The sequence below is a fragment of the Tinamus guttatus genome, unplaced genomic scaffold (assembly GCF_059628265.1).
Source record: "Tinamus guttatus ecotype Peru unplaced genomic scaffold, ASM5962826v1 Tinamus_guttatus_pri_ptg000033l, whole genome shotgun sequence".
NCBI classification, from domain to species: domain Eukaryota; kingdom Metazoa; phylum Chordata; class Aves; order Tinamiformes; family Tinamidae; genus Tinamus; species Tinamus guttatus.
Genome location: NW_028288567.1, coordinates 6,332,591 through 6,469,972, shown reverse-complemented (window position 1 = coordinate 6,469,972; position 137,382 = coordinate 6,332,591). Strand labels below are relative to the sequence as shown.

General features: G+C 40.3%; 2 protein-coding genes across 8 annotated transcripts; one reads left to right on the top strand and one right to left on the bottom strand.

Moving 5' to 3' along the window:
- Positions 1-17,337: 17,337 nt before the first annotated feature.
- On the bottom strand, positions 17,338-23,774 carry SRP9 (signal recognition particle 9). The gene is made up of 3 exons (XM_088532550.1): positions 23,687-23,774; positions 20,266-20,334; positions 17,338-18,479 (listed from the first exon to the last, which is right to left on the bottom strand). The coding sequence occupies exons 1-3, from the start codon at positions 23,756-23,758 to the stop codon at positions 18,360-18,362; spliced, it is 261 nt and encodes an 86-aa protein (XP_088388676.1). The 5' UTR covers positions 23,759-23,774; the 3' UTR covers positions 17,338-18,359.
- A 32,495-nt stretch (positions 23,775-56,269) lies between these two features.
- Positions 56,270-135,758, top strand: ENAH (ENAH actin regulator). 7 transcript variants are annotated; one of them, XM_088532594.1, is made up of 16 exons: positions 56,270-56,405; positions 98,932-99,097; positions 99,613-99,790; positions 110,095-110,106; positions 110,500-110,584; positions 119,117-119,421; positions 120,615-121,154; positions 121,305-121,415; positions 123,160-123,464; positions 123,723-123,856; positions 124,211-124,265; positions 124,386-124,434; positions 126,208-126,274; positions 132,174-132,252; positions 133,532-133,589; positions 134,843-135,758. In XM_088532594.1, exons 1-16 carry the CDS (start codon positions 56,401-56,403, stop codon positions 134,878-134,880), a joined length of 2,187 nt encoding a protein of 728 aa, XP_088388720.1. In that variant the 5' UTR covers positions 56,270-56,400; the 3' UTR covers positions 134,881-135,758. The 7 variants fall into 7 exon arrangements, with proteins under 7 accessions (XP_088388720.1, XP_088388725.1, XP_088388704.1 ...); XM_088532599.1 differs by lacking the exon at positions 120,615-121,154; XM_088532578.1 differs by having other exon boundaries at positions 120,615-121,415.
- Positions 135,759-137,382: the final 1,624 nt, after the last annotated feature.

Here is a 137,382-nt window from a genome sequence, read left to right as displayed (position 1 = left end):
AGGTATCATACTGCTCCGGCATTTGGTCAGTATTAAATTTTTGGGGAAAAACTCCACCTCCACAGAATTAGTTCAGCTTCCCCATTTCCCCATGGCGTGAACAGCAGGCATAGCCAAGGCTCTAGGTCTCGAAGGCCCCTGGTTCCTTCTGCTGCACTACCTCGGAGCAGGGTGTGAGGGCAGACACGTCCAGCCTCCGCATGAGCTTGGGTAAACGGGAGCAGGAAGGGAATATTTGCACAACAGTCAACAACAGTGCAAAGGGTAAAAACAACTTCTCTTTCTTTGGCCCTCTGAACCCTTTAAAAAGAAAACTCCTGCTTCCAAAACACCCTTGAAGCGACAAAAATCTGTCTGAAATCAATTTTGAATATGTTTGAGCTGCTTCACACTGTAAGTAGAACAAAAATCAGATTCTCTTTAATAATTAGTGTTTTCAAGATTCCCTTTAAATATGAGAAATGTTTGGAATGTGGTTTGTGGAAAAGGGTTGTCATAATTTTAATACATTATTTTAAAGAATGCCATATTTCCCACACCCATATGCTAGGGGAATTGCTAAAACACTAGATATTGCTACCCGCTTTTGTAGTGCAAGCAGCGCTTAGGACATAGAACTGTCTTCATTTTCTCCAGAGCTGGAAGATTTTGTTGTTTTGTCTTTTTCTCCTGCTGCAGAGTAATCTGATGCTCTGAAATCGCTGAAAGGACTAAATAAAATATTCAGTGAAGAGAATGGACCAAATTCGTCCCTGGATCAAAGCAAGAATTCTGACACAGCTTACTGGTAGTTTACGTAGTTATAACAGGAGTAGAGCCAACTCGTATCTTGTACGATCTAGGCGACAGGACATATTGTAGTTCATCTCTTTCGCTAATTTTCAGAATTCCAGTGCTAAATGAACACGACCAAAATATCTGTAGAGGAGCTGGACACTATTAAGATACGACTCCAAGCTACACAAATAGACTGCTGACACAGACAAGTGCCACAGTCTTGTGAAGTGACTTGAGATTCCTTAACCCTCACAGACTGGAGAATGGGAATAAGAGACCCTGGAAGAAGGGTATCTGCTTATTAGTTTAACTGGTCTTTCAGAATTATCACTGTCACTGGAGAAAGTGCTATTTTTTCCCTGAACTCTCTCTGGAGCACAAAATAGGCAACTCTTTTCAGCCCCACCATACTCAAGCCCTGATTTACCCTGAAATTTTGTCCATTTGGAGCCTTAAAACATAACCCAATGCAGTCTAGAAGCATCCATTTCATTGCGAAGCAGAACAGGAAGGGGTTTTAGGAACCTCAAAGTACTTTACATAATAACTAATACCTACCATGGTATTTGATAGATAGTGTTTCTATTCCTGAGTCACAGAGAAGCAGCAGAAACTTCTCTTGAACTCCCAGCCCAACTCAAGACACATGCAGGCTACAAAGACTGGCCAGCATAGTTCTCTTAACACTTAGCCTAGGAAAATTCAAATCCTTGGATAACTTTAGCACATTACCAAAAGCCCTGTACAAAGAGCTGTGCCAAGATCCCCATTTCAGTCCAGCTAAGCTCAGTTGTCCAAAGTCACAGGAGCACCCAGAGTTATGGAAGGATTTCCCCCAGCTGGGCTCGGTGAGACCGAGAAATTAGAAGTTTGGGAGCAGAACACGAGGGCAGCGTGTGCAAACAGGCACATTTTGCATTTGCCCACAAGTGTGCATGCAAAGAACTCATTACATGAAAACAGGCAAAGTTGCACATTTTTGCAGTTTATACCAAATGCACTGTAGGATGAGTTCATTTACAGACCAGCGGTAAGTGCCAAAATTAATTTCAGGCCTCGGCAAAGTCCCATCTCCTACTGCAGAGGACTGAGAGTGGTGACAAATCACTTCGCCCAAAAGGTCATTTTTGTTTGGAAGGAATCCGCCTCGGGTATTCTTTGCATTATGTCTTTCTAAAGGAAATCCCAAGCTGATCTCTACAGCCACCGTGTCTCAGTTCCCTCGTAAGGGCCACACAGCCCCTAGTCACTTCAGTAGGGAAGAACACAGAGATCTTGTCTTCTGTGACAGGAAAGTCATTAGCCACATTAGTCCCCTGTTCCCACTTCTCCTGCTGCAGCAATACAGCAGCACAACTCTGGAAGAAGGAATAGATGAAACAAAATTTTTCTGTGCATGCAGTTTACAGAGATAAAAAGAATAAAGTGGTGTTATTTTTCTCTAAGGTGTCTTGATGCAACAATGCAGGCATGTTGTCTCTAACAGTCACAACTTCAAAGGGAGCTTTGTTTTGTTTAAGTGGTCAAAGGCGAGACCTTAGAAAGAAATTTTCCATTTATCTCATGGTCAAGTAATTAAAGCCCCAGGACTTTGCTGTTCCCTAGGGTGGATATTGTTTCTAGATAAGCATTAAATACCATGCATGATATTTCTCTCATAAATAGTCTGAGGAAGAATGTTTTCATTTTGTTCCTTTAAAAGCATGTTTTAAAAGAAAAATGTTAGAAAGTGACAGACCCAGTAAAGCACCCCAAAATTAGCTCCTCTTGAAGGAGGCAAAGTGCTTTTCAAGAAACCGTCATCATTTTGAAGCCCCCAAACCCAAGAAACTCAAAACTCTCCTACAGCATCCTTGCTCCTTGTGAAAAGTGGTCTTATGCTTCAGCATTTTTTTGCACTTCGATTTGCACTTCTCTCTGTCTGTGCATTAATAACAGACTGAACAGCTCCATAGGAACACTGCAACTGTTATTAACATCAAAGCTCTGTCCTGCCTCAGGCCACGTCTCCATCAGCATCCCGAGAACAGTGCTACATATTTTTAAGAGCAGTTACCTATAAAATAACCTAAGGACAGAATTGAATTCCTACCTCATTCTGATAGCAGTTGCCCACCTGTGCCCTGCAACATGAGGATCCTTTTCAAATATGTTACTGGAGAAATAAACAACTGGAAAGATTCTGAACCTAACATTTAGGAATCTCTTTTTTTATGTCTCAAAGCATAGGCAACACCTGGGTTGTACAGCCTCAATAACGCCCAGCACCCACAAGTCCAAGTGGACTTGGCTATTAAACCACAGCAGTCCAAAACAGCTAGTGCATGGGTGAAACAGAAGCTCTGAGGGACCATGCTGCTTTCGGACACATGCCAGAGATTATCTTTAGAGTTAATAACATTTGCTCTCTAAGGCTGTTTTACTAGCAGATCACAAGGGAGCTCAGAGCACTTAGAGCACTCTGACACTGTCAGATAAGAGCTTTATTGATTAATAATTACCCCGCGAGAGAAATAATGGCTCAATTTAGGAATGATGTTTCAGTTTATTTTTGTCCTGTTACATAAACTTCCCGACTAGATTTTACTGGAAACGCACCCTTCTGCTGCAGTGTCTTTTGTTTCCAGATCCAGTTCGTCTGGAGAGCAGCAACTGCAGGGGAGAGTACCCCAGCAGGTCTGAAAGGAAAAGCAACCCCCTGAAGGTCTTCAGAACTGCCTGGCACCTGTAACAGCGTCCCTCAGCACAGAGGGTCTTAAGGGCACTAAGCCATGGCACAGTCCCTAAAGCTGTCCCGCGTGCTATGTCCTACCATCTCTGGGCATCATGTTTTGTCTTTGCGTAACACGGAAATGCATGAAAAAAACAAGAGGTCAGGATACTTGTGTATGAAAAGCTTCCTAATGACCTTGTTCATGGAACACTATGACAAGCTTCGGAATGGCACAGCAATGCAAAACTTGCTCTGTACACAACAAATAACATCTGCCAGGTGAGCACAAAAGGATCCATAGGATCATTTTGTAGGAAAGAGAGTTGAGTACCAGATAAAATAAAGCTTCCTCCGCCAGGAAGTAAACCAAAGTGTTGCAGTTCAAATGGCTGCAGCGACCTGGTTCAGGGACGGCACGGCGACCACCCCCAAGCCACTCGGGCTATCAGCTAGTTGACAGCAATGTGGTGGACGGCAAATGGCGTTTATTGATGGGAAACAAGGTGTTATATATCTAGGTTTACAACGTCACATCCGTCTGCTTACACCATAGACTAAACACTATTGGCTACTAGGGGCCCTATCTTTCCGTACAGCACGATATCTTCCGGCCGCCGTTCCCTAACTATCTGCAACAACTTCCCCCCTCCCTATGCATAACAAAACTAGCTAAAATACAACTATCTTATTCTTATTACTATCTTATTCTATTCTTATAGTTATACCAATCTTAAAATTACATATCATAAACTTGACATAAAACATAAGGCACAAAGAAGAAGGCGCGTAGAAGGTAGGGGATGACAGGTAATACCAGGGTGTAGGAATAGGGTGTACCTTGGGATAACTTGGGGGTAATACTGAGTGGATATATTCTTAAAGCAGTTGTTGGTGTTCTACTAACATGATGTTAACCTTCTCTAGCTGATTCTTGACAAACGGCATGAGCTTATTCAATATACAGGGTCCAAAGATTAGCGTCATCATGATCATTGTGATCAGCCCTGTAGTTATTTTTGTACTAATTGCTTGAGATTGTTCGATCTGTTCAAGTACCCCATTTAAAGGGCTGGTGTGACTCTACCTGTCCTATAGTGACAAGCTGCAAAATTAAGATAACGCAAAGGCATCGCGTCCCCCTCTTGCGGAGGCTGTTTTGTTGTTTTCTGGATTCGGTCAGCGTGGAACTCGCAGGCTCGGGCGGGATGCTTGTCACCGGGGTGTACGGGTTACGGGGGTGTCCGATGATCCGGTCCTGTGAACAGAAACTCACAATTTTCATTAGTTTTATTTTAAAGGTAACAGCCACCTGAATTGGGGTCAGATGCTCTTCCTTTGCAACATGCTTAATCATGAACGCTCCCGCCGGTTTTTCTTTAATTCGGATGTTTACCTTCTTTTTCTCCTTCCTTAAGTTTGAATCGGTTGTGAGCCACTCGTCCTGACTAGTGGCTGATCCGGAGTCGGAACTCGACTGACTGGTCACTTCCGGGCTCCGGTACTTTTTCGTTGGGCTTCGGTGTTTTTTGAAATGTCCGCTCTCATCGGTTCTCCGCCCCTCCCTCGGGCTCGCTCCAGGTCCCTCACTCGGACTTGCTCTCGACCCCTGACTCGGGTCTTCTCTTTGCCCCTCACTCGGACTTGCTCTCGACCCCTGACTCGGGTCTTCTCTTTGTCCCTCACTCGGACTTGCTCTCGACCCCTCACTCGGGTCTTCTCTTTGCCCCTCACTCGGACTTGCTCTCGACCCCTCACTCGGGTCTTCTCTTTGTCCCTCACTCGGACTTGCTCTCGACCCCTCACTCGGGTCTTCTCTTTGCCCCTCACTCGGACTTGCTCTCGACCCCTGACTCGGGTCTTCTCTTTGTCCCTCACTCGGACTTGCTCTCGACCCCTGACTCGGGTCTTCTCTTTGCCCCTCACTCGGACTTGCTCTCGACCCCTGACTCGGGTCTTCTCTTTGCCCCTCACTCGGACTTGCTCTCGACCCCTCACTCGGGTCTTCTCTTTGCCCCTCACTCGGACTTGCTCTCGACCCCTGACTCGGGTCTTCTCTTTGTCCCTCACTCGGACTTGCTCTCGACCCCTCACTCGGGTCTTCTCTTTGCCCCTCACTCGGACTTGCTCTCGACCCCTCACTCGGGTCTTCTCTTTGTCCCTCACTCGGACTTGCTCTCGACCCCTGACTCGGGTCTTCTCTTTGCCCCTCACTCGGACTTGCTCTCGACCCCTGACTCGGGTCTTCTCTTTGTCCCTCACTCGGACTTGCTCTCGACCCCTGACTCGGGTCTTCTCTTTGTCCCTCACTCGGACTTGCTCTCGACCCCTGACTCGGGTCTTCTCTTTGTCCCTCACTCGGACTTGCTCTCGACCCCTCACTCGGGTCTTCTCTTTGCCCCTCACTCGGACTTGCTCTCGACCCCTGACTCGGGTCTTCTCTTTGTCCCTCACTCGGACTTGCTCTCGACCCCTCACTCGGATCTTCTCTTTGTCCCTCACTCGGACTTGCTCTCGACCCCTCACTCGGGTCTTCTCTCCGTCCCTCACTCGGACTTGCTCTCGACCCCTCACTCGGGTCTTCTCTCCGCCTCTCCCTCGGACTTCCTCTCGGCCCCTCCCTCGGGCCGCCCTCAGGTGTCCGGTCACTCCCATTGGTTTCCGGTTCCGGTTCCGGCGCCTCACTTGCGCCGGGGGCACCCTCGCCCCGCCCTTCCCCTTGTGGCTCGGCGCCATCTTGAGGGGCATAGGGTGGTGGCCTGGCCCAGACGTCATTATGCTCTGACTTCTTTTCAATGTTCCTGGCTTCCTCGGCTAGCTCGCTCCAAACAGATTTCGGCTGTTTCTGCTCCTCTGTAAGCGGGGCGGGGCTCGGGGATGGAGGGGATGTTTCACCCTCTTGCTGACCTTTAGGCTCAGCAGAATTGCCATCATCTGGGGGGTCCAAAGTCTGCGCAGTTGTCCCGATTCCCACTTTGTACGTGGCCAATAAACAGTCTTTTACTGCTACCCAAGTCTCCTGCTCTTTCATAGCTTTCTGTAAGGCTTGTACAACTTTTCCCCAGGCCTTAAGGTTTTTCCCACAACCTGAGAACATTGTCTCCTCAGCTAATGCCATAGTACATTTGTCCCACAGTTCGGGGTGGAGAATATCCACCGGCTGGTCTATAGCCTTAATTTTCAAAAGCCTTGTAACTGCAAGAGTAAAATCTTTTGGCTTACAATCAATCCCCCAGTACTTATGTAATTGCGATACGACCTTTATGAGGGCTTCCATCCTCCTTGTTGATTCGGTAGTGTCCCCTTCGCCGGGGTGGTCCACTTGCTCTGGCTGCTGCTCACGCTGCTCGCTCATCCAGGCGATGACGTTCCCGGGTTTCGGCACCACTTGTTGCAGTTCAAATGGCTGCAGCGACCTGGTTCAGGGACGGCACGGCGACCACCCCCAAGCCACTCGGGCTATCAGCTAGTTGACAGCAATGTGGTGGACGGCAAATGGCGTTTATTGATGGGAAACAAGGTGTTATATATCTAGGTTTACAACGTCACATCCGTCTGCTTACACCATAGACTAAACACTATTGGCTACTAGGGGCCCTATCTTTCCGTACAGCACGATATCTTCCGGCCGCCGTTCCCTAACTATCTGCAACACCAAAGGCAGGAAATACAAACCCGAGAGCTTCTGGCTGTCCCGATAAGAAATGCACTATTTACGCTAGTGCTGCCGCAGAGAGGTGCTGCACAATGGCAGCTCCAAAGTTGGAGGAAGAGATTGTATTGCTCTGCCCCACAATCTGATCCGAGATTGCTCCCTATCCGGAGGCAGCGAGCACAGCAAGAACCCAACAGGAGCAGCCAACAGAGAGCTCTGGGAGCACCCACGAGTTTTGCTTTGGGCAACTAATCCCTGATGCAGTTTATCCAAAGGCAATAAAGTACCTTGCACCATATACGCTCACCTAAATTTCTGTATCAGTCAAGTGCAGTGAATATTTCAACCAGACTGAAATCTCACAGGCAATTAGACCCAAACCTAGCTAAGCATAAATGCAAAGTATCGTGGGCCCAAGGTCACTCCTACCCATTCTGCCTCCCTCAGAGCGCGTATTTAAGCTTTGGCCTCCAGCAGCTGCACATCTCCCAGTCCCATGAAAATGCTGCATGCCACACTTGTAAAGAGGAAGTTACTCAAGTTAAAAGAATGTAAACTTAGGCGACATTACTTGTCCTTTCAAATCCATGCCCCACACATTCTTATGTGCCGCTTAAAAATGCATCTCATTTTTCTCCATTTTCCTTATTTTGCCTCTGCTTGCTTCTCCTACCCCAAAGCTAAGAGAGAAAAAGGTAATATGCCAGTACAAAGTTTAACAAATGCTACATATCCACTGTCCAGCCAGCTAAGCGATACAACAGAAGAAGTAAAATGGGCTCCAAAAATATCTAGGGATTTACTTCAACATTTAATTTCTAATGTCTGAAAGGAAATTATGAATAGCACATTGTTCTGTTTTGCCTTCCCAAGTTTCTAGCAATCATGAGTTAAATCCCCTTATCCTATGCCAATATCTGCATGTTATGTTGGGGGATGAAAATGTGCAGATGAACCAAGAGTTCAATATTCCAAAGAAGGAGATGACATTGGGTTAATTGTTCCACAGACCGTAAGGGAAATGGAGGCCCTATTTTCAACGTCACCAGGTTGCTCTCAGGTTGCCTTCCTCCCATCTGATATTATTATTGCCAACATCTTGCCCAGTCTGATCTCTAGGTAAGACTCAGATTTATGTCATACTCGATGGTGGTACATGGAAGAGCACAGATACTTCTGTTTACAGTGTGTTTTTCCTTTCATCTAATCCTTTAAGTGTCTTTCACCAAATCAGAGAGGGAAGGATCTTCTTTAACCAGCAGCTTTATAGGCTTTTTGTATTATCAGTGTGAGAAAACTGTGTCATTATAGCATTTAATTATTAACGTATACAGAATCGGTAGTGACACAGTACTTTGCACAGCAGCAACAAAAAAGTGCAAACACGATTTGAAAACGTGCACTTCAAAGTACTAAGAACAAAGTACACGACAATCTTTCAGTTAAAGGAAGATGTGCAGGTGAAAATGATGAACATAAAGATTGCTGGAAGAAATTTCTGGCAGCTTGCAGTGCAGCAGCGAGATGATGTGCACACTGTAAATATAAATTAAGATCATGATTCCCGCAGTTAGGATAGCATGAACAAAAATCACATTTATCTGAGATTAAAAATAAGAAAATAAATAATTGTGAGCATGCGAATGAAACAGAAACTGTTACCTTCCTAAGAAGACTTCATTCTCAACAAGAAAAGGAACTTTAGATGATGAAAGAGGAGAGGAACAGATGGTAGTCATCATTTTCTGTCAAATACTGCAACACCAAAAGGATGTGCCAGAGTAAACATGTAACAAGCACAATTCTTCTCTCTTACAATTTCATCTCTCTCTTAATAACAACTAAATACTTAAGTTCCATTTGGATTTTAAAAAACCTAGAAGTGCGCTACCGTTATCCACCACTTTAGAGCAATTAACACTCAAGGTGCAGCAGGCAAGAGAACTATGTTCTTCAACAGAGCTTTGTTTTGATATTGATTCATAATATGTGGCCATTTAAACTGAAAGATTCACCTTCTATCAGCCTGCAAAGCATAACCAGGGTGCAGATGTGATGGACAGCCAGGATATAAAGAATAAACTAATAGTGAGATAGTTACGTGTCTTTGTTGCAAAGCTCAAAAGAATTTTAAAATACCTGCTGCTAGGTGCAGGAAATATGGGAAGAATTGCTTGAGTTAGAGGAAATTAAAAAAATAAGATTTTGCTAAGCCTACGCTTGTCTTGGGTTGCTTGCTGGGTTAAAACTAATCTTCTCTATTAGAGATGCTTCAAAACAGGAATGCTGGAGGTTAGCTAGGTTTTCTGAGGAGAAACGCAGAATGCAGCTCCTGTTATAAACCCCAGCAGCACAAACACGGTCCCCCCGTCAATGAACATGGTCTCAGGTCATCTCCTCATCCCAACAAACACCAGACAGCATCAGAGCAGCCAGCAAAGCCTGGCTGGAGTGAAGCCCACAAAAACATTCCCAGCGGTGCCAATCAGAGTGCCCTCCGTAACTGCACAGTGTGCTTGAGCACAGATACACTGATAAGGCTGCATAAAAGAATAAATACATAAAAAAACAACTAGAGTAAAAACTATTCACATCTTACTGTGAGCTAGCTGCCCTGCCACGTCTAGCATGGCCAAGACATTAAAGCCAGCACTATTTTAAAAAGTAGATACCCAATTATACATACAAGGATGCTTTTAATTAAAGATAATGCATTCAGAGGAAGAACCCGGAATCTTTTTCAGTAGTATTATTCAAAAGGGGAAAACTATTCTCAGCATTAATTATAAGCAGATCCTTTGGTCTCTTTGAAGAGGAAAAAAAAGATGCTCTATTTTCCAAGTGGCATCTCTTTAGAGACTCACACAGTAACTAGAGCTCTATTTGCCACATCTGGACCCTGCGCATTTAGAAAAGGCTGCCCTCATTCAGCACTTCAATGCTGCAGGGCCAAAACACCCTTGTAGGCTCAATATCCCGTGCTCCCTCCCCACAGAAGTTAAGGCTTTACCTCCTCATGTCTGACCATAGAATGTGAATACTCCAACAATAATACGAGGAAAATGTATGGAAATATGTAAGATAATCGATTCCTGTTGCTTACAGCCGGAAGCTATCCTTCACCTACCACCTCCTTTTCCTGCTTTGCTACTTCGCCTACAAATTACTTGACAAACAATTACTGAGAAACAAGATCTTCTGGGAGTACTACCATTTGGGAATTTCTACCCCAAACCTTTTTATTTACCTGTTGTAGCTAATTAGAACAAATTGGCTATGTATATGTTACTGAGAGGTCTGAACTTGTTGCTCAGTGCTTACCAAAACACTTCAGTGCTGTGTCTATAAAATACTAGAGTCATCTGAAAGCTCTGCTGCAATAGTCACCAGATATACAAGCAGACTGAAAAGATACTACCTTGCAGAATGACTACCTACAAGAAATGTGACAGATCACAGAGAAAATAAAAAGCCTTAAAAAACTTATTAACTCAAATTTATTTGGGGCACTTCTTATAGACAAATTGCTTACAAAATTCTGTCCTACCAGCTATGTTCTGATAATCCTGCATGATTTACTTCAGCTTCATGGTAGCCTCTCTTAATGCAAATGCTTTAAGGCAAATGCATACATGCAGGTTTCTGTATATGAATTCAGACTGGAAAAATGTAGATTCAAGGGTCATGAGTCTGCCATTGCACCAGGCTCTTCCCCACCTAGAGTCCTGCTCTGACAAGTATCTAACCCTCGTCCATCCTTGGACAACTTCAGTCGCTGCAGATTGATTTTCAAAGCCGCGTAATTGCTTTTGGTGCCCATCTTCATTGATTTGCAGTAGGCATTTGCAATTTGTACACTTGAGTCTCAGTTTTAGCTTACTTCAGATAGGGGCAGTATGCATTTCAGAGGGAAAGCATGGCATCTCCAAAGAAAACTGACAATCAAAATGTTAATGCCGCATTTGTGCCACAAAAATAAAATTTGGATCGTAGCTTCTAAGACCAATCTTATCTCACAGGTTGAACTACAGTGACTAGATAGGTTTTCTTATTTTAGATAAAGCCACTCTATGGAAATAAGGGAGGAAAGTAGAGCCTGTTTCAATTGAACTAGAAAACTAGCCAACGCAGTTGAATGGGGTGTGTTTTAATTGCAAGGCAACAGCAACACAGTCAAAACTCAGATCAGATTCTGACAAACTGAGCCAAATTTAAGGATCAAACGTGTCACTTCTCTGACTCTGTGCAGATTGCTCAGTTATGCGATGAAATGCAGTCGGGAAATGTAAAAAGGGCTGCTTCCCTCACCCCTAAAACGCTCATTCAGCTCAGAGCACTGCATATACCCATCCATTCAGTGTGCGGGTCTGGAAAACAACCCCTGCGACAAAAACAAACAAGCAAATAAACAAAAAAAAAGTCGAATTTCAAATCCTCTTTGGAGGTAAGTCAGAAGGGCGGTGGGGAAGAGAGGAAAAAAAAGCAAAGCAGTCACATACCTTGCAATGATTGAGGCCATTTATTCTGACTGAACTTAGGCCCCCGGCCAGATTCCCATGAGTTGCCAATAAAAGGGTTATTTGAAGCCCTCATACCAGCAGCAAGGAGGGCTCGCGAGTCATGGCCCCCTCACGAAAGCCCAGCAAAACAAGCAAACAAACAAACAACAAACAAACAAAAACAGGGGAAAACGGACACTGCCCCTTTGCCGAGCGGCCCGCACCTGCTTCACCCGCTCCCCTTCCGTGCCGCGGTGCAGGCGGCTCCTGCCCCTCTCGGCCGCGACGCTGCTTAACGGGCGGCTCCGGGCGGCCGCACTCGCCTCGCTCCGGCTCCGCGCTGGAGAGACACCAGCACGAGCTCGGGTAACGGCCACCGCGTAACGGCCGCGCGAGGTAACGGCTGCCCCGGGCCGAGCCCCTTCCCGCTTCACCTGCTCCCCGCGGCGCCGCCCCGGGCTAAGCTCTCCCGCGCGGCGCTCTAGTTCCGCCCGCGGCACCGCGCGCCGGGCAGCGGCGCCAGCTTGGCCGCCCGCCCCGCGCGAGGAGGAGGGAACGGCCCCGGAGGCGCCCGAGCGCGGGGACCCGGGAGCAGCTGAGGTCTGGCTACAGTATAAGGAGCCACTACGAATTATTGCAGAGAATTGCCCGCGTTCATCGCTGCGGGCGAAGCGCTGCACCGAGGCGGTCATGAGCCCAGCACAGCCGTGCGGGCTGTGAGGCAGTTGCACTGCAGGGCAGGACAATACGGCACGTCCCTCCATGGACGCTTAGATCCAAGAACAAGATCCACTGTCGAAATCAGGGAGCACAAGAGAGCAGAGGTGATGCCCCTGGGTAAAGGGATCCCCTCTCCCCCAGCCAGAGCCATGAGGGTCAGCTACAAAGACAGAATAGGACAACCAGATCTTTAAAAAGACCTAAGGAGAAAGAATAAATTCAAAATAAGCAAAAAGAAGAGTGAGAAAAGAAGTAAGGTTAGTACAGGAGGAAAGAGAATGAGGAAAGAAAACACTCTCCTTTGGTCTTGGAAACAACATAGTCCTTTCTCACCATCAGTAAATGTGTATCCGGTGGGTGGTTAAGTGTTAAGATAACTGTCTGGATGTACTCTAGAGGCACCTTAAGAACATATTGCTTTGGAGCGTTAAAACAGTTTCTTGCAGCCATGTATGCCTTTCAACATACTCATCCCTTCTTTCCCCTTGCCCATCATCAATGTTTTAAGAACATTAAACTATATCACAGTTTTATAAGTCCATGCTGTAATCTTCACTTTACATCCATATGTTCAGTTCTGGTTACTCCCTTTGAAAGCCTGCTAGAGTGTTTTAGGCATTTAGGGAGAAACCATCTACAATCTTTTGCTCTGCAGAAAGAAAAAAGAACAAATCAGATGTGGCCACTTTAGAGTAAATGCTGCATGTCACGTACAATGCAGTCAAGGCCCCGAGGTGCAATGGACAGGGTGGAGAGGACAGGATGCTACGCGACTGACATAGCCTTATTTCTTTGGTCTCTACCTCATCCATAAGTTAGTACTGCAATAGCAGTTTTCATGCAAAAAAAAAAAAAAAAAATCCTATCAAGCACCTCACTGAAAAGGTCACCCTCCAAATTGAGGAGGCATCTTCTATGTCAGTTTAAAGCAGAAGAGTGACGCCCACTGTGCCAAAGCAGCAGCATTAGCCACCCTCCTGGCTGCTGCTCCCCCAGGGAGAGCGAGCCTTTGGGAGGTCTCTTCTTTAAGCCACCTGCCCAACTTGCCAGCGTGGATTTCAGTGCCCTGCGGCAGGACTTTCATCTTTCAGCCACATAATGATGGGAGAACTCTTTATCCATGGTTATGCTTGCGCACATCAGCAACTGTGGTAAAATGCACGTTTTTGCTAGCCAGCTGAACAGCAAGTTCTCATTTGCTCAGTACTGGCTAATAAAAGCTATTCAGGAGGTTTCGACAAAACTTACCCCCCTCCGAGGAATCAGACCGTGAGCTCTCATTGCACACGTGTGCCTGGACCTGGGGAGATGGTGCTTTCAGCACAGGCATCGCTCTGCAGGAGGGTCCTTTGGTGAACAAACACTACTTTCAGAGGACAGAACAAAAAAATGGACCCAACATGCAAACACAAATTCAAACAAAATAATGAAAAACCACCCACCCCCAGATCCCACAGTATGATTGATGGTCTATATCGTGGCAAAATGAAAAGGAATCAGCACAAAAAAGGCAACAGAGGAATACGAGCATAACATCTAAATTTGCGAGAAAGAAAAAACAAAATATCCTCAAAGTTGATCTTGACATAAATAGAAAATGTTATTTCAGAAATAGCAATGTTACAGGTTTGAAAGGAACACTTCAGTCATAGTTTTATAACACCAAGATTTCCAGCTCCTAGGAGCTGTTTTCATGGCAGCTACGAAGGAGTTGAGCAAACTGGTTTGTGCTAGAAGATGGCACATTTTTAAGAAAGAAATCTCTGAGATGGTACTAGTGGCTTAAGATGCTTTGTGGATGACTGAAAGTAACTGAGTTCCCCTGCAAGAACAGACACCTGCAGCTAACTCTGTCCCAGCAAAATGGAAACAGCCGGTAGCTGCACTAGAAACTAGGGATCGTTTGCTCAGCAGGGCCTGTATTGGCCTGCAATGACTAACTCCACGCTCCCACGGCAGCCACGTTTGTGTTGGCTGTGTTCCCCCACACATTAGATTTACACCTTCTAAAACACGATGCCATCATTCTCCTCGGCAGAACAACAGCTGCAGGTACCAACAAGCCCACATTTGCCTCCAGAGCAATTCCTCAAAGGACCTTCAGGAAAGACCTTCTGGCATAAAAGCAGAGGTTTCTCTGGAAGTTGGTAGGCTTACTGAAAAAATAGCAAGAGATGAAAGGCGTATTTTTACAATGTCTGCAGCAACAGAGACAATTCAGCTCTTACTCAGGTTTAAATACTACTTCTTGAACATTCAAGACCCTTTCAAGAGATAAAAATAGCTACAAATAAACAAGCTGGGTTAATCCAAGCTGTGCAGCACACTCCTTCAAAGAGGCACTGTTTTTAAAAACAGACACCCTCATATCTTGAAAGACAAATCGCTCTGAGTTTAAGCAAAACTTGTAACTGTCATTTTTACAGGCTACTTTCTTAAAAGAAGGTTAACAGACACCATTCTTTGGGCACCTGCAGAGTACGACTCCTTCTTGTGTTTGGCCAAGACAGCTTTGCTTCAGCCAACTGGGTTTAAAATTATCTCAGCCCAGAGCATCATACAAAAGGGTAATATTGAATGGTGTCAGCTAAGCACTCGCACCCTGAAGTCACACACTAACACCAACAGACTCTTGAAGGAGATTGGCTTGTTCAGAAGCTGGTCTCCGTATGAGAAACAGGCAAGTAATTAAAAATCAAATGTCACCTGCTTTCAATACATTTTCTCATCTGTAGACCTCAAACTTTATTTAAAAGGTGGTTATGGTATCATTCCTGTGCTGTAAGTTTATCTGCTCCTAAAGCAGTAGCTGGATGGAGTGAAAGCAGCACAAGTGCACTGAGGACAGCAGCGTGCTCCAGCCTTAAACCGAATGAAGCGAGAGGTTTTGCTCTGCCTACAGCAAGGGCACTAGCACTTTCTGCACAACTTAAAGGTTTAACATCAACTTAGGGCAGTAAGTGCTTACATGCTATTCACTGTGCCTGGAAGAAACCAGGGTTCCTTCACCTTTTTTACAGCAAAACATTGAATATGTGCATATTGCACTGCAGTATGTATTGTACTGCTTAAGGCTCTCCTGAAAACCAGAACAGGGCTATGGAATCAACTACACATACATGAGTGTAGGTTTAGAATTCTGAAAACAAAAGCACAGTTTCACAGAAGAAATCAGACACCATCTGCTGAAGAGCTGTGCACAAAGGAATAAGTGGAATCAAAATGCTCAGAAATCCAGGAAGCGAGAACAGCAGGAGTGGGAAGAATTAATTCTAGAGATAAACTAATCCACATCCTTCCTGCAGTGACAAGACTTGCCTTCTTTGTTAAACTAACCCCACAGAACTAATTATTTCAGATGTTAATTAACCTGTAGCAACAAAGTAAGTGATAGCAAGGGAAAATACGTATTTTATCTTGTTCCTATTTCTCCTGCAAAGACAGTTACCTGTCTATAGGCCCCACAAGTTGCCTATGTACTCCTGAGGTGCCCATTTGCAGCCTCTAACTGCCCCAGATTGCTCTGAGATTCAGTGGTCAGGGGCAGGTACCCGCTGCAGGCAGACACCCCTTTGGCAGGGGCAGCGGCCAGTTAACCCAGTTTTCCTTCGTGTACTCACGGAAAGCTTCAGGTAGCTGGCAGGACAAAGGAGCAAATCATTGCCTAGCAGTTTGTTAGGAAACAAGGACCAGCAGAGGCATATACTAGAAAAAGCAGAGCCTTAAATTTATAGCAGTTAAGTTTTTTTTTTTTTCTGCTCCCATTCTCCCCTCTCCACCCCCCTGCCCTTATGTATCAAAGGGGCTGAAGACTCCACAACAGAGTCAAGGAACTTCTGTCTTCTGGTTTACAAGAACTCAAAGCTTTTAAGTTATCAATATTATCAATATTCTTGTACCTTACACCTGCACAGTATCACCCTCATTCTTCTGGAAGCATGGGGAGGTCATACTTCCCAGAAACTAGCATTAATATTTCCTAACAGTTTTACAGGAATAGTTTCTGAAGTAGAAAACTAGAAAGCCACCTCCTTGGCAAGCCACCCTTGCCCTGACAGCTATTGCTCTAAAACAGCTTGTGTACCTAGCTCAGGTCTTTTGGCTCCTTGGTGCACCAGGCCCAGTTCTCGCTCTATTTTCATTCTTCCCTGCATGACCAGTTACATCTTTCTGTGCCTTTATGCCTGCTAACCCAACAGATTAAATCTCTATGTATTAGCACAGGTTGTGCAACCCACGTATGATTTCTGTGTAAAAATCATTTGCTGTAGAATAATGCTTTAGATAAGAGTTGTTTAAATAGTTAACATGGTACATTACAAATATTAACACAGCATTTCAAAGCATCAAAGGCATCTGCATCATGGTATCTTAATAAAGATTAACTATGAACAAAATTTAACATTCTTGGTGGATTTCAGTTATTCGTATTAAAAAAAACATCAGTAGAAGGAGGTGTCCATCACTCACTCTTGCGGACTACAAACCAAGTAACTAGTGACAACGTAGCACTGGAGTATTTTCCAACAACAAGCAACATTATATGTTCACCTGAAAGGGCAACTTAAGGCAATGTTCAAGTCCAGACTTTGTTTCTAGTCCTTGGCAAATGTGGGAATTCCACTGCTTCCGAGTAGACCAATTACTTTTGCATAAGTGAGAGCAAGTGGCTATTTAAGTAGATTGTTCTGTTATATTTAAATGCCAGTACAGACAAGTTTTCATATAGCTCTCCCTTCATTTTCATGGTTTGGTTTAAGTCAAGATACTACTCCAGAAAAAGGTTTCTTATACCAACAGCATGCTTGCACATAAAACCCGTCTGTTTTTTAGGTTTGCAAGATCTAGTCAAAGCAAGTATCAATTTCTGTACTGGCTTTTCAAGCAAAAAGCTTTTGCAGAAGACAATTAAAGCTGCTGTCACCCCACCAGAGATAATGACAAGAAACAAAAACTAAGCCACATGAGCATAAGTCTATTTTCGACAGTGGTATTTAAGTATTTATTAAGCTGGTTTTCATTCATTCATTTAGCTGGCTGTCATCCAGCTGTCACACAATATTTAAAAACACAGTCAGCAAGCTACAGACATGGAGAGTCTGGATAGCATTTGGTTGTCTTTTTCCATTAACATAATAGGTGACAGCTTCTAGAATTTGCCTTGCTGATATACTTCAGCTCTGCCTGAGGCTAGGGTGGAAAAGGTCCCTACTGCTCATATAAAATAGTTCACTACTAGAAAAAAGCCACTCATAATTAAAAAAAAAAAAAAAAAAAAAAAAAAAAAACTTCATTAAGCAGAAAAGACAGCTTCCCATAGGATATCTAGCACTACTCGAGTAAGGCTTTACTTACTGTTTCAGGTACAGAACTTTAATTATTTGGCCAATATAAAGTTCTACAGACTGCATCATGATCATGTTGCACAGCTTATGATCAAGACCAATATTAAAAGCTAAAATCTCGTTAGTGACAGTACTAATATATATTGGCAATTTTAACATTTTAGTCCAGAAAACATCTGCTGTTCTAAAACCCACTGACATATATCATTTCTGTATATCATTTAACAGATCCAGTCATCATGCTACAGTATTAGTCAGGTTAACAGACCTTCTCACTGTGAGAACACACCAGCATAAGATATGAACACAATGTAATCTATATGAAACCGTATCATAACTTTAAGAAATATGCTTGCTACCTATCAATTAAAGAATAAAGCACTGTAGACTAGGAAAGATTTACATGTCTTCTTAGCATATTTAATGTGTAAGAATAGTTTCTCGTTCAATTTCCAAAAATAAATATAAGCTTTCAATTGAAAGCACTTATTTTCCTAGTTTTCAAAAGTGGAGTCTGGGGGAAAAAAGCTTCGGGCTTTTCATCAGTCCACTTGGGTATGTAAAAGCATGTCTTGAACCAGTATTTGCTCAAATCCAAGTGATATTTTCTTCCAGTGAAATATGACCGGAGCACTCATTTTATTTTCAGCAATTCAGTCTGTTTCCATGGCAGCACTGCGGGATTCCTTAGCCACCATGAGTCGCATTAGCTGACTGTGGAATTTCTCGATCTTCTTTACATCTTGAGCCTGGTCTGTTCTATACAGCAAACACTGTAAGAGAAAGTTACTAAATATTAGATTGCACTTGAACTATTCTTATGTTGTTTATAGTTACAACAAATTAGTATTTGGCACCAAAAAACAAGTCCTCATACTTCCATCTGTAGTGTGCTGTTATCATGAGGCCAATACAATTCTATACTCAATGTTGTAACTATTGCCCAAACAATGTTTTGGGTTTTTGCTTGTTTGTGTTTAAACTGATGTAGATCTGCATTAACCTTTATGTTTCTCTCAAATATCTTGCCTTCCATTTTGGAAGCAGTGAAGCATGTGTACTAATACTGATGACAAAATACATTTAGTGTTTTCCACTGAAGCAAATTTCCCTCTCCTAAGCAAAGTCAACTTCCAAAACAATCTTTAACACAGAAGATGACACGTGATTAAGATTAAAAGGGATTTCTCCACACGACAAGCCAATAAATGCAAAGGATGTATACAGTGTCCAGGTTGTTTCAACAATGAACAAAACCAGAACACTCCATTCTCCAATGCTGTTAACAGCTAAATTCCAGGTTGAATTCAGAGGCAATAAGCAGAATAGTTCAGTTTTTCCCTTCAGCTCTATTAGTTCTACAGAATTAGTTGTAAGGAAACCCTTTTCTCCTCTCCATCCTCCCATTTTTTCCTTATAAATCTGTGTAAAAAGTGGAAGTAAAGAAGGCATGCAACTGAAAAGTCTAAGTTCATGAATCCATCTCACTCAACCTTCCCTTTGCCTCTTCCTATTATCAGTGCTCACATTTGGCCTCTCACCCCCTCTAAGGCCTATTATCTTGTGAGGAAATACCATTACTGGAGTTTTGCATGTCTCCCCATGTATTTGGGATATAAGTGCCAGACTACTTTTCTAGAAAAGAAGTTTAATTTTCCAATTTGTGAAGATTAGAGTAGCATAGACTGCTGCTGCTTATTCTGGACTGTGGAAAATTACCAGCAATCACTAAAAGCAGCTGCTCCACCTCCTTGTACAGTTACTCTAACACTGTAAAACTCCACTTCGGGTGCATACCCCACAAGTTTTAATGAATGTGTAACTGACACTAAAATCCTTATGAGCTCTCTGAAATGCAACTGTGCGTTGCAATTGAGTTGCAACACACTGATATCACTGATTATGAGCCATACTGCCTCACAACCACAAGCAAAGAGCTTAAGCTATGTCAGAAAGTCATCACTACTTTGAACAAATGCAAGAGGACCACACTCATGCAAGCCTCAATATCACTACAGGAGTTTTTACCAGCACAGTTCTGCACAGACTGCACAGTTCAATTAAATCATTAGGAAGGGTATTGCAGGAATAGAGAAAAATGTTGCATTATGCTACAGGATTTGCTGGAATCGCTATATTAAAATCCTTTTTAACTACACACAGTCTTCCCTCCCCACCTACTCAGCAGAGTATTCCTTGCTGTGTAGTTACTAAGCATGGAACCTTGCAAATTTACTCCTAGCCTTTTTTAATATTTCCCTTCATCTCCCCAAATAGCAGTAAAATCATGGTTATCAACAACAGTTCATTTGCTCTGTAATAACTCTGTTGAGACTTAAAACCATTAAAAAAGCAAAAACGTTTCTTGGACAATTAAGAGTTGAACAGTAGGTCAACATCAGGCACAGACATAACAAGTAAGGAAGGCTGAGCACAGTAAGTTTTCTAAAAACTGTCAGGCACTCTCCAGACGACAGATGAGATCTTGCAAGGTGACTGACAGCAAAATGCAAGTCCTTAAAAGGTACACAGAACACTGAGAACATGTTCCTTACTTACAGCTACATCATCTGTTACTTTGATGCAGAGGTTCCCATCACAGTGGCGATACTTGAGAACAACCCGCACCTGGAAAAAAAACAAACATTAAGATTGAATATCTATAGCTAGCAATTCTCAAAATCTGAAGGAAGACTTTCTAAATTCAGAATGTCTTTTATTAGAATTATGCCCTGCTTCACTGTTGATATCATTTCCTTGATCAAAAGGAAGATGCATTCATCATCCTTTCACTTTACTCATGCGTGATATAAAAAGACAGAGAATTGTCTAAAATGAAAAAAAAAAATCAGTATCAGTAATTCCAACCAACAGCAAGTGGATCAAAGGTTTTTTTCCCCCCCCCGCCCCCCACATAGCTCAGACTTTTCTTAGCTGAGGCAAAGACTGTAAGGCAGCAGACATATTTAAAAGTGCTAAGTAGCAAACATTTGAAGAGAAATCTAAACATCCTGTTCAATATTCAGAGTTAACCATATGCTCTTCTTATGCCAGATGCTAGCTGAAGTATTTCAGACAGACTAAATTCTCTATCCAGGTACTGAACAGTGAATCAAGGATGAGCTAGTCTTTGCAGACTCTGAGGCTCAAGGGTTTGACGACCAAGACTCATGAGATAGATCGATCAGAAACTAACAACCATCATGCCTTGGCCTGTTCACAGACATCAGTGAGGAACTGGCCAAATTCTGAATCAGAAGCCCAAAGATTTTCTCTAATGTGGGTAATAAACAACTCATCATTAAGTTAAATTGAGATTTATCCAAGTGAACTGCAAGTCCAGACTCAAGAGCACTGAAAGGCAAGAAGGCATGGTCAAGCCTTTAAACACAACAGCAAAAAACTCATTTAAAATATTTAATTGTCCTTAGCACAGCTCTTTGAAGCATATGGTACCTGAAACTACAGAGCCTGAGGAAAGTTTTCCTGGTTATGTAAGGAAGACAGTTAAGACCAGGTCAGGAATCACTACTAGGGGCATTTACTAGCAAAAAACAATTCACGATCTCTGTGGCAGTTCTCAGCAGTGCTGCCCTTACAGACAGGATGGTTTGGAAACTGAAACATTGCATTTCCCGGTCTAACATTAAAAGAGTATCACAGTGACACTGATAAGATTGACATGGTAAACTCAAAACCACTATAGCACAGCCGTTACCAAATGAAAAGTTGCAGGAACCTAGATGACAGGCAAGACAAGCTACAAGGGTCATGTCAATGTAGAGCACTCTACCTGTCCCACCATGTTACACACATCAGAAAAACTAAGTGGAAACCCATGTCTACACACAAGAAACATTTGAAAACCTGGTACGATATGGAGACATGGAAGACGACAACCAAGTGGGGTAAGCTCAACAAATTGATGTTTCTTTTCTTCCACAGGCACCCAAATTATTAGGTAAAAATGTCAAATTTCCAGTCACTGCAGTTAATTCCTGCAAAGGATTTAATGGCTATGCTAAAGCAGACAGATTTGAATGGTTCCTCTGATGTATCTGCAAGTAGAAAAGGAAGATACAAAACCTTCATAGTAAATAAAAACAAGACTGAAGAAAGTTATTTCAAATTAAGTTGCTTTCAAGGCTCACTAAGCCTACACTGAAGTATAGAAGCAAGCACTCAGCTGCTTTCAAAAACAGCTGCTACTGAGGACACTTGCTGTGAGATTCAACCTACCTGCAGTCCTTCCAGACTCAAATCACTAAAGTTCTCAAGAAGACCACCATAAAAAGCAAACAGACTCCAAGGCAACGGACTGATCACGAAATGCATGTTACTGAATGTGGAACCATGCTCGGAGCTCTTCTATCAACTGCTTCTAGTCTCAACTAGGACATCTAGAAACAAAGCAGTATCTGCTTTTGAGAACACTGAAACAAGACAGGCCACATTAAGAAACTGCCTTCCTCCCTGACTACAACACCCATGGAACACTATGTTATTGTTCTCTCAGCTAAGCAGGCCCTCATTTCACAAGACTCAAACCAGAAAGTGCTTCTTGGGAGAGACAGTTATCACAGCTTAGCCTTTCCACCCCCAGAAAGATGCAGGCCCGTCAGCCATGACTTGCTCTTCCTTCAGTGCCTTCACATGCACTCTCACCTGCACAAGCTTCCCAGGCTACTCTCTCACAAGAGAAAAGAAAGATGTGACTGGCTCTGGGGCCTACATCAACTCTTACACATACACACAAAGTGTATTGACATGGAGAGAGAAAAGAACTCCCTTTTTGAGGTCCACTAAGAAAAGCAACAGGAAAAGAAACCTCCACCTGCAGTGACATCCCTCCTTCTCAGGCTCTTTCGCTTTAATTGGACTATGCAGTGCACAAGAAGAAAAACAGAATAATCTATGATCAGTAAATAAGTCCACATTTTAAAAAAATCATTTATACTCATCAAATGGAGATGTTAAATACCCTTTTGGAAGTCTGAGGACCCTTTTTGCCAAGGCTTTTGTTCTTTAAAACTCAAGTTCCCAGGCACACTGATCAATTCTGCATCAGTTTTGAACTGCTTTTTGGCTACAGCATTTGTAACGCTGATGCTGAATGTCCAAGCTGCTTTAACTCCCTGCATGAGTTTTACATTACCAGAGAGCCTTAGTCACATATTCTTTAAGTGTTAATTTTGATTTTTTTTTAGAAAAAAGAAATATCTTCCAGTTTGCACTAATACAGTGCTGTTGACTGCATAGTAAGCACTAACATATGTTTCATTTTAATCTTTAGAAATACAAATTCAAAAGAGGTCTCATACTTCTGCAAAGCAACAAAATAAACCAATCCTCAACATATTCTTCACTCAGATAAAATCTTTTAGTCACGATTCCCAATACATCAGCAGGCTGCAAACAGACAAGTGCACAGCTTATCTGAAATTAGTTTCCGAGGGTTCATACAGGCCGCTGGTAGCACCACGTGAAGCATGGTCTCCTAAAAAAACACTGTCAGTCACACCGAATGGCAATTTTGCTCTGTTTCCTCAAAAAGGAAGGAAAAGTGTTACACCCGCAAGTGCCATGAGGTTTTCTGGAGTGTTCCCCCAATTTCTTGCAGATCCTCACTTCTTTTTCTCCTTAAAGCCCATTAGGCTAAAGCTCAAAGAGAGTCTCTTCGAGGCACCTCCCGTGAGCACAGAGAGCCTCCACCGAGCAGCAACCTCATTCTCCAGCAGGCAGCCACCGCCGAGTAGCCATTTTAACGCAGCGCCAAGGGCCACAGCCCGGAGAGAACACAACCTTCCCTTCCCCAGGCCCCTAAGGCCTCCCTCCCTCCGAACGGCGAGACCAGAGCCGCTACGGTCATTACCCCGCGCGTCACTCGGAGACGCGGCACCGCGCAACGGGCCTGGGCGGCGAGGGGGGAGTAGGCCCGAATCCCGCCCCGCCGCCGGCCCCGCCGCTGCCCCGACCCCACCTTCATGGGGTCGGCGAGGTAGAGCTTCTCGGCGGCGCGCGTGAACTCTTCCCATGTCTGGTAGTGCGGCATAGCGGCCTCGCCGCCCCGGCACAACCCCGCGCTGCGCCCGCCGCCACCGGCAAGATGGCGCCCAGCGCAGCCGCCGCGTCACGCTGAACGCGTGTCTCCCATTGGCCGCCGGTGATGGGCCGTCCAATCGCAGAGCGCGTGACTCGGGGGAGGGGGCGCAGCCAGGAGGCGCGCGCGCGCATGCGCCGCCGGGGGCGCCGTTGAGGTAGCGGCGCCGCCCGGCGCGGCGGGCCTGGGCTGGATCTCTGGAAAGGCAGTTTTAGGAGATGATAAGTCGCCTTTATTTATATTTATATTTATATTTATATTTATATTTATATTTATATTTATATTTATATTTATATTTATATTTATATTTATATTTATATTTATATTTATATTTATTATTTTTTGAAGGGCTCATACTCAGCACCTTCACTAAAGGTGTCACAGGTATTGATGGAGCTTAATGCAGCAGTTAGGCCAAGCAGAGACCCGAACCTGCAGGGATTCCTGCTTTTTTCCTGCCATGTTCCTACATTTTGAGGTTTTTGTAACTGCAGACTAGTAGGAACTGCTTTTAGTAGCTTTTTTTTTTTTTTTTCCCCAGTTACGGAAGCAATGTAAGCACCTTAAAAGGTGTGAGGTGTGCAAATCTTGTAGTATGCTTAGCGTTGCCTGTATTTCACAGAACCATTGCTCACCAAATTTGGATCGAGCTTTCCAGTGCCAAGTAGGGCAGGGATTTTTCAGGTTTGGACTTTCCAGTCAAAAGCACCTTAGGGTTCATTTTCAGAGAACTCTCCTGAGAACTCAGATGCTCAGGATCCTTGATGTGTTGTTTGGGACAAGAGCTGGCTTAAGAGTGAGTCTATGACCAGTCATTAGCCCTGTAGTTCACAACCTCGGCAGTAAAGCTAGTGTAACAAGCAAGGTTAAAAAATGAGCACATTTTTGGTGTTTCTTTAGCCTGCATGATTTCTGTGATTAATAAACTGATTTGTTTTAAAAGCAGCACTGTTTTTAGTAGTGCATTTTTTTTTGTAAACAAAGAGCAGTTCATTTATCCAGTTAATTGTGGGGCCTTACGTACACTGTTTTGCTGACACAGCAGTTGGAAAAGTACCCTTTTGGGGGGCAAGACAGGATATGTGAATTCTACTGTTTTTCCTGGCTGGCCACCAAGATGGGAGGAAAGGGGAGATATATGTGAACGCATACTGGCAGCTTCTGCTGAAAACCAGGCAGTAAAAGAGAGGCTATTTCTGAACCCCAGTGAATGTCAGATACCTACAGTGAATGTGATACTTTGCTGTACTGTCCTCATCTTGCTGGGAGAACAGAACATTTTCTTGACAAGTAAACTTAGAACTAAGTATGAAAAACAAGACCATTGCAGTTATTCATCTGTAAGTCATATTTTGTGTGTGTCCAAAACTGTATTTTTCAAGTAAGTTCCAGTGAATCCAGTAGTAGGAGGAAACTCTCAATGGGGTTTTTGTTTAGTGAAATAAAATGAACAGTTGTTTATCACTGTGTGGAGTGTTTTGGTATTCAGCCAATAATAATTTAGTACTTAGTAAGAATTCTGCTAAAACATATATATTTGTCTTGCTTTTCTTGATTTCCTGCTTTCTTCCATGCAAGAAATTGTTCCAGAGGTCTAATGGTTCTTTTATCACTAGTGTGTGAAATTTGGAATGCTGTAGAGCCTCATTTATCCTTTCTCTCCTTGCTGTATTCCCTTATTCCCTTGACCACCTTAGATAATGCTTTTTTTTTTTTTTTTCCCCAGCTTGGATTTAGAGCTATCAAAAGCTATGAAGCAATAATATAAGTACTTGTGTGATGAAGAAGTTTTTTCATGCGTTTTTTCCTCAGGCCTTTCCCCCTCACCTAACCTGTATGTGCATGATTAATGATCTTTCTTTGATCAAGCTTCTACATGCATTGCCACTGCAAGTTCTGCTCTGCATAGTTGTGTTCAGGCATCTGGATCCCACATGGTAATTTCTTTTATTTTTTGTGTAGTGTTTTCCTTTGTATAAATGACAAACTGAAAGAAAACAGCAGAAAAAGACCTTGCATTATGTCTTAAAATATCGTCCACTGACGCCTTGAGTTCCTGCAACTCCTACAACGTTCGTGGAAGTTGCGTCTGCTCAGTATTACTCAGGAGTATCAACTCAGTTTCCTGTTTTTTATTCAGTATAGTGCAAGTGCCTTATTCCTGTGTGCAAATGTACTTTTCTTTCACGGATAAGGAATCCAGATAAGAGTATTAATTTCATTAAAATAGTTATCCATCACCGTGACACATTGCTGCTGGGTAAAGCAGGCTGGTCTTTCCAGCTAAAAGTAGCTTTGTGTACAACAGTGTGCATTATCATGCTAAATTATGGATGCGATGAGAGATAATTGGGCAAACTCTGATCTCACATTGCTGCAAATCCAGAATCATTCCATTTATTTGGGAGGATTTTGTTGTTGTTGTTGTTATTTATTTATAACAGTTTAATTAAGAGCAGAACTTTGTGCTGAGATGATAATCCTGTTCTTGGACCAGGAGCAGCATAAAGTCAGTGCAGTTATACAGGTCTAATAGGGAGCTAATGAAAGGTTAGTTTCAAGGCAGTTGTTATTGCCAGAAATGCTTAATGCTTAAAGAAGGAGATATAGTTACTTATTTCAAAATAGCTTCAACCCAGCCCTCAGTGAAATTAAGGGGAAAGCATGGTCATGGTGATTATGCATTCCATTCCTGTGCGTGCATGGTCTAAAACAGCGTGGGATTTGTGCTGATGCAAACTTTAATTACATGGGGTTATTTTTTGGAAACAGTATTTATGTGCACAAGGATGCGGACAGATTTTGAGTACAAAAAGCTAAAATGGCTTTGACATTTCACTAGGGTCTGGATCGAAGTACCTCTGAGGACTGAGCCTGCAGTCAGAAGCATTTTGTGCTCCTGGATGGGTTATAACATGCCAAACAGCCACGGGTTTTTCACTCTATAGCTCCTGAAGAAGTACAAAACATACTGTTCTTTTCTAAGGGCTTTATATTTTAAACACCTTGGCTAATGGTTTATCCAGGCTGAATCATATATAATTGATTACATCAATATTGATTTTCCTTTTTTTTTTTTTTTTTTTCTGCGCATGAGGGTCTAATCATCTTATTAAGTGATTCAGACTCGTAGTGTCCTAACACAGTAATTAAGTGTCAGTATAACTGAACTAAAGCTGCTAAAATGCAGTTCATGGAAGGTAAGGCTGCATATGGACAGCAAGACTCCGGGGTCCTGTCCAGTTCACGAGCCCAGGGACCTGTCCCAGTGAGGTGACAACCTCCTGTACAGACAAGACCTGGGTGTGAGATTCTCCCCTGCTTCCTTTTCCCCAAGGCTCTTGTTCCTGTGAAGGAAACACATGCCAGACAGCTCCATGCCAGGAGCCTTGGGCATAATGTGATGCACATTTGCCCTGCATTTCAGACAAAAACTCTCTGACTTTCCCAAAGCAGTTTTGTTTCCTGGTGTGCTATAACCATTAAAAACAGCCATCATTTAATATGGGGTAATCTAATCTCACTCTGTTTTGAAGAGTTTACATATGTACGTGGGAATAGCCATTGCACTAGCAACCCAGCTATGGCTACATGTGGCCATATTGCTACTGTGGCCTTGATAGTAATGGCCCTTTCATTTCTGGGTGCTGTTCTGACAATGTTCTTATTAAGCTGTTTGTTTTTCGTAGCTAGGAAGATACAGCCTATCCTGTTAAGTGGTCAGTTTACTCCCTTCAGCATAATCATGTGTTCAAATTAATGTGCTGTCATGCAAGAGACGTATGTTAGAGAGCAGACTCTATTGTCACAACATTGGCTGTCAAGATTTGAAAATGAAATAGCAGTCCTCAAGGTGGCCTTTGGGGAAAAGAATAGCACATCTGGTAGCAAGCTCACAGATCAGCATTTGCAGCGTTTCTGAAGCAGACAGATACTGTCAGCATCAACTACTCACAGATTTTGTATCAGCATTACGTGAAATTTCTGAGCATGTTAAAGATGAGTTAGAGCATCAGCTGGCACAAACTGGAGATACATTCATATCCTTCATTATTTTTTAAATAGAAAACCTTTTTATCTGATAAGCATGACTTAAGGCTGGTTTACCCGTGATGCTCATTTTGCTGTGGCTGACATAGTTAAAGGGTACAAAAAACCATAATGGGCAAGTTATACTGGAAGTGATATTGATGCCTGTCAAAGTCCTCCAGACCACAGTAACTTCATCGGTTGTTAGGTACTTTTAGCTAAATTCCCTCCTAAGTCATTCAGGGCCTAGGCACAGAGGTTCGACTGGCTTGCCCATCAGCAGGAACTGTTCACACTTCAGAGGAAATTCTGGTTGTGAGGTGAAGCATCCTAGTTCAGACCTCTTTCTTCAGGGCTTTTCTCCTATTGCACATGCGAGACATCCTCTTCCACACATGGCTGTTGTGGTGGAGGTGCTGCAGACCCCAGCTCCACAGCTCTGCTGACCAGATGCAAGTTGCTCCCCTCGCAGTTCAGCACATGCGAAGGAAGACCTGAACATTTCCTAGTCTGCTGCAACACGAAAAGTTTGCCATGCAAGCGAGTGAATCCCACTGGCTTCTTGCTGAAGAGCAAAGCTCATTGTCACGCTTCCCATTCCCCCACTTCTGCTGCGAGAGCAGTAACATGCAGAAGTGGGGGAAGCACTGAATTCCTCTGCTGTTTCTAAAGCAAATGCATGCCCATCCCTAGGAGTGTGTGGCCTCACTCAAGTGTCAGTAAAAGAGGCTGTCAGCTCCTGCCCCTTGTTGTTGCCCTCTTGTGATCTGTTTGCAGAGGTGCTTGTGCAAGTGTCCTGTAACCCACTTCAAATGAACCAGGTTAGAAAAGGCTCCTGCGTAATAATTCTGGCTGGGGTTGACCAAAGTAGGGTAGGGGGTGCCCACACGAGCTGCTCTGCAGGCAGATCTGCACAGGTGGCAATTTCCACCAGAGGAAGCAGGACAGGCTGAGCGGGAGGAACGGATCTGAATCAGCACCTTCCTCCCTCGCCCGGCTGCGTGCAGAGGCGGACGCCAGCCCGCACCGGCCGGCCTGGCCGCTCAGCCGGCTGGGAGCGCTCCCAAGGCCACAGGGATGCGGCTCTCCCACCACGCACTTCTATCAGCAGAAGCGCTTGGTGGAGACCAGCTGTTATCTGAGAGCACAGGAGCCATTGCAGGCTCCTCCTGCTCTTCTGTGGGACAGCTAGCTCTTGAGCAAGGATGGTGCAGGAAGAGTTCAAATTTATGCCTGAAAGGTAAGTATTAAAGTGGATTCTCAGCACTTGCACACTACTTCCAATTCCTGAAGCGGCGGCGCGCACACACATTGTTCCTCTGATGTCTACAGTACGGCAGCTTCCTGGAAAACGTGTGTCTTGCAGAGCTGCTAGAGCTATGAGGCTTGCAGGCCCACCCGGAGCATGCCTGGAGGCTGGGATCGGGTTTGGGAAGTCCTTCCTTCTGCTTCCTTCCTTCATTGCCCTAGCAGTTCTTGTCACTGAGGTTGCAAGTGTCCACCTGGCCCTTGGTTGCCCTTTAACTTCAAATCTGAAAGGCTGGCAGCTTTTCATAAAACTTGGACTATGTTAAAAACATGAGAGGATCAAATGTAGGTGGTGTGTGGGCAGCGAGGATGTCTGCATATATCACCTGCCAAGTCGGTGACTTTGTAGTGCAAGGATCACTACTAACAAGATTGGAAATGTGTCCTAATAATCACATCTTGGCTGGGGTGTTTCCCTCTGTGCAGCTTTTACTGAACCCTTTCCGTCATTATGAAGAGGGAATAAATCAAAGGTTCAAGCAACCATGCTACTCCACAAATAAATGACGCTTCTCTCATTCCTCTCATATAAGGGGGATTTTCAGGACTTGCTCCAGCACCAGCAATGCCTGCAGGGCGTGCAAATGTATGAGGAGACACCTACTGCTCTGTGCTCTCTGAGGCATGGAGAGGGACCAGGGGCCTTCAGGACATTCACAGCCTGATGCTGACACTCCTCCCTTGCCTCCCCTCCTCCTGCCCACTTCTGGATGGGAGCAGTGGGAATGAGGAAGGGTGCCCCCGTGTTTTCTGAGGAATCCCGATTTCTAAGGACACAGCCAAACTCTACCCTCCTTGTGCTGCACAAAGAGAGGAGGCAGGGCAGTGCACCTCATCATACATATTTAAAATCTCATATTTCTCTTATGGTTGTTCTCACTTTTAAAACAGCTAGAGTAAATCTAGGTGCCCTAGAGCTAGCTTTCCCTTTGCATAGTTTACTCTTGTTGATTTAAAAACAAGAATTATGAGGAAGATTTCCCAGCATACGATTTGCTATGCAAAATGCACACACAGCCCCTTTGAACTAATTCCCAGCAGAAGTGCAAAGGATTTTGAAGCTTGCGTATCCTAGCAGGCTGCTGTTTTCTGCGGATGGAAATCTGTATCATGTGTGCTTCTCTAGAGATTGCTCCCAGCCAGCTAGGACTGTACTATCCTTCTTCAACCCCTGCTGAGACATATAATCGGCTTATGTGAGGGGATCCTTCTGGACGAGGCAAGTTAATTAGCTTTGCTTGGGAATGCCTGCCACTGAAACAACTAGTAATTTTTTTATTATTACTATTTTTTGAGGGAAGGGAAACTCTCTTTAGAGTTAAAAGCATGAAAACATGCTAATTTGTGTGAGCCTTGATGTTTATTTCTCTTCTGTGGGGCATCACTGTTCTCCATAAGTCGAGCAAATTTTCCAGGAGCTCCACTTTAATTTCTGGAGTTGTAGCCTGAATCCTAACCCGTGTGCAAATCAGGTGCTGCTAATTCAGAGCAAGAACGTCTTATCCTGTCTGTCTCTCACCTCATTAGCTTCAGAGTAGCCGAGAATTCACTGTCACTGATATTTTTTTTAAGTAATGAAACCATGATCTAATCCAGGACCAGAGCATAAACAAGTGGTTAGCTGTAGAGACATGTAAGGTAACTAACACCATTAACATAAAACATGGCCACTTACAGGGTAAGCGAAGGCTTTTCCCGTTGACAGAGCAACGTCCCTACTCCTTCGTAGCAATGCTAACATCATCAGTGAGCTCTTCGCCTTAGCAGCAGGATGAATTCAGTACCCCATAAATCTAATTAGGTATTCTCTTCATTCCTTGGAGAAGTATCATGAGGGTTAATTATTTCTCTGCTCTGACTCAGATGGTGATTTTGTGCCAGAGGATTCTGGCAGTGAGGATAATCCTAGTGATACCCTCCGCAAGGAAGCCGTTGTTCGCGATGCCGATGAGGAAGCGCTGGAGGAAGCTGACCTAAAGCCTGATGCAGAAGTCGGGAGACTTGACCTAAAGCAGACAAAGGAAAGGGGTTGGAAACCGTATTGTCTGCTGATCTGGCCTTCCCGATAGATGTCTCAAAAAACAACTGCTTGCCTTCCTCCTCTCCACAGCGCACACTGCAGGCTGCCTCTGCTGGGGCTGAGCTGTGCGAGAGGGAGGGAGGAGATGGGCTCAGAAGTGCGAGTGCCCAGCGTCGCTCCCTGGGGAGGACGTGCAGCAAAGAGCAGCTTTCAAACACAGAGCGTCTCGCCACAGCTGGGCTGCCAGAGAGGGGCTGAGGCCCCATCCTGCCCAGGCTCCAGCAAGGGCATCGCTCCAGAGCCAGCCGGCACTGCAAATTGTAAATACATTCAGCACGGTACTCTATTTATGACCAGTGATCTGGAGTTAGACACTGCACGAATAAAACATTTTCAATATACCCTGTCCCTATCAGTATTTTACAAACTTGTGGTGAAAGACCAGTGTAAATGTGCTACGAGGGACAGAGGGACTCCCTTTATGATCTCTACAAGCACATAGAGGCAAGCACAATTTAGCCCTTAAAGTGTTTCCCTAGTCCCAAAGAGATTATTTTCCTCTCCCATTCTCATGTGGTCTCCAAGGCCCAGTTTAGATGCATATAATGACATAGGATAGATAACTGCTTTCCGTACACGGCGCTGGTGGTTCATCAGGAAGTGTTCCTTGCTTTAAGGCAGCACTGATGGGGATTCCGTTCTGTGCTCCAGAGGGAAGCACACAGGATTATCTTGGATCGCATCCTTCTTTGGCTAGTCAAATGGTGAAAACAGATATCTGAGTTGTTTCAGCCCATGACCTTCCCCTGGTATTCCTGATCTCAGCTTTTCCATTGCCCCTAGTTTAGATGCAGGATTCTCCAGTTCCCCCGACAACCTACATTCTCTCCTGAGCTTTTTCCTAGCATCTTGGGCCCTTGGGAGATGACAGCCCCCGCTTGGTTTCTCTGTGGCTGTATAGCCAACCACTGCAGTAATTCATTGCCTTCATTTGGGTGCCCCCTCCACTGAACAGGCCTAAAGGTCCTCATCGCCTTCTGCAATGGTCCTTGACACTGTCCAACCTGCACAACATTACACTGAACTCTCATTCCTCCTGGATGCATCCAGAAGCAGGACAACAGTCCCTAATGCTCTCTGTCACCATGGCCCTTTATAGCAAACAGCAGTTTGCACATTTATCATTCAACCCTCAATCTGCTTCACTACTTCTGGCATCTTATTGTTGCTCTCTTGTTCCCAACCATGCTACAACCTTCTCCTTGCTCAGCAGCAGCTCAGGAAAGCCTGGGAGCTTTTCGCTCAAAACTTTTAAGATTCTCCCTCGTGCTGTCTAGCAGTGACTGACATTATTTACTCCTTTTTTTTTAATGTTTCTTGGCATAATGTAGTTTTCCTTGGAATATTTCTAGTTGCTTCTGTGAGGCCAATTCTGGCACCTTATGGTATTGTGAGGCTTTCTGTGGCCGCTCTGGCATGGTGAGGCCTCCTACTTTTCTGAATCACTGTGAGACGTTGACATATATATCTTGTTCAACTTCCCTGACATCCTGCAGCACTACACAGCCCATTCCTACATCCTCAGCCTTTGCCTACAGCCTTTCATGGTTCTCTGATGTTCCCTGGCTGTTATCTGGCTCTCTTTGATCTTTCCTCATTGAATCACAGCAGTCTCTTAATATACCTCACTATATCCTCTTGGATCTTCACAGGCACCTCTTGCTCACTAGTGGCTATTTTCACATTTTTGTAAGTTTGACTCAAAACATCTTCACTCATCTGCAAATGATAACAATCATGCAGCCAAAAAGGACCTCGCTGAAAAGTGCAAGGTCAAGCACTTTGTTTCTTGGCTATTTTTTTAAGTACAATACATGGTTGCCTTAAATAATTTTGAGAATTGGAGGTTGTTAACAGCCTTCACAAAAATGCATGTGAGTAGTTCAAGTCTCTTTTACTAAGTGACCAATTTGAGGTAGGATTATGTCATGATGATTTCATCCAGCCTGTAAAGATCCATCTAACCCTAATACTGGCAGTGCTGTTGAAAATGTCATCCATATAGCAGTGCCTTTACCATTAATAACATATGCTTTTAATAAGGTGGAACTCATTGCTCAATGCAAATTAACATAGTAATATGGGTAAGACACTTGAAATATTTGGGTGATGTGCACTGTAGAAGTTTAGACTATTACTATCTTCATACAGTACATCTTTAGACATAGTAATTAATAAGAAAAACCTGAGCTGTCTATGATAAAGCAATTTTTACCTCCTAGCTGGCATCACAACCTGTTTGAAATTCAGAGTTTTCAAACAGAAAAAAAATACGAATTCTGAAGTTTATGAAGCTTGATTCAAATGTAGTATCACCCCGCGAAATAAAACAAGTTACATTTCTTATTAGCTGTTCATTTAGTGGCACCATCATCATCATTGACAAACTCATCTGAGGTGGTACAGTGTAGACTACATGCATCTGCTGTACGTGGATATTATTGCAGAGCTGCTATGCTTTGACTCTCTCCTTGTGTCTTCTTACAAATTCACATAATCTCTTTCCATTCTCATTGCCATTTTCATTATATACCGAGTGCTATATCTGAATTTAGGCGCTATGTCTATTTAAAATTATGTTCTTGTGATGCATGCATGCATCTGTTTGAATGGTGTGATCATCTTGTCAACATTACTTTTCTGGAATTCACAATGCTTTGATTCAGTAAGAAACCTAGAATAAGATTAGTCCTATAGTTTGTTTTGGGCACACAAGCACACTGCCCCCGCCCCGACTTCTGCTTATAATTACTACAAAAAGTTCTCCTGACATAAAACATCCAGCCTTTCAGCAGTGCACAACTGATGTGGTAGTCCCTAGTCACCCGGGCTGTTGTTATACCTCACATGAGAAGCCACACTTAACAGTGTAAGGCACACATGCTTATGTGCTTACTTTATTTCTGCTACTGCTCAAGGTCCAGAGCAGTCAACAACACTTTAAAATCAGATTTATTACTGCTTACGTACCACCGAGCTGCAGGGGAGGCAGGGTAAGAATGTCCTTGAGTAGAAGGGGTATATTTATTTTTGTCCAAAAGCCCCGTTTAGCAGAAGGGAAAGGAGGTAAACCTGGAGCCAGCTATTTTTGCACTGGCCAAGTCCTGTCATCAAAACAGCCCAGGGGCTGTGCTAACGTCACCCTCCAGTAGAGAAAGATTTGCTAAGCTTAGATCCAAGTGCGGCCATGGCTTAACTGGGTATACATTTGAATTCTTTTTTTTCTCCACTAAAGCTGAGCTGGACCTGGTAGCTTTTAAAATCTGGAAAAGTTGCGAGGAAGGGAAAAATCACAGATACTGAATACAGTCTATATTTCTCTTGCATCAGGTAGATGTTTGTGTTTTGTTTTTCCCTAGTAGGAATTCCCCCAGCGCAAAGGATTCCCTGTGGGTGCCGAGCAGGGATCCAGCTTCTTTCCAGGAGTGGACCGTTGTTCCAGCGTGGAGGCTGGAGAATAACCATGGAGTGATTTAGGTTGAAGGGACTTCTCCTCGGCCTGGGGAGCAGCAGTTCAAGTTCCCCAAGTGAGGGAGTGAGAATAGATGATAGTTTGCTCGCTGGAAGTGTGAATATCCATTTCTGCGCCTTGGAAGAGCTGCACTGCAGTGAGCAGTTCAATGCTCCTCAATTTGTGTAAGTGCTTTCAGCCAGTTCCCGTGCCCACGTCCTGGAGGAAATGAGCAGCAGCTAGCAGGGAGATTAATTAGTGCGCTCTGTTTTGATTTTACACTTTTTTTCCCTTTCTTTCTAATTTATAGTCCATACTTCTCAATTAAGAGAAAGTAATTTCTCTCTTAAATGTTTCTGACTTGTGATTCTGTCTGGACCTCAGTCAGTAGAGAGGATGCCCTAAGTCTCATTTGCTGCAGCGCTGGAGCAGCAGCAGAACCAGAGCGTTGCTGCTTAGCAAGCAGGCCCAACCGTGGCTGTTGCTCTGCGCTGTGCCTCGTGGCATCACGTCTCAGCAGCGCTCACACAGCCCATTTCATCCTCGGCCTCTGTATTGATGTTGTCGCCAGGTAGTGACAAGTCTATTTTTGTGAGCGTCTTGTGACAACCACCTCAAGCGATACAAGCCACGGAACAGCTATTGGTTATATAACCAATCTAGGCTGGATTCAGAATAGTAACTTAGGACAAGTCTTCACATTCAAATGGCAATAGCAGCTTAATGTGGACCACATTTTTTGTCCAGCAGCTTCTACTTTAAAATAGTGTTCAAATGAAAAAAGGACAGGGCCCTCCTATGAGCGCTCTCAGTCCCCTTTCACAGAGTGTTGGTTCACTCGTGGTACACTGCTCTCTGAGATGTACATCCCAGAGCTACTCAGCATCCACACTGTGAAGCGGCCTGGAGAAGGAAGTGAAGAAAACTTCTGCAAATGCAGCTAGAGCAGAGATGCAGAGAGACCTGGATATAGTTACCTGGGCTGAAATTCAGACAGGGGAGGGTTGAGCTAAGGAGCAGTGAAGTCTCGGCTCTGCACAAGGGATCAAGCAAATTGAAAAGAAACTACAACAACAGAAGTGGGATTTCAGCATCTGGGAAGACATTTGCGGGAGTGAGTGAATACAAACTCTGGCCCGTAAGGACTACGATATGAAAAAAATAGCATGCAATACTAAGAAGAGGGCAATATAGTGGTGATATACCCGGCCCTGTCTTTGCAGTCAGTCAGTGCTACTTGATAAAGCTCTGAAGTATCTTGTGCCTGATCTAAGGGAACTCTTAGTTCCTTTAGCTTTAGCTCGTAGTTCTTTAAGCATGCAACCCAAGCCAAACTACATGAACAAGGATGAAAATGAGACAAGTTATCTTTGATATGTTCCTAATTAATAAGAACTGAGTCAGACCTGATAAATAAGGCAAATCTTTAATGTAACCCCAGGTTAATTAACCCCCATGAAAGGAAAGTTTGTAGAGGAAGAAGGGCTGCTCCCCAAGTAACAAGACCTGGTTTCAGCCCGGAAGGACTCTACCTTTAGTCCCAAATTCCTTTAAGAGTAGTTATTCTAGCTCTTGGCCATAGTTTTTTGCCAGCTCAGGTATCAAAACAAGCATTTCATTTTTCCTTCACTCCTACTCATTTATAAAGTCTTCACAGCACTAGAAGCAAACTGATACACCCAAGCAGAAGGATGATGATGGTCTGCTATCTAGGATCTCTCATTTTAAGGTCCTGCTCTGTTTTTCTTAGTGTTTGTGCAGGAGCTAAAAGCATAGCCATGCAGCTGCAGTTGGTCAGACAGTGCACAAGCTCTTCAGGGGCTTCTCAGTTTTCCTCATTCAGACACACCGAATAGCTTATAGGGTTTGTCAAAGAGTAGGAAGCCTTTCTTTCAGAAAGGAATCTGAGTGAAAAAGCAGAGAGCTGGGGGGTGAGAGCAGGGAAGGTGGTCCAGAGGACAGCGTTAAAAGGAAAAAAAGAGCAGAGGCTGGGTGAAGGAGGGACATGGGGAAATGCAAGTAGGGTAGTGTAAGGGCTTTGAAACTGCATTTTTCTCACTGGCAGATTTTCTTCTTCCTTTCTCTTAGCTTTCTTTTTTTTTTTTTTTTTTTTTTTCTCATTCATTTTCCCCTCATTTGTCTTATGCCAAGATGCTTATTTGTCTTCCTTGGCTTATTTGTAGTGTATCTGGATTTAAGCATCCTGGTAAATCAGTTCATATGAAGACTGTGATCTACAAATGAATGTTGGGATGGATTTTGAGCTAATTTAAACTGATGTACACCCAATGAAGTAAAGTTTAGACCTGTAAAATCCCCCTGCTTGAGCAAGTGCATAAAAAATGAACCTTTTATTCCTCTCAGATGTCTCAGCTGAAGCATTTGTCCCTGGCTCCTGACGCTGCTGCTTTGCTAGAGGTTATCGCTACTGAGCAACATTGCCAGAAAATACATCATACCTCAGTTTCTTCATGAAAAGCCTGGTTGGCTACTTAAATTTCCCTCAGTTTGATTTTAAATTGGATTTTCGCTCCATGGAGGTGGGAGCAGAGGTTCCCTCCCATGCGCCCTGCTCTGGGGGGAAAGCCTCGGCTGGAAGGACAGGAGCTGAGGGTGGCAACTGCTGGTGCTGCCACAGCAGTGCTCGTCTGCCAGTGCGAGGGTCCCTCAGCTCACTGGAGTATGACAAGTGCACGGCAACAGTCTATTAGGTGAGAAAGAGCTAAATAAACAGAAATGTATACAGAGAAATAAAGGAACGGCTAAATGCTTTACAGTCTGAACAAGAATTCAGGAGGTGAGTAAAATAATTTCTTGGAGAGCTACAATTTAGCATCTTCCTTTTCTAACAGATATTTTTCTCTCAGTTTAGACTGTTTTTGCAAATAGAGAAAGAAGGAAAAAATAGATGAGTTCAGGAACTAGCAATAGGAAATGGAGACTTTTGCCCCTTGTGTCACTAGTTGCAGTGCTGTCTGGATTGGTTTTGACTGTGAGCTGTTACCATCTGCTGCAGTTTAGTATCTTCTGTGAAATGCCTTCCTGGAGTCAGACCAGATCCCAGTGACAGTTAGTGCTGTTTTGCCATTAGTAAGAACAGAAGAGATGAGGCTGGACACCCAGTGGTAGCAGCCTCTTTTAAAATGGCAACAAATAAATCAGGTGGGACAAATAACAGGGATAAAAAGGAAAGGGCGTGTGCTTTTAGTGTCAAACATTTGAGGTCTGAATGCCACCTACGTGGTGCTTAGGCCTCTTATTGATCTCTGAGGATATGACAATTTTCTGTGGAATAATATTGCAAGAACACTGGGACCTCACCTGAATCTACCAGCTAAAAAACACTCATTGACTTTAAACATTTTAGAGTTCAAAGATATGGGTAGGACAGCCCTAACTAACTAATGTTAGTTCTTAAACCTTAGTCCCACTGGAGGCCCAGTCCTTAGGCATTTAATTTCTTGATTTGCTAGTCACCTTAAGCTTGACTACAAGCAGAATACATTTGTCCAGTAAATTTTGCACAATTGCTCTGGGAACTGCTGAGCTCCTGGCTTTTTGGTGTGCTGCTGAAAATAAAATTACATAGGTTTAGCAACATAGCTATAATTAGGGCCAATGGAAAACTGTGGGTAGGATAATATTGCGGAGTCTGCAGTTTTCATCATCTTGCTCTATACTATGCCAGAACCCAGTAGTTTTATTGCTCTGCAGTGTATTAACACTGTCAGTGAAACATCCCTGTTCCTGAGGGGAATCTGTGCCAAGTCTCCAGCAGCCCTCACATGGGACCAACCGTGCCCCTCCTGAGGTCCACGGAAAAACTTCTGCCAACTGCAGCAGCAGGCAGGGAAAATGGGCATGGATAGGGAAGAAAGGAGAGTAGAGCTGTCAAGGAAAGGAGGGAGGAGATCGTATTTCAATCTCATTGCTCCAGTCATCACTGGAACCCATACTGGTATTACCAGGAGGTTTGTTTTTAGGTTAAAATGATGTCGTAACTACAGTTAGAATACCTATTTTCATGTTCTCAATTGCACAGAAAAATCCTCTCTCCTCTAGGCTATTGCTGCTTCTGTCTCTGGATCCTCACGTTGCTCCTCTCCCTCCTTAGATTTTCTTTTGCTCATCCATCGTCCTCCCTGCCGGCCGTTCTCTCAGACGTTTCTTGATCTCAACTCCTGAGGGGCTTCATTCTCTCCCTTTGCTTCATTCCCACCTCCAAGTAATCATCTGGGAATGAGCTAATTGCTGACGGTGATGTACCATTTTTGGCCCTTGCAGGCAGGAGAATACATCTCTCAAGATCAGACTTTCAGGTTGTTGGCAAACTCAGGCAAATGACATAAGACTGATACTATAGTTGGAAAGTTGCCTGGAATTAGTTTTTAGCAAAAAAAAATAAAAAAAGCAAGTTTTAGCTCTTGTGGTTATAGAGGTGGTCTGAATATGTAATATTAGTTCAAATAATTACAGAGATAATGCAAAATCCAGGCTCATTCTTCATTTCTTGTGACAGAAGGAGGAAATAAAAACAAAGAAGAAAAGAGTGAAGTGTGGTAAAATAAAGCACAGAAGAAGTGTGGTAAAATAAAGCACAGAAATGGAGGAGATAAAGAGGAAAACAGGGATAGGGAAGGGGAAAAAATATAAAATGCTCTCAATTTTATTGAAAACATAGGAAGCAAAAAAAAAAAAAAAGATGAAATAAAAGTCTAATGTGTGAAGGGAAAAAAAAAAGGAAGAGAAAAAACACCAGAGAGACAAGCTGGGCACTGCTCAAATTCCATTTAATTTTTTTTTCTGTGAAAAGTTCTAGCTATTGAATTAGAGTCCAGATTCTTTAGATGACAAAACTGTGAAAGAAGAGACCAGGTCTTATCATAGAATCATAGAATCACAGAATGCTTAAGGTTGGAAAGGACCTCTAGAGGTCATCTAGTCCAACACCCCTGCATACGCAGGGACACCTAAAGCACGTGGCACAGGACTGCATCCAAGCGGGTTTTGAAGATCTCCAGAGAAGGAGACTCCACAACCTCTCTGGGCAACCTGTTCCAGGGCTCTCTCACCCTCACTGTTAAGAAATTTTTCCTTAAGTTCCTGTGGAACTTTTGGTGTTTCGGTTTCTGGCTGTTTCCTCTAGTTCTGTCGGTGGCCACCACTGAAAAGAGACCAGCACCATCCTCCTCCCTTGAGCTACTTGTAGACACTGATTAGATCCCCTCTCAGCCTTCTCTTCTCCAGGCTGAACAGGCCCAGCTCCCTCAGCCTCTCCTCATAGGGCAGATGTTCCAGGCCCCTGATCATCCTTGTGCCCTGCGCTGGACTGTCTCCAGCAGCTCCACGTCCCTCTTGTACTGTGGAGCCCAGAACTGGACACAATACTCCAGATGTGGCCTCACCAGGGCTGAGCAGAGGGGCAGGATCACCTCCCTCGACCTGCTGGAGACGCTCTTCTTAATGCACCCCAGGATCCCATTGGCCTTCTTGGCCACGAGGGCACACTGCTGCCTCATGGTCAACTTGTCGTCCACCATGACACCCAGGTCCCTCTCTGCAGAGCTGCTCTCCAGGAGGTCAGTCCCCAGCCTGTACTGGTGTCTGGGGTTATTCCTCCCTAGGTGCAGAACCTTGCACTTGGCCTTGTTGAATTTCAGGAGGTTTTTCAGCACCCAGTTGTCCAGTCTGTCCAGGTCCCTCTGGATGGCAGCACAGCCCTCTGGGGTTTCAGCTACTCCTCCCAGTTTCATATCATCAGCAAACTTGCTGAGGGAGCACTCCATGCCTTCCTCCAGGTCACTGATGAATAAATTGAACAGGGCTGGACTGAGGACTGACCCCTGGGGGACCCCGCTAGCTACAGGCCTCCAACTAGACTCCGCACCGCTGATCACCACCCTCTGAGCTCTGCCATCCAGCCAATTCCTAATCCACCTCAGTGTCCACTCATCTATCCCATACTTTTGGAGCTTGTCCAGGAGGAAGTTGTGAGGGACAGTTTCAAAAGCCTTGGTGAAGTCGAGATAGACAAGATCCACCACTCTCCCCTCATCTATTCAGCCGGTCATTCCTTCATAGAAGGCTATCAGGTTAGTCAAGCAAGATTTCCCCTTCGTGAATCCATGCTGACTACTCTTGAGCACCTTCTTGTCCTCCATGTGCCTGGAGACAATGGCCAGTATGAGCCATTCCATCACGTTTCCGGGGACGGAGGTGAGGCTCACTGGCCTGTAGTTGCCTGGGTCCTCCTTCTTGCCGTTTTTGAAGACTGACGTGACATTGGCCTTCTTCCAGTCTTCCGGCACCTCCCCCGTTCTCCAGGATCTTTCAAAGATGATGCAGAGCGGCTTAGCTATGACATCTGCCAGCTCACGCAGCACTCTGGGGTGCATCCCATCAAGGCCCATGGATTTGTGGGTATCGAGTTTCCTTAGGTGCTCTCTGACCCAATCTTCCTCTACCCAGGGCAAGTCTTCCTCTCTCCAGGCTTCTTCTCTTGTCCCTAGGGCCTGGGACTCTAAAGGGCTGCCCTTGGTAAACACCGAAGCAAAGAAGGCATTCAGCAACTCTGCTTTTTCTGTGTTTTTCGTAAGCAGGGTACGCACCCCGTTCACCAGTGGACCCACGTTTTCCCTGATCTTCCTTTTGCTGTTAATATATTTGAAGAAGTTTTTCTTGTTTTTTTTTAACATCCCTTGCCAGATTGCGTTCCGAACGTGCTTTATCTTTCCTTGTCACATCTCTGCATTCCCTGGCTACGTTCCTGTATTTCTCCCAGGGGGCCTGTCCTTTTTTCCACATTCTGTATACCACCTTCTTCTGCTTGAGCATTGCCACAATCTCCTTGCTCATCCACGCAGGTCTCCTGCCCCCTCTGCTTGACTTCTTACACAGGGATGCACTGTTGCTGGGCGTGGAGGAAGTGCTGCTTGAAAACTAACCAGCTCTCTTGGGCCCCCCTGCCTTCTAGAGCTCTAGCCCATGGGATTCTTCCGAGGAGGTCCCTGAAAAGGCTAAAGTTGGCCCTCCTCAAGTCCATCGTTGCAAGGCTACTTACAGCCCTGCCTCCTCCTCGTTGGATCCTGAACTCCACCAACTCATGGTCACCGCAGCCAAGGCTACCCCCCACCTTCACATCTCCTACAAGTCCCTCTCTGTTAGCATTTGTTGTGTTGCTTACACAACACCCACCATCTTAGGGTGCAAAAAAGTTGAAGTAATTCCCATGGACCACATCACTTGGAGGAACTTTAGCGTGAGGTGACAGAATTAAAGGCTAATAAGGCAAGAAAAATGTATTAGCAGTGAGGGTGATGGAGCACGGGAACCAGCTGCCCACAGAGGCTGTGGAGTCTTCACCTCTGGAGATCTCCAAGGCCTGCTTGAATGCAGCCCTGTGCCACGTGCTCTGGGTGACCCTGCATGTGCAGGGGGTTGGACTAGATGATCCCTTCCAACCTTAAGCATTCTATGATTATATGAAGTGGTCAAAAAAGATGAGCAAAGATTGCAAAGTTAACATTATTTCTTGTATTTCCTATTTTCTCTACTTCCTTAATACCAGTGTTCCTGATCCATACTTACTTCAGAGTAAGAATTGTGTTAGAAGTTCTTTTAAAAGGATGTGAGCAGTTTAAAGGCAACAACATATTCTTCTATTTTTAATTAATATGGCCAGAATTTTCCAAAAACATTCAGGTGAGATACCCAGAAAAAGCAATTTCAGCTGTCAGTTAATAATGGCAATATTGGAAGTAGCTGAAAACAAAGACTTGAATGGAAGGCACTGAAAACCTTCTTATATTCATTATCCATAATATCATAAAGTACTCTGGATTTCCTTGTGACAGATACTGCCCAGACACATATGCTTCTTTCCCAGGGATCCCAGTCTAAGACTCCGCATAGTGTTGTATCCGTTACGCCAACACTTAATTCATGCTTAACACGGAACCCAACTACTCAAAGATGCTTCTGATTGCAGGATCACTGCTTAGAAAATGAAGCTCTGTGACATTTTTTTGCACATAAAATGCGTACGTTTATAAAACAGAGGAGCTGTTTTCCAGGCATGAAGGGGAAATGTTTGTAACTGGAATCATATGTCACTCGCCTCCCCTTCTCTTTCTTCCCAAACTTAGTCAAGAGCAATAAAGCCAGTCATGGAACACAATGTGACATCCCCTAAGAATGCACAGTTCTCTTTTTATGTGTATGTATATATAGGAAGCTCTGTGCGGGCATCTAAAGAATTAATGGTTATGAAATACTGCGCAAAAGCAATGTATCAAAGGTAAATGACACATAGCAAAGGAATCTCCCTTCACATCACAGAGCTCATGAATCCATTCTGGTCTGTGATGACGACACCACTACATTTTTTCCATGTTTATCCAAAGTAGCTTAGTAAGCATATCATGCATTCCTGTCCCTAAGTCTGTGTACGAAAATATAGAATATGACCCTACACAACGTCCTTACTGCTTGTGCGCTTGTAAGAAAGGGCAACTGCCTGGTGTCACTGCTGCTGTAAAGCATTAGTCTCAATTAAAGTAAGCCAATTATTATTTGTAATGAGAAGTGATAGGAGTATCTCCAGTTCTTTTACACTATACAAGTGTTGTTTCGGTGCAGTTATAGCTATGTAACTTTGTTATAGAAGAAGAGGAGTTGTGCAAACCCTGGGCGCTAATGAGACTTGTCAACAAGACACCTCTATTATTTCCAATTTAGAAGCAATCCATCTATTTTTTCTGCTTGCTAAAAAGGGCAATGGCAGGGTTTTTCTGGCGACTGTGGAAAAAACTGTAATGCTAGAAGCAGGCTTCCTTCTATCCCATATGTCTTAAGTGTACAAAGCTTTTTTTAGAGAAAAGCTTTCTTTCAGGGCAAACTAGCTCTTACTAAAAATAATTCTTATGAGATCAGACAAAACAAGAGGAATGATGCCGGCAGATAATGGTGCCTTATTTACCAAAAAAAAAAAAAAAAAAAGGGCTAAATCAGCCTAATCCAGGCCTGTAATACAAGCAGAGCGCTGAAGGATCTTCCCTGTTCCCCAGTACCTTGCTTGGCAGGCCAAGGGCTATTTTGGCGGTTGTGATCTGCCAACACGAGAAAACCAAGGCAGACTGAGACAGGCCAGTCCGGACCCTTTCCTGGCCTGCCTTGGCCCGAGTCATGCCCTGTCTGGGGCCTGCGCAATCGCAAACCATCTCTCATTCAGCTGCTCATCTCTAGAGCCCTGGTGTGACCCACATCCCCAAAATATAGTGTGTTTCCCCAGGTTAGGACCTGCCCGGGTGTGCACCTGCTAAAGGGAACATTTATAAAATGCAGGTGAAAACGCACTGGAAATGAAGTGAGGAGTGACTATGTGCGCAGGGGTGATGGTCTCGCTGGTAGAAGATTGAGAACATTTGCAAGCAATACTTACATGGCTTTTTAATGTCCTCATGCCTTTGAATTCGCTGGTTCTGTGTCCCCATCCTGCAGATAAACATTGTCTTCTCTCCAACTTTTAGCATTCAGCAGTGCGCGATTCCCCCCACTTTCTGGCGCCGTGTGCTGTTTGCAATCTCTTCAGCTCGTTATTGAGGTAGACAGCAGGCCCCCGAGGCAGGGCTTTGCGTCATCTATTAAGCAAAATGCTCAGTAATTATTTATGATTTGTTTATGGGATAGGATTGCAGCATTTGTAGGTATTACTAAATAACAAATAGAGACTGGGACTGCTAAGCCGGCAGAAAGAGCCATTTTGTTAGGAAGACGGAGGGTCGTTCTGCGGATCGTGCGTGTGCTGTCAGATAGCTCCATCAGCAGACAAATTTACCCTACACGTATGTTCAGACCAAGTCAAAGCACACTGGCCACCTTCTGGCTGCTTAAATATTTCTTTTTGCAAAGCGTCATGAATTGTTTATCCATCCAGTTACTTGAACTGCATCGAACTGGCTTGTGTGCAATCTTGTTTTTGCATCTGGCGTTCCCTACTCTTACGCGTGAGACCGAAAGGGCTTAGAAGTCTGACCTGGGGCTTCCCCTCAGGCCCCAAATAATGTATACGCCTTATGAAAAATTCATTAACTTACCACATCAGAAAACTGACCCACCATCAGGCTAATTTTATTTTCCAGTAGACGAAGAATCCCAGGATCCAGTTATCCATTTATAATTCAGGACTGAGCTATGGAAACAAGAGCAGAAGACGTATCACTGTAAATCACGCTCACAGCCACCAAGTGCTGTCGTGCTGAGCAGCCATTTTAGGGCTTTGGTTGCTTTATGCCCTTTCCCCATGATAAAGCCTGTTCAATGAATCCACATGGGAATCGCTCATGCACTTGGTGTTTTGTACATGAAATTACAAGTACACAAGATTAATTTTGTAAAGTAAGTAAGTGGCCTGTTTTCTGTCAGAGCAACTAGTTTGGGTGTTGTGGTGGTGGTGTTGTTGTTTTGTTTTAGCTTTTTTTAGTATCTTGTCGTAATAAAATGTAAAACTGGGAAGGGAGGGAAAAGGAAGGAAGGAAGGAAGGAAGGAAGGAAGGAAGGAAGGAAGGAAGGAAGGAAGGAAGGAAGGAAGGAAGGAAGGAAGGAAGGAAGGAAGGAAGGAAGGAAGGAAGGAAGGAAGGAAGGAAGGAAGGAAGGAAGGAAGGAAGGAAGGAAGGAAGGAAGGAAGGAGGGAGGGAGGGAGGGAGGGAGGGAGGGAGGGAGGGAGGGAGGGAGGGAGGGAGGGAGGGAGGGAAGGGAGGGAGGGAGGATTTCAGTGGCAAATCCAGTTCCTGATGTATTTCATCCAGAAGGATCCGTGGTATGAATCCCCCTTCTCTGCTATCACAGAAGGCTGCTGCTGGTTCATCTCAGCTTGCAAGGTGAAGCCCTAACAGTGGATTACGCAGAGACAGTTAAAGCAGAGGCTCTACATAATGAACGTATATAATTCCAGCCCTCTTTTTTCCCCAGTGCTTTGTTGATTAAATTTCCAGTCTCCCTCTTCCTCAAATTTGCTTGTGGACAGATGTATTATTTTTGTCAGTGAGAAATAATCCAGATGTCAAATCCGCCCAAAGGTTGTGCATTCATTATTTCTCCTTAAGTCAATTAGAACTGTGCAGATGCCTCTCCTGTTTGATGATTTGCTTCCAGTGAAAGATTAGAGAATTAATTAAATACACAATCTAATTGAACCAAAATGGGAAGATTTTGTTTTTAGGAAACAACTTCCGAGTACAGATGTGTTTAAAGTTGTATATTTATATCTAAGAATAGAATTTACCATTTCAGTGCACTCTACCAACATTGGAATCTGATGTTTGTTTCAGATGGCCAGTCTGATTCGGTTTTAAAATTCAGACTGCTGTTTGAGAGTCCAAACACCCAGAGACCTGTATAGGGGGGAGATATGAGATTTTGATTTCAGTAAATTTTAGATTTATTTCTATTAATGAGATCAGTTGACTATTCCTGAGAGAGTTTTCATTCAGGCAGCCTCCTCAAATGAAAGGCTTATTCCCAGACATTTTCCATCGAATAACTGCTGCTGCTGCTGCTGGGAGGTAAAAGAAGACATGTACAATGCTGAGAGGAGCATATGGTAGTGTCATGGCAATGACAGGCATGAAACCAAAGAGTGCCAAGATCCATCCCAATCAAGTGTAACAGGCAGTGTAGAGGGAGAAGGCCAAGTAGAGCATTATCAAACCTATACCCTTCACCCTTAGGGTGAAGTCATGATAAGGTGAAATAAATGTATCTCTGTTAAGGTGAAGACTCAGAAATCTTGGCCTTGTGATGATTCTGCTGTAGGACCTGGATGATTCTGCTGTAGGACCTGGAAGACAGTGGTGCCTAGCGAAGGACTCCTTTCTGTCTTCTACAAATGACCAGTGCTCTTCAATTACTCTGTAGCTTCTGTTCCCTTCTAAAACTGCCTTATCCAATTTCCTAAGTATAATAATAGATTTAATATTGAGCATAGGGTTTGGTATGTTTCTTGTATGTAGTAACAGGAGAAGAGGTGATGAAGATGCTGCGTGGGTAGTGAAGTAATACAAACATCTTTGCATTGCCCTGTGGATGTTCTGCTTCCACATTCCCATCCTCCAAACGTACTGGCAAGAGTCTTTCCCCAACTGGTCCCCAGTTACCATTCCCACAGCTGCTGCAAGCTCAGAGTAGCTGCGTAGAGATCCTTCCACAAGTGAGGTCACATTCTCAGAGGAGTTTGTCCACAGAAACTGATAGGTAAAAACTAGGTTATGGGATACTTTTGAAGAAAACCTGTTTGTAAAGGATTCAGCTAACTTAATGCAGTAGCACACAGGCATGGTAAAATGCTTATGGCTACTTGGGACCCCTCACAGAAACTAGTGAAACCTGCAAAAGCTGCAAGTCAGAACACTGGAGGGAGAAATGGTTTTTAAGCTCAGCAATTTTGTGAATTGTGGCTCACTTCATGAAAACCTTAGAGGAGGCACAAAAAGCTTGGAGGCAGTCTCTTGTGTCCTTGCTGAATGTAATTAATTACTGCATTTCACACTACTTTTTCTGTGCAAAGGGATGTTAATTATAGCATAAAAAGCAGATGTAATTAATGTAAAAGAGATTCATCTAAATTAAAATGTAAACTGTTATGTTTGAAACCAAAAAAAAAAAAAAAGAAATGTGTTGCCGTAAGGTCAGAGCTTATGTGGGTCAGTTGCATCTGAGCTGGCGTGCTTTGAGGAGCTTGAAGAACCATTCCCAAATCTTCCTGAAAATACTGCAAATGAAGAGCTAGATGGAGGATGGTCACCTGGATGCCCAAAAGGAAGTGCTGTGTCAGAGACCCTCCTGCTGCCTCCACGAGCTCCATCTTCCCGAGGACACAGCGTGCTGCAGGTCCTGTCCAGGGATCCACGTGGAAGCGAAGAGCAGCACATCTCATCTCATTTAACATATGAGTGCCACCAGTAACTCTTGTTTACTAGGGTGAAATGTCACACTTTTCCTGGCAGGTCCCAGGCATGGGCTCCATACCATAATTTAGTCTCATTCTAGTTTCAAAGCATCGCTTCAAGCTTTGAGCAAATATGAATCATATATAAAATGTGCCTAGGATGCCTCAGGCCAGCACATCTTCTGTGCTTTAGCCAGACCTCCCCCTTCCCAAGCACAGCCCCCAGCAGCTCCCTGCTTGCTCTAGGGCACCACAAACAGTCAACCCTAATGGACCATTTCGACCAGGAATCACTGCCCTTGGGTGGGAGGGGAGCCACATTCCCCTGTACAGCCTCCTCCAAACATACTACCTATTACAGAGCACAGAGAAGCGCCTGAAGTAAATAATTTTTGCCATTTTTTTACCAACTAAACTTTTATCATGTCTCTCTTGAAACTTCTTTTGAGCTTCCGTGATGAAGCTACAAGATGAAAGAGTGATGTATAGCAAATTCATCAGGATAAATAGTGGGCCTTTATTTGATTTTAAAATATAAGTTAAAATAATAAAGGTAAAGCCCACATCCACACAATGCAGAATGACTTTGGCCTTATTATTTTCCTGGGATCCAACTTAGAATAATGCTCTATGAAGCAGTATTACATGGTATATCTTAAAAAAAATACAGGTATTTGCAGGTCCATTTGTAGATCATTTTTTTCTCCAGAAAAAAGTGATTAATTCCTACAATGTTTTAAAAAATATTCTTATCATGACAACTTCATCACCTTTTTGCTAAAGAAACAGTTCTTGTCCTGCTCTTTCTCTCAGTTCTTGCTTTGAAGGAGAACACAGGGATCCCCTTGCTGCCAGCTTCTACGAACCTGCAAATCTGGCCTCTCCTCTCACTCCGTTCTGCATCGTTTCACCCTATCAGTCACCTCTTGTGGGATGGGATGAGCTTCCCTTCTCTCTAGCACATTTTGTCTGTGCATGTTCTCTCTGTATCACATCACTTCGTATTACTCATAACTTTATGAATACACCATCCGTATCAGATGCTCATGATTACGGTTGCTACCAGTTCAGGGTGGCTCTAAACCACCAGCAGCTAAGAGATGGGAGGCTTTGCATTTCTTTAAAGATATGCCAGTAGCCAAGTTGTAAGGTTGTTTTAATAATAATAATTTCAAACATTACAAAGCTGGCCCTTCCCCTCCACCCCCTGGCGCAGTCACCACGGAATGAATGGTTCATTGTTGCAGGAGTCATTTCACTGCACAAGGCAACCTCTGTGCACAATTAGAGTGTGAGAAATGTTCAGCCAGTCATGAAAATTAAATAAAATGATTATCTGAGCATCCCTAAGGGCTTCGGTATAAAAAGTCTTCCTTCACGCAGTTGGGGCTACCTGTTTTCGCTACATAGCCATGGAGTTTTTTAGAGTGAGAACACCCCTAGTGGAAATATTCTAGGGAAATGTGATTGCTGTTGGCATGTTCCAAGCAGGGAGCAATGGGCTGTGCCCGGAATAACGAGGTGAATTATGTGTGCCAGGTCTTGGAGTTTACAGCCAAGCAGCAAAGTGCTAGTGGAACCTTTTGATGAACTATAGGAACATTCAGAAGTCCTGTTTCATGACTTTGCGTAGGGCATGTTCTAGGAAAGCTGAGGTCTGAAGAAGCACACAATAAAATTTACAGCTCTTTAGAGGATAAAACGCAGAGAGGGAGGAATTTATCTGAGCATAGGAGGCTGTAAGAGAAACAGGGAAAAATTTACAAGAACTTCCTGACAGTGAACTGCATTACAGGTAATATAAGGTTATTCCTAAAACAAAACACCAGAAAAAGTCTAGTGAGGAACGTTCCTTTATTGGTCACTTTCTACTTCTAACTTCTTTATTTTGACATGTTATGAGAGAAGGGCAATGCTTTCTTACTAGCCAATCAGCAAGCATGTGAAAAGGCCATTTTCCTTTGAAAACATTCCCATGAAAACCTTTCTTTTTCACATATAGGCTCTCCACCAGTACCCTCTGGTAAGAAGCATGCTCAGAAACCAGTCAGTTTATGGAACCATCTGAATTCCTGACTGAACCGTGTAGTCGGTGGCAAGCAATCAGCGTAAGTTGTTTAAGAGAAAAACACCCTGTGAAATAGGAAATTCTGCACCGGACAGTTCTGCTCGGACTGAGGCTGGAAGGAGACGGAGGCTGTTTATGTGACTGTATCGACGCAACACAGGACAGGAACTAACAGAGGAAGCAGGGAATAAATTCTCTCCAGAAAGGCGGGTCAGCTGCTAAGATACAGATCCGTAGTCTTGAAACTGTGACTTGGGACCAGCTGAAAGGAATTCATTTTCACAGAGTATAGCTGGGTTTTGAAGTCATTGCTGATTAGTTTTAGTAATAATAATGGCATCTGTTAGCATAATCTCTTAAGAGTTCATTTCTTCACATGTCTTTTTAAAGAAATATTAATTCATTAATATTCATTAAATATAATATAAAAAATAAATATAAATATAATTTCATTAAAAAATTTTTGTGATGCTCTCTCTAAAATACCAAAGAAGAATATTTTTGCAACTACTGCTTTGTGTATTTTGGGTCTCATGCATGATTTATCACTTACTAAATTTGAAATCTAAATTATGGAGTTGGCTATAGTTATTGCCAGAAAGCAAAATCTGCAGTGCAGGAAATGAGCAAAGAGGTTATCACCATCTTTCTAAGTTTCTACGTTATCGTCTCTTAAGTTTCTGCCTTTATGGGAACAATGTTTGTATTGTGAGCTACTTCCAACTTTGCAATCAACAGATGCAACCCCCAATAGAAAAAAGTGTTGTCATTCATCTATAATCGGGACCTTCTTTTTATTGCAAGTTATTCCAACTTTGCAGGCAGTGGAACCTAACCAACTATAGTAAAAGTGCTGTCATTCATCCGTAAGTGGGACAGTACTTTCATGGTAAGTTATCCCAACGTTGCAGTCAATGGAAACGAACCAGCTACAGTAAGTGTTGTCAGCCATCAAAAATAGAAGAGAGAAAAGAGAAAGATGGTGAAAAGACCAAACCCATTCCCAGTGGAGACAGAGGAGAATATTCCCAGGGCTCCATGACACACTTTGCTTTTTCTGACCATGAAGGATAAATTGCAAACAGCAAGGTAGCCTCAGATCAGGTGGTGAGACTTTGTACGACCTTCCAGCTGAAAAAAGCCTAAACTGTCTTCTTTGGCATCACCAGAACTGACAGAAAAGAAGGGATGTGTTGCAATAAGTTACAAACTGCCGGAGTGAAACCTCTGCTGATACGGGGCCAAGCGAGATGTGCAGGCGCGTGCAGAGCTCAGCGTGGTCTCAGAGAGCGCGTGTCACATCGCTAATACCAGTCCTGGAGCAAAGGATTCCAAAGCTAGCTTGGGTATTGGAGACAGCGGTGTAGACACACCCCGTAGAGCAAAAGCTCTTTTAGACAAGAAGCCTCTATTTTTTTTAAGCTCAAAGTGCACCGTAGGCACTTAACAACTATTAGTAATAGCTAAATAATAATGGATCAAATCCAATTAATAATGGACCAAATCCTTGGCTGTGATTGAGGATCTCGCAGCTCACATGCAGTTCTAAGAAAAAAAAAACATCTCAAAACAGCCCTATCAAATGCCAGCTCTGTGCCTGGACTTCCCTTCAGCATAAGATAAAGCAGCAGAGTACAATTTGTTCTAAGACATTAGCAGGGGAGAGCAAAGAACATAATGAATAAATTTTATTGGTAATGCAGAAAAAGAACGCAGACTGGTGGCAAAGACGACCATTAGGGGATAAGAGTATAAAATTAGATGGAAAGTAAGACTGGTGTTTCGCAGCAGTCCTAAATCAACATGCCGTCTCAGAAACCACAAAAGTCAGCAACTGAGTGGAGGTGAATGAAAGGCAAAGGTCAAAACAACAACCATAATTTATCTGACTGCCAGAAAAGCATTTTTACACTTAGTACACAATGAATTGATTTACATTTGATAGACAGTAGTTACACAAAAAAGAGACTTCAGCCCTCACAGAATAGCCTGCAGCAGAATACGAATTCCTTTCGTGATAATCCTAGGGGGAAAAAAACAATCCCTTTTTATTCAAAGATTTTTTACTTAAATATTTGAGTCTATTGGGAACAGACTGAAAGACACATACCGTACTCCACACTCACGTCTACGGAGCTTGGGGTTATGGTTTCCTATGCTCTTTGACTGTGTGAGGGGCACTGTTAGCAACCTGGGTGGAGAGACATTTACTGGAAGCTTCAGCTGTTGCTTTCGTTCCTTTTTGGAGAGGCTTGATGGAAGAGCTATAAATTGTTCACTTGTGTAGCAAGGGGCAGGGTACGCCATGAGAAGAAGGGGGTTCCCATTTGTGAGTCAAAGGACTGTGTTTGGTGGCAAAAGGAAACTTGCCTCCTTTTCTGGGGATGTTATTTTGTCTTTTTAAAACTAAACACAAATATCATTCCTTGAAGAAAAGACCATACCGAGTAGTCCTCTGTTCTTCTGCCGAGTCATTGCAATAATTATAAATGTTCCTTTTAGCACTCCTGAAGATTTTTACAGCTAGTAAACTGTCCGTCCCGAGGACGGATGAACAATTCTGCAGAGTTTCATAAATAAAGCTAAAGAGTTCATGGTTTGAAGCTTTTCTCTTAACAGTGCACTGTGCAACACTCCAGCAGTCGCCTGACTCATGGCAACCTGCAATTGGAAATGACTTGGGGGTGAAGGAAGGAAAGAAGAGGACAGGGAGAATATATAACATATACTGGCCAGTATATTTTAACTACCTATGTGAAAGTCTGAACCAAATCTTGTTCAACTAACTGTGACCTCATGGAATTGCTACAGATATCAGTTCTGTGTCTGGTCCAGATCAAAATACATATTTGTGAATTAGACTAACATAATCAGTGATTAAAACAATATATTAAATTAGTTAACTCACTTCTGTTTTCATAATCTTAGATGTTAATAGGAACACACTGACAGAGCTTTTTTTTTTTCAGTCTTCCATTTATTTTTGGAAAGCCCTTTGCTATCACCAGAAAGCAAGCATGAACTTTCTCTCTGAACCTGCTTTTTGTTGTAATTCTCTTACTTCCAATATATTTTACATTGTGTTTTCTTTCCTTGTTGCTACTCTATGAAAAAGAATCCAAACAAGTGAAAAGAAACCCTCTTTCTACATATGCAAAAAAACACCACCAACAACAAAAAAAACAGCACAAACGCCGGACACCTTAATTAAAAAAAAAAAAAAAACCTTCAAGAAAACAAAAACCACCAGAAAAAAACACTTCCCCGCACTCCAGAAGCCTCTGTGGCTGTCTCTCTTGCATTAAGCTATTTCTAGAGCTTTAAAGACAGAGAAGCGATCTTGCGTAACTGCTGGTGTCCTGGGACACGGATTAGAATAAGGCATGTGAAGATCTCAGCTCCTTTTCTGTCTTAAATGCAAACAGACTTCCCAAAACAACAAAGACTGCAAAATGGAAGAGTGTTTCAGAGGAAATGGGGAAACCTCACTGGGAGCAGATGGACTAGGCTGCCTTTTGAAGCATTTTGGATCTCCCTCCGTGTCTTCAGCACATTAGTCACGCATTCTCCTCCTGACCCTCCATGAAGGTTGATCCACGCTGATGATACGAGATGGACTCAGCTGGGTTTGCTCAGGGTAGGCTGCCAAGCCTCTTGCATCTGACTGATGCTAAACAGAAACACATTTTCTTCAGTTTTATGCCCGGGTGAACCATTTCTGTAGTGTTTAAAAAGTGTTCACTAGTGAGGAAGCAGGACATGAATACTGCTCTCAGACACCAACCACACGAGCTTTTAGCTGGCCCTGTATTGCTTACTGGGGGGACACCCTCACGCAGGAGAGCTTTTGGCCACCTTCTCTTTGTCATCGCAAGAAGGGGGAGAGGTGTGAGGTGACACAGGGGGCAGTGGATGCCACGAGGATCCCCTAAGAGCGACTCAGACACATCCAACGGCGGCTGCCTGAGAACACGCAGGCCAGTTACAGAGGAGTACAGATTACTCAATGCATAATTCAGCACCGTAAATGCCTACATGCCACAAACTCCCGCTGCCACTAGACTACTTTAATTTCTTGACAGTAAGAGCGCTAAATTGACCCGGGGGAAAAAAAAAGGGCGCTTAACTTTTATAATTGATTTCTGCCCTATATCATTTTGGCTCCTTGCCCTCTCCTGTAATGCTAATATGAGTTATTGCAGATTTAATAGTTTGTTACAGATTAATTCAATGGTATTTTTGGCTAAGCTAGTGTCCAGAATGACTTTGCACTTGGTGGCATCTGTGATGCCAGCATGCAAAATGATTCTCCTGGCATTTTTACAGATTCTCTCGTACCCCACAGTATGTCTTCAGAAATCAAGCTAGGACCATATCTGATTTGGCTAAGAATACCAAGTAATATAACACAAGTAGTGATAATCATTTTTTGCTGGAATAAAAGCTTCCAGCTATTATCATTCCCTCTCAGGCAGGCTTGTTGCCCAGGCACACTTTCAATGGTTTTCTTTTTTTTTTTTAATACACTCGTTAACAGTAAAACTTCTTTTAGGCTTGACTAATATGACTGAACAGTCATGTCAGAAGAGTCACATTAGCATCCTGGGCTTTGTCTAGTACAGAGTAACTGGGGTTGCAGATCCTTGTTCCTCTGACACTCCTGCCGAGGTATCTCTGAGAGCTACTCCACTTTGCTACATATCTTAACACTTATATTTGGCTGCCTTTAAAAATGTTTTTTAAGAGTTTTCTTTTCAAAGCTCTGTTTTGGAGGATATTCTGGCAATAGCAAGGTGCCATCATACCAAATATGTTACTCTTTAAGAACCCTTAGATCTCCAAGAATTTCACAGAAGTAATTAAGATAAATGTATTTATTAGATTCAGTTAGGTCTTCCATTTCAGATTGCATTTACGTTGTTGTCAAAGGTACCCACTTAATTGTTAGGAGTATGATGCTGCTTTTCTTCTGATTACTCATCTGCATTTTGTGATTCACCTCAACAGCAACATCTTCATTGACATCATCCCTATGCCAGTAAAAACATGTTAATTTTCTCACTAAATTGGTATTCATTGGCTTCTGGTTTACAGCCTATCCTCTTTTTTGAATTAGAAATTTTTAGCAACTGGCAATTTTTGACTGACTAGCTCTTCTCTCATTGGGTCACTGAAGCCGTTACTTGACAGCGGTTGACCCTGTCTCAGATACCCTGCTGATCCAAGAGGAGGTTATATGCAGTGTCGAATATATGACAGTCAGAGTAAGCAACTAAATTTGTGAAATCCAGATCAGAAAATTTTAAGTATATATATTTTTAAAGTCCTATTTCATTTTTACATCTAAATTCTAGAAACTTATAAAGGAGTTATACCTATATTTGTTTCTAAAATCCTATAATTTTTTAATATCCAAACCCTAGAAAACAATGGTAGTTTGGTAATTTATGAGGAAAGATGAAATCAAGAAATGCAAAACCTCTGTCAGTGAAGCCTGAAAGATGCTTGCTCATTGTTTCCACTAACTTGGGACCAAGGAGAAGGGGTACTTGGGAGTTGACAGAAATTAGCTGTGCACGTACTGGGTTAAAGTTCCGTATACCATGTACTTCAGCCATTGGGAGTATTAAAACTGAAGCATAAATCTGTATTTAGCATTGTCATGGGGTTAGCGAAAGATGTAATGTCAAAAGTGCATGACACTGAAATAACATTCTCAGATTCCTAAAAATCCATCTAGGCCCTGAGGTTCCAAGAGAACGGAAAGGCAACGGGGAGAGTTGCAGAACCAGCGAGCAGTTTACCTGTAGTGTCCACTTAGGGGGCTGCACAGATTAGTTACCTGCCCAGAAATGAGGAACCCCATTTCTACTGCTTTTCTCACATGCTGATTGCTTGCCAAGTACCAACACAGACTCAAAAGCAGGGAGGAAAGCAGGGAGTGGACACAATTTGGTGGCAGAAGTGCTCAAAGCTGGCGCTAGCCTGCCTGAACCTTGGCACATTGAATGCTGCTTTGTGGCTCCAGAGGCCGAGGGGATGTGGTGGCCGCCATCCCAATGTTGCCCCGGGGCTTGTCCTGGCCGGGCAGCCAGCACCCTGCCTCCATTTCCCGGAGCGATGCCCTCCGTGGGCACGTGCTATGGCCTCCCGCGCGCCGGGGGCCGGCCTGGGGCTTCTTGGGAGGGAAGGACCCAACGCCTCAGGCGTCAGCGGCAGCCGCGGTCCCGCCGCGTGCCGTAACGGCCCTAACGGCCGTTCCCGCCGCCGCCAACGACCGCCTCAAGCGCCACCCCCGCACGCGCGCCGCTCCGGGGGGTGACGCCGCGGGGGGCGGGGGGCGGTGGCGCGGGGGGCGTGGCCGCCGCGCTCGCTCCTCCCCCCGCGCGCGGCGCCCCCCGCCCCCCCCGCGCAGCCGGTGTCTCGAGCCGCCCTCGCGCTCCCGCCGCTCTTGCCCGTTCTCCTTCCCCCCCGCGCTGCCCGCGCGTTGGTTCGCTCCTCCCCCCCACCTCTGCCTTCCTCCACACGCCCCCCCCGCGCGCCGCGGTGGTCTGGCCCGGCCCGGCCCGGCCCGCGGCGCAGGGAGAGAGGGAGCGCGGAGACGGGCGGGGAGGTGCCGTGGTCTCGCCGTCCGTGACCCCCCCTCCCCTCCATCCCCTGCGAGGCGGAGAGCGGCGGAGCGAGCGGCAGCGGCTCCCCGAGCCCGGGCAGCACCATGAGGTGAGCGGCCGGCCCCGGGCAGCGTGGGGAGCGAGAGAGGGACGCCTGGGGTTTGAGGGGGGGCGGGGGGCAGCCGTTAACGTCTCCTCTCTCCGTTTCCCGTTTGTTAACGGCCGCCGGAGGGCGGGGGGAGTAGGGGCGCGCGGCGGGGCTGGGCTGAGGGGAGCCCCGCGGTGGGGGAGGGGCCCATTGTTAGCGGCGGGTGGGGGAGGGGCGGCCCGGCCCCCGCGGCGGCCAAGTTGATGGGAGGGGTCGGGGGGACGGACACGTCTTCGGGCTCCCAGTGTGTCTCCCCTGCCCCCCCTTCCCCCCGACAGGGCTGCCCCGGAGGCGCGCGGAGCGCCCGCCCCGCCGCCGTGCCCTGCCGTGCGGGGCTCCCTCCCTCCCTGCCTCTTTCTTCCTTTCTTTCTTTCTTCGTCTCCTTCCCCCTCTTGCCCCCTCAGCGGCGGGTGTTGCATTGCAGCAACAGCGGGGTTGGAAAAACCCGGCTCATCAACAGATAGAAGCTGAAGGGAAGAAATCCCCCTTCGGGCAGCCGTGCAAGGGCGGCCTTGGGGGGGTTCACATGTAAACACGGGGCTGCCTGGGGCCGCTCTCCCTCCCGGGCTCTACCCGCTTCTGGCGAGGGGCTCCGTGCGCGCTCATTCATTTGAAGACATTTCTCTCCCCGCCCCCCCCCCCCCGCAAATCTCTTCATTTTAGTGCCTATTTTGTCTCCCTAATCATCATCTTGGGTTGGTGCAAGACTTGGTGAGAAATATGTGTCTTGGATCCGCATTCAGGCTACCGTTTGGGGGCGGGGGGACGCGCTGCTCCGTGTAGGCCCTGGGCTTTCCTTAAACAATTGGGGAAAGTGAGTTACTGACCTTCCCCTCAGAGATATTGTCTGGCCTGTGCTCGAGCTGGATCGTCTTAAAGATTGATGATCAGAAGTTGTAAGGTCTTTTGGAGTGTAATGCAGCAAGATCTGCTTAATGAAAATCAACACAAGCCTTTGCCGCAAAAAAAGTGTCAAGCCATTAGAATTCTCTGTAAATTCAAATAAATATCTGATTATGTTTTTGTACTGTATTTTTAAGGCTTTGTGTGCATATGTGAGCCCTAAATGCAAGCACTGACTCTGCAGTGGGAAGTACGGGGAATTTCTCCCAGCTTTTCTATTAAAAATTTAGTCCCATCTTTCTCTCTGTTTTTTTTTTCCTTAGACTGTAAGTATTTATGTACTGCATTATTTTGAGCTTTGTTTTGTATTACTGTGACTTCAATTATTCATGTTGCTGTGTAGAAGCCAGATACAATGTGAGAGTAAAAAGTTGCAACTTAAAAAGCTTACATTTCATAGATTCTTTAAGCTGAGCTTTTATATTATTTTTGATAGACCCAATGAATGCTCTTAATCCAGCAAGAGGTGGTATAAATATTTTGAGAAACTCTTCTTGTATAAATTGTTCTTTCATACTAGTAAAAATGACTTTAATTTTATGAATGAGGCAGAGCTAGGTAAGTTATACCAGCAAAAGTGCCCTTTTGCTGATAAACATGTGCCAGAACTTCTGCCAGCTTCAGAGCGCAAATACTCCTCTTAAGTGGTGTAGCAGGGAAGTGTCTAGGTTGGACCTGCCCTTAGGTTGCCTATTTAGATCTTTGAATAGTTGACTTTAGACAATCGGTCTATATAGGCAAATGATCTCCTAACGTGCATGAAGTTTCTGCCCGCTTGTTCAGTCTGCCAGACTGTCCAGAGGGAACTGCAGTGTGGAGCAGAGGAATTGCTCTGAGTGGTCATTGGGAGATTCAAAGAAATCTGACTGGAAGCAATCTGCTCCCAAACCTTGCGAAAAAAAGCAGCAAATGGTACCAATTAAACTAAACAAGAAAATGATGTGGTTAAACAGTATTTTCTCTCTATATGGGTGCTATTAAATTGACTCAGTCTTGCTTAATTGGCCCAACTTTAGTGCAAGGGCAAGCTTGCTCTGAACGCGTTCCCTTTGGACTTGTTTAGACCAGGACCGACAGTGCATCTGAAACAACATGTTTGAACCAGTATCTTCACATTGTATTACGCCTGGGCAATGCCTCTTAATGGGTATTTACTGGAACAGGCAAGTCATGATGGTGGGGGAGGTGGATAGAATAAATGATTAGAAAAAATGGTGGATAGAGTAAATGACAAGTCAGTGTTTAACATGTAGCTTGTCTGTTTGCAAGTGGTGCTAAACGTGGTTCCTAGGTAAGTAAACAGTTGGTGCTCTGATGAATACAAGAAGGAATAATTATTGTAAGTCATTCTGAAATGAGCTCAAAAAAATAGACTTCTGTTTCTGTGATGTCCTTCCAAACACATATAGAATCATAGAATCATAGAATGCTTAGGGTTGGAAGGGACCTCTAGAGATCATCTAGTCCAACACCCCTGCATACGCAGGGACACCTAAAGCACGTGGCACAGGACTGCATCCAAGCGGGTTTTGAAGATCTCCAGAGAAGGAGACTCCACACCTCTCTGGGCAGCCTGTTCCAGGGCTCTGTCACCCTCACTGTTAAGAAATTTTTCCTTAAGTTCCTATGGAATTTTTGGTGTTTCAGTTTCCGGCCATTTCCTCTAGTCCTATCAGTGGCCACCACTGAAAAGAGACCATCCCCGTCCTCTGCACTCCCTCCCTTGAGGTACTTATAGACACTGATTAGATCCCCTCTCAGCCTTCTCTTCTCCAGGCTGAACAGGCCAGCTCCCTCAGCCTCTCCTCATAGGGCAGATGTTCCAGGCCCCTGATCATCCTTGTAGCCCTGTGCTGGACTCTCTCCAGCAGCTCCACATCCCTCTTGTACTGTGGAGCCCAGAGCTGGACACAATACTCCAGATGCGGCCTCACCATATGAATGTGCCAGAGGTTCCAAACCTGAAATAATGTTGATGACCTCTTGTTAAGATCTTGCCCCTTGTGTGGGCTGGCTAGCTGATCGCTTACCAGATAGCTAACTAGTTTTCCTTCTGTTGGATAAAACACAATACTATTGTAAAGAGTATCTAAATACTATTTTAAAAATAGTAACACAATGAACATCAGCCATACAAATGGACCATAACAATTAATTTTTGCAGTAATCTGTTTTGAATTTGAATGAAAATTATATGATATTTGGGTAGCCAGTATTGGAGATTGTAGGTTGCGTATATAAACTTTGAACCTGACATGTCCCAGTTTTAAAACTTAGCCCGTGTATGAAGTGGCTCCTTCCAGGAGACAAGATGAATAGGGCTTGTGTGTCCCTGTCCTCTCCCCCTTAGGTAAACAGGAGCACCTGTTGCTCTCACTGTATTGTGGTTAGCTGACTAAGTACTGGTCTTAATATAGATGCCTGAATGCACTTATCTCGTAAGAGGTATCCAGGATTTAGGTATATGAAGCAAGGCTTCCGTTTACTAGCCAACTGGATGTGGTGGAAAAGGTAGTTAAAATATAGATAATAGCACAATTTAGTGTCCTGGTTCTGGAAGAAGCGTATATTCCTTTGGTATTTATGTCAGAAGAACATGTGTAAGCAGAAGTGCCTTGAAGAATACGTTCAAATCTGTGTTACAGAAGCCGCTTGGCTCTGCTGCTAGTGTTGGGTTCTACAGCAATAGTTAATGAAATTCTGTTAGGATTTTTTTTTTCCTCTGGTATCTAGCTCTTGCCTATGTGAACTACAGTAAAAATGGACGAACTTTTCAAGATAAGTGATTTTTATTTGTTTTTAAATGAAACCGTACAACTTTCTCTTAGGATTTCTACATCCATTCCTTTGTGTGTGGAAAGAATTGTTTTTCATTAGTGTGCTAGTCAGAAACCAGGCTACTTATTCTGCCTTCTTTACCCTAGTTGCAAGAACTGGAGAAGGAACAGTATTTGTGAGACTTTTAAATTCTAATACTTCCAGAACCCAGTGTAATCATTCATGTTCATACTGGGTTACTATCACATATCATACGCATGGATGTTGATTCTATATTTAGACAGGGCAAGTGGTTAAATTATTGATTTTTTGATTTTTTTTTTCTTAAATCCTGCCACATCCTCATTTGTGCTTTCAAAATTTTGTGGTTTCTTAAAGCCACATTAAGAGTTCTGCTTTTTTACATTCAACAGCTTTTCTGTTCAATTATGTTGCTTTAGAACATAATTCATGTTATCATTTAATAGTTAATGATGTGTTTTGCTTGGGTTAGTCAGCCTTTGTTATATTTTAAATGCTGTACTAGAATATCTGGTGTCAAACTTACTGCTTTTTTGCTTAATACATTAGTGAAACCCCAAGGCAAAAATAACAATACTTTCATTACTGATACTTTCATTACATTTCATTATACTTTCATTAGCACTGGGAATTTTTGAAGGATTCCACATGTGTCCTTGGGTTCCTAGAAAAGGAGGTACGAAACCATTATGCTTCTAGTGACAGTAGTATCAGTCTACTTGTAATAATTGCAGTTATTTAAGGTAGAATATCAGAGTAGAAGCACCCATTCATTTCAACTGAGCTGTTGAGACCGTTACTACCTTTCAGTATGTGATATATCAGCATACAGGGTAGTACATTAGAATTTTGCTTTTGTTTTAGCTGTTAATACTTGTAGCGATAACATTTGAAGTAGAAAGCTTAATTTGGATAAAACCTTGACAAAATATTAGGAGTGCAAACAGGCGCTTAAATTAGACTCGGTACATACAACTGCAACCAATAAATTCCTAAGAATGCTCATATCTTGAGTGAAATTGGAGATGTAGACCTTTTTTTTTCAGGTGGGTACAAGAATTCAGGTTACTTTCCTTGTTCTTAAGTAACAGATGGACGGAGTCATTTGTCTGATAGAAGTGCAGACTTTATCTAGCTCTTAATTTGACAGTTGCAAGTAATTCTTGGACTGGTGGTTTCTACCCACCTGATCTGGATTCTGACAACTACTTTGCCCTCAATTTCTCTGGATAGAATTTAGTGAGTTAGTTTGATAGTAAAAGTATAAGGCTTTAAAAGATTGTGTGAATGGAGTGTTCATGAATCAGAATACAAATTGTTTAGAAAGAGCTATTTATGACCATCTTACCAATTCTGCTCTCAGTTTCTAAAAATTAGCAATGGTCTAGGATTATGTGTAACTCCAGAATACTTTCAGAGAGTCTATGCAAGTTTTTTTTTTTTTCTTGACTCTGATTCAGGATTTTGTGTTTATCGCGGGCTTTCAGAAAACAAGACCAAGTTACTTAGCTTCTGACTATTTCAGTGTGAAAGCCCTTTTTCTGCACTTCCATAAAAAGGAGAGGAATTCTTTCAGCACCTGTTTCAGTGGATGCCTTCCTAATATGCTTAGGCAAGGCATAAGTGAAATATCTCAGCTCTGCCTTAGGCTTACAATTTGAAACACTTTGTAATGAAGGCTCTGCTTGCTGCCCGGCCAGTGCATTTCATGCAGAACAGCTAGAGAAGTGAGTTATTGAACTGCTGGTGAGAGTTGTGTGCTTTCTTTACTAGAGAGCAAAATGCATTTTGCAAAAAGAGATACTAATTTCTTCTTAATTTAACTTTTCATCTAGAATTGCTCTTGACAGTTCATGCCTGCTTCCACTCTCAGCAGTGTAGAAATAAATGTGCAAGCTCTCTAAACATTGGACATGTTTAGATTTTGAGTGCTCTAGTGCTAAGGGAAAACAAACATATGCTTTTAGTAAATTGATTCAAAAGATTTAATTTCACAAGAGGCTAAAAGTAAGGGTAGCAGAGACAGAAGTGATACAAACCTAGCTGAACAACTTAAATATATTAAGAATTTTTTGATGACACTGATATCCCTTCCTCTCCTAACCCCCTTTCCTTTCTTTCCCTTTCCTTCCCCCATCATGCCAGTCCTTGTGCATTGGTAAAACTACCTCGTGTTCTTTGGCTGTTGGCATCTCTCTTAGGATTAATATGGGAGCAAAGCCACTTTTGTATCTGTCAGGACTGAAACCTGCCAGATGAAAAGCCAGCACTGTTTCCATTTGTTTTCAGAAATTTGAAAAATAACAAGGGGATATATAGAGAAATTTATTTTTGAATAATATACAGGATCTTTTTCCCCTTACAGAAATGGCTATAGCACCTTATTTTAACTTCTAGAATTTCTAACTTAAAAAAAAAAGCGTGACTTGAGTTTAGTGTTGCCCTGTTTTAAAATGCTCTTCATAAACAAACGGTTTTAGAGGAAATTGTTCAGTTTTCTTTTAAATATTCCTAATAAATGTATTAGCATAAGAATTTATAAGCCCCCCCCTTCTATCATTCATTACAAATCTTACTTCACTATGAACAGTTCTTAAAAAGAAAGTAGAAATTATATCAAAAAATAACCACAATGTTAAGTGTCTAATGTTCCTTATGTTACAGTTCTGTGGATGTTTATAGACAAGTTATGGACCTGATCCCTGTGAGAAAATATGAAGTTTTTCTGTCCCAGTTTTATTACCCAACTACTAGACAGCCCCATGGAGAAAATGAGACTGCTGAATGCTACATTAAGTGAATTGTGAAATGGCTTTGAGTTAGTCCTTCCATTTGAACTGCTACTACTAAGTATGTCTTGGGAATCAATGCACAAATGAATGCAAGAAGTTGATATAAGATTCTCTTATTCTTTCATGTATAATCTTTAGGTGGAATTCATTAAAAGAAAACATGATCAATATTCAGGCAAAAAAGAGTCTGTTGTCTCTATTTTCATATATTGAAAATTGGCCAGGCAAAAGTCCTTTATATAAGGAAAGGATAGTAAAAACTGTTCCAGTTTAGTCCAAGACAAGTCCAAACTAGCACATCCTCATCCTCTGGTTTGTGTGTGTGTGTGTGTATATATATATATATATATACACACACATACACACACATGTTTGTGTGTGTGTTTGTGTGGGATTTTTTGTTAGTTTTGTTTTTGTTTTTTTCTGTCAGTGCTGACAGCCAGTGAAGCATGGGGGAGAGAACTAAAAAGTGTTTGCACTCTAGAGGATGATACAGAAATGCTACTTTGCTGGCCTGTTGTGCTGCCAGAAATAACTCTATAAACTCCTAGCTTGCAACACATACAGAATTGTGTGTGAAACAAGATTTTGTTTCAAATTTTCTGCTGTTCTTTCCAAGTTTGAAGTTTCTCTTCATTTTGCTGAATTGGATTTTGTCTATACTTACTGCAGATTTCATTATGAAGATGAGATCTGATTGTTAGTTACATTTTGAGCATATCAGCCACCTAGTTTAAAAAAACAAACAAAAATAAACCTCTTAAATTTAGCATAATGTTGAAAGGAAAGTGGTCGTTGATACAGCTAAAGTCTTATTGCTGAGTTGCAACTTTTTAATGGCTAGAGAAATATCCTAATTTCTAAGAAGTAAAGGTGTATGTGTGTATTTATATATATATATATAAATAAATTAAATATATATATTTTTATATATATTTATATGTTCATATATTTTATATGTAGGTATGTCATTTAAAGCAATATAATAAAACACAGTCTAATTCTTAATATTTTTTAGTTTCCTGGCTGTTTTGGTGTGTCACTTTTTTGTAGGTTATCTTGCCCTACTACTAGACTTTTAATTTAAATGATTCATTTGCGTGTAGTGAATGGAATCTTATATTGTGGTCTTATCACAGCTGAGGAACTACTGTTAAATGCTTTTATATTCCAACTATATAGACCAGTGCATGTTTTGGTATAGGGTCCTGTCTGCTAGTATCGCTCTGTATCTTGTGTAGGTTTTCATTCAAGTTGTGTTCTCTTGCTGTGTGGGATTGAAAAAGCAAACAGTAAATGAGAAAGTGATTAGGATTCTGATCTGTTCCACGCTTTTTTTCAATGTAACTTTCAGCACTGTTATAGTTCCAATATTTTTCTGTCATTGATGGGAAGAGGCAGTTGGTACCCCTAGGTTACGTTCAGCTTTCTGTATGGCTTTGCGAATCTAATGTCAGTATATACAATGAGTAATTCTGGGCCTGCAATCATAATATTGTTGCTTCTTAAAGTTGTTAGATATGGAAATAGCTACCATTAAATAAAAAGTGCTTTCTCCAAGCTTAAAATTCTAGCCGAGGCAAGATTTTCTTCCAACAAAAATAGACATTCATGTTGCTAACAGGTTACAATGAAGAATTTACACTAGTTTTCATGAAGCCCTGTTTTCTTGCTATATTTTCCTACTCTATAAAAATTGATTTTCCCTTCTTTTAAAAGGGTGGAGTCTTTTATAAACAGTGCATTGTAGTGTGTACATCTTTTATTTCATTTTCTGTGCTGAATTCTTTTTGATATTTTTGGTGGTGTGGTGTACATGATCCTTTAGCAGACATTAGTTCTTTAAAAATGCTGAATCTTCTGTAGAGGTACTCAGTCGAAGTTAATGGAATAGATCTTTTTTATATGCAGGATATAAACTTAAAATTGAATGCAGTGAAGCTTTACTAGAAAACTTTGTAGTGCTCTGCTCTTTAATGCAGAGCATTTGCAAAGCATATTTTTAGAAAAGTACAGTTAACTACTGTAGATTAAGTTAAATTAATGTTAAAACTTCAGAATAAATACTATCTAATGTCAGAAATTGATGTTGTGGCCAGACTGACAAAACAGTAAAAAAGAATTCAGATTAACCTAATCTTGGCAGAGATGATAAAGTGAAATAGTGAATGGCAACATTGTTATGGAAATGATCGATGCTGAATCTTAGCTTTACTCAGCTGTTTTATGTGCAAGTCTAGTGGGTGAACATACTGCTTTAGAGCATGTACACTGTAGCTGTATACTCTAGAATAAAGAATTTTTTTTTTCAAGAAAATGACACCTGGAGGTACTCTTTTTTTTTTTTTTTTGTTCTCAATACTTTTGGTTAAAAATCCTGGAATACAGTCAGAACTCAAATTATGGTCATGTTAAAAATTTTCATAAAAACACTGATCAATTGCTGCTTTGTAGCTCTAGACTGTAGAGCAGATCACATTTTAATTGAGCTTTGTTCTTTGATGCACTTGGGCTAATTGCTTTAGTTCAAGTGGAATGTGAAGGTGGCACAGGAAGTGTTTGGTGCTTTGCATCTTCATTCCCCATGCAAATATGGAGAATAAACACTTTTTAAACAAAACTACTTATCAGATATGAAGTACCTAGTTTGAATAGACATATGCTACTGAAACCTGTGCTCTGTGATTTGAACGGAATTAGTTGCATAGGAGCGCTAACTCTCAATATGTATAATACTCAGAACAACAGCAAATCTGGAAATGATTATTCTGAGAGTAGCTTCCAGTGTCTAGCTGTAGGTGTTCTTAATACTGGACTCTTTAAGTTGGACTCGTCATACACACAGTCATGCAAGACACCCTAGAGAGGAAATGAATGCTGTTTTAAATATAACTGGTCCTAAAGAGGAGAAAAAAATAATCCAGTAGCTCTTAGCAGTGGTTGTGTACTGTGTTCTAGGTTAATGTGGAGTTCTGTTCCTGTTGGCTGTTTGGGTTGAGCTTGGCTTTAATGGCTGCTGAAGTAGTATTGCAGATAGCCTGTAAATAGTAGCTCTTCCTTAGTTAAACTGAAACAAAGTGTAGTTAATTTACAACTAAACATCAGGGTGTGCTTTGTAGAAAAGAAATAGAAAAAAAGAAGAAAACTTCCTGGATTTAACCGCATGCAGGAGTATCAGCACAATAAAAATACATAGTTTTCAATATTTTTTCCTTCTTTCAATTTTTCTTGTGTGTGGAGGAGTGAAAGCATTCAAGACTATCCAGTTCACACTTCTTTTGGATAAGAGAAGACAAAGGAAATTCATTAGGGGATTAATCTGAGAAAGTAGCTGGGAATCCATGTCTAATCAAGAGCAGAAGGAAGAGCAGATGATTACCTAGAGCACCTGAGAAATAAAATTGTTGATAATAAACTAAGCAGAAGTTGAATGCAGTACTTCAGTTTCTTTTTCATTGTTACTTGCTTGGAAGAATATTTAAGAATGAAGTGATTTTGCTGTTTTTTTTTTTGCTATGTTTTGTGTGCTGTGTTTTCAGGTCAGTGATATAGCTAAGCTGACTTGAAATCCAGTAGTGCATTTTTTGCATAAATTTTGACAGGGGTTTGAGGAAGGACACTTGAGCATCACATACATAGAAGAAGTATGTGAAGCCTATTGCAACTTAAGTATCTTCTGTTGTAATTTCAAGGAATGTGGTAGAACTATTGCTTGTCCTAGCTCTCACAGGATAACGTGATGAGTACAGTAGTCTTTATTTTAGCAGTCATCTTGGTTAACTGCAACATGCATGAATATTCTTCAAAATTGGTCTTGTAAGGGGAGGAGGTTTGTACTGTTAGGCTTTAGGGCTTTCTTTCTGTATTTTGCTGATGCCCTAGAGAGATCTTTGTATAAAGTTTGGAAGAGAGGCCAAGATGCACCATTCTGATTTGACATATGATAGAAGCAGTTTTAAAACCAGTGGGCACTTCTCTATGTTTGTATGCACTAACAGAACTGTTCACTGTTTCTGTATTTGCCACTGTTTACAAAAATGGGTGAGTGCCCAAATGGGTGTAAATAAGAGAAATACAAATATTGTCTTGTAGCTTCTGAAAGGTGTTATTGTAGCTCTGTTACTCAAAGGATATGAACAAGGCAGCAGTTTTATAAGGAGAGGTAATATCTTTTATTAGGTATCTGTTGTATTGGTGGGGAGCAGGACACAGGCAAGCTTGTAGTTGTTCAGGACTTCAGTTCTTGCACAAATTATTAAATTTTTTGGAGACACCATGTGGAGAATTTGTACTGCTTGGATTGTTGCAGGCACTTGGCAGAGACTTTTTAATAAGTAGCTCATAGTTTTTGTATCTGATCTAATAACAATGCGATAAAATTCTTATTTTTTAAAATGAATTACATGTTTGATAATGGTTAAGTAGCTTTAGGATACAATTACAACTGCCATTAGTTTTCTGTTGTTCTGTGAACATGATGCCTGCATAAAGGAAGGGAAGATTGCATTGTGAAGAAACTGAAAATAATTTCGAATGTTTCTGTTCCTGTGTACATTCTTTTGAAGTATCTGGCTTTTGGAAATTATTGGAAGCAGCACCCATGGGAGTGTCCCGCTTGAGGAGCATGGAATTGTTCTGGAGGGCAGCTCTGTAGAGGTAAATGTGTAAGATGCAAACAGAAGGGATCATGATAAGAGGTGCATCTTTAGACATGACTAATGCTTAACCATGCTCAATGGTAAGATTTGATTCTTGCCTTGCTAGAAGTCCTGCATTATCCACCGCAGGCTGGAAGATTGTACAGTCAAGCTGGCTCTGAGCATCTTGAATGTCTTGCCTTCCATTCATGTGTATTCTTTCACTTGGAAGAACAGAGGCAAAACACAATCCCTGACCTGCGCGCTTTTTCCTGCACTAACAATAAATGAAACACACGTTCTGATCCATGCTGTTAACCTCTGTATAGTGCCGGTATAGGAAGCAGTTGACTTGTTTCAGATTTCCTATATTTGACACACAGTTTTCACCTTCTGTGAGGTATCTGATTTCTAACAGATCTGTTCTGTGCCTCACTGGTTATGAGTGTAAGGGGAGGCTAAGTGGTTCTATTTTAGAGAAATTCCCTTCCTATTTTGATTGGAGAGTATTTGTAAGCTTTTCTGTTCATGGTGTATTCTGCCTTCATAATCTTTCTTTTTTCTTTTTTTTTTTTCTTCTTAGTTTATCATGCTTTTCACACACTTGTTCTGTAAACACTTTTAGGATGAAGCCTGAGCTGTTAAATGTAAATTCTAGGAAGCGTTTCAGCTTAGATGACTTATTGTGGTAAGCTCTGTATTCAACATCCACACACTTGAAATCTTGCCTTTTTTTTTGTTTTTCCTGTCTAAACTGAACTTAGCTCCCTAACCCCAAGTATGGGGGTGTGTAGGGAGCAGACTTGCTCCAAAACTCAGTCACTTGGTGCTTTGGTTGCGACTCTGAGTTTACCATTGTGTTTTCCAAGAATGGTGAGGGTGCTTAAAACAAACAAAAGTTTAGTGTTTCTTTATTTTTTTTCTCCAAATCTATATGATGTCTTATCTTGCTGTCAGTTGAATAGTTAAAAATAATTGTTGACCCGTCTTAACTGTATGAAGTCTATGGTTGCAAAAGGAGAATAAAAATGGAGAACTTTTTTTGTAGCATTTGCTCTGTAGTGGAGAGTTAAAAACATAACTGGCTATTTCCCATTGTTGGTGGGGAGGGATGGAGAGTGGGTTTTTTTCGCAGTTCATGCTGGCTTATCAAAATACGTCTGTCCCATGAAGAGGATCACAGTTTAGAATTTTCAAACATAAGCTTCAAAGCTTTTTAACAGACCCCAATTCAAAGAAATATGATCTTAAGCACTCTTTTGTTTATTTGTGCATGGGTGTAAGAAATCCCACACAAAATAAATCTTTTTTTAAAATAAAGGCTGTCCTACAGATTTTTCTTCTGAATTTTATTTTTTGAGAGCTATATATTTTTCTGTAGTTACAGTCTGAAAATCATGCGTATAATGCAGAAAGCATTCTGCACTTCAGATTTGAAGTATTATGCATCTAAAGAACTTTGTCATGGACATTGCTACTGAATTAAGGTGTTCTATGTAAGTCAATTGTAGCAATGACTCTTGTCTCAGAAGTACTGAATCCCTTAATTACTTAAATTTGCAGAATCTTCTTAACCTAAAGCAGAATCTGGATCTTGTATCCTTGATTAGATTGGTGATAAAGGTAATTGTTTATGCTGTGGATGTTTTTCTTCCTCAGGAAGACTGGGGTTAATTGTAGCTTGGCAAGAGGAAAAAAAAAAGCCATATTGTTTTTCTGCAGTAGATTCCTGTTGCTATGCAACAAATAGAATGTCACTTAGTACAGGATATATTAAATTTGTATTCCCTACACATATCTCTGCATGTTCATTTTATACTTTTAACAGTAGGGTATGGTTTTGACTTTCTTTAGGACTGGAGTCTGAAGTGTACATTTTATTTTCTGTTCTGATACTTGCTGTAACTGTGGTTACATGCACCTACTTGCGTAGCCTTTCTTTGTTTTCAGACGTATAGGACACCTGTGCAGTGTAATCAGACTGCTAGCCAGACAAAAAGAGGTTGTGTTTATGTTCCTAGAGGTGGGGTGATATTGCCAAGCAACAGGTTAACTCCTCAAAAAGGAAGAAAATTTTTGTATAGAAAAGTTATAGGTTATGCATTCTGAAAACTATTAAATGCAATGCATAGGAAGTTATTCCAGGTGGCATTCCTTGAAACTTTGAACCAAAATATCTGGTTAATTTTTAATGACTACAGTTAACTTATGTTAATTTATTTATGACCTGTCCCTCTTTTTCCCCCAGACAAAACCACAAAGACAACCAGTCCAAATACCCAGACTCTTTACATCCACTCTAGATATTTTCTGGAATAAATGTTTAGTGTGTGTATGTTTAGGAAAATTATGTTCTCTGGCTGTGAAACCAATAATTAAGTAATGGACAAATAACAACATCTGCTAAGGCAGTATTTCATAATCAAAGTTGAGTTACATAGTGGTAAGAAGGCAAAAGTAATACATGAAGGCTAGAAAGACGTTACTTTGATTTTTGCTTCAAAGGATGTGATACTATTGAAACATGGAAGCTTGAAAACTGCAAGATTTTGAACACTGTACTTTCAAGAACAAAATGAATGTACTGCATCTTATATGATAGGAGGATTTTTTTTTTTTTGTATAGTAATCTTATTCTAAGTAATATATATTTTTTTTAATTCTGGATTTTGAAACCTAACTTATACAGTTTAGCCTGAAATTGAGTTAGAAGCTGAAATTAGCAGGTGAAATATTGTCAGTTTGTTTTCTGCTCTTGAAATTGGCATGTGGCGTTGTCTAGTGCTTTGTACAGTACTGAGTCTGAGGCAGATTTGTATGTTTTGCTAATCTTACTGTAAACTTACTCTTATGTGTGACTCTTAATAGAGCAGAAGTGGAAGACTCAAAGCGAAATTAGGAAAGATTAGAAACATCTCGACATATGGTTTTCTTGTTAGTGTTTTGCCAAATAAATGCATCAGATGTATAAAGTGTCATTCAAGGAGGAATCAACCTTTACTAATACTGTTTTCACATAGTCCACTGCTTAATGCAGAGCCCAGCTCCTGAGGTCCATATGCGTGTCCCAGGGCAGAACAAATAAATCTTCTTGAAGTACATTAAGAGCACTTGACACAACTAAAAGCCACTTAGATGTTCTGTGACCGGTGTGATCAGAATGGATCTCTGTTGCAGAGAAATGACTTAAAGACATGAGGAGGGTGTTTTGGGGGTTTTGGTTTCTTTATTGAAAAGGTAAATCTCTGCTTTTGTTTCAAAACTGTTTGAAAAGAATAAAACTATTGCCTATGGCTCTTAATGTTACAAGTATGCGTTTTAATCTTGTCTTTTGGCACAAGAAACAGTACGAATTCCTAAAACTGTCTCATTTTCCTCTCATTTGTGTAATTAACCATTTTATTTGTAATTTTAATGAAATTATTGTGTGAAATTGAGAAATCCTAGAATGTGCACGGGAAACTGGGAGAATGGAGGCTGAAGTTGCAAGGAGTGCTTTGCTGCGCTACTTACATATATCGTAAGAGAACTCAAGGTAGAAATTGGATGTCCTAAAAACACTCTAATTATAGTGTGTTTTAATAGCAATAATATTAAAAAAGCAAAGTACTTAAAAACTAACTCCTTGGGTTTTATTTTCAGATATCTAGAAGATCCCTTCACTTTTATCTAATTTGACATACGTCCAACTATCATGTTGCTGGAAATCTCTTGATTTCTGTTGTTGCATAGCCTACCCCATTTACCTTTTCCCGTCTTTCAGTCTGGCAACAGCTGTGGTTTTGCTCACAGCCAGGCAAGACTAAAGAAAAAATTCACAAAAAATGTCCAACTCTAACTTCAGAATGCAGAGGGAAAAATTGAAAGCAAAAATTAACTGCAAAGAGCAAACAGTATTTAACATTTTCTTTTTGCTGCTTTCAATCTTTTCTCCCTTCCTTTTTTAAGATTTGAAGTATTATCACAGTATACATCACAGTAGAATGAGGTAAGAATCCAAAGGATCTGGAAGTAAAGCAAGTCAGCAATTCATTTCTCATGGTTGCCAACTGAAAGCAGTCAATATGTCCACAATACGGACTATTCTGATTTTTTTCTTGCACCTCTTGTGCTATGCCTCTTATAAGTAGGCATGTTACAAAATAGCTTTTAGTATCCTTCCTACCCTAAAGTTCTGAAGTTAAGACAGATCTTGTAGCCTCAATACAAGTAGTCTATTGTTTATTTGAGCTGTTAAAAATAACATCTCTGAAGTAAGGTCTCTAAAATAACACATCTCTTATGTGTGCTTAATCACACTAGTCTACCAACTCTAAGTCATGAATACTTGTGTGTGTGTAGAGAGAGAGAGATATGTATATTTATAAAAATATGTATTGTCTTCCTCTGTTGCAGAGCTTACGAAGTCTCTAAAGAATGAGGTAGGAAACCCTTTGAAGAGAGGGTGTTTTCATGATCTCAGAGGAGTGTGCTCTGTAAGAACAGACTGCTTTTCTTTATCAAAGAATTTTTGTCCTTTGGTGCTGGAAAAATTGTTCAAAGTTGTCACTAGTTATGTCACAACTTGTTTTCTTTTTGACTGATTGGACACGTTGACCTAGTCTTTATATACCTTCATATGTATCTTCATCTTTCATTCAATATACCTTCATCATTCAAAACACCATGTATTGTACAGCTACTTTGGACAAAGGACCCAATACTATTTTGGGCTGAATGATCAAGGTTAGATGGCAGCACGCAAATTGTTCTCACTGTCAGTGGAGGAACAAACTTTGCATCTGTTTCCTCTTTTAGTTTCTGATTTTTAGTAGCTTTGTAAAAATAAAAATGTGCCAATTTGAAGCTCTCATGCTATAATTGAAACTCCATAAGCAGTGAAGATACTCAGAATTTGATATTCAGAACAAGTTTTGATTAACACCCAAGAAAAAGTTGCTACATATTGAGTAACAAAGAAGAGGGTAAGTACTGACTAGTTGTTCACTCAGTCATCAGCCCATCCATCCAAAGCCAGAGGTACTGAATGGAGATGGGTGTGCGGTGGGGAGAATTAGGTAACTCATGCATTTTAGAATTATTCTGTAACTGTGGGTTCTTCCTTTCATATATAAGAAAACAATATTTTGGTAGTTCTTAGCTCTTGTTTGTTTTTGTTTGTTTGTTCATTTTGAAAGTTAATTTTATTTTATGATATTTTGGAGTAATTTCTCTTGTTCATTAAAAATGGAAATAATGAGCCCAATGAGATGTGACATGATCACTCAAATATACTTTACCAAGTAAAGAGTTACCAAGAGACTTGGAACAGCTGGAATCACAGCAGGCTGTGCTGCCTCAAGTAAGAGTAACTCTAATAGTTCTTGTCCTGTTAGTAGACTGGCTACTTGAGGGAAGCTGGAAACAGAGCCTGGGACCCTGTACTTTACACAGATGAAGATGGAAGTGAGAGAAATTAGGCTTTCCTCTGTGCTATGCACCTAATTGCTTTCTAATTTCAAGCAAACTAAGATCCATCAATATTTATTTGTCAGTGTTTATGATGTAAATGTTTAAAACTGGGAAGAACCTTAAGTATTTTCTTGTTATTCCCACTTTTTTTTTTGGTGAGGCAAACCATGTAGCTTTTGGTAAAGACACATTGAATTCGTGTGTCTTGAACTCTACTTTGCTGTATACCTGAAAGACATCAATTTTATGAATAGAGTTCAGGGATCTCTTGTCAGATAATGTTCCCCTGACTTCTGTGGTCTGTTTAGGTTACTCGTTTTAGATTTTCAAGGTTCGGCCCTATAATTAAGGATGGGTTATGTCACTTTGCATCTCTTTTGGCTAGACGACAGATGAAGATCTGACTATTAAGGAGGGAGGTGTTGTGGGACTCTGACAGGAGCAAGGAGTTGGTCTTCGTAATAACTAGTCATGTACTCCAGCAATATCTTGTAGGGGCTGCCTGGGGAAAAGTGGTGCCTCATTGGAGTCTGTGGGCTGACATGTTTTTCCTGTAGGTTGTGTCTCGTCTGTAGGCTGTAGTTTGGGCCCCCCAGTAGAATCCATCTCTCTGGTCTGAGATGGTGTTGTCTTTACCAGGAAGCTTACTCATCTTTGGTTTGTCTCACTGTCTGATTTAAATCTCTCTATAAGTTAAACCAGTATACTAAATAACACTAACTGTGGACACAGAGAACAGTTTATTCTTCTCTTTGAAGCCACCTCTAGTGTATGTGAAAGCTGATGCTTCCCTTAAGTCTTTTCTAGATTAAACCCAACTATTTCATCAGTTTTTCATTGTGGTCTGCTTGCTTGTTTGTTTCTAAAGGTTACTGCCTGAGACCAGACTCATTGCCATCTAGTCTGGCGTGTGCTATCTGACATTTTTGTGCTGGAATACTTCTAAGTGAAGATTGATTTTTTTTTTTTTTCCCCTCTATTTGCACCCCGTTCGCCCAGCCCAGTCACTTTCCCCATGTGCATCTATTTTTTTAGAATTCTTATTCTGTCCTTCCTTAAGTTTGTATCTACTTCAAGGTTGGTATCTTCTCTGGATATATTTGGCATACTCTGTTCATGTAGGCCAGCACAGGTCTTGCAAAACTGCATGTGATATACTTGGTCTGATTGTAGCATAATTTTCAAAATTGCTTTCTACTTTCTGTATAGAAATTTTTGTGTAGCTCTGCCTTCCCTGTAGGGGTGCCATGTAAAATACTTGCAAAAACCAAGCTATGATAATATGGCATCTACAGTTTTCTCTATAATTACTAGCATAGGACCCCAAAGTCCTAGAGAGACTGGTCTGACATTACTTATTCTTAAGTAACATTGAAGATATGTTTATCACCTGTTTTTACAAAGGGCTTGTACTGCTGTATTTTTGGAGTTGAGGTTAAGGATATTTATAAACCTGATAGTTGTCTTGCTTCCTGTTGTGCAACCTTGTGTCCTCTCTGATGCAAGAGGTCCCACTAGTGGTTCCAACACTTCTGCGCCTTAGTAGTGTCTTGCTTGGTCCTGGGCTGCGAACATGAACACAAGGTACAGTAGAAATCATTTCAAGGAATTTTTTGCTGCGTTTCTACTACTTTGGAATAAAATCTGTATGTTATGAGCTGAAAAAATTCAGTCTTCTGAAAACTAGTGCTTCTAGTGCTTGGTAAAAACAAGATTTTCTCATGAAGGGGGGGCAGAGGGAGAACCACAGTACATGCACATGCAAAGCCTGCAAAAAGTAACCTGTCGTGGTTGAAGCTTGCAAATTTCTAAGCAGTTGAAAACCTGAGCCTTATAGAAAGCAGGCTCAACAATCTAGAGTAGGTCGTGTTGCCAGTGACACTAATAGTATTGTGGGGAAGGGGCTAGGCCATAATGAGGAAGAATGATGCTAGACTCCATGGTAATATTTGAGGTATCATGTTGAGAGAGATTCCCTTTTGGGATCCAAGTGGATGCAATAGTTAATGGGTAAGATGTCATGTCAGGTTACAGCATACTGAAAACAACCTGAAAGAGGGAATGAGGTTGGGTTTCGTAAAAATAGCACTTTATACCTTAAGCTCTTTTCTTGCTACAATAATAGAAGCACAGTAGCTTCAGCTCGCTCTTCTCCATAGTTGTTTGTTGCTTGCTTCTGATAAAATCCTTTTAGTTGGATCCAGGCTGTTACATACTGCAGTGGAATGCAGTTGTGTTCTGTACTGAATCCTAAATGCTTGAGCTTCCGGGAGAAACTTCAGCAGTTCATTAAAATAAGGTGTACTGCCTCGGCAATAAGCTGAAGGAAGTATGATGTTGCCGAGAATATTCTGTGACTTCTAGTCTATTTTTTTCATACACTATGAAATTGTTTCTAGAGCAAAATATTTTGCTTGCAAAATTATTCTGTAACTGGAGTGCCTTTGTTTTGCACAGTAAGAGAGAATTTTGCTGTGTGATATAATTAGCAGTGCTCATGGCTTTTGCATATAGCAAAAATACTACCTGAAGATAGGTGCAGTTTACCGTCTCTGTATGTGCTTGTTTGCATTTCATAGCAGTCTGAAAAACGTTAAAAATGCTGCTACGCAGTATGACTAATTTTCTGTGTAGCTAGTTGATACTTTGGAGTGAATAGGCCATTAAACTGGTAATCATGGATTACTTGCTTCTGGGAACTTGCCGAATAGTCATTAATTTTTTTTTTCCCTTGTTGTTCCCCACTTCTGTAACTCTTCCCATGTCTTTACTTAGCTTTTTTTTTTTTTGCTAAGCAACTTGGAAAAATCATATGAAGCTTTTAGTTTTGTTTTCCTTTTGTGTTGTGATGTGGCAGAAATAAGGTAATATAGGTGCTGGTACAAGCTACTATTTGTAGATAGTCATTTCATGGAGTTCCTTTACCTACTATGTACTGCTGAGCATCAGATTCAAATTCAAATGAGTAACTATATATTGCTTATCTCCCTATCAGATGTTATGCTTAGCACTCCTCTAAAAACGAGGAAGAGTAGATCAAAAAGCGAAGGGGGAAGTGTTTTGGGAGGATCCAGTATTTTTATCCAGCTTTAGTAAATGCATGTGCAAGAACAATTAACTTACTGTCCTAAGTCAAATACAGAGGTGTAAGGTGTGTGATATTTTCCCTTAGTAGTAGTAGTATCACTGTTGCTTCAAAAATGAGTGCTGCTTTTCACTCCCAACTGTACCTCCGAAGTAGCAAGCCAAGAAAAGGGACAAAGTCAGATTTGCAGTAGGTACTTGGCATTTTAAAAATGTCATCAGTGAAATTCCTAATAAAACAACTACTTTGTCTCTTCACTTGGCAGCTGATGTCCTTCTGTTAGCTCCACCTGCCAAGTGTGCTTTTCATATGATGACTCTAGGTTACAAACGTCTGAAAGCAGGATGGGATGCTCTGGAGAATGCACTTGGGGCTATCTGTGTAGCTTGGCTTTGTAGCTCATATGCCATGGAGGAGATACCAAGAAATAGTGTAAAGAAAGCTTGTTTGTGCGTGTGCGTATTTGGTTGTTTTCTGTATTTTGTTTTGCTTTTCGTGTTGGTATGTATAGCTATGTATAGCTATGCTACTCCTATGTTTTAGCTTAGTAGTTCAGCTCAACTTAGACTTTGGAACTGGATTACGTTCAGCCAGGGTAAACGGTGTTGAGAAGCTGTCTGGTATCACTAGCTGATCTTCGCTTTGTCTACATCTCCATAAATGCTGATGAGAGATGTCTAGTATTTGTGAAAATTGCAGCTTATTTACTGCAAGCCTAGTTCTGTGGAAATCAGAAGCAGGATCAGAACTATTTTTTTTGCCTAACACTGCATATATTTGGTGTTTGCCTGTTATTTTTGTCTTGAGTTTTAAAGTTAATTAAACAGACTATTTACAAGAATACTGTTTTGTGGAATGCCAATCAAAAGTATGCAAAACAGTAACTCTGTGTGATTTGAGTTAACTGAGGAAGCATCAGATGAAATATCAATCCTAAATTTAATCTGTATGTTTATGGATGCATCTTGTTTACAAACCCACTTCTTGTCTGCAGTACTCTTCTCTGCTCAGGTTTTAAAATGTCTGGATTTGCCATTTTGTCAGCTCAAACCATTTTAGAGTAAATTTGCTTAAATTTATTTTCATATATATATATATATATATATATATATATATGTATGTATATATAAATGTTTTGAGGGTACAGAAGATCCGAGCAGGTATTTTATGTCACTTCAGTTTGGGGAAGACTTTAGTGACATGGCCTGTGCGCTGCGTCTGACCAGGGCAAAAACTGTGTGGCTTATTTGCAGCTCGGGTTGCTGCGAGGAATGTGCAGCACCGCTGTTAGTTCTGCGGCCGCAGCGAGGGCAGGGCTTGTTTCTCTTTCCAACATTGTCTAGACAGACCTGTTGCTCTGCTGGGTAGCTCTTAAGCAGTTGGAGGTGATAGTCTTGGCAAACTGCCTGCTGTTTGCCTAGCCGAGGAGTAGCTGAGATAGGGGACACTAGGACTTAGGTGGTGGGTTTAACTTTTAAATTCTTAGGTGGCTACAGACAGTATTTGTAGAAACATATACATTTCACTGTGTTTAGCTTTTCTTTTTAGGCTTTTTGGACGTATAAGCATTCATCTTGAGTAAATCCACGCTATGGAGCTGAAAGTATGTGTGCATTAGTAATGAGGAAAAGATTGTCTGCAACTAGCCTGTAAATACAAAAAGCCACTAAACCAAATCTGCGTGCTGTTTTGCTGTTGTCTGCTGCTAAGGTCTTTTTTTTTTTTTTTTTTTTTTGAGTATACAGTTTGAACACTGAATTTCCCACAGCTTTATCATGGAGTTCAGATTTGTTCATTGTCTAAAATTCAATATTAATCTACACTGTTTCACGTTGCTTGTTTCTAAGTTTCTTTGATAATATGCTGTTAGAGAGGCATGTGGCCATGGCTTTCTGATGTCGCATGATAACTGGAAACCAGTGGTTTCAGGGACTTGATTCAGTCTAGTTGGTTTGCTATGAAATATTAAATAAGAACATATCTAATGTATAATATACTACTTTTAAATCATGCAGATAGGCTAGAAAGCGGTTATATTGAAATTAATGTCAGAGAAAAACAAAACAGAGAGCTTGCTGGGGTTTGCCCACCATTGATATTTAGAGGCAGTGTGGCAGTTTTCTTTAGGTAAAAGGGCACTTCCTTCTGACTGTTTAAACAACAGGAACAAAAACTCTTAATCTGAAAGACTTCCTATCTTAGATTATCCCTGATAACGATGAAACAGGATGTGTAATTCCAACAAAAGAAGTTTCAGGGTTGTGTAGGATCTGCTGCGCAAGGAGTAAAGTTTTGTATGAAACAGAGAAACCTCAATGTTACAGTGAAACTTAAAAATGAAAAAATACTCTATGGGGGTTGAGCAATAGTGTAGCCCAACGCTTCGTCACTGGGAGAAGCAATATGGGACTCTTTGGGAGAGTGAGTCTCCAGCCACTTGGTGATCACTTTTTCTTACTGTCCCTGTGTCCTAGAATCTGCTGTTGGATTTGAGATATTAAAGACGCACTTGTTGGCCCTTTTTAGTATTTTTTAAGAATATGTTACGCATGAATTTTTCTAATCCCTTCTTAGACTGCTGATATTCTCTGCCTTCATAACTTGCTGTAACAACAAATTATAGAAATTCACTCTGTTGTTTTTCAGCTAGAAGGGTAGGTAAATGTTAATGTTAAATGAAATCAAAAGTTCCAAATTTGCGAGTAGTTTCACTGTAATTTTCCTCATTTTCTCTTAGTCTGTTTTATGATCTGTAGTACAATGCAGTGAGTTCATTTCTTTGCTAGTGAAACAAAAAGGAAGGGTTATCCTGCAGTTTGTAGTGCTGTAAGGCCAAACAGCTATTGTTCACTTCACTCGGGATGGATTAAGCGGATGTGCAGATTAAATAGTTTGGAAGGAGCTATTTGAACAGTTTGGTTTATTCCTTTGAGCAAATGTCCGCACTGGTAAGGAGAATTTTTTCTAAATGTTTTGGCTGTATTTTGACAGGCTGCTTTAGTGATTGTTCCAGCAGTTTGTAGTATTTTCATGAAACCATTTGTATAAAAGCATTTTTATGTGGCACAAAGACAGTATATATTGCATAATTTTAATGGCTGGAGAGGAGAGTCCAAACTTTCAGCTTTCTACTTTCAGCTTTCAGCTGCTAGGCATGATTTATACTTTGCAGGAGCAGAGCTGCTTTCTTCGTTACTAGTATTACAGGTCAGTATAGTTTTGCCTCTATTATTTTTAAGTATTTATTTTAGTTATTTATTAGGTAGCTGTGTTTAGAACAAAACGTAGAAAACCAAAGTAGAAGTCCTATCACAGAGTAATACTCAGTTTGCTGATTTAGTACCCATAATTCAGGAAATGCTGATATTTAATATTCTCTAAAGCTAACATTCAGCGATTCTTTTTGAATATTGGGAAATATCGGTAGTTTTTCTTATAGTATAGTAATATCATCTATCTCATCCATATGAGAATTGTAAAATCAAGCTGGGCAAATAACGACCACCTCAGAAGATGGTTATGGTCACAGCACACTGTATAACTTGGTTCTGCTAGAATAAAACTCTTAACTTGACCCTTTATGTATTCTGGGAGTGCTTTATTTTTATTTTATTTTATTTTATTTTATTTTATTTTATTTTATTTTATTTTATTTTATTTTATTTTATTTTATTTTATTTTATTTTATTTTATTTTATCTTATTGCCCCTCCAAGCATTTAGTTTGTATAATATCACAGTTAATTTCAAGCATTTGATTAGATTTCTATTCTTTTTGCCCATCTTGCAATTTGAATGGCAGCTATTGCTCTTTGTGTTGCTTACATTCATGAGTTGGTGTAGTTTGTATATTATGACAGTGACAATTACTCTAGGGATCTTAACATGGATTTCTGAACTGAATCTAACTGAATTTCTCTTGCCATAAACAAGAATAGTACTTCAGCGATGGAAAGGTGGTGATTTAATTAAGGTTTTGGGTATTTGAAAAGTAACAGCAATGTTGAAGTGTAGGCAAGACACAGGTGAGTAACCTCCTGCTTTGTCCTTGAGATCCTTAAATACATATTTTTTTCTGTTTTGGTTGGTTTTATAAACATAAGGTGTCTTTACCTACAGTAAATTCTTATTTTGTCTGACAATTGTTTGTTTTAAAGAGTTAAAAATACACTTCCAATAAAAATCAAGCTTCTAGAATTAAACTTAAAGCACGGTGATCTTGGGTCAACTGCATCTTACAATACAAATTAGCTTCATACTTCCTATTAGCATTTTCTGTTTAGAGAAAGTGCTGGTATATTGAAATTCTTCTTTGGCCAATGGCTAACAACTCCTACAACTTGTCACATGTTGGAAAAAGTCTTAGATTCTTTGGCAACTCACTATATTTAAATAGATGCCTTTTCAGAGCTATACAAAATATGGTAAAACAACAGAAGTCAGTACTTTCTTTGGCATCTAATTATAAAGAAGGTTTAGAGCTACCAGAAACTAGGTACAGCTTTTTTACGGTAGAGGAGTTTGGAGTTATTTTCAACACCCTCAAACTCAACACTTTGACGAAGCAAAACTGGCATACTTGTATAATTTTTAACACTGGAGATTACTTCAGAGAAGCAATGTTAAAATATCGAAAAGTATTTTAAGTACATTTAAAACTTAGATGATAGAGAATCTTTCTGCATATTCCTTTGCATAGGAGATTTTTTTCTTCTGTTCCAGCTTTGCTCATGTGAACTTGAATCACCGAATGCTATTCGGTGATAGAGATTAAAAGTGAGTATGCCAAAACCAAGTTCTTTTGAACTGTGCTTGGAGTGAATACCCAGAACAGTAGTTTGTGCAGGTGTTCTGAAAACAGACCATAGCACCTTCTGCCATTTTTTCCTTCAATTTGTTGAAAACATAGCCTTTTCATTTGTGTTGTAGTCAAAGCTTTTGGCAATATTCTTTTGCATTATTCCTCTTGATTAGCCAGTATTTCTGGAAATTTGACTTTGTCTATAAAAGTTTGACATAGATACACCAGATTCTGGGATAAAGACCTTTTATGTAGACTTTCTTCCACAATTTTATCCCCTAGTCTCTCGGAGATAGTTTCAGACTAACCTATTGACAAAAATAAAAGAGAAAGTTCTGTGTTTCCTTTCTATCATGTGCCAAGTGCTTGTATGTATTAAATGCACCTAGCACACAAGGTGAATAAGTGGCTGTAGCTTTGTAGAGCATAAAGCAGGCTTAAAAATCAATACCAACTACCATAGACTAAATATGCTAGGAACTCTTTTTAGGAAGAGCTTGTTAATAGTTAGTGGCTTGTTCTTGGACTTCAGATCAGATTGTCACAAGGTGTTAGGATTTATCCAGTACTTTGGGATTTTGTGGGAGAACTGATGTGCAGAGTCTCAAGGACAATGGTAAGTTGGATTGCTTGAGCTAAAATAGCTCTGCAGTAGTAACAGCTAGAGAATAATGAACAGAAGTTATTGACAACTGAAGCTTAGTTAAACTCAGATGTGGACTAAAGCGTTTTGGAAGCTGATGTGGTTGTGCTGCACCTCTGGCCAGGTGGTTGTGAACAGGTATTAAATTGCCATAGCTGAGATTGCCAAGTTCCAGTAGATACTTGTTCTGGAAACCTAGGATCTTTCTAGAGCAACTTGAGCACAAGAGAGCATTCCGAGCACTTCAGCAGCAAAGATGACAGTTGCTGCATGTGCAAAGGAGCTGTCTGCAGTCTGAAATTCTGGTAGCTTTAAAAGAAGCAGATAAAATCCCAAATTTATACGTGATACTCATATCACCTTTGCTCTAGCTGCAAGTTTTGTGTAAGTTTCCCGGGAGACTTTTACCATTTGATACAACTGAAACTTAGGTGGGATAATAATCAGTTTGACTATATATGAGAAATTATCAGGAGTTGTAACTAAGCAAATCAGACCATTCAGGTATGGTGGTGCGATTTGTTCATTTTTACTAAAGACTAACGGATTCTAAAAATGACCAAGGCAGATCATGCTTGTTCATTTTCAGTCCTCTCTTTTCCCACACCCTAGTCATTGTGAGAACTATCCATAAGAAAATACTATAATATCACGTGGAAGTGCTCCTTGTTTTCAGAATACTAATACAAGCATTTTCTCTAAAAGTAAAGAAAGGACTTCTATTTGTTTCTTTTCTAAAAAGAATGATAACACATCTTTGATAAGTTGTCCGAAATCCTCGTACCTAATAGGTTGCTTTTTGATCTTGAAGACATACGTTTAGCCTCATCATCAGAATATAGGGGATATTTAATTAGCAACATTATGCTGTCAGTACAGTCCTTTTTAGGCTTGTCAGCAGCCCTGTAAGTCTTGTTGTGGCAGTACCATATCTAAGGTAGCAGAGCATTCTAGTTTCTTTAATCGTAAAGAGCTAATTCTATGGTTTGTTATCTTGGTACTTGAGATTAATCAAGTGCGAACTCATAATTTACCAGGAATGTTTCTAGACATGATTGCAGTGATGGACTGTTTATCCTGGACAGATATGTCAAATATTAAATCAATTGAAATGTGAAAGACAGGAGTAGGAATGCTTTGGAGGATATATGGCTATGTGGTTTTTAAGCATGTTGGCAAGTTTCTCTGGATTCCATCTGTGCTTTTTGAAAGTGTTTTTTTTTTTTTTTTTTTCCTCCTCCTTATTTCTAAGCAATTAACTTGTGTGTGACTTCAGGTTTTCCTTCAGCTGGTTTCTTAGATTTAACTTGGTTTCTCAGGTGTTACAGGAAGCCAGGGTATTCTGGTCGGCTATGACATGCTGCAGAACAACTAAGAACTGCCAGATCGTGATCTTACTCTGCATAGGGCTGGTGTCCATCTCTTGTGTGGAGCGATTCATCCACTGCCCTGATGCTGCTGGGAAGCTCACTGACTTGCCCTGTTGACTGGTGCAATGTTCCATGCCCAAGGATCTGTCTGGTCCTGCAAGGATGGCGGGGAGGGAGCCTGTAACTTGAGGCTGGAAGTAAGCCCTATTGCGAGGCACAAGGGCTGCCAGTGTGCAGGGATACGCCTAAAATACAAAGTTGAGAGGCAACACTCATACTTACCTTGACATGCCCGTTTATTTTATTTTTTATCTCCAGAATCTTCTGTGAGAAGATTTCTCAATGTTTCTAAGCACTCTCTTCTAGTATTTTATTCCTGTTACTGTCAGAGGAATTCTCGTTACTGAGTCTTGCTTGAGTGATGCTGTTAGTATGTTCCTGTTTTTTCCTTTATGTTTCCTGTTTCACCTTTTCTGTAACACGTGTGCACGTGCACACACATTTTGGTGCACTGTTACCTTGCCAAGTGTTTTATGGTTTGTATGTCCGCATTTGATTTTTTTTTTTTTTTAATGCCAAAGGGTGCTCTTCAGAAAACCAGTCGAAGTTAATTGCTCCTTGTCCTTTTGATTTTGATATCTATCTTGCTAATTGTTTAGGTGGTAATGTTTTAGATGTTTATCAGAATATTTATCAAAAACATGCACTTAATGTGCAACGCTTGTTTTCTTCCCTCCCTCCTTCCCCCAGCATAGGTTGGCTAATAGTGAAAGATGGAGCCTATCTCTCTTGTGATCTCTTGTCCTTCTTAGTTATTAAGATGCCACTTTGTGTGTTCTGCATGCAAAGATATTTTGCAAAGATAATTTCATGACAAGCTGTTCGTCAACAGACTCATCACAGCAAAGGATGTGGAATGATAAATCTTACATTCCGTAAGCAACTGGGGGATCTAGGTTTTTGTAAACACATTTTCCATACTTCATTTTTAGGGGTAGATTTACCTCTCGATAGCAAATTCTTGCTTGTTTGGCAGCAGTAGTACTATTTGTCTTGGCCAGGCTGTGTTAATGTGTCTAGATCTTACAGTATGAATGCCGGCTACTTAGTTGAATTGAACAAACTCTATATTGTTTCTCTTGCAAATGCCTTTTTTTTTCTTTTTGTTTAAAGATAATCTCTGATTTACGTTGCTAAACAATATGTGTTTTTCCATCAGTCTTCTCCATAAATGGAAGTGCTTCCCTTAACAGAACACTTCTCCTGTAAAGTTCAGGATGCTGCTTCACCTCTCTGAAGGCTTCTCTAACTTTTGATTAGCATTTCAGGGAACAGCATTTAGACCATGCCCAGAACTTGTCAATCACTTCAAATGGTCACCTTAATCTTAATGTCTTGTCAGGACTGGTTCCACCAACACTAAAGCAACAATAAACTTTTTTTTTTTTTTCTTAATGAAGAAATAAGTAAAAGTTCCTACTGTTGAAACTTGTAAATATCTGTGTGTGTCACTACTTCAACAAATATTTATTGTTGAAGACCACTGTCCAGTGTCCTTGCTAGTGGAGTTGTGTTACTTTATCTGTATATTTAAATAGACTCTGAGCACTCCACTCTGAGTACAGACCATGCTGTTAGCATCACCAGCTAAAGGAAAACAGATGCCATAAGGAAAAAATTCAGACTACTGTTTTTAACAAGGCCTGGATTTGATCAGTCTGCCTTGGTCACTGGCAGTGTTTGGTCACTAGAATAAAAGCTGCAATAATCAGTTTCTAAATCAGAATTTTGACTGTGTGTTAATCTGACAGATTTTTTTTTTTTTTTTCAATCCCTGGGCTGCTGCTGGCAGTGCCACTAGCCCATTTTGGTTGGAGCACCTTTTCTCCCGCCGCCTGCCTCACCCTTTCTGTAGTAGCTTTCCTAATTCTCTTCTGGTATTTGAACCTCACATCCCTTTCTTTCATTATATGCACCCACCTGTCTTAATTTTGTGTTTAAAAAAAAAAAAATTTGTGAAGCAGATAGCATGTGTGAAGATACCAGAGGATGAGGAGCAGAAAGCAGAAGAGCTACATTGTCCTAACTTGTATCCTGGTAGTTTGTTCAAAAAAAGGTAGAATCTGAAAAACGTAAGTTGTCTGCACTTAGTGCTACATGCAGTGTCTGCAAAATCCTGATGCAAGTCTTGAAAGGTTTTATCTCAGCCGTCTTGGTTGATACTCTTTGGGGGCTTTTTTTCCAAAACAAATGACTCACAGCCCTTAGGTACAGGCCATGAATGCTTTCCTTTGTACGTGGGAGGAGGAGGGAGAAGGATCAGTTTACTTTTTTGCTTTTAAAGCCAATGGTAAAGTTATTTGAAAAGCAACTTGTGCTAATGTAGGAGGAAAATAGTTTAACAAACATTTTTTGAAAGAAGTCTATTTATAGTAAATTTGTCAGTGTCTTATGGAAGCTTCACCATTTCATTTCATGGATACTTACTTCTGTAAACTAAATTCTGCTGATGTTTAATTGAAGGTTGTATTATCTGGATATTTTAAAGACTTGTGGTGAAATGATATGATTAGAAGTGCGATTGATCAATTAGATACCTGTAAATGGAAAATGGATCATAAAATATATGTAACTGCATAAAACCAAAAAAAAAAAAAAAGCTCATTAGTGGGGCAGTTAATGACTGAAGTCATTATACGTCTGAAGCTGGTGTTCTCAAACTGATGGGTGCACTAGGGCATAGTAGCACAGGGCTGTAGCCTGAGGGTGGTTTTGTTGCTGCTGTTTTGAGGTGACCCAACTTGCTCCCTCCTCCAACTTCAGGTGCAGGCAGGACCTGCTAGTGGTGGTGGTGTGGATGGTGAGTCAACAGGACAGACCTCTGCCAGGGGGTCCTGCTTTAGAGACTGGCATTCCCAAAGCTCCTCTTGGAAGGGGGATGCAAGGTGATCCGTGTGCGATTTGAAGATTAAAGATGTGAATGCATTTACTAGAAGGATGTTATGACACTGGAGCAAAAGAGCCTAATAGTAAAAGTTGTAAATAGTAGAGCTTCATTCTATAGCAGGGAGGTTTAAACATATCTTAGTGCCTAAATGATTCTTAAAGTGTGAATACAGCTCTCTCTCTCTCCTTTATTTTTTTCTAATTTTTTTTAAATTTTTTTTAAATGAAGCTGCAGAAGAAAGATAATGTAATGTTGCTCTGTTGATCTAAAATTTGAAAGCCACACTGAATTTCTTGCTCTGTGATAGCTTTCCTGTATGATGAAAGAGGCCTATGGGATGTCAGCCAGATTGTACTGCTTTTATACTTTAAATAGCATTTTACAATAATTATGTCTAGACTAGGTGAACTGGTGAAAATCATTGTTTAGATAAAGTTTTGTGGCACTTAGAGTTAAGACAAAGTAAAATAATGGATAGGTTGATGAGGAGTCCCCCTTTGCTAGGGCAAAAACTGATGTGCCAACCTGCCTTTGCTCTGTAGGTGCTGCACTGAATGCTGTAGCAGCCATGAATGCAGAGCTGTGCTTTAAAATATCCCACTTCTTCCACCTTTTAGTTTGCAGCCAATTTGTTTTGCTTGCTCTTGGGAAGTATTGATTATATATGTCTGCCCTACTGCTATATTTTTATTACTTTACTATTGAAACCCCAGAATAAAAACCTTGCTTGGCTGCAGATGCTGTTTTATTTGGGATGTTTATATTGATGTTCTTTTGTACTGAAATTATATTTTTCAATTTAAGGAGAAGATATTTTCTTATGTAATGATTCTCTGAAGAAAGCGAGGTAAGAAAGGATTAGCACAATTAAGTACGAAGTAGGATTAACCTATTCACTGCTTCTGGTTTAAACACCGCTTTAAGTGTGAGATTAGGCATTTCTAGTGCGTTGCACAGCTTAAATATAAGGAGATGGAATACCTGACAACTGATTAGAATAATGGAAAGGAGTGTCTGAACACTTCTGCCAATTTTGATGCTCTTTGACGCATCTTTTGATGCTTTTTGACGCTCTTATTAGGTCTGTGGTTTTTTTTTTTGGTTTTTTTTTTTTTTTTAATCTTACTGCTTGCTGTTCTCTAAACTTTGTTCCTGCTTTTTTAAATAATGAAGCCAGGAACTAGTTATCTCACTTTTGGGAGAGGGGAGATTTTAAGCCTTAAAACAAACAAGAAACAACAAGACTTTTAGGGGGTTTCCTAAATGGCATTTATATAGCATTATGTAAAAAGATTTATATACATGTGTACACATGTGCACACATGCACCCATGTAAAGGCATGGACTTCTTGCAGTGTGATCCACAGAGTTGGTCCCCTACAGAGTCAAAATTGTGGCTGATCACAACTGGCAATGTTCATGCAGCGTTTGGGGGTTGTGCTTGTTCTCGCAGATAAGCTTAATCAAGGTGTGAGTTAGCCTGTCTGTGGAAAGGACTGTCAGGAAACAGGATGTCCTTTTGCTGCTATCACCAGTAGGTGGGATGTGGTTTGTTTTAAGCTTTGAGGGTAGGAGTAGGTATTGTAACATGTCTGCGGGTGCAGGGGTTCTGCAATAGAACATGGATGTGTCTCTATTACTCTAAATCTTAAAGTAGAGCAAACTCAAAACATCTCATGTTTCAAATGTGAAATGAAGTTTACTTTGCAGATGTAAACCTCAAGTTTGTCTTGAGCAGGAACACTTGCAATATGAAAACAAGGGGAGACAGATGAATATGTAGGACTTAAGGAAACCCAGGAAGACAGTTTCTCTCTCTCTCTCTCTTTTTTTTTTTAAAAAAAACATTAATTTGCTAAGTACTTTTAAGTACTTTTTTATTGAGAAGATAAGTGTAAATGATAAATGCTTAGAAAGTTAACAAAATGCCCTAATATTTCCCTTTAAAGTGATTTTTTTTTCTTAACCAGAAGGAAGGAAATGAAATATTTAAATCCTTCAAATAATTACTTTTTGAAAAGGTTTGAAATATTAAAAAGGTGTTCTCTGAGAAGGCTGTGGATAATGTCAATGTAATGATCAAGATGTTGATCAATTTTAAAATGTCTTTAAACCCACCTCATATTTAATAATTTCTCAGGTGTTACTTTCCTGTCCTGGAGTCTGATGGCCCTTTGTTTTCTCACCAGGTAGCCATTGCTGTAGACTTTTTATTATAGTCTTGTTTACATGAAAGACAAGATTTACCGGGGAATTTGCTATTTAGTCATCAAAGCGACAATGCCAATTTCAAATCATGCTAGCTGTTGTGTATATATATAGAGAGAGGAGGGAAAAAAACACCCCTTCAAATAGATGCTTAGAGCAGACATCTGCATTGATGCACTTTTTTAGGGCTATATAGATACTGCTTCTTCACTCTAGCTGCTTTATTTTTACTGCAAGAGATGCAAGAAATAGCTGACGCTGAGGAAAATTAACCAGCTTCTTCCTGATACTTCATAATGCTGCTTACATCATCCTTATTTCTAAGAGAGAAAACTAACATCTGAGCATTCGTTAGATATAATGCTAATAATTAACTGGATTGAATTAGTTATTGCAATTGTCTGTTGGTGTTCACAGACACAGTTAAAAGTGGGTCACAGACACCAAATGCTTATGAGTTCTTGCTTTGACTTTCATATTAGTGCTTATGTGATTTGGCTGGTAGTTTGGTAAGGAAAAAGTAGAATGCTGCTTCCAGTTTTTCTTGCAGCCTTATTCAGGTAAAAGTAACCTAGTCCCTCCTAATGTAGCAGCTGTGTTACAGGGTAGAATTGTGTTAATCCCTCAAACAGCTCAGGAAAGGGATTCAGAGGATGGGATTCATGGAGTTATATGATAATGGATTAATTTAAGTTAATTAAAGTTGTGAAAATGAGTTTATACCTAAGCCTTTGGATTTCCAAAAGAGAAGCTTTGGTGCCTTGAGGGAAGTGTGTTAGTAAAATATGATGAAGAAATGAAGGAATTTAGTGAGAGAAACCACAGGAGTTTCTTCAAACTGGAGAACAAAGTCTTGACTGAGTTGAAGTCAAATTTGGAAGAAGGGCTTCTGAAATAAATGTATAACCTCTTTCTTTGAACTGTGGTGGATTTGTACATGAATTCCCATGCTGAAAACAGGAGTAGTGTTTAGAGGGGTTGTATAGATTGTCATAAATACCTATACTGAATACATAGCATGAAGATGTTCACTAGATCTTTCTGTACTAGAAGGTGATTTCAGCCAGAGCAGTTTTCTGACTTTGCCCACTGCATTTCAGCCTGGGACTATGTAAGAATTCAGAAATATGGGCAAGGTTGTCAAGAGGTGTGTTGTTTGAATATTTTGTAGACAGTTACTAAGAGTTTTTTAACAGTTCATACATCAATATTATGTGCTTGGGTGCAAGAGGTGAAAGAAACAAATCTTGTACCATGCTGCATATTTTCCTTTGGAAAGTATAAGAATAGTTTGTTCAGCTGACTGATATTGCTAATTTTGCTGTGGTGGTGTTCTCATTTAGTTGTCCAGGAAGTAAGTATTGAAAATGCTAAGGTGCTATTTTGGATTAATTCAGCCTCAGTTTTAAAGATTTCTACAACTTGCTAATTTAGTACTGTAAATTAATCTCCCTTCTAATACTTTATTTTTTAAGATGATTTGTGTGTATAATACAGTATCAAATCTGTAATTGTGAAGTGTGCATATTTTTATAATATGAGTGGGGTAAGGAACTGACGTGACTTACAAGTCTGCTGTGCTGCTGTGCTAAATGCCAAGGTAAGAAGCTGCTTTGTCTTCATTCTTATAATAGGGAAAATTGACTCTTGCATCCACCTTAACATACATACATATTGCTTTCAAAAGAGAACTGAGATGGGGAACTAGAATAAGTATGGCAGAAGACTATGCTTTTAGCTCTGCAGTTATTTTGGAGAACAGAATATTTCAAGATCAACTTAAAATTTGAGGTGTTGCTTTCCATTGAGTTTTTCACATTGAGTTTTTTTTAAAGCTCCTGAACGCTAGTGTTCTTCTATGCATAGGCTAAAGAAGAGGGGGCTGGTTCAAACTTCAAGTGTGAAATGCATACTGTTATTTCGGGGAAGAGCATTTCAATAGAACGAGGTGTTGAGGAGGGATCTGTGATGAATAAGGTGATATTGCGTATCTGCAAATTGGTGGGGCCTTCCCTGAGGAATTTAATTTGCTGTAGGAACATGAAATGATTCAAGCAGAATATGAGTTGTAGGAGTTCAGCTTGTCCAGCTCCCTGCTCAAAAATTGGAGAGCATCTTACAAGCCAGAGCAGCTTGCCTGGGGCCTTGTGCAGTTGAATTTTGATGTTTCCAGAGATGGCGATTCCACAGCTTCTCTGGTCAACCTGCTCCAGTGCTTAACTGCTCTCTTAGTGTTGTTCTTTTTTCTTTATTTCTGTTTGAAAGTTCCTTTTCTGCAGCGTTTGATTGTTACCTCTCATCTTTTTCTTGCACACCTTGGAGACGAGTCTGACTCAGTAAGCTCTAGAATGACCCATGGGGTAAATGAGAATAGTAAAGTTCCTGCCTTAGCTTCTCTTAGGACTGAACAGACAGCTATCCTAGCATCTCCTCATACATCTTGTACTCTAGCCTCTTTGGTGGCTCTCTGCTACACCTGCTGTAATTTGTCGAAGTCTTTCTTGGTCTGGAGAGCCTGAAACTGGGCCCAGTATTTCAGATACCCTCTCAGAAGTGCTGATTAGAGAGTGTAATCATTTTCTACAGCCTGGTGGCTATTTTGTTCAAGTCCAACTCTTTAGCTTTGCCTTGGGATTTTGAGGTTTCTATCAGCTCATTTATTCAGCCTGTGAAGATTTTTCTGAGCAGTAGCTCTACTGTCCACTGTATCAGTCTGTTAGATTATTAGACTAATCTGTTAGACCTCAAGCTACTTATCTGATAGCCTGACCAATTTATCATTTACTTAATAGTGTATGTATTCAATCCATAGCTCTTTAGTTTGTACTAAAGTTTGTACTGTGGGAGGCTGTGAGCCCTGCAAAAGTGAAGTTAAATGATGCCTGCCCGCCTTCTGTCTTGAGTGAGTCATCACACCATAGAAATCGGTAAGGTTGGCCAAGTATGGTTTGTCCTTGCTAAACCCTTGAAGCTGTCCATTGCCACCTTGTTAACTTCCAGATATCAGGAGATGCCTTCTAGGAGCGTTTGCCCTATAACCTAACAAGAGGCTAAGCTGGCTGCCCTGTGGCTCCCCACTTTTTCCTTGATTTAAAATGAAGCAGACGTTATCGAACTTTAAACACACGTGCCTGATTACATCTCTCCTCCCCTCCCCAAATGTAATTTTTAGGAAGATAAGATCCTTTGCATTACAAGAAAGTCTGGTACATTTTGAATTACATATTCATATGTTAACACTGAGGCTATAAAGTCTGGATCAAAGACTAGCCAATTTCCCTTTACGTAGTGCTCTGTTCTAGAGGCATCCATATTAACCAAGTAATGTAAAATTGCTACTGTTTTATCATGCCACCAGGATCTAAGCAGTCTTCTGTAAATAAAATAAGTTACATGATCCACAGCAGTGGCACTGTAAAGTTGGCTTGTGTTGCAGCATGTCTGTCGAGAACTCAGATTGCCCTGGGAATTGAGCCTCTGAAAGCTGTGATTTACACGATGTGTTGAAAGCTTAAGAAATAACCTATTAAGGTTACTCTTTGCTAAAATATGTGTACAAGATAGGAAATGCATGCTAAGCGGACTTTCACGGGAAATCATCAACTTTCAGTTTAGTTGCTAAAGATGATGAAGTTCTTGCCCACCTGAAGGCTTCCCACTCTATAATGGGCTCAGCTTCATGGAACTGAAGCAAGGAAAATGCATAACATCAAAAATAATTATGTATAGAAAGGAAGCAATGTGAGTTTGGCCCTCGTCCTTAAGATTTCCCCCCATTTAGCTTTGTCAAAAAAGCATGCAAAGTGAGAGACTGATTGTTGGGGATGTTGTGATTATTTGTATCTGTAAAAATATATATGTATGTGATGAAAATCTGTCTTGAGCTGGATGAAAGGCTGTGATGTCTTTCCTCTGGGCCTGAGCAGAGCTGCTGCCTGGGCAGTGTCACTAGTCATCCGGTGGCGCGCAGAACCTCTGGCTTGCCCTGCCACTGCCTCCAGTCTGCTCTGAGGAAACTTAATTTATTGAAATGACAGCACAGATCCAGCATAACCTTTTAGTATAATTAAAGTAAGAAGTGCCCTTGGGAAATATGTTTGAATATGAGAGGAAAAAAAAATGAATCTGATTGTAACAATACAGTATTTTTCAGGAAAAAGAAATGTCTGGATAATTTATGAAAAATGCCATGTCTAAGAGGACCTTCCATGTAAGAGGATAAAAGAAAATAAGAATATGGATGAGTGCATGGAGGACGTGTTAACTGAATTATCTTGTTTCATGGTTCTATCTGTCTAAACTTAAGGTTTTTATTTTACCAGTTTTAAAAAAAAAAAAAAAAGGCTAGAAAGAGTCTTTCTCACTCCCCACTGCAAATCCCTTGTAATGAAATATCCAGCCAATGCTTAGTTCAGATGCTTTTCAAAGCACCTGTTGAAAACATTTGCTGCAATATTTTCATGATTCTTTGTAGGCTGAAGATATTCAAAAAATCTAGGAAAAAAATAGAAGATGTTGCACTTGTAACTTTGACAGTTACTTAACTGAAATCTCGCACCAAAGGCAGGTGATTGTGGCTTATTAGCACAGTACTTCTGCGACGCTATCTCCAGGTTTACATACAAGGCTAGAACCAAATATACTGCATAAACTAACAACATTCTCAAGCTCTTATTCCTCCATTTCATAATTTTGATTTTTAAGTAAACATGGTAGTCTTTTCAGATGAACGTTTGGGGAAATTTTATATCTAATAGTTCAAAGTATATTATTCATTGCAATTTAAAACTTTACTTTCTTTTTGAAGAATCTTTAAGCATCTTGAATATCAAGAATGATCATGCATTTGAACCTAAATAACACATTCAAATTCTACATTTTTTTTGCAGTCCAAATGTTTAATAAGGAAAATCCTTAACTGTAGCAAACTGTTAAAACTGTTTTTTTTAAGACGGATACAAAAGAGGTAACTGCATACTGCAGTAATATAGACAAGAAAAGATTTTTAAAATATATATATGTATGTATGCAAAGGTAGTAAGTAACTTATGGAAAACAAAGCCGTGCAAGTCCCAAGTTGGATCATCTTTTCTAGGTTACAGTTTTGAGCATTTTGGGTTTTATGGAAGGTAATGTATGCTGTGTATGAGAAGATAGATTTTATTCTTTTACTTTTAAAAACAAGACAACAAATTGTCATTCTTTCTGGCAGCTATATAAAGATAGTCTCTTTATATAAAAAAAAATAGTGAAGCAAGTTACTTGTGCTGCAAATAAGACAAGTCTCATAGCTAACTGTTGTTTTTGAGCTTTGCTTAGTCTGTCCTTTTTTGGATAGATGGTCATTTGGGGATTTTTTATGTGCTAGGTCTCCTACTGTCATCTTTTACATGAGATAAAAATCATACAATTTAAGTTTGGGATGGGGATATTTTCTGTGGCTGGAACACTTTCTTGTGTCTCTTGGTTCTTCCATGCTTTCTCTAAGTGTTATTGTCCATTTGAAGAATAATTTCTTTAGAATATTATTCTATATTTTGAGCATTTCAGTCTGACTCTAGTATGTGTTTTCAAATCTAAATAGCATTTCTTAACAAGAATAAGACACGAATTTTTATGTGAATCGGCATATGACAAACCAAGAGACAGTACTGAATTGCCAACTCAAAATGGAACTGTATGTTCAACTTATAAAACAGTACATAAAGATGCTGCTGCACATACCTTACTTTAAGTTAGTAATTTCATGTGACAAATACAGACTTTCATTTGAGATTAACCTGTTATTCTGTATAACTTTTTTCTCTGCCCGGATGTCTTGCAGTGATTTCCTTCACCTTTTGGTATTTCCCTGCTGCCATGGAACTGACTGCTGCCAGGGCTGCAAAATCGTGAAAGAGTAACAGCTTTCTGGCAAGAAGGGAAATTTATTCTGTAAATTGCACTGTTACTACAAAAGCAAACAGCTTTTAAGTTGATGTTAAACAGTTTTATACATTTAGTGAAAAGCAGTTTTCTTTCAGTGGAAGATGTTCATTGCACAAAGGAAGCTTAGCTTCAACAAATTGAACAGCAACTGAAATTGCTGACTGAGCTGTTGCAGAGCTGAAAGCCAAGCGCCCTTCCTTGGTCCCAGCATTAGATTCTGTTCCTCCTCAACAGCAGTGTTTTATTCATAGCAGGGACTTTTCCATCTGGTTTCTGATGTTGCAGCTAATCTGTATTCGACTTTATTAATGAGGAGAAGATGTGGGAGAGATGAATGAATCTCTGTGATCAGTGAAGACTTTTCTAGGCAAAGGCGAGAACCAGTTCCTTAAAGAGGTCTGTCAGAGGAATCATTTTGAGCTTCTTCCTCCGAGTTCACCTTCCATTTGAATGGCAGCTCTTAGTTCGGAGCAGTCTGCTTTGAGAAATCGAGTTACAGTTGTCCTTATGTCCCAGTTTCAGTAACAGTGCAAAGCACCTAATATTTCCATTTGGCCGCTGAAGAGAAGCACCAAGAAAGGGTAGAGTGGGAGTAGCGGTGGGTGAGCTAAACTTTAAGTGACCTGAAGTTCCCCCTTCCTCCTCCCAGCCCTCCAAACCCTTCCCAAATTCCCAAACTGAGGAGAGAATCTGCATCGCTAATCAGGTTCAGGATGAGTCTTGTGTGCAGTTTGAAATGTTGAAAACCTTTTACAATAACTTTAAGATGTTTGCAAATAGCTTAACTATTGAGTTAAGCCATATGAGGCAGAATGACGTGTTTATATAAACTTGCTGGCTTTCTCTCTGAAGTGTCTATTTTAGTTAGGAAAGCAGAGCTGTAGTATAAGTGTATCTTTTATAGTGAAGTGGAGAACCCATGTTTTAATTGTGATTATACCAGCAGAGCTTCAGGGACCAGCAGAGCTACAAAATGCCACCCAAATGACCTAAAACATGGTGTCGGAACCAGGATTGTACTGCTCGGTGAATGTGTGTACTTTAAGACGTTAATATTAGAAACATTCAGGGCTTTTTTTCTAGCTTTGTGCCAGGCAGTTTAAAAAGAAGCAGCAGTAGCATCATCTATCTTCAAAACTCCTCGTAGTCACATCCCTGCCAGCAATCCTAAGGGTGGATGGAGAGTGCATGCAATCTTAGGTTTTCCTTGCTCTCCTTAGCCTGCCCAAATATTCTCCCTATGGCTGCAGTCCTGCAGTTTTCCTCATGCGTTTGTCTTTTTTTTAATTAGAAGGAACCATCCTCTAACAGAAGAAAAAGAAGCAACCACTTTTTAAACTAAAACTTTAGCCTAGCAGACTGTGTGTGGAACGTAAGTGGGGATGCGAAAACAGGAACATGTTCCATTTGAGCTCAGCTCTTGTGTTTGCTGAGGCTGTGCTTGCTAGGGGTTTTGAGCTTTCTGTATGAGCTCATCACTGGGGGAGGAAAGCAGTCTTCCATATGAATAATCTTATGATTCATTACTACTATGTTGGGTTTTTTTATTTTCTGTGAGCCTTTTGAGTGCCAGACTCCTCTCTTCTCCTCTACCTTTCATCTGTCTTGGACCTTATAAGGCAGGTGGGCTTATCCAGAATAGTGACTGACTTTTACCACTCTCAGTCTTACATATGCACTTATAGAACAACATAAATATATTCAACTATTTGTCAAAATTTAAATTTGTTCTCCCCCCCCCACCCCGCATTAAGTTGGCAATCACTTCTTTCGATAGCTGTGTGTTTTGGCAGATGGACTTGAAGCCAGAAATGGATGGCTTTATCCGTACCCTCCCTGTCCCACACTGAGCTCCGGTATTTGGAAAGTGTGCACTAATCTAAGCATAATGGTTCCTGGGATTTTTATAATACTTGCCCATTACAGATGGGCAAGTAAACTTTGCAGGATGCTTTTGAAGGCCTGATGGCATGGGAAAGAGACAAAGAATGCTTTCTTATCTGTTGGAACATGACTTATATTATTTCTTCCTCAATAATGCTAAAGTAATTATCTGGAAGTGTATTTGGTGATCAGAGTAAAGTGAGTGCTAAGTTAGCATCTTCTAGCACCTTTCTGTCTGTTACTGCAGCCTCGGGGACATGAGCACAAGAAGTTAGAGACGGGAAAGAGCTCAGCTCTAAACACTGAGGTCAGTGAAGACATCAGGGAAATGCAGTGAACCAGGAGAGCAAGGACTGGTGTTGAAAGACACTCTTCTGATTCGGCTGGTCTGCGTGCCTTTCAGCTGATGAAGTTCATGTACAGCAGAGGAATGCGGAGGGTGCTGGGCCAGCTACTAGGAACAGTCTGTGTTAAATTCAGCATTTTGCTTGTGAAATGTGGATCAAGAAAAGAGAACTCTATTAAATGTTTTATTCAAATATTGAACTATCAAATCAGCATTTGACAGCAGTCCTAAAGATTCTTGTCTACGAAAATCTATGCCGTGATGCTTTATCTCAAAATAAATAATCATTTTAGAGTGCAGAAGTTTTGCCAAGAGAAAGTAAATGATAGGAATAATCCAATGCTGTTAAGAAAATCCTTTTATTGTGAATGAGGTTTGAAATATTCGAGGTCTAGACTTTTGTCTAGTACTTCTTGTTAATGCATAAAATGAAATGCAGCTAAAAAAGTTTAAGGCTGGTTAAGGAAAAACTTGAAATGACCCACATGATCAGCTTGTTTGTGCTTACAATTTGTGTGAATTGAGCACCAAACAGTTGTATTTTTTTTTTTATCAAATAAAAGCTCACTTTCAGATTCTTATCAGTGCTTTAGCCTGTCAAGAGTGAGAAGAGTGCTCTGAATTTGAGCTTCTGGATTTGACCATCTAGTCCACGGATAAGCTTGTGATCACTGATTGAGCCATCATCACTCAGTCATTCTCCATCTTTGCCATTGCTGTAATCATAGTGTGCTAGCTTGTACTCATGTTCTCAATTTTTAATAGAACTCTAAATTACTTTTTTAAATCATGCTGCTATGTGTTTGTGAATCTGAGAGCAAGAGCTCTACAAGCCACATGGCTCTGCTTCCAAGCGAGTTATCTTGGTGCGGCACCTAGGGTGTAGCCTGTGTTAAATCTGAACTCGAACACAGCAGAAACCTGTTTCACGTTCAGATCTCGTCCAAGGTCTTGTACTACAGTTGCACATTTGAGAAAAACACTGGTGCTTGCGCATGTTCTGTCCTTTCTGAACAACACAGACGGTTTCTGGGCTGGGAGTTCTGCAAAACAGTTGTGGTCCAAAATACTGTAAATAGAGAAAATAGGGTGTCTTCTCGTATATTCTTGCATGGCCCTTTTCTGCTCAGAGAACCTTTGTATCTATCTGTGACATGCTTTTTTAGTGGGACAGCAAAACAGCTAACTACTTTCAGGGGTACTTTGGCCTTTGTATCTATCCTGTCTCCTTGGGTCTGATGAGGTCCTTGAGGTTGTGATTGTAGACATGAAGGTCCGTACATACGTTACAGCTATATTGAGGTACGTACATATTGAACTACTAGTTAGGAATAAGCTGGGATAGTTAGAGGTAGTTATTCTGCTCTGATATGGTTGCTAAATTGCTGATGAGGCTGGAATTTGTGTGACTTCTGAAAATACAGTATCTTTTCTGATCTGATCTTCAATGTTTTGCTTCCATAAGAGGTATGATCTGCCTTCTCCCCTCGCCTCGAGAATCTCTCAGGTGTTGAGCACTTCTCTGACTGCTACAGTGCCATGAAAAGGCTGATGAAAACTAATGCTATGTTCTGTCAAGAGCTTCAGTACTGAGAGTTAACAGAAACAGCTGCACACACTGCCGTAGTCTTTTCTGCGAAGAAATGGAAATACCAAATTAGGAAACTTGGCCTGATTTTTTTGTTTTGCTTTGTTTAAAGCAAGCTGTGAAGACCCCCGCTTTTGTATGTTATGAGTATGTTTTTCATTACTTAACGCATTTTTTATGAATGACAAAAGCAGTCTCTTCATCCCTCTTTTCAGTTCTCCGAATGTCAGGCTGCATTCCTTGCAAGCCAGGCCTCTCACGTGCCTTCTCTAGTGTTGCATCTGTTGGAGTGGTTGGTATGTTCAGACAATGTTGCTTACTGATAAGAAACCATTCCTTTCTATTTTTGTTTTCTGTCTGCATCTGGACATTTCCAGTAAAGACAACTTGTGTAGGGCCTCCTTTCCTTTTCTCCTAACAGTGTAAGAAAGCAGACCATGACAGAAAAACATACTCACGCCTGTGTTGAGCCTCCTTTTAACTTGAGTCTGCACCTTACCCTCCAGGTGGCTGCTGTAGATTAACTGATGAGAGCAGTAAGGTGTCCTGATGAAACTGAGGCTAATAGTAACCAAGAGAATCTTTCCTGAAGGAGATCAGGCAACTTCTAGATGGAAAGTGAGACCAAAAATGTCAGAACCAAATAGCATTTTCTTTATAATCAGATAAACTTTTTCAATGTTGAGCTTTATTGTTGAATATGTGGCGCATGGTCTTTTAAAAGTTTTGAAAGGCGCAAGGACCTTCCTGTCTTCTTGTAGAATAAACTGTGCCTGGAAAATGTAAATTGTTTAAAACTGGTACAACTCTTACTTTTTTTGTTCTTCAGTCTTTACAGAAATCTTTATAAAGTTTAGAATTTACCTAAAATTCATGGTTGGTGGTGAGGAAAACCACGATCTCTTCTATTAAATCTTGTGTCGGTTCTGACAAAAACTTTTCAGATCAAGCATCTGTAAGCAAAATGCCTAAGTGCTTACTGTTCTGTATTTATGAAAGGTGTATTTCCCTGAAGGTGACTTTAACATTGCAAATAAATAATAAAAATATGATAATTTGTTAGAAGTAATTTTACATTCTAATCTCAAATACTTCAATTTTAACAGTGAGCAGAGTATCTGCCAAGCACGAGCTGCAGTAATGGTCTATGATGATGCCAATAAGAAATGGGTACCAGCTGGTGGATCAACTGGATTCAGCAGAGTTCACATATACCATCACACAGGCAACAACACATTTAGAGTAGTGGGCAGGAAGATTCAGGATCATCAGGTAAGTGATTCTGAAACCTTAAGCTACTCTGTTGATTGCTTTTAGCACTAAATATGTTTTCAATAAAATGATGTGAACTGCAAGTAATGAATTTACTTTTTAACTGAACTAGCAAAACTATATTACAATTTCATTTCCTCTTCCCTGCCCATGCTGCTCATCACTTTGCAAACCTTCAGAGGACATTCCTTGTGCGTTCTTTACCATTCTTTCCAACATGCAGATATATAGGATAGAGGAGGAAAGGCTAATATTATTAAATTGCTACTGTGAAATTTAACTGCATCATTGGAGATGAGAATGTTTAAACTACAAAGTTCAGAAGGGGGTAATGAAATTTGTCCCCTTGTCTATTCTCGTAACCAGTTTTGGGTGGTATTGGAATTAAAGTTACTGTTTGTTTGAATGTTGTGATCTTTGTATTGGGACAATGAAATGAATGTGCACAAGGTGAAACTGGTGAAAAAACAGTAGTTTTTAAACATAATTAAAATTTCTCTTTTTTTAAATCGTAGGTGGTAATAAATTGTGCCATTCCAAAAGGGCTGAAGTACAATCAAGCTACGCAGACCTTCCACCAGTGGCGTGATGCCAGGCAGGTGTACGGTTTGAATTTTGGCAGCAAAGAAGATGCCAATGTCTTCGCAAGTGCCATGATGCATGCCTTAGAAGTATTAAATTCACAGGAAGCTGGTAAGGACATCTTACGTTTTTTCATGTATATGTTCAGGCTTCCAAAAGTTAAGTGTTTATGCAAAAAGGTGAGGTAGTTAAGTCTTGTTTCTAGCAATGCTGCTATTTTCAGCCTCTAGTCACTTAAATTATTAGGCCATTTTGTGTGACTAACTGCTGCTGCTCGGCTGTGACTTTAACTTACTGTCATCCATATAAATACAGTCCCTAACGAGCAAATCTGTTCTCATTTTTTTTCATTTCATCTGTGGTATGTAGTAACTTTCAGAATTTCAACACACATGCACATGCAATGCAAAAACCAAAACACTAGAATTTAGAACCCTCTTTCAGGCAGTAAGATAGCATTCTTGCAATGCAGAGTTTTCTAACTTGGACACCTTGGAGTCAGGAGTTACTAAAATGATCACATAGAATTTAGACAGGTGATATTTCATTCTCTGTTTCACTTGTGCTTTTCTAGAGAGGAAATGAGATAACGTACAACATTCAAATCATTGATTGAGAGTTTGTAGGTTTCAGTTCTCCAGTGGTGCCCACAATGTAGTGTAGGAGAGGCACTATCTCAGTGATCTGTGTAATGCCTCAGCACAAAGGGAGTTTTTAACTTGCACAGCTGCCAATAAACTTTTGTGTTCCTGTAACCAGATAGAATTCTTTTGTCCTCATTTAACTTTAAAATTTGCTCCTGTAACAAGAGATGCCAACTTTTTCTCTTGCATAGAAGAGAGTCTATGCATGACCTTACTAGAGGTGACTCTGCAACAGCAAGGAAGGGTGATTTTTACCAAGTGTGCCTTCTTTCTGATGCTGGCCTTATGACTTAACCTTTGAAAAAAAGCTATCTAGAAGATGAAGAATGATACATTCTGCAATGCTAATACTGTTATGTAGTGTACAAGGCAAAAAAAAAATTAAATAATAAGAAGTTCTTGCCGGTTAAAATAATTCAGTTGAGTATCCCATTCTCCTGTTTCCCAGTTGTATATTAAACTGAATATCTAAACCCCTCAATTCTCTTTTCCCTAAGGTTTTCTTGATTTAATGTACTCCAGGGATTTATTGTCTGAGCAGCCAGCACTTGAGAACACACTAGCATTGATTTGTAATCATTTGATGTAAAATCTGAATAGGTTTGTTTTATGGAAATCATCCCAGTCTTTTTGTAGTTTACGATTGCCTCTGTGTATACTGTATATGCATGTGTATATAGTAGGCATGTGTATAAATATGTATATGTGTATATATATTTTTTTCTTCATTTAATTTTGTTCCCTTCTATCATTAAAATTGAGCTACTACATGCTGAAATGACATGTACAGACATGACAGTGCTCATATTGGAATTAGTCTGCCTGTTTTATATTTTCATTTCACTGCTGATTATCATTATGACTATGCTTTACACGCAGCATATTTGAACTGACCATTTATGTTTTTATGCTCTTTGTTACCAGAATTTCTGGTAATCTAAGGTATCACTGAAGTTTGTAAAGATTCATTGGTTAAACTTGGACAAAATTGAACACAAAATGTGTTTTTTTTTTGACTTCTTGGTAGTCTTAAAATGACATTCAGAAAAATTCCTCATAAAATGGTTTTAATTTTGTCCAAGCCTAACTAATGAATTAAAGATTTTTGAACAGTTCATGAAAGCATGAGAGCAGAGTATGATAACATGCCCTGGTTACTGGCTAGGGTGCCATAGCTTACCCAGTTTCTTATTAACGACTTTGAGGTGTAGATCTGACAAGGCTGTGAACAGCTTGCATAATAATATTTGAAAGAGACTGGTTGTAACATTTAGGTTCTCTGAATTGTAAGAAAACAACTTTGTTTGTTCTTCCTGTGCTTCAGTTTTGTAGTAGCAGACAAAAATCAACACATATTAGCTGTGTTACAAATGGGTGCTGGCTGCCATCAGTGTAGAAGGAAATACAGTTCTTCCCTTACCTCTGTGGATCAAGAAAGTCTGTGGCCGTCTCAGGATGAAGTTTCATATTAGCTAATAGTTTGCCTGTATCAAGGTAACAACAGATATATAGATGCTCGGATTCCCAGCAAGATGATACAAAATCAAAAATTAATGCTATCAGTATGTTAAAATACCTTCAGCGGATGATATCTGAAGATGAGTAGTTCTGCATTATTGGACAGAAGAATGCCTTTCAGATGTATGTGAAGAAACTTTTGTAAGGTTCCTTTCCAGACAAAGCTAAGTCGTCTTATCCTACTGGCATTCAAATACTCTCAGCAGCTGTTCCTTATTTTTATCAGCTGGTAGGTTTGTCAGTATGTGGTCTGCATATTATTATTTTTGACCCTTGTCACCATAAGAATTAAAAAAAGATGTATCAAATATTTCTCTGAATGTGACCATTTCTGTGCAGCTTGTGCTCCAGAAACGCCCTTAATAGGCTCTTTACTGAAGCTTAATGCGTTTCTTTTCTGGTCTCTGAATAACACAGAAATCGCAGTTAGAAATGGATCCTTGGTGTTAAATGGTGTCAATGAACTACACATGCCCTGGGACACGAACTATTTCAAATAACTGGTTTGTCTCACAGGTCCTGTTGTATTTGAAGATTGACCAAAATTTGATGTATCTGAGAACTTTACCATCATGCTCTGATATTTAACTAGTATACTAAATGCATTTGTTTAATTGAAAACAAAACTGTGCTGCTTGGCTTCTGTACAATTCAAGATTTGTGTGTTTGTAGGTCTTAAAAAGCTTCATTCTGTTTAGTCATCCATGCAGGGATTTCTGCGCTCTGTAGCTACAGAGAGTACCAAGGAGTTTAATGTGCAGAGCCTTTCAAAAACTCTCTTTTTCTGGCATCTCTGGCATCACCAAATATTTAAGTTGACAGGTCACTGGCTCAGAAAGTCTAGTGTTAGCTGCTCATTTTAGGAAGTATGCTTAAACTGCCTGGCACTAAACTCCTTTGTTCTTAAAACAAAATTGCCTTAAAAAAAATCTGTTAAAAGTTCTAGGGGAGGGTATGTTACCAAAGGAATTTGTGCTAATAGATAAAATGAGTACTTTATATGTTGATCTTTTTCTTCTGATTTATCTGCTAGATTTTTTTTAAACTATGAATATATGCAGTCTCACGTGGTGTCTGCCTCAGAAGTCTGTGTTTAAGGAGTATAACTTGTCTATAATAATCTATGCAAACTGCTGTGTTTCTTGTCTAAAACAGTGTTTAAAATCTCTAGCTTTAGTAAAAACAGAGAAATCTGACCTAGGTAACTTCATCTGTGATTCAAAAATTGAAGTCTTATAGTGGAAGAATCTTCCACAAACCTTTTTTTCTTCCAAGTTTTTGCATGTTGGTAATTTTTAATTAATTTTCTTAATAGTTGTATTTTGTTCATAAAAGGAAAAACAGTTTTCATCATAACCTGGCAAACTGTTCCAAATTGTCTAAAGTTGTAGATGAATTTAGAACTTTGTAGAGATTCGTAGAAACCCAAGTGACTTCTGAGGAATATTGAAGCTAATTTTGTTGACATCCTTTCGGTTTAGAAGTCAGGTGTCCGATTGCTCACATTCCACATACACACACTAACGAGTCCCTGGCTCATGTGTGTATTTGAAAAAAGCAGTTGATTTCCCCTTGCAATTGGGATCTTGGCCTGTTTTATGTGGCCATAATTTGACATTGTTTAATTTAGGATCTCCCTCTAGTGGATCTGTAAAAAAGCAAAGAATTTTGATGTGTGGAGCCATCGGGCACACAGTGACAGGTGCTTTGTCATTCTAATCAGTTCAGACCGTGGAGTAAAGTGTTTGAAGCTGTGGTTGAATAAAGACTTTAATGTGAGTGGCAGTTCTCTTAGGAAAGAGTACATATTTGTCTCAAAGGCCTCTGAAGTGATATCTGCCTTGTCAGGGAAATTGTTTGAAACATGCTTAAAATTAGTTTTTCTCTCCCTAGGTGATTTGCAGTGCTGTGACATTACCTGATCGTCATAATTTCTCTTCTGCTTGAACTCAGTTTATTTAAATCAGTATAGCAGTTAAAGGGATTTTCACTTGGTTCTGCTTTAAACAAATGCATTAGCAGTGAGCTATGCAGCTAGACCCTATTTTACTGCTAGCTTGTTGAGCAGATCATAGACTGCTGGCAAATCTAGAACAGAGTTCATTCAGGACTGAATTCCTAATCATGAATTTTAAGGTTAAGTAAACCATTAAAGTTACAGATTTCTGCTTCATACTGTTTAGATATACAGCAAATGAACCCAGTCTTGGATTTAGTACTCACTTTGGAAGAGTTTGAAAGATTTTTCCCATTTCATTAAATAATAGTCTGAGATGTTCAGAAGTTACAGGAATGTGTCCCTGCTTTGAGAACTCGTTTGAAGATGATATCTGGCTTTGTCTTGTTTGGCATGGCTTGGATATTTGGTAGCTGATCTTGATGGTGTGAAGATGATGCTTTCTGTCGGGGTTTTGGCATCACAAGGAAAACTATATTAGGTTGAGTTCAATGTGGCAATCACAGTGACTCTAGGACGAGAGAGCAAAACCTCCAAAAAAGAAAATTAGGTACGTGAGAGTAATTTCTCTAATGTTTAAGAAAGTGGATTTTTCTTTTAAAGGAAAATGAAAACAAGTATGAGATTTTTTTAAAATCTGTAATGTGCATTTAGGGATGATCTTCACGTTGTTGATCGCAGAAGGCAGAAGCATCAAAAGAATAACTAACTGGAAGATCTCATACACCTGAACTAAGCATGTTTTCAGCCTTTCTAATCTAATTGCATGCATGGAAGATTCATGTTCATATTTAATAGGTCTTTATTGTATGGTGGTGGTTTGAAATGCTTTGGGGATGTTCTGGATAGAAAATGACAGGAAGAACTTAGAATGAAGCGAAAGCTTGGGTTTTTAATTCTAGGTCCTGTTTATTTTGTAAATCAAATCTTGGAAATGAGCTAGAGGGTAAATTTCTTTGGAATTGTTAGCAATGCTTGAGGTTAGGCTGTTCAGTTATTAAATAATCACATCTTTGAGAAAAGGTGCTACTTTTATCCAGAGCTTTAGAAACTAGATGGGCTTCCTTTCTTTTACAGGGAAGACAGTTCATTAAATCCATGCTGATAGAGGAATGCATTTACTCATATCATAAAGTGAATAATTCAGTGGCTTTGGGAAATGCAGTGAAAACAGGAGTTGCCTAATCAGGTTACGTGTAGAGACTATGAGAGACTGAGATGATAAATCTGTCTAGGAGAGGGTGTGGGGAGCAGATCTCAAATGCTTCTCCTTGTTCTGCTGCCTTCACACAGGATTTATTTTGAGGGCAAAACTGATCCTCCTGCAACAAGGTAATGATGGTGGGACCTGTGCTCTGACATCTGACTGGAGGAGACTGTCAGTACGCCCTGTCAGAATGGTAATGATGGGATGTAGTGTTCCTTGTGCTGATGGAAATGGGATAGTACCTCAGTTTTTGCTTGTAAGGTTTCTTGTTGTTATTTTAAGTGTGTGATCAGTGAAAAGGTTTGTAGCTACTATAATCAGTAATAGCTATTTATTTCCAACTAGCCATGATCTATGTGCCAAAATACTAATCTAAAAGCCACTTCAATTAACTGCGTATTGGACAAAATATGTCTGTTCTGCTTTAATTTCATGGTTTTTCTTTTCTTTTTCTCATTATTTTTAATGAGTGGGTTTAGAGATAGAAGGAGGATAGCTAAGTTTTTGATTTTACTCACTTCTGCATATTACTGTGTGGTGTTTCTCATTTATGTCATTCTCAGACTGGTGGGTGTACCAAGTGAAAGTATTAAAGTTCAGGGGAGTGACTCAATTTCATTAAGGTTTGACTGTTGAACTAGCTCACAGCAACCATGGAAGTATAATATATTAATTTTGTGGATAAAGTTTTGTTTAATAAACACTGGCGCATGTTAATATGTTTTGGTCTTGAGGGTTCATACTGTTGTCTTAAAAATATTTCCAGTAGAAACTGCAGCTAGATTAAATCTGCTGGTTTTGTAAACAAGGTACGTCATGCAACCATGAGTATGATAATGAAAATATCGAGGCAGTTATGATTTAAAGGCGCTCTACTTTTAGTACTGTGCCTGCCAAGTAACAGTTCTTTATAATACTGCTAATCACAAGTTTTGATAGAATAGGGACTGAGGAAAATCTTCTATTTAATTTCTGATACTAGCTTTTATGGAGAGACCTTAAATACTCTTCTATAGAAACTTTTGTCTCTATTTACATCTTAGGTAGAGGATCGGTAGAGCTTGCTCAAGGCAACACAATCTAGTGCTGGAGCCGAGGTCGAAGCCCAGCGCTGTTCCTGAGGCTGGGCCGTGTTGTCTGTGCATCAGTACCTGGCTTGTCACTCTAGTGTCCTTCAAATGTCTCTTAGGTCTTGCTTGTGCACCCTTAGCCCAAGACCAGGTCTGGAAAATGCTGCCAGTTTGGTTCTCCTGCAGGCTCGCAAGTCTCGCCAGTCTTGCCGATCTCTGAGGTCATGTTCTAGAGCAGGTCTGGCCCCGAGGAGGAGGAGGCTGAATGGAAGACCAGTGAAGAAGATTACTTCAACATAGTCATTTTTCCTATAGCCTCTTAGTGTAGATGTCCAAAAATATTCACTTTTATTTAAAATAATAAAAGCTGGTATAGATGCAATATTTTAAAAGTCATTCTGGAGCAGCAGTGTAGCTTGCTGTGGTTTTGTTGACTGGAACATGTTCTTAGTGGGAGTGCTTGAGTGGTCTGTTATAATCTTTAGAAAAGTTGTTCAGCAGTACTCTTGAATGTTTTCTCAAGCGTCTCAAGCGTTTTCTCTTTTTTCCTTGCTATACAAAATCATATCTGTAACTTGCTGTGCAAAGATCAGCTACATGGAAGACCTATTTCTGTGAAATTTAGTCATATCTTGTAAACTTAGAGGTCCTCTATTTAATAACAAACTCTTTTACAAGTCTGAGCTCTCGATTCTGATTTAAAGACAGAAAACGTGGTGATGTTTTAATTTCTCTGAACGCTTTTTTGTGCTAATTTTATAACAGCTGGATACTCTTATCCATATAGCTCTTGTGCTTTCTATCATTTTGATTTGAATATAAGACTGTGCAATTGGAGTGCTGCTTAGCTCTGATACTAATTTAGTCAGAAATGAAATTGGATTATTAAATACTGAGTTGTTTATAAACTCTTTTTTTCCCTAAGGGGGGAAAAAATGAGAGCTTCCCTTTTCAAGCTAGAGTTCTCAAATGTGATAAAATTGACAAAATTTGTCTAAAGTTACTAAATGCTTTCTTTTTGAAAAAGTATCTTCTTTCTTTTAATGCTGAGTTTTGAACAGTACGGTAACTGCAGACGTATTCTCATTTTTTGCTTTCTGCAGCCACAGGAAGCAGTGGTATGAGGAAAACTTACGGTAGTCTGACTGTTAGTGGCTCCCAAAAGACCCTCCACTGGTCATTACATTACCAGCTCCCAAGCAAGCCTGTCAAGCTAAATGAAAGTATATATTGTAGTAGCTTTTATAACTAATGGTACATATGTTATTTCCATTTTGAACAGTAAATGCTCTGGGTTTTTAGGATCATTCTCTTGTAGGAATGTGACATCTTTGTTTTCAGTCAGGTGCCATGTCAATATTGCTAACATAAGCCAGGTGACATTAAAAGAAGGGAGGTGAAGGGAAGGAGTTTGATGTGAAACTCCAAAGCGGACAGTGTAATTGCAGATAATGAAGCAGCGGATGGACTTAAGGGCATGGGGGGATGAGAAGCCATGTGTTTCTGTCTCCAGCTTTTATAAGGTATATAACTGGAATCAGCAAATAGAGCTCCTGAATGGAAGGTGCCATAGAGTTAAGTCAATGTGTAGTGAAAACGAACTTCAGGAACTTGATAAATTCAGCTCTACCTTTGGTTTAAAAATGTAATGTTTTGGATACTTGACTTACGTAGCTCCCAGCAGCCTCTTGCTGTTCTGTGCTCCACCAGTGTGGCTGCATGAAGAACCAGAACAAATACTTAATTTAGCTGGTGAAGTCGCTTCTTGCCAGGTTTTTCCCCTAGGATATGTTAAATGGATTGTGTTCCAGTCCAGCTCTTCCTATATAATTGCTTGAACTATCAGAGAAGAAGGTCATGCAGAGGTGAGAATAAGCTGAAAAGCAGGAATGGCTGCTGAAGAAATGGATATCCCATGTTCTGTCTCTCAAGGTACCGCATGGAGTGCATAGTCTGTACTTTCCTTAGAAAAATGTTAGCTTTTTCTTAAACAAAACCCAGAATGAATAGACTGTTCAGCCTTATCTGTTACTTGGCTTGCACTGTTCTCTGATGCTAAAATGATCTTTAGATAGATTTTTTTTTTTTTTTTTCCCCAGGTAATGTCTGTGAATATTTGTTTTGAAGTTAGATGTTTCTGGAGTTCCTTGCGGTGTTCATAAGACATCAAGCTAATGCATACTGGTGTTAAGAGTCTGTGCTCGTAGAGAAGAATTGGTCAGAGAACGGGCCAAATTATATCTCAGTATTTCTTTCTTGAGAGCCTTTTGTATGTTTAGGTTGCATTTTGTTATACCAAAAATATATTAGAACTGCTATATTAAGTGATTAGTGGGCTATTTATTTTCCTTTCCTGCATCTATAGATAAGAAGGAAATACCATAACTTAGTAGAGTAGATTGGCAAGGTTATGCTGGCTTGGCTTCCTGAGGGTTGCCTTCTGCAAAAATTGCATAGAGTAGCCGTGTTTCCTTCCCAAGAGAGTCGCAGTGGGTGAGATTGGGTTTTACCAAGGAAGCTGAGAGCCCTAGTAAACTAAAATCCCTTGCCTTTGCAGAACTCCCCACGTTTGCTTTCTTCCTCAGGTACTGATCACGTTCATTCTCTCCTCGGTGGTTCATGTTTAGTGTTTTGAGCAGTCCCAGAATCTCTTCTGCCTGGAAGTAGCTCTGTGGCCCAGGTGACAAACGTGAGACGTAGCATTTCGTGTCCCCTTTTAAAGTTGGTGTAGGTCTGGGTTGCTGCACTTTCCTCCTTTTCCTTCCTGGTCTTCTGTGACTGGTGTTTGGGTTCCATGTGACAGGCTGGCTTGAACAGCCAGCTGGAGCTGGTTCACTAATTTTCAGGAGGATCCACTGTCATCTTTCAGTGAGGCTGGGGCATAAGGACTGGTTTTGACAAGAGATAGTGGAGGGGAGCATTGGCTGAAGGGTTGCGGAGTGACAGTTCAAACCAAGCCACTGCCAAATGGTGTCCTGAGATCTCCTGGTAATATCTTGTTCAAATCTTAGTGACTGAATGGGGCAAAATTTTTAAAGATGAAATTTTTACTCTGATTTTTTCATTACAGAAGAGGGTACCAGTTGGTAAATGGCCATAGTGCAGCCAAAAGTTTTTTAACTGCAGAGTAGAGCTAAAAGGTCAGTATGTGCTCTTAGGATTTTCAGGAGTCATTGGCTTTGAGTGCAATGGAAAAGAATTCCATGCTATTTTTGAGTAAATGAATGCTTTCACGTAACCTTTAAAGAGGAGACTAACGATCGTTGAATCTGAGGCCGACACCTATCCTTGATGCCTCAGTATATCACACCTAGTCTTTTCGTGTGTTTGGATGACTTTCACAAGTTCGGGCAGCAAACGGCTACATTTTGATATTTGAGAGGGGGTGAGATCTCCTTATAGGTGTCTTCTCTCTAACTGTTTTGATGGAGTGTAGGCAAGAAGCTACTGGTCGCTTTGGCTTTGGGACCTTTTCAGACCTGGATGCAATCATCTATTATTTTAACTTCTGTCTTTGCTCATAAATTCCAGAATCTTCCATGTATCAATACACTACATTTCCTGATCAGTTTTACATACAACAAAGTATTTATGATATGTATCGTTCCATTCCAGATTTCTGTCCTTCACTTCTGTTGATTCTTTTTTAAAAAACTTATCTGTAAAAAGATTGGTGAGCAATCTTCTTTAGAAGAAAGGTCCAGCACATTCAATTATTTGAAAGATGTATATCGCACAATTGCTGATCTGTGAAAAGGCAGATTAATTTGCATGCCCTTCTCTGGTGTTTAGCAGAATGCACCTTTTGTGCATGTTTTGTTCCTTGCTTGTTAGATGCTTCTGTTGCTCTGTGGGATAGCAAATAATGTGTTTAAAGACATTCTTTAATACAAGTTGACAAGCTAAAATTTTGCAGTAAATTTGAGGCTGATCATTGGAAACAGACTTTATCTTCCTGTTCTTGGTATGGTGATAAGCTGCTGATATTTTTTTTTTCTCCTGTTCTTTTCTATTTCCAGTGTTCTATTTAGGTGAGTGTTTTAATTTTTTGAGCATTTTCTTTTCCTCAGAGAGTATTTGTTCATTGTAAGAAAATCTCAAACAGGGAGTGCTTTTCCAAAGCTTTTTTTTTTTCCTTTTTTTTTTGTCTAGTCCTATGTGAAATTTATTTTGCATTTCTGTGAAACTTTTTCATTTGTGTGAAATAAATCCATTTTGCAAATATTTCAGGTAACATTTGTTGCAGTGCAGTTTTTATTTGCCATATTATTGAGTTTGAATTATGTCGTTGTTGAGCTTGTGTGGCTTAAATAGAAATGGACAGTTTCTGTAACATCTTCTGATGGCTATCCTGTTTCCTTGGTTTTGTGCTTTTCTGCAAAGTAAATATTCAACTGTTTATTTTATGGTCTGTCTTCTTTCAGGTCCAACATTGACTCGACAAAATTCACAGCTTCCCTCTCAAGTACAAAATGGTCCATCTCAAGAAGAATTGGAAATCCAGAGAAGGTATGGTGCTGTAAGGGAGTAGCTGCTCACTATAAAAAATGTAGCAACTCTTCATTAAATGCTGCCAGACTAAATTTCAGAGACTTGCATGTACTCTCTTCACTAGGACAGCATTTGTATGTTTGAAGCTTTTGTTATTGTAGCCTTCTTGTGCAAAATCTTTGATTGTAGGCAGAGAACAGGAGTTCTGCACCCATTTGAGCAGTGTGGGGGGCTTCTTGCTGTCAGCCAGTCAGAGGAGTTGAAAATCAGATGGAAAGATTTGAAGATTTTAGTGCGATTATTTTCAACCAGGCTAATAGGTTTCCAGTCACTCTCTGTTGCCTCTTCAGTTTGACAGCTGCTTATATAGGAGGCACACGGTGTGGCAAGCAAGGAGGAAACTTTCCCCTAACCTTCAGAAGTAGAGAACTAAACTGTCAAGGGGAATGATAATTTTTATTATTGAATGTGGGTGCTCTAGATGAAAACAATGTTTATATTATATAAAGTCTTTATACTAGTCCTTTTAGGGGAGGAAAAAAAAAGTGTCATTTTCAGCATAGGAATTTATATAACCTTTAGTAGTTAAGCTTTCAGTTGGAGCAGTTTGTTATGTGTGTTTGTCCCTCAGGGTGTAATCCCTGTTTTTCTGACTAGTTGTCCCACAGCGGATTTGGCAGCTGTCCTGCCTAGGTTCTTTACCTCTCTGCATGCTGCTGTTCTGGTAAAAGGCTGCCATCAAAAATCTTTAATAAAAGCCACTTAGAGCTGTACAACCTTTTTGTGGTGCACCCCAGGTTAAACTCTGTCTCCTCCACATGATGAGACACTGAACCCTATCCCATGCTCCTTGGGTGTGTGGTGAGTGCACATATATGTGTGTGTGTAAATATATAAAAATATGTAGTATGAGGCTTGGTATGGGTATATCAGACTGCACAGTCATCTAGGATAGCGGTAGAGATCCCAGCTGAATGAAAAGAGCAAGACCTTGAGTTGTCTCAACTGTACTGCCCGTGCAAGCAATCCTGGATTATTTTACCATCCAAACGCTCCCACGAGATTAGCTGTTCCCTTCCAGAAGGGATGCTGGTAGCAATTTAGGTCACATGCAGCACAGATGCAGGGAACAAGATTCTTGAATGAATGTGGAGCGGGTGAGATTTACAGTGCAAGTGCACTTAATGGTTGTCAGTGGAAACCAGAAAAATATTTTAACATACCAAGTCTGATTGACAATGGCATTTAAAGATTTTTGATATTTTGCATTTAACTTACACAATAGAGATCAGAACCCAGTTTATACTTTGAAAATATTCATAATACATAATTGATAAATCAGTAATACTTGTTGAACAAAGTATTGACATCAAAATGAGTCATATCTGTCTGTCTCTCACAGTATCTGACACTTCTTAAATGTAAGGAGGGATTTTTCTGTCTAAAAGACTCCTTGTTTAATAACAAATAGCAAGAAACTCATTACAAGTTTGGTTTTAATGTGAACCTGCTGTCATGATATCAGTCTTTTAATTTCTTTAAAATCTTTTTATTGCTTCTCTCTTGAAAAGCTTTTAAGCTATTTTTTTTTTAAACTGAGGTATTTTTGTTTCTACAGTATTGATTTCCCCCTGCCTTGCACCGCCATGATCTTTTAAAAAGATGTATTTGAAATGTCTAATGTTGAAATATTTCTCAGAGAAGGGTTGTAGATGAATATCTTTTCAGAGAAAAAAAAAAAAAAAAAAAAAAAAAGAAAGTCTCTCTTTTGGAATCGTGTTCACCCAGAGGCCATATTACCTGCTGGTGTTCTTACGGTTTCACTTCTCATTTGATGAGTGTGCTTTACTTGTTTGCATCTAACGTAATGTGCTGTTTGAAGTCCGGTCCTGTTTTTGAGTGATATTTTTTTTTCCCTTTTTCTTTAAAATAAAAAAGGAAGGGGCGGGGAATGCTCACTTTCATTAGGATTTAATTGTGTTGGCAGCTAGATGGCCTGTGGAAAGAATGTTCCTCTTGTGTCATTCTGCCTAGGCAGAGCCTGTAATTTTGGTAAACAGTTCAAATTATTCTCCAATCTTTTTATCATCATAACCATGTTATTTGCAATGCAGTTCAGTTAGCTGTATGCCAAAACTTTTGTGTGTTTTAGCAATTGTCTTTCAACTTCTAGACTGCCAGATCATCATGAAAATAATAATCTTATTACCATAATGTAGGGAGTAGTAAATGGTTGTGAAGAGGTTTATGTATGTATATGTACTACCTATATATGCTGCTAGCACCAGTACAATCAAAAACACTGAGTTTTTGATATTATGTATTTATGGATAAGGTGGTCAGTGAAATCATTTAGTCTGACCGGTTCATAACTTTGTTACCTTTTTTTTTTTTTTTTTTTTTTTTTTTTTTTTTTTTGAAACCTTAGTACATGTTGTGTGCCTTCCTTAACGTAACTGCAGAGTACTTGAAGAAAACTGATTTTTTTCCTCAACTTGTAGTGATTTAGATACAATAGTAATCAACCTTAAAACATAGGGAAAAAGATGCACTGCTTCAGCTTTTGATTTTGATCCTCAGAAACTAAGCGTTTTCATAGAGATGGATTGTTTTTCATTTTGCCAGAATGGTAGCAGGCAGTGTTTACAAATTACACTAATTGCTTTTTCATGAGCAATGTCAGTTGACATGCGTATTTGCTAATAACTTTGGAGGTAGTTAATGCCAAATAGCATTTTAAAATACCTTATTAGTTCATGGCATGCCTCTGTGTGCTACTCAGGCATGTAAATTTACCTTTTCTTCCAGCCATGTTAAATATGTTGTCAGGAATATGAGTCACTGGGTTGGTATCTAATACGACACTTGGGAATTTATTGAGTTGGTGTTTATAAATAACTACAAAATCATCACTGCTTCATAAATAAAGAGACCATGAACACCAGAAACAGAGAAAGTGTGTAGGTTGTAAGGAATAATGAAAGTCTATAAGCCTCCTGTTGGCCTTCAGGGGCGTCATGGACCAAAAGTTGACCGGTTTCTGTCGTAAGTACTCAGAAATGTTAGAAGACCCCAAAACTAAATAGTAGATTTTTTTTTTCTTTCTTTTTTTTTTCTCCCTTGGTGTGTAATACTTCAAGTTTGCTTACATACACTGGATTGAAACTTATAGTAGAATGAGTAAAATGTTTGTGGCTGTGCTAGAAAACAGTATTGATATATGGTGTAGTTTTCATAGCATCTCTTGGGAGGCTTCTTAGTTTTTGTTAGTGCTGGTTCAGAAACTGGGAAGGGTAGCAATCTTTTTATCTTTTATTGAAAGGCTTAAAGGAAGGCATTTTATTTTTAAAAATATTTTTTGCTGACTTTCTGTTTATCTTACTATCTTACAAGAATTTATGCTTTTAATAGCTGTCTGTGTGGTGTATGTATAGTATCGTATAATATCTGAGCTCCTTTAAAACCACAGGTGGGAATAGTAAAAGGAAAAGAAAGGATCCTATCCTACATTTCAATAGCAATTTAGTTACAATGTAAAGGCTCTGGTAGCTTGCTTGCTTCTGCTTTACTGTAGCTCGTGACCTTTTTCCTAGTTAAGAGCCAGGCATGTTGAAATCTTACCTTTTCTTGAGAATTTTCAGTTCTTCACATTTTTTCTGTTTAATACTCATTATGAATTTGGGTTCAGAAATCATTCTATGATTTTTTGGTTTTTTTTGTTGTTGTTGTTTGTTTGTTTGTTTTTGTTACTGTGGTTCCATTTCATGGAATTAGTTCTGTCCTTATTGTACTTACTGCCTTTGTGGATAAACCCCTCTTGGTGCTATTCTAGGTTTGTGTTTTTTTTTTTTTTTTTTTTTTCTCTCTAATCTTAAATTTTGCTAAAATCTGAAGAGCACAGGTGACTTTCAGCACTCTGTTTCTGCCAGGTAAGTTCAGGTGTTGCCTTGTTGCTTTGCATAAGAGGTTAAAAAAATCAAGGCCAGGAAACCAAAATGAAAAAATGCCTAGATGTTTCTCCTGTACCCAACACCTTTGTGGTGATATTCTGAGACAGAGGCCAGACAGTTTTGAATTTGTGGAGGCCTGGAAGTAGTTGCATGCATGTTCAGTGCTGGTCCTCTGGTAGCTGTAGAGTTAAACATAGAATTATAGGCATGCTCTTAGCTGCTGTCGTAAGTTCAAGTACATTTTTTGTCAGCACTACAATCTGCTACAACCTTTCTTAGCCTAAAGTAATTTCTGAGCAACTTATTTAGGTTAATATTTGTACCTTCATTGTCTAGTTTTGGTAGCTGCTTCATCTGATCATTAGCAGCAATTGTTTTTAATCTTAAATCTCAATTAGCGTGTTAAACAGTGCTTTTTTTTCCCTCTATCAGAGGTTATGTATTTCCCTGATCCTGATCATACTATGTTGTTTTCTGTGCCTACTCTAGCTTAAAAATGCAACTCAAGACATACAAGGCAAGAAAAAATGTCATATTTCTAGTTGAGGTTTGATGTAAGAGCATTAATAGATCCCTTTCTTTATTGGAAATCCTGTATCTTAATAACCTGCAGGTTTATAGTTGCCTTTTCATGTCTTTATCGTAGTGGTTAATTAACAGTTTTTGATTAACTGATAAAACCAAGTTTGTTCTCTTATTCTCCTATTTCCAACTAATGCACTTTGAGCTTGTAACATAAAAGCTTGTTGTTAGTCCTTAAACCCCTTTGATCAAGGAAATGAAAGCCTGTTAGTTTGACCTTGGTAATGTGAAAAGCTTCAGAACTACTTTTGAAGAAAAGAATAATTAATCATGTGAGATAAAATGCAGCACAGTAAACTGTGCCCAGCTTATGTTTTCCCGTAAGGAAAAAGAAAGGTAGTTGGTTAATCCAGTGTTCCCGGACCTTTAGAGAGGAATTTGACAGATGCTGCATGGGGAGGTGCTGGTTAAGGGGGAGAGAAGAGGATTAGTACAGAAGTGTAAGCATGAGGAGGACAGGCAGTTTCTCCTGGTGTGCTCTGGGACTACTCGGGTGTTGTTTCTTGTTTTGCTAAACAAAAGAGATGCCAAATGAGCCTTGCTGCTGATGCACAGAGGTGCATCTGTACAAAGGTGACTTTCTGTAGGAGGAATTGGATGTCGTTGCAGATTTGGATAACAAAAACTGGATGCAAAACAATCCCGTTTTGGGGGGCCCGGTTTTTGACATTTTTGGTGGGCAGTGGGGAATAGTAAACCCCATGCTAGTGTTTTAGGCGACTTAATACCTAATGCATAAGAAAATCAGATTGCCAGTGCCATCACTGCGTACGATGGTGAACTTAAGGAGAAAGGTCCTTAAACTTAGGAAATGCCTCTCAGATAGTGACCCCTCTAGATTTACTTAGGGTTTTAAAATCAGGATACAAACATACAACTAAAATACCTTCTTAATTTGGCTTTAGTTTAAGTGTTAAGTGTTCTTTGATACAAACTTGTAAAATACATAATTGAAACAGCCTCATCTTTCACTCAGATTTAAGGAGCTTGGGGTCCACTGCTGCTGAAAGTCAGAAATGGCTGTCAGCTCCATGAAGAGGGATACGAGCTCATTGCAGAAACATCTTTGCTTTAAGCAGGCCAACTTTGCACTGTGCATGGCTGAGCAGCAGACCTGCAGAGCGTCCAGTTCTTGCTCATTTTGGCCAGCCCTGGCATGAGTTTCTCTGGAACAGCCTGCAGTATCCTCGAGTAAAATTTGTCCAGACCCCCTGTCACTTGGGAAAACGGTCAAACCTCCACCCGAAGCCTGAAAAGCCACAGTTACGTTGCTGAGAGTTCATTTAGTGTGTAACAGGAGTTCAGCCTAGATTAGGAAAAATGAAGTTTACCTGAGGGGGTGGCCCTCAGGTTGGGGGAAGATGTGCAGAGGGTAGAAATTGACACTGCTGGTGCTGAGGTAAGGTGCGTTCTCTCCAGAGCACGTTAGAGCCTCCTTGTGTAGGCCTTGTGGTACGTATTCAGTGGGTTCTCTTGACCAGACCGGAGAGTGAGCTCCAGGGGCGAATGTTGAGTAAATATCTGATATTAAATATGGTAAAGCAAATTTTAACGTGCTGTTTTTATTATTCAACTAAGTTCTTGCAGGATTGAATGGCTGCAGCAGGAACACCTTTTGCAGATTTTTGCAAAAGAAGATTAGAGGATTAAGCTATTAAAACACAAACTGGTAGCTTAGTTCAAAATAATCAACATGTTAAAGCACTCACTTCTTGATCTCTTTCTATGGTTAGTTGTAGCAATGATCAAATTGGAGTATCTAGTTAGCATTGATGTTGGTAGGTTGCATGCAGTTGCTACGTAACAGCTTTTTTGTAGACTACAAAAGGCTTCAGCTTGCAGCTGAGCCTACTTAGGCACCTGGTGTTGGTGGTGTCTAGCTCCACAGGGTCCCGTGTAGCCACTTTGCTGCCAGCTGCTTAATTTGCTGCAGTGACTCAGCAGTGGGAGGAAGAGAACAATCTTGGGTAATGGCACCCATGCCCATGGGCTCTCAGCCTTCCGGGATAAACCTGCAAACATCACGGACCCTTGGTGCTCTGTATGCTGAGGCAGGGTTAGAGGAGACAACGCAGGAGCTCCGAGTCCTGAAGGCTCCGGCATGCTGAGGCTCCGCTCGCATCCTCGTAGTCACTGCAGCACAACTTTCTGTATCGATGGATGTACTAGAAGTTTGTTTGGTTTTACAGTAGGTAATTGCAGAAGCAAGGAACTGTCTTTAAGAAAGGAAAAAACAGCAATCAGGAGCATAGACCTAGAAAACGCCTGTAAACAGAACCCATTTCATGATTTTTGATTCAGCTACTATTTTAATGCATCAAGATATGTTTTTTTGGGAGTATTTGTTTTCCTTTTGTTGTTGTACCTAAAGCAGCCCTGAGAGTGAGGATAGTGTTCTGGGGCATTGTAGCACTTTTTTAGCTTCTTCTAAAGGTGTGTCCTAAATTCAGTAGTATGTGAAGTGATGATGAAATAACTGGTCAGATTGGATCATTACTGCAGTAAAAGTAATGTTGCCAAGGAGTCTTCCTAGAAAAAGAATAGAATAGCTCTCTAGTCAAGAGGTTAGTTGGAATAACAATATGTTTTACTTATGATACTGTACTATGCTTATTGTTGAGATTTTTGTTTTTTGTTTCCAAACTCATCCTGCTCCTTATGTTGTGCTGAAGCAGTGTGATTCTGTTATCGATAATGCTGCTCTCTTAACCCATGCCCCTCCTGGTTTTCTGTCTGGAAGGTGTGTAAAAATTCTTAAAGCTACTCCAAAAATGTAAACTCTTTTCTTACTGCTTGTTACAGATGAGCACAAAGAACAAGCTTTCTACTTGTTTTACTGAGTAATAGCATTGCTTTAATGAAGAGGGGAAGATTGAGAGAGATATAATTAGAATAAATTTTGGTTGTTGTCAAGGATGGTGTATATTTTCCCATATATGTTACTGTATGGGAACATATAGAATATGTTTGCAAGGCATTTTGCTGCCCCCTCTTGGTAGGGTATTGGTATAGTCAGTCGAATTATTCAGAAGTTTTTGTACATATTTAAAAAAAGAAGAATCTGTACTTATCAGTACTCCTTTATGACCTGAAGAAATGAAAATGAGAAATATATTACAAAGATAAAATATTAAATGCCCCTGTTAAATACGGGATTTATATAATTATAACTTATTATTTATTTATTCTGGTGTCTAGATGAAATTGGATATCTGATATTTCTATCTTATTTACTATATCTATATATTAGTAGACAGCCAATACAGCTTGCTATTAATTTTCCAACCCAAGAATAAGGACAAAATATGAATATTTGGTTGTTTTTTTGTTGTTGTTTGTTTGTTTGTTTGTTTTTTAGGAAGAATGTTATTCTGAAAGAGAATGGACTTGAATAGTAATAGCGCATTAAAATTGGGCTGGTGCTTCTATTTCTGACAGTATTTGTTAAGCATGAATAGGAGCTGGAGTTCCATTCATTTTCAGGCTGGTTTTACATAGATGTAGGGATGCATTTGGGTGTTTCTGTAAAATTTGAATAAAAAATATCTAACTAGTTTGTGTAATGCATAATGTGTTTCGTTGTGGTTTTTTTTATGTCCATTTCTGATAATGCTAATTCACTGTTCTTGTATTCACTGCTTCAAGTATAAAATACCACAGAACAAATGTAACTCCATATCCCAAACATGGGAGATTACATCAGTTAGTGAATTATCATCAGCAGCTTTCTGTCCTTATCTCTTGAAAGCTGTCTCAAAGAATGATAAATTAGTTAAGAGGAAACTGGATATATGATTCTTTTTACTGTAAATATAATGCACCTATTACCCGATTCAGAAAAGTAACATGTAGAAATAAGAAATAAAGTACAAATGTTTTTGTTCTTACTGGTGCCAAGATTTATGATGGTTTTTTCTTTTTTTCTTTCTTTCTTTTTTTTTTCTTGCTAGCAGTTACTTGATATATTGTTCGGTTCTCACTTTGCAGCTTAATCTTTCTCTTGTTTTCCTGATTGTAGACAGTTGCAGGAGCAACAAAGGCAGAAGGAGCTGGAACGGGAGAGGCTGGATCGTGAGCGAATGGAACGGGAGAGGCTGGAGAGAGAGAGACTAGAAAGGGAAAGACTTGAAAGAGAGCGCCTAGAACAGGAGCAACTGGAGAGAGAGCGGCAAGAAAGGGAACGGCAAGAACGCCTGGAAAGGGAGAGGCAAGAAAAGGAGAGGCAGGATCGAGAAAGACTTGAACGACTTGAAAGGGAAAGGCAAGAACAGTTGGAAAGGGAACAGCTGGAATGGGAAAGAGAGAGGAGGATTTCAAATGCTGGTAAGAATCTCAAAACTGAATGTATTCAAGTACCCAGTTTTGTTTTATGTGTTTGGGTGATGGAGTGGGATAGAAAGAGCATGGGCAGTACAACAACAATCAGTATTTCAGTCTTCTGTTTGCTGGAATTTCTTCCTCTTTTATGGCAAAAAGTCAGGGCTGTTTTGACTTTTCTGTCATAGTTTTCCATTAACTGTGAAAGAATATTTGAAATTATTTGCTCTACTGTGCTGTTGTATCTTCTGCTTGCATGAAGAACTTGGAGCTTATCGGGCACCTCCAATATTGATTGAAATGTGATGATTTTAAACTTCTAAATCCCCTATCATTGTCTGCTCTGTTACACAAGATGCATTGACATAAGGTAACTTGGAAAAGAAAAAGAATCAAGTTCAAGAGCCTTTAAATGTAGGGGGGATGTAGTTAATAAGACATTCTTAGTGAGAGGAATGCCTTTTGTATCGTCTTGCTTAGTTTTGTTTGTAGTAACATTTCAGTAGCTAAATGCATTTGTATGTAAGATAATACACTGCCTGTGGAATTGTATCCTGAGATAATTAAGAGCTTTCTCACTTCCGTAGTGCAAGGAACGTTAGTCAAGCGCTTCCTGCTTGTTCATTGGTAACAAACTGGATCCATGAAAGTAGTCAGGTTGGGGTAGAAGTTAGGGTATGCCATGTAGGACCAATCACTGTATGGAGCAGGGCTTTATTGAAGGTTTTATGCCAAGTACTTTTCAGTTTGTGATGGAGCTTTTTCTGGGGAGGAGAAAGTTGATTTTGACTTGCTGCCGATGTTCTGAGGTTCAGCAGTGGAACTGGAACAAATGTTAAGATCACTACACTTGCCATTTGCAACCAAACAAGAAGATAAAAACTGGTAAAGGATTGATTAATCAACCCTGTCAGTCTCATAGATGGGATTTGGTTTAAAAAAAAAGAAAAGAAAAAAAAATCCAGAATGTACTAGTAAATTCAAATGTTGGCACAAAAATGGTGAAATTAAAAGCAGCTGTTGATAATATGTAAAACTTTCCTAACAGTATTTTCACTTGTGCCTAATCCTCTGGTACTAACTGTAGTCTACATTTATACATTTTGTTTGAATGCTGGTTTTGTTGCTTCATTAGCTCCCTTTTTCTCTTTCTCCTTTTTTTATCCTGCCTTTGCTGCTGCTTTCCATCTTCTGTCCAGCTCCATCTTTCGACAACTCCCTGTATAGCACTCCACTTCCTGAGTACTCCAGTTGCCAGCCTCCTTCAGCACCTCCTCCATCATATGCAAAAGCAGTGGCAGCACCGATGGCCGAGGCCACACCGGAGTACGCTGTAGTGACTTCTGCACCACCGACTTCCACTCCCCCTACACCGCCTCTTAGACACTCTGCATCGCGTTTTGCTACATCTTTAGGTTCAGCTTTCCACCCTGTTCTGCCCCATTACGCTACAGTTCCTCGTCAGCTCAACAAAAGTTCTCGGCCCCCTTCTCCTGTGAATGCCCCGGCGACTTTGCCCCCAAATGCAAAGCCCGTCGGCTGGTCCGCGCCCAGTTTTGCACCCCTTCCCCCGTCTCCTCCGGTCATGATAAGCAGCCCACCAGGCAAAGCTACCGGTCCAAGACCCGTCCTTCCAGTGTCGGCTTCGAATCCGGTGCCCCAAACGCACACATCTCCTACTGCTCCAAATGGTCTTCCTGAAAGCGTGACTCATCCAGCTCCTTCGCCTTCTACCTCAGGTCCAACTCCGCCTCCGCCACCCCCTCCTCCCCCGCTGCCTTCCTTTCCGCCTCTCTCACTCTCTGGACCTCAAGCTTCTCCTTCTCCAAACTCTCCTAATGCCTCGACTCCCTCATCCAAGCCTAGTGTTCTCCCTTCTCCCTCTGCAGCTACCCCTGCCTCTGTTGAGAACTCTCTAAACTCTGTGCTGGGAGACTCCTCTGCTTCTGAGCCAGTCTTGCAGGCAGCCTCTCAGCCGGTTGAACCTACGACCCAGCAGGGTAAGGCTTTCTGTTATTGCTACTAATTCACTAATCAGGAATGCAGTCAAAACCAATATGTATTGACCTCCTTAACTGCCCCTGAAGAATTAATAAAGTGCTTCAAAAGTTGCAGTGATCTTAATACCACAGTGAAATGCAGTTTGGAAACTCTGGAACCGGAAGCTCCCTGGAGAAGAGTTGGTTTTCACGGTGATCCGTCATAAGGAAAATTCTAGTTTATTAAGCTCTCATTTATCAAGAGCAGAGTGTGTCAGATAACTGCTTGTAAAGTCTCGCGTTGTTAATTTATTTGGGACACTGTATTAATAGGCAGCATCGATGGTCTCCTCATGGCAGCAAAAGTGGGAGCAAATAGATGCAGCTTGGGACTTGTGAATGGTCTTAGTGAGGAAGAATGTGAATTACTTTGATCCTCGTGAATGTAGTTTAAAAGTGTAGAAAGCTGTAACCACTACAGCATTTCTTTCTGGGAAGTGCTTATATTTCAATGTATGGATATATATGCATGCACTGGAGGACTGGGTCCTCCTGTGATGTTCTACCAATTTATCCTAAAGATTTTAGGAAAATATTTGGTTAAACAGATGGCAATTCTAAGGGACATGCTGCCAACATTATATAAATGTATTTTACATGGATGTAAATGTCTTTGCTAATTGGAATCATCTGTTTTATATTGATTTAATAAACATCTCTTTGCATGTAAGCATGAACTGGCTCTGCTAAGGATATGGGCAGACTAGTTGGGGTGAGGTAGATTATGAATCTGTCACACTCAGGCAATGCAGAGCAGATCCTGAGGGGAGGTAGAGCAGGTGGCCTCGTTTTTATTACCAGTGGGAGGCTGAATGACCACCAGAGAGATGAAACTGCCTTTACCTAGAGGCATTAGCACAGCAGAAAAACAGGAAGAATTTTGTGTGATGTCCAGACCATTAGAGCTCAAGGTGGTTTGTCAGCACTTCTAGTAGCTAAAGGCTGTGTGCAATCACAGGTGGCTGGGGCAAAGATATGTGGGGATGCTGTTTTAATCATGATTTCTTAAACTGTATATAAACACTTCTGTAATTACTTCAGTAATCAGAATGCTCTTTCTTCAAAAGATGATTTATATTGCATGTTAATGTGGATGTAAAGAATTAAAGGAATCATTAGTCAAAAGCTGGAGGAGCCTGTCCCTGTTAACTTAAGTATGCCAGTCTTCTAACTCACTAATTAATGTTTGTATCCAATTATTAAAATCGATTCTGGAAATATCTCCAGATTTTTTTTTTTTAATACAGCTTAGAAATTGGTGTTGGAAGCCAAACATTTCAAGGGTCCAAATGTTTGGCTGTTGTTTTAAATGCTTGTTTTACAATGGGAAGTCTCTCTTGTGCAGTGAAGTTCTGACTGATTTTGACTGAAGTTTTTCCCTCAAACTGAATGTGTATCTCCTTCTCAAAGCTCTACCTGTTTCTGTGTAACCTTCTTCTTGGTTGCAGCCCAGAGCCTGACGGAAGGGTTACTGTATCCAAATATCCCTGCCGTTGCCTGTTGTTTTCTGGCTTGCCATGTAATGCTTTCAGTAAGAACTGAAAACTGCAATGCTTTCCTGCCTATAAAAAGGCAAAAAAATAACTCTAGTAAACTGAAAAACTTTTCACACACTGAAAAAAAAAAAACCAATATCTAAATAGAAATAATGAGATGTCTTTAGTCTAAATGATTAACGTAGTCTGTGTTTTCTCTTTAGCATTAGGTGTTGTCCAAGGACCACCTGCACCTCCTCCCCCACCTCCGCTGCCCCCCGGCCCAGCTCAGTCCTCAGTAGCAGTCCCACCTCCTCCCGGCCCACCGCCACCACCTCCGCTGCCGCCCTCAGGGCCGCCGCCACCTCCGCCGCCGCCTCCGCTTCCCAGCCAAGTTCCCCCTGTCCCTCCTCCGCCTCCTGCCCCCCCGCTCCCTGCCTCTGGATTTTCAGCGGGGTTTGTGTCTGAAGAAAATCGCCCTTTAACTGGACTAGCTGCTGCACTTGCTGGAGCCAAACTTAGGAAAGTGTCGCGGGTAAATGCATCTGTTTTCTCCGTTCTGGTTCAAATTTATAAATTCTGTGCCCTTCAACTGGTCGTATTTTTTTAAGATAAGTAGCAGTACAAAAGACATTTTGCATAGACTTTATTAAAGCACTACACGATGTACTACTAGTCCACCACATCTTTACATAGTGCTTTCTTCCTTCCTCTAGTATGTAACCTTAGTATCTTCGATTAGGTCAGTTACAAATTCTTTTGCATATGAACTGCTGTTTTGTGTATTACAAAGGGTGAAGACTCCTCCAGTTCAAGTGGAGGAGGAAGCTCCGTTTTGTCTAAAGCAGATGGTGGCCGTGGAAATGGGCCGCTTCCCTTGGGAGGCAGTGGATTAATGGAAGAAATGAGTGCCCTGCTGGCCAGGAGGTAAGTCGCTGTTTCTGGATTATAGCTGGCACATTTGGCTGAAGATCAGCTAAACATCTGCTTGCTCATGTTGTTGCTTTGGGAAGCTGGTAAGGTTTTGTCAATAGCCATTTTTGCTGAAGTATAATTGAAGTATAATATTGTGCCAGCCTTTGTGCAGCAGTAGAGGATACAGTAGGGTCTTTGGCCTTGAAAGTGTATTTTAACACTTTTATTTTTAAGTACTAACTTTTTTTTAATACTAATTTTCTATTGTCCAGATATTGAGCTGAGTATATCTTTAATTACACTGCATAACAGCTTTCCATCTTAAGGCCATGATCTTGGTAACTTTTTTTTTCTCTGTGCTTATAGGAGAAGAATTGCTGAAAAGGGATCAACAGAACCAGAGCAAAAAGAAGATAAAACTGTGGGTTGACAAATTATCTGTGTCATACTCTTCAAAAATGTATCAGTAATGATTCTACTGGTGCGAATGATGCATTTTTTTTCTTCCCTTCCCTCTTCTCCTTTCCTTCCTTTTAATCAGGAAGAATCAGAGTCTTCAACTTCCAAAGTTTCATCAACAAGCACACCTGGTAAGTAGCATTGGGTTTGTGGACTGTGTGACTCTAAATGCCCTGCTGAAATCCGATGATAAATCTGTTAGCTGTGCTGAATTTTGCAGTTTGGCTCTTATCCCATAATTAAAACCTGGCATTTTGCTTTCAAATAGCTTAGAAGTGTCTCCGAAGAAAGCGGATAAAAGTACTCCCACTAGAATACCAGTATAATACTAGTATAGTAATAGTTTAGGGACCTCCTGTGTTGAACCTATGAGACTAAAGCACAGAAAGCAATTGGCAGGGAGTGAGAAAACAAGTTGTCCTTCGTCAACAAGACGGACAAGTTGGGACAGTAGTTTGTTTTCTTTCAAGGCTGGCATATAAGGGTCTGTTCCAGTTTATAAGTATGTGAATTAGACCTTCTGCAAGCATAGGTCTTCTGCTGTGTGTGACTGTCAGACGCTTTTTGCAGTTACATATCATCAACTGTAGTTGGTGAAGATGCATTGTCAGTATGTATATTCATATGGTAAATACATGTATGACAAGGACTTGAGTTGAGACACAATTTTCCTCATCTTTAGTAGTGTCCCTACAAAGTTGGCTTCCCTGGCTACCTCACCCTATGTATGCAACTTTGGTATGAGGTTGAGGATGTAATCTACAGTCCACAGGCTGCTGAATGAGAGAGAGAGGAGTTAAATGTGTATTGATGGAAATAATGGGAAAGCTACTACCATTGTGATGCAGTAGATAGTCTAAAGAAATTAGCCTGCAAGGCCATTGGCTTTAATGGCCATTGGCCAGTGTAATTAAATGGCTTTAAAAAGGTGGAAGACTTAGTTTGTAATATCTTCTGAGCTTGCTTGATTTTTTTTTTAACCCCTGAGATGATCACCTTGAAGAAATGCCTGCTTTTGGAATTTGTCCTAATAATGTAAGCCAAAAATGGGAAATCAAGAACAGTCAAAGTGAAACGGTTCTTTTCACTTGACCATCATGATAAGAAGCATCTTTGAACTTTTTCTAATGTCAAATTCACTCAAAGATTGACTCTTATAACTAATATAAACTAGACTGTAAAGTTGCTTTCTACGGTGCTTGCCCTTCAGAGTATAAGCTAATTAAAGAGGAGACGATGGTAGACGTGGTAAAATTTTGCCACTTATCATCATGCTGTTTTTGTTTGCATGTTTACATATAGTAAGTATCTTGGTATCATCTAAGTAAACTACAATCTCTTTTGGATCCAAGTATGACTTACCTTTAATCTTCAGTCTGTATTGTTTTGAAAGAGGAAGTCATATATGGCAGCTTTAAAAGCATCTATTTTGGGGTGGGACTGTGGAAAATAAATGTGGTGTTGATGGAAAAAGTGTTTCAGTTGCATGAAGTCATGTCATCCCTAATGTTGCTTCATGGAAGTGGTTATAAAATAATTTGTATTATAATTTTTATTAAAAACATACTCCCCACTATTTGAAGTTGACTCTTTAACTACAGCTTCAGAATATTGTCTTTCACAACTGAAGAAATAAAATATGTAAGGTAAAGGCAAACCTTTTTCCAGTTGGTTTGAAGATTCAAATAGCCTTCATGAAAACCAGAGACTTCTAGATGCTATCACAACATAAATGATAGCATGACCTAAAATTAGGCGCTACAAGAGGCTGTTTATTATGAAAGAGCCTAATGCCAGGTTGTGAAAATGTAGCTGACAAGTTCCCAGGTTATTGAAGCTTTCTCACATGATTATACAGTGAATAGAAAAGGACACTTTTTAATCTTTATTGTTATGTTTGACAGAACTAACGAGAAAGCCTTGGGAAAGAACAAATACAGTGAATGGAAGCAAGTCACCTGTTATCTCCAGGTATCTTTTTGACACTATTAGCTGTATGTTCCAAATGTTTACTGCTGTTGCTCATGCTGGTAAAAGCATTAGCCTAAAAGAGCATTTTGAGGTATATTCAATGATCACATTAAGGAGAAGGCTTGTGGTGTGCTTTAAAATTACTGCATATTCTGAGTACAGAGTTTGAGGGTTTCTGAGCTGTAATGATCTGAAAGTTATCTGAATTTCTTGAAAGACAAAAAAAAACACTTAAATTTGAGAATATTTTGTTTGAAGTAATTGAATTATCATCAACATTCTGGTATTTTGGAAACAACTATGTGACGTTCGATTAGAGAAGAAGTAGCGTTTCTTGCAGTTGAAGTTGTTGAGGTCTTTTGCTCTTATTAGGCAGCACTGAGCATCATCAGCCTATTGATATGTCTTACTTTCAAAATAAGCAGGTCAGTAGCTTAAAATTTCTCTAGTTTGGATTCTGACTGGCTTATTTTATTTTTTCTCCCCCTTCTCCCTCCTCTCTGTCAAAAACCTAGTGATATGTTATGTGGTTATGTCCTCTCTGCCGTACACCAGTATTGCAAAACTTTTAGGAATATAATGTTTTACCAGTCCTGATTTTATTTCCTTTTTTCTTTTTCTTCTTTTGTCCCCTCTTCCCCTCCTTTCTACATTCTCATCTCTGTAAGATCTTCCAAGTAGAGCTTACATTCTTTCAACAGAGACCAATTACTTGTTTTCAAGTGGATAAAGATAAAAGATACTAATATGTGGCATTTAGGGGAAATTTATCAAAGAAATAATTTTTACAGGGAATCCTAAAGTGAGCTTCAGATTTGATATTCACTAAACTGGCCCTTTGGATCTAGATCTCCTGTGTACAAGCAGCTAAAGGAAAAACAAAGGGATATATAATGGACAGCCTTTCCTTATCAAACTCCTTTGGGGAGTCTGGATTGTCCTTAAGTCCTGGTTCTGCCTGTCTCTCCACCCATGACTCCCCTTAAGCACTATTACACTGGTACTGTTTCAACCGATTAAATAAATTCAGAGGTTACTAAGTGTGCTTATTAAAAAAAAAAAATCTAAAAAGTAGAGAAACTGAGACTTGCTCGTTATTTATCTGTCACTGGAGATCCTTCATCTGCTAAAGACTAGAGGACCTGAATCTTATCTGTGCAGAGAGGGTACAGGTCACTTATGGGAATTAAACAAAGCTTGCTTTAGAAAAGCATGTAAACAAGTAAGCCACTCTTATGTTAGAGATTCCAGACCAGGACACAAAAAGAGCTATATATTGTTCAGCATGAGTGTTCCAAAAATATTTTAAAATAACTCCTGTCCTATTAAAAAAAAAAAAAAAAAAAAAAAAAAGCCTGTAACAGACTTTGAAAGATTTGAGCTCCTTGCTTTTTGTATTTCCTGGTATGTGCAAAACAGAATTTTTAGAACATAATTAGTGAAGCGAATGTGTTTAAGGCTCTAAAGATGAGTATAATCAAGCTCTATGTAGCTTGTTAAGGTAGTGTTTCCTCCCCTTCATAGACGGGAATCTCCATGGAAAAATCTCACTGGTTCTGAAAACAGATTCTATGATTCATTAAACAGGTATCATCCTGTTGCAATTTGAGACTTTGTAATAACCATTTTGAAGTTAAGGGTTGGACTTTTTCTACATGGATTAGTAATCACCACACACACGGTCAGGTACTTCTTAACATTTTATTTGCCCAGTTGGGCCCATTTTTGGATGGTTAAGAGCATATGGTTAAACTGGCAAACTGATATGGTTTAAGAGCCAGTGTTGAATTGGTGTTAAATATTGGATTTTTGATAATCACCACCTGCAAAGGTACAAATACCTCTTGGATCCGCTGGGGCATCTGCAGTGTCTTGAGAAGTAGCCCTTTTAAAGTTGCAAGTCCTGACACACAGGAGTAGCAATTATTTGTCCAGTTGAGTTTTCCCTTTTGCCACAAGATAAGAAGTAGATTTTGCCTGACTTGCATATGCAAAAGGAACCAAAGGAATTGTTAGAAGCAGAAATTAATGTTTTTGATATTGGACAAATTTGCAAATTTAGGATTAACAATGCATTTTAAGCTGCAAGTTTCAGTTCCACTCTGCAGCAGTAGTTGTAAAATACTAACATACAAAACCTTAAGATTTTAAAAGGGTTTTCAAATTCCAGCTTTGTTCATCAAAGCATTCACTGTGGTGACTACTTTTTCTTTTGTATAGAAAGTTCCCCTATTAGCTACTTATCTTGGGTGGTATATTTTGCATGTGGGCACGAACAAAATCTTTGTTTTATTGCATGTTTGATTTAAACTGTTTATGGAAATATCATTGTATCACTGTCCTAGTAGGCAATGCTATGAAAAACCACATGGGACAGCTCTGTAGCCATCTCGGGATGCAATGGCTGCGTTGTTTTACTGGCAGTTGTTCCATGCTGATCTGTTTAATTGTGACTGCAGTCACCTTTAAACTCTTTCTTGAGAAGAAAAAAGGACAATTTAGGAGAGGAGAAAACTAGATTCAGCTGAGGTAAAGCATTACCCAGTCTGCAAATGATGGTCTTTTTGGATATGGCTGAAAGAAGCATTTTTTTCAAGATCATTCTCAGAAAAAGTTGAATATAGTCTTAAAACCAAGTGATAGAGTTCATAAAGAGGCTTTCCTCTTGAACTTTGACAGATAATTATGTTGGTGGAGAAAACAGCATATGATTTGCAGTGCTATCTTCTTACTTTAAGGATCTGAAACAAAAGAAACAAGTGGACTGTTTGTAGGGATCAGTTCTTTAAAGTTTAAGTTCTTTTATTAAGGCATTGAAGTGTAATCCTTGTTTGAGTTCTTCCATTATAGCATGTGTTTGGTTCCTCTTACAAGTCGTAAGGAAAAACATTTAGGAGATCAGTCTCTTTTTTTCACTCGCACTGGGTAAATTCCATAATGCCATAGTGTATGGGACCAAAGTGTTAGGGAAGGAAAGGGATCAGAATTAAACTCTATATAGAGACTCTGGATTCCTGCTGTTTTGCTTGGAAAGAAGTCAGTGTTCACACTTTCAGGTGAGAACTGCAAAGAGCATTTTCAATGTATGATATTTGATGAAGCAGTAATTGTTGAAGATAATAGCTTGATACATTTTTGAGTAAATAATTATTTCATAAGGAATTTACTAGAAATTAGTAGATCAATATTTAAAGGCCTTTATAGAGGTTCCCAAATTGTGGTTTGTCTTCATAGCATTAGTGCATAGTATAGTTTTCCTGTGGGTTAGAAGGTGAACTCTTATTTTCCAGCTGCTTCCACTCTGAAGTTATTCAATATTTTATGTTCTTTCTTAAATTCAGTGGATCGTATATTTCATTTCAGTGTGTTTCAGGTCAAACACTGTTAGTAATGTCAGTCCCGCAGCTTGTGTTTAGGTTGTCTAGACAGCTGTAGCAATATACTGCTCCTCATCCCAAGCAAATAACCAAGTCCCGCAGCAAGGCACGGTTAGATGTTCCTGGCAGCCAACTATTTTGATGGCTTAACTGCTGGCAGTTTTTTCCCAAATTGCTGCCACTATGTCTGACAGAATTAACTTGTCTGTGCCCCAAAATAATTGGAAATCTTTAAAAGAATGGTTTCTACCACCCACAGTGTGGTTCTTGCCTTTTAAGAAAGATGAATGTATTCAGCCATGCCAATTTAAAATGTTTTGTCGACAGAATTGTTCAGTAGCTGTAAATGTGTATTTGAATGCTGCCAGGCTTTCAAGTGAGACGAATGCGACCTGCGCAGGTTGGGTGGACAAGAAAATATGCAATACTTGTGTCCCATGCTGCTGCTTAATAACATTTTTCACACTGAGGAATAGGTAGAAATATCTACCTGAGAGTACAAAACTGAGAACTTTTTTTGTACTATCAAAAAGGCAATTTAATGTGCATCCCCTTTTCTGTTGAGAGTCACATTTCAAGTGTTTTTTTCCCCTCAGAAAATAAGGGGAAATTTTCTTATTAGAAAATAAGAAAACGCTTCTGTCAATTTGTAAACCTCTTCCAGACAGTCAAGGATGAGACTCATTCAGCTAGTACTGAACAAATGTAATCAGGCAAATCTTAATTTCTTTATGGATGAACTGCTTTCTTGTAAAAGATGAATTAATTGTCTGAAGATAGGGTGGTTTGTTTTTTAAAAAGGAGGGAATTATTGTTCTTGTGGGTGAAAACACAGCTTGTGTTAGCTACATTGAAAATAACTAAATAAATAGAAAATTTCAAATCTATTCATGGATAGACCTATCTGTGCCTCTCGCATGTTCTGCTTTAATCTGAGGAACGACAGTTTTGATATATGTATTTGAGAGAAATACGCTGTGCCTTTCCAGCTGGTCTATCTTCTTCCTGTTTCTGGTCACCTCTCATCTTAGTAAGCAAGATTGCACACCATAAAGTTAAAAAATTTAGGGAAAAAGTGCAGTGTTTTGCCTATTATTGTGATAACCTACCCTTATTTAAGGTTAGTATAACAGAAGAATAAACTTGGTCCTACTTCTTTGTGCCTGTGTGTGGCATCACTGGACAAAGAGTGTGGCCAAAATATAGTTTCTCACTTAGCAATTCTTATCTTAAGAGGAATTTATTCTGAAATTATCTGTCAGCGATTTTCTAAACAACTTTTTCTTGCTTTAACATTCTGTTGAAACACACTGAATGTTAGGCAAGACATGAAAAGCAATTAAGAGCACAGTGTGGATATTTAAACAGTGGTGGAAAGGGGTGAAGAGTTAGAACTTTGGCCAGATGATCAGACAAATCCTTGAGAGTGTCAGGCTGCTCTCAGAGCCCTTTGAAATGATACGAGGTATCTGAACTAACTTTATTTCAGGGCCCGCAGAGCTTGCAGTGTGAGGTATGTTGTTACCTGGCTGATATCTTCGAGACTCAAATGTCCATGGAGTTTGTAAGTTAGAAGTGTAACTAACACAGGTGCCCTGTAACCAGCTTGGATGCTATCAAGAGTTTCATTCTCTGGAATATTTTTCGTGTAACTTGCTATTCCCTTTTACTCTTTGTTCCCTACCACCCACCCTTCCTTGTGTTGGAGAACCATTTTTGCCTTTTTGTTCTTAATGTATAACTTCCACGGGGACTTACATATGCAGAGAGAAGTGTAGTAAGTCTACGAGATAGTTACTCATTGCGTAAATGACAAAGGTCAGAAAAGAGAAATGAGAGGGTTGAAAACATGCTTATTCTGGGAGATTTGTAAGAAATACAAAAGAAGCTTTTTGTAAGCTCACCTTAGCTGTCCTAGAGTATTACATAACTAAGCACTGGACACGACAGTACTCCAAAACATTAGAACTTACACTCAGGTGTTACTTACAAATCTTGCTGCTCTTAAAATATTTATGCTTTTGGTAGCTTTAGGAAACAATTCACAGAATATTTTGCATAGGAAGGGACTTCTGGGGATCCTCTATTTCAACCTCATGCTCAAAGCAGGAGTTGGAGAATGTTGCTTAGTCTGATCCTGTCAAGTGGCTTTCAGTCAGAGATAGTGTTTGTTTGAGAGAGACTCCTATAAAATGAGCAAGTTGCTTAAGGGGGAAAATAGTTGGCATTTGAAAGTTTAGTTTTCTGTGGACCTCATGAAAAATAGCAGAAACCACTGACTGAAATATGTCACCTAGTTGAATAGCTCTTGTTTTAACCTAATAACTCATGGTAATTAGTATTTTCAGTGTGTGGAAATTGTTCTTGGCTGTTAGTTTCCATTCTGTGTGGTATTTGGGTCTGACTTTTAATTCTTATTCTGATTCTTTAATATAGTTTTAATGAATATTAGCAAGTTTGGAGAAGTCTGTGTATACTGTAATAAGTGACCAGTAATTCATTGATCTGTTTTTGCATTTCAGACCAAAATCTACACCAACAGGGCAACCCAGTGCCAATGGAGTACAGTCAGAAGGTCTAGATTATGACAGATTGAAGCAGGTACATATATAATGTTTTGAATAGAAAATATGGGCATTAGGATTTGTAGCTGTCAAAAAAGAGTTTTGAATTTTTCATTAATTAGTTATATACTTTAAACAATTATTTTGTAGCTATTTTAGAAACTTTTCCTCAAATTATTTTTATTTTCTTAGGAGCTGTAATTGTGTGTTTACCTACACAGCCCTATTATTTTTTTCTCAGATGTTTGGTCCTGCTTTTGTATTACACAACACACAAAATATGGTACTGTGAATGGAATTGGGAAATCATTGTATTTGGAAGGCCTTTTCTTCTCTCCCAAAACAACCAAATACTCAATAGAACACTTCGAGCAAAATAACCTTTTTTTTTTAATATATAGTTAGTTCTCTGGATCAGCAAGAATTCTGTGTAGCTCTATAAGCACATAAAAATGAGCTGTCCCTAGCTTCCAGCAGGCTGTTTAGCCCTCTGTGCGGGTTGGCTTGTCTTAGGACAAAACAGGCAGTGTGTGACACATTGCAAGTTGTTCCATGTGCTTCACACTGACTTCTTGCATAACCCTGCTCTAGGGGGAGCATCGTGTCTGTTCTTGCGCTGGCAAGCAGGAGTACAACTTGGAAGAGGTCACTTAAGCTTTGACAGCTGTTCTTAGCAAAGGAAAAGGAATGGAAGATAATCTAGAGAAGATAATCTGCACAGTAATATTTTAATAGCAACTGAACTGAAAAGCTTAAGGAAAAAAAGCTGAATCTCTTGATAAAGAGTGCAATTTTCTAGATGAGTTTATTGCTCTCTCTGATTACAGTTGTGCTGGATGCGACAGTGTACTTTCCAGGAACAGACAGTACTTTTCCTCCACTTTGATTTTTAAATACGTTTTCAGAAAATAATTATCTAAAATACCAAATCAGTGATAGGAAACGCTGTACAAAACAGTGCATAAGCGACAGCATTAACTTGGTCATTCTCATTAGGTCAAATTTCATTTATTTGTCTGTGTGATTCTGTCTCTGTATTTATCAGTGACATTGGTGTGGTGTTTGAACTTAAGTATGTCCCTTCACTTGTCATAAATTCTGCAGGAATAGATTTATAGGACTTTTGCAGGATATTTATTTGTTAATAGTGCCTGCAGTAAGGATGGTTTAGATTTGGGGATTAAATTTAAATATAAAGGCTGGCTTGTAAATTTGAAAAGGGTTTAAGGTTATCTAAAAGTTAGAATAATTTTAGACTTTTCTTGTTTGAAAACAAGATATTGTAAAACTAATTTATTACTTGCACTCTAACATAGGATATTTTAGATGAAATGAGAAAGGAGTTAACGAAATTAAAGGAAGAACTCATTGATGGTAAGTATCAATTTGTTTGCTGTTTTTGTCAAGTCTTGGAATTCTTAATTAGCTAAAGTTGCACAAAACATGTAAACTTAGTATTTCTAGCCTAAATATGACAGACTGGGAGAAGTTTTGCTTGTTGGCATATTTTCATTTGTATCAAACATTCTAATTGGTGTGCTGGTGTAAGGATGTTTTATTTCTTCTTGTGTGTATGGGGAGTGTCGTTCTGTTTAATAGTACATTGACTCCGAGTCGTGTCTAAAAGTAGTTGGATGTATGCTAGTTCGGTGATTTGCTCTTATCCGAAATATCGTGGCTGTACGTAGGTATTTTTTGTAGTTAATCTAGAGCTGGATTAGGATTTAGGGCACACATTTCTAAATTTAATGTTCAGACTATGCTTGTCGTTTCTAGCTTTCAGTCTTCTCGTGCTTGGTCTCAACAGCAAGATTCAAACCAGTTATTGCTTTTTCATTGCAAGATTCTTTTTTTTTCCATTGCAAGATTCTTTTCATTTCAACATAAAATAATCTGTAAATATGGGAAATTACTGAGGAAAAAAAAAACACATAAAGGTCCAAGAATTGGGAAGTGAATAAAACACTCTATACATATATTACATAACAGACATCTGTATATAATGTATGAGTAGGGTCGTCTGGAGTGATTTAAAATAACATATGTGAGTGTTTTTTGTCTTTATGGAAGAGGCCAGAATGAAGTATGAAAGGGGTAGGGGGGAAGGCCATGTTTAAACTGTTACTGCTACTGCTGATACCATCAGCAGATATGGTAGAAGGAGCTGGCTGGTCCTGCATTACAGAGGACACAATGCTTTTATTTAACCTATATTTTGAGCAGTAACTATATGTTTAATAAAAGTGTGGGGTTTTGTTTTGTTTTTAATATTTGGACTGTGCTGTGTGCCATACAACTTTAGAAACACCATGATGCAAACAATGTAGGGCCCTGAGAGTCGTCTTTTTTTTAAACACAACTCACCAAAAAAAGTCCACATCTCAATGAATAGTGATTGTCATCAGCTAAGGTATTGGATTCATTGAAGATGCCAAACTAAAAAAACTATACTGTGGAAAAAGAGGTGCTGCCAGGTTGAAAATGACACTCTTATATGTAAGATAGTTTGATGTGATTTAACTTACTCCTTTTATGAGATGAATTTTCTTTAAAAGATTACCTGTGTATTCTGTTTTTCCTCCTTGACTTAGGATGTTTAATTTGTTATTTTCTTTCTCTCTTTCCAGCTATCAGGCAGGAACTGAACAAGTCGAATACTGCATAGAAAGACTAGTACTAAGCTGATGTGACTCTCTAACTTGGTATAAAACTGACTACATTTTTGTGAGCTGTTAGAAGAAAATGGAGACAGACACTTGGAAGGAGGGAGAAACAACATATTCTGAAAAGCTTCAGACGCATCACTCTGGTGATATGCTATTTCCCTCCTAGTTTGCAGCTTTTTTCTGACCTTTACAGCAAGGTGGAAAAGAGTCTTAAAGTTACTGTAATGAATATGCAGAAATTCCTACACCTATCAGACAAGATCACAGTGCTTTGAAATATTCTCATGTCAAGATAAAATTGCACATGTTTCAGAATTTGTTGTTTAAAAAAAAAACAGGGAAAAGCTTGGGAAGGCTTTTCAGAGAGGTTTTCTTTATTAATGAAGGATTTAGCAAGTTATACTGTTGTACTTCAAATGATTCTCAGGTTTGTCTTCCTATCATATCTGGTATTTCCATGAACAATTTAAAAGAGCAGATGTGTAAGTTCAGATCACAAAATATGGAACAATTACCAATGTGTGCTTTTAAAGGGCAATACTTGTAAGTGAATGACCTAGACAGTGGTGACATTTTGAGATTTCGGAATTTATGATAGGAAGCCTCTCTAGTTAGCCTTCATGCAATTTTATAGGAGAAAAAAAAAGCAAATACAGTCCAGAGATTAAAGATGTAGATGCCTTCCTACATTGTTACAATGCTTTACCAAATCTAAGACTTCTACATAATGCGAATCAGCAGTCAAATGTAAATCATTAGTATGTTGTAGATTTACAGTAGATTTTGGGGCTTTTTTTAGATTTATGCATGTGGACATTTTTGTAATGTAACACAACAGATTCAGCTTTTTAATTAAAAAAAAATTGCATGTCACAAATATTAAGTAGCCTTTTCATTTTTAAGGCTTAATTTATGCCCAGAAAAATGCGGGATAAGGGAGGGGAAAGATAACACATTTTTATTACTTTCTACACTTTTTCTTCATATTACATGCATGTGTAATAATGAAGAAAATGTGACTTTTATCAGTAACCATGTTAATGGAACCAGATACTTAATCCTTTTTGTATCATTTTTTTCAGTTTTATATTTGAAATTCACTAATACTTCCATAAGGTTTCTGAAACTCCCATGTCAATCCAACTTAGTTCTTGGTGAGAAAACAAACATTTGGACTTGAATTACAAAGGATGAACCTGTGTGAGTGCAGCAGCCCCTACCTTTTTACCGCACCCCCTTGCTTTGATAGCCTGATGAAACAGGACAGCAGTTACACTGGAACAATGGAGCATCGGGGGCGGCGGGACAGTAATTTGGCCCCCCTCCCCCTCAATCAGTCTGCCACCCTCCTTAAAAATATATATATGTATATATGAGAAAACAAACAAAAAAGGCCCAACCGCACACATAACCCAAACCCTGAAAAATAACTGTGGTTGCCATTGGCTTCAGGCAGTAATTGGAGAATTATTTTCAGGAGAGATGAAATCCTTCTTTCCAGGGTTTTCATATTTAACACTTGTACTTTTTTTGTTGTTGTTAATGTGGTACAGTTCAGTAGATAGAAATGCGGTGAATCAGATCTGTAGTGCTTTGGGAAAAAATGTGGATGAAAATCTTCTCTTTTCCTTTGCACTGTGAATTTTTCTGAGCTGCAACAGTGCCATGTTTGCTTTGTGATCTGTGCTGATCCAAAAGAAAAGTTTACTTTTGGAGAGATTAATGTTTCAGCTTAAAAGTATATGCAGCTCAATTAGTAGAAAAATGCTTTCAATAACATACCCTCCTAAGTGCTGAACACCAAAGCAAAACAGCACTTAACTGCTTCAAAACAGCTTGAATCAGAAACTTTCTCCAGTTAAAATATTTCCTGTTTCTACAGATCCAAATTCTAAGACAAGACTGCAGTGGAAATATTGCCTAATCCCATTTATTAAACCTTTTTCTTAATAAAAAAGAAAAGAAAAAAAACACACACACAAACATTTTTCTGCATGCATTGTTGAAGGCATTAAAAAAATCTGTAGTAAGCTTGTAAAATACTGTTTTTTCGCAAGAGGAGGCATTTTCATCTTTGTTATTGTAACTTTTTTGTTACATTAAACATTAAGGAAGTTAACCCTTGTCAGAAATCATGTTTCGTTTGTTAGGAAAGTTCAGGAATAGTATAGTGGAATAGTGCGATGGGTATCAGTGGTCCACAATTAAATCATGAACTACTAGATTGTGCAAGGAACTGGCTTATGCACTAAACGTTTTGTGCCTTGGTCTAAAATTAACATGATTTCTGTTTAAAAGAAAACGGATCAGATGTCTTCTTTTGTGCTGCTTCTACATACGTACTTTCTGTAATCCCAAATTGCTGAATTGGTTCTTTCCAGAATATCTGACTGAATTAAAGATTACTGTAAACATCTCCTGTCATACTGACAGTTGCACCATTTCCAGAGATTTCAGTATTTAAAACGAACTACAGAAGCTAAGATTAATTTGCTTAGTGG

Excerpts from the sequence above, each read along its gene's own strand:
- ENAH (XM_088532578.1), top strand. Across the intron at positions 123,465-123,722 it reads AACTTAGGAAAGTGTCGCGG|GGTGAAGACTCCTCCAGTTC; the intron begins GTAAATGCATCT and ends TGTATTACAAAG. Across the intron at positions 124,266-124,385 it reads AGCAAAAAGAAGATAAAACT|GAAGAATCAGAGTCTTCAAC; the intron begins GTGGGTTGACAA and ends CCTTTTAATCAG.
- SRP9 (XM_088532550.1), bottom strand. The coding sequence starts at position 23,758 with ATGCCGCACTACCAGACATGGGAAGAGTTCACGCGCGCCGCCGAGAAG. Across the intron at positions 20,335-23,686 it reads ACCTCGCCGACCCCATGAAG|GTGCGGGTTGTTCTCAAGTA; the intron begins GTGGGGTCGGGG and ends TTTTTTTTCCAG. Across the intron at positions 18,480-20,265 it reads AAGTAACAGATGATGTAGCT|TGTTTGCTGTATAGAACAGA; the intron begins GTAAGTAAGGAA and ends TTTCTCTTACAG.